This window comes from Phalangium opilio, unplaced genomic scaffold (assembly GCF_054372755.1).
Source record: "Phalangium opilio isolate 3A_F unplaced genomic scaffold, DU_Popi_V2 ptg000352l_1, whole genome shotgun sequence".
In the NCBI taxonomy this organism is placed as follows: domain Eukaryota; kingdom Metazoa; phylum Arthropoda; class Arachnida; order Opiliones; family Phalangiidae; genus Phalangium; species Phalangium opilio.
Genome location: NW_028324228.1, coordinates 5865824 through 5989406, shown reverse-complemented (window position 1 = coordinate 5989406; position 123583 = coordinate 5865824). Strand labels below are relative to the sequence as shown.

The window sequence follows — 123583 nt, the reverse complement described above, 5'->3', positions numbered from 1 at the left end:
CGTCACATCTGAGACTTCACAACACCGCTCCCGGATGGGCTCGAACCACAAACCTTTTGAATAACAGCTGAACGCTCTAACCATTGCGCCACGGAAGACCAAAAATTAAATGTTCGTCAGTTATTTTTAAAAAACTCTGAATTTTACGTTACATCTAAGACCTCACAACACCGCTCCCGGATGGGCTCGAACCACCAACCTTTCGGTTAACAGCCGACGGCGTTAACCATTGTGCAACGGAAGCCCAAAGATTAAATGTTCGTCAGGTATTGTGGAAAAACTTTGACTTTTACGTCACATCTGAGACTTCACAACACCGCTCCCGGATGGGCTCGAACCACAAACCTTTTGAATAACAGCTGAACGCTCTAACCATTGCGCCACGGAAGACCAAAAACTAAATGTTCGTCAGTTATTTTTAAAAAACTCTGAATTTTACGTTACATCTAAGACCTCACAACACCGCTCCCGGATGGGCTCGAACCACCAACCTTTCGGTTAACAGCCGACGGCGTTAACCATTGTGCAACGGAAGCCCAAAGATTAAATGTTCGTCAGGTATTGTGGAAAAACTTTGACTTTTTACGTCACATCTGAGACTTCACAACACCGCTCCCGGATGGGCTCGAACCACAAACCTTTTGAATAACAGCTGAACGCTCTAAACATTGCGCCAATGAAGCCCAAAAATTAAATGTTCGTCAGTTATTTTTAAAAAACTCTGAGTTTTACGTTACATCTAAGACCTCACAACACCGCTCCCGGGTGGGCTCGAACCACCAACCTTTCGGTTGACAGCCGAACGCGCTAACCATTGCTTCAAGGAAGCCCAAAGATTAAATGTTCGTCAGGTATTGTGGAAAAACTTTAACTTTTTACGTCACATCTGAGACTTCACAACACCGCTCCCGGATGGGCTCGAACCACAAACCTTTTGAATAACAGCTGAACGCTCTAAACATTGCGCCACGGAAGCCCAAAAATTAAATGTTCGTCAGTTATTTTTAAAAAACTCTGAATTTTACGTTACATCTAAGACCTCACAACACCGCTCCCGGGTGGTCTCGAGCCACCAACCTTTCGGTTAACAGCCGAACGCGCTAACCATTGCGCCACGGAAGCCCAAAAATTAAATGGTCGTCGGGTATTGTGGAAACACTTTGGCCTTTTACGTTACATCTAAGACCTCACAACACCGCTCCCGGATGGGCTCGAACCACCAACCTTTCGGTTAACAGCCGACGGCGTTAACCATTGCGCAACGGAAGCCCAAAGATTAAATGTCGGTCAGGTATTGTGGGAAAACTTTGGATTTTTACGTTACATGTGAGATCTCACAACACCGCTCCCGGGTGGGCTCGAACCACCAACTTTTCGGTTAACAGCCGAACGCGCTAACCATTGCGCCACAGAAGCCCAAAGATTAAATGTTCGTCAGTTATTGTGGAAAAACTTTGACTTTTTACGTCACATCTGAGACTTCACAACACCGCTCCCGGATGGGCTCGAACCACAAACCTTTTGAATAACAGCTGAACGCTCTAACCATTGCGCCACGGAAGACCAAAAATTAAATGTTCGTCAGTTATTTTTAAAAAACTCTGAATTTTACGTTACATCTAAGACCTCACAAAACCGCTCCCGGATGGGTTCGAACCACCAACCTTTCGGTTAACAGCCGACGGCGTTAACCATTGTGCAACGGAAGCCCAAAGATTAAATGTTCGTCAGGTATTGTGGAAAAACTTAGGATTTTTACGTCACATCTGAGACTTCACAACACCGCTCCCGGATGGGCTCGAACCACAAACCTTTTGAATAACAGCTGAACGCTCTAACCATTGCGCCACGGAAGCCCAAAAATTAAATGTTCGTCAGGTATTGTGGAAAAACTTTGGATTTTTACGTTACATGTGAGATCTCACAACACCGCTCCCGGGTGAGCTCGAACCACCAACCTTTCGGTTTACAGCCGAACGCGCTAACCATTGCGCCACGGAAGCCCAAAAATTAAATGGTCGTCGGGTATTGTGGAAACACTTTGGCTTTTTACGTTACATGTGAGAGCTCACAACACCGCTCCCGGGTGGGCTCGAACCACCAACCTTTCGGTTAACAGCCGAACGCGCTAACCATTGCGCCACAGAAGCCCAAAGATTAAATGTTCGTCAGGTATTTTTAAAAAACTCTGAATTTTACGTTACATCTAAGACCTCACAACACCGCTCCCGGATGGGCTCGAACCACCAACCTTTCGGTTAACAGCCGACGGCGTTAACCATTGCGCAACGGAAGCCCAAAGATTAAATGTTCGTCAGGTATTGTGGAAAAACTTTGGATTTTTACGTTACATGTGAGATCTCACAACACCGCTCCTGGGTGGGCTCGAACCACCAACCTTTCGGTTAACAGACGAACGCGTTAACCATTGCGCCACGGAAGCCCAAAGAATAAATGTTCGTCAGTTATTGTGGAAAAACTTTGACTTTTTACGTTACATGTGAGAGCTCACAACACCGCTCCCGGGTGGGCTCGAACCACCAACCTTTCGGTTAACAGCCGAACGCGCTAACCATTGCGCCACAGAAGCCCAAAGATTAAATGTTCGTCAGTTATTTTTAAAAAACTCTGAATTTTACGTTACATCTAAGACCTCACAACACCGCTCCCGGATGGGCTCGAACCACCAACCTTTCGGCTAACAGCCGACGGCGTTAACCATTGTGCAACGGAAGCCCAAAGATTAAATGTTCGTCAGGTATTGTGGAAAAACTTTGACTCTTCACGTCACATCTGAGACTTCACAACACCGCTCCCGGATGGGCTCGAACCACAAACCTTTTGAATAACAGCTGAACGCTCTAAACATTGCGCCACGGAAGCCCAAAAATTAAATGTTCGTCAGTTATTTTTAAAAAACTCTGAATTTTACGTTACATCTAAGACCTCACAACACCGTTCCCGGATGGGCTCGAACCACCAACCTTTCGGTTAACAGCCGACGGCGTTAACCATTGCGCAACGGAAGCCCAAAGATTAAATGTTCGTCAGGTATTGTGGAAAAACTTTGGATTTTTACGTTACATGTGAGATCTCACAACACCGCTCCTGGGTGGGCTCGAACCACCAACCTTTCGGTTAACAGCCGAACGCGCTAACCATTGCGCCACGGAAGCCCAAAGATTAAATGTTCGTCAGGTATTGTGGAAAAACTTTGACTTTTTACGTCACATCTGAGACTTCACAACACCGCTCCCGGATGGGCTCGAACCACAAACCTTTTGAATAACAGCTGAACGCTCTAACCATTGCGCCACGGAAGACCAAAAATTAAATGTTCGTCAGTTATTTTTAAAAAACTCTGAATTTTACGTTACATCTAAGACCTCACAACAACGCTCCCGGATGGGCTCGAACCACCAACCTTTCGGTTAACAGCCGACGGCGTTAACCATTGTGCAAGGGAAGCCCAAAGATTAAATGTTCGTCAGGTATTGTGGAAAAACTTTGACTTTTTACGTCACATCTGAGACTTCACAACACCGCTCCCAGATGGGCTCGAACCACAAACCTTATGAATAACAGCTGAACGCTCTAACCATTGCGCCACGGAAGCCCAAAAATTAAATGTTCGTCAGTTATTTTTAAAACACTCTGAATTTTACGTTACATCTAAGACCTCACAACACAGCTCCCGGATGGGCTCGAACCACCAACCTTTCGGTTAACAGCCGACGGCGTAAACTATTGCGCAACGGAAGCCCAAAGATTAAATGATCGTCAGGTATTGTGGAAAAACTTTGGATTTTTACGTTACATGTGAGATTTCACAACACCGCTCCCGGGTGGGCTCGAACCACCAACCTTTCGGTTAACAGCCGAACGCGCTAACCATTGCTTCACGGAAGCCCAAATATTAAATGTTCGTCAGGTATTGTGGAAAAACTTTGACTTTTTACGTCACATCTGAGACTTCACAACACCGCTCCCGGATGGGCTCGAACCACAAACCTTTTGAATAACAGCTGAACGCTCTAAACATTGCGCCACGGAAGCCCAAAAATTAAATGTTCGTCAGTTATTTTTAAAAACTCTGAATTTTACGTTACATCTAAGACCTCACAACACCGCTCCCGGGTGGGCTCGAACCACCAACCTTTCGGTTAACAGCCGAACGCGCTAACCATTGCTTCACGGAAGCCCAATAATTAAATGTTCGTCAGGTATTGTGGAAAAACTTTGACTTTTTACGTCACATCTGAGACCTCACAACACCGCTCACGGATGGGCTCGAACCACCAACCTTTCGGTTAACAGCCGACGGCGTTAACCATTGTGCAAGGGAAGCCCAAAGATTAAATGTTCGTCAGGTATTGTGGAAAAACTTTGGATTTTTACGTTACATGTGAGATTTGACAACACCGCTCCCGGGTGGGCTCGAACCACCAACCTTTCGGTTAACAGCCGGACGCGCTAACCATTGCTTCACGGAAGCCCAAATATTAAATGTTCGTCAGGTATTGTGGAAAAACTTTGACTTTTTACGTCACATCTGAGACCTCACAACACCGCTCACGGATGGGCTCGAACCACAAACCTTTTGAATAACAGCTGAACGCTCTAACCATTGCGCCACGGAAGACCAAAAATTAAATGTTCGTCAGTTATTTTTAAAAAACTCTGAATTTTACGTTACATATAAGACCTCACAACACCGCTCCCGGATGGGCTCGAACCACCAACCTTTCGGTTAACAGCCGACGGCGTTAACCATTGCGCAACGGAAGCCCAAAGATTAAATGATCGTCAGGTATTGTGGAAAAACTTTGGATTTTTACGTTACATGTGAGATTTGACAACACCGCTCCCGGGTGGGCTCGAACCACCAACCTTTCGGTTAACAGCCGGACGCGCTAACCATTGCTTCACGGAAGCCCAAATATTAAATGTTCGTCAGGTATTGTGGAAAAACTTTGACTTTTTACGTCACATCTGAGACCTCACAACACCGCTCACGGATGGGCTCGAACCACAAACCTTTTGAATAACAGCTGAACGCTCTAACCATTGCGCCACGGAAGACCAAATTTAAATGTTCGTCAGTTATTTTTAAAAAACTCTGAATTTTACGTTACATATAAGACCTCACAACACCGCTCCCGGATGGGCTCGAACCACCAACCTTTCGGTTAACAGCCGACGGCGTTAACCATTGCGCAACGGAAGCCCAAAGATTAAATGTTCGTCAGGTATTGTGGTAAAACTTTGGATTTTTACGTTACATGTGAGATTTCACAACACTGCTCCCGGGTGGGCTCGAACCACAAACCTTTTGAATAACAGCTGAACGCTCTAACCATTGCGCCACGGAAGCCCAAAAATTAAATGTTCGTCAGTTATTTTTAAAACACTCTGAATTTTACGTTACATCTAAGACCTCACAACACAGCTCCCGGATGGGCTCGAACCACCAACCTTTCGGTTAACAGCCGACGGCGTTAACCATTGCGCAACGGAAGCCCAAAGATTAAATGATCGTCAGGTATTGTGGAAAAACTTTGGATTTTTACGTTACATGTGAGATTTGACAACACCGCTCCCGGGTGGGCTCGAACCACCAACCTTTCGGTTAACAGCCGGACGCGCTAACCATTGCTTCACGGAAGCCCAAATATTAAATGTTCGTCAGGTATTGTGGAAAAACTTTGACTTTTTACGTCACATCTGAGACTTCACAACACCGCTCCCGGATGGGCTCGAACCACAAACCTTTTGAATAACAGCTGAACGCTCTAAACATTGCGCCACGGAAGCCCAAAAATTAAATGTTCGTCAGTTATTTTTGAAAAACTCTGAATTTTACGTTACATATAAGACCTCACAACACCGCTCCAGGATGGGCTCGAACCACCAACCTTTCGGTTAACAGCCGAACGCGCTAACCATTGCTTCACGGAAGCCCAATAATTAAATGTTCGTCAGGTATTGTGGAAAAACTTTGACTTTTTACGTCACATCTGAGACCTCACAACACCGCTCACGGATGGGCTCGAACCACCAACCTTTCGGTTAACAGCCGACGGCGTTAACCATTGTGCAAGGGAAGCCCAAAGATTAAATGTTCGTCAGGTATTGTGGAAAAACTTTGACTTTTTACGTCACATCTGAGACTTCACAACACCGCTCCCAGATGGGCTCGAACCACAAACCTTTTGAATAACAGCTGAACGCTCTAACCATTGCGCCACGGAAGCCCAAAAATTAAATGTTCGTCAGTTATTTTTAAAACACTCTGAATTTTACGTTACATATAAGACCTCACAACACCGCTCCCGGATGGGCTCGAACCACCAACCTTTCGGTTAACAGCCGACGGCGTTAACCATTGCGCAACGGAAGCCCAAAGATTAAATGTTCGTCAGGTATTGTGGTAAAACTTTGGATTTTTACGTTACATGTGAGATTTCACAACACTGCTCCCGGGTGGGCTCGAACCACAAACCTTTTGAATAACAGCTGAACGCTCTAACCATTGCGCCACGGAAGCCCAAAAATTAAATCTTCGTCAGTTATTTTTAAAACACTCTGAATTTTACGTTACATCTAAGACCTCACAACACAGCTCCCGGATGGGCTCGAACCACCAACCTTTCGGTTAACAGCCGACGGCGTTAACCATTGCGCAACGGAAGCCCAAAGATTAAATGATCGTCAGGTATTGTGGAAAAACTTTGGATTTTTACGTTACATGTGAGATTTGACAACACCGCTCCCGGGTGGGCTCGAACCACCAACCTTTCGGTTAACAGCCGGACGCGCTAACCATTGCTTCACGGAAGCCCAAATATTAAATGTTCGTCAGGTATTGTGGAAAAACTTTGACTTTTTACGTCACATCTGAGACTTCACAACACCGCTCCCGGATGGGCTCGAACCACAAACCTTTTGAATAACAGCTGAACGCTCTAAACATTGCGCCACGGAAGCCCAAAAATTAAATGTTCGTCAGTTATTTTTGAAAAACTCTGAATTTTACGTTACATATAAGACCTCACAACACCGCTCCAGGATGGGCTCGAACCACCAACCTTTCGGTTAACAGCCGAACGCGCTAACCATTGCTTCACGGAAGCCCAATAATTAAATGTTCGTCAGGTATTGTGGAAAAACTTTGACTTTTTACGTCACATCTGAGACCTCACAACACCGCTCACGGATGGGCTCGAACCACCAACCTTTCGGTTAACAGCCGACGGCGTTAACCATTGTGCAAGGGAAGCCCAAAGATTAAATGTTCGTCAGGTATTGTGGAAAAACTTTGACTTTTTACGTCACATCTGAGACTTCACAACACCGCTCCCAGATGGGCTCGAACCACAAACCTTTTGAATAACAGCTGAACGCTCTAACCATTGCGCCACGGAAGCCCAAAAATTAAATGTTCGTCAGTTATTTTTAAAACACTCTGAATTTTACGTTACATCTAAGACCTCACAACACAGCTCCCGGATGGGCTCGAACCACCAACCTTTCGGTTAACAGCCGACGGCGTTAACCATTGCGCAACGGAAGCCCAAAGATTAAATGATCGTCAGGTATTGTGGAAAAACTTTGGATTTTTACGTTACATGTGAGATTTGACAACACCGCTCCCGGGTGGGCTCGAACCACCAACCTTTCGGTTAACAGCCGGACGCGCTAACCATTGCTTCACGGAAGCCCAAATATTAAATGTTCGTCAGGTATTGTGGAAAAACTTTGACTTTTTACGTCACATCTGAGACCTCACAACACCGCTCACGGATGGGCTCGAACCACAAACCTTTTGAATAACAGCTGAACGCTCTAACCATTGCGCCACGGAAGACCAAATTTAAATGTTCGTCAGTTATTTTTAAAAAACTCTGAATTTTACGTTACATATAAGACCTCACAACACCGCTCCCGGATGGGCTCGAACCACCAACCTTTCGGTTAACAGCCGACGGCGTTAACCATTGCGCAACGGAAGCCCAAAGATTAAATGTTCGTCAGGTATTGTGGTAAAACTTTGGATTTTTACGTTACATGTGAGATTTCACAACACTGCTCCCGGGTGGGCTCGAACCACAAACCTTTTGAATAACAGCTGAACGCTCTAACCATTGCGCCACGGAAGCCCAAAAATTAAATGTTCGTCAGTTATTTTTAAAACACTCTGAATTTTACGTTACATCTAAGACCTCACAACACAGCTCCCGGATGGGCTCGAACCACCAACCTTTCGGTTAACAGCCGACGGCGTTAACCATTGCGCAACGGAAGCCCAAAGATTAAATGATCGTCAGGTATTGTGGAAAAACTTTGGATTTTTACGTTACATGTGAGATTTGACAACACCGCTCCCGGGTGGGCTCGAACCACCAACCTTTCGGTTAACAGCCGGACGCGCTAACCATTGCTTCACGGAAGCCCAAATATTAAATGTTCGTCAGGTATTGTGGAAAAACTTTGACTTTTTACGTCACATCTGAGACTTCACAACACCGCTCCCGGATGGGCTCGAACCACAAACCTTTTGAATAACAGCTGAACGCTCTAAACATTGCGCCACGGAAGCCCAAAAATTAAATGTTCGTCAGTTATTTTTGAAAAACTCTGAATTTTACGTTACATATAAGACCTCACAACACCGCTCCAGGATGGGCTCGAACCACCAACCTTTCGGTTAACAGCCGAACGCGCTAACCATTGCTTCACGGAAGCCCAATAATTAAATGTTCGTCAGGTATTGTGGAAAAACTTTGACTTTTTACGTCACATCTGAGACCTCACAACACCGCTCACGGATGGGCTCGAACCACCAACCTTTCGGTTAACAGCCGACGGCGTTAACCATTGTGCAAGGGAAGCCCAAAGATTAAATGTTCGTCAGGTATTGTGGAAAAACTTTGACTTTTTACGTCACATCTGAGACTTCACAACACCGCTCCCAGATGGGCTCGAACCACAAACCTTTTGAATAACAGCTGAACGCTCTAACCATTGCGCCACGGAAGCCCAAAAATTAAATGTTCGTCAGTTATTTTTAAAACACTCTGAATTTTACGTTACATATAAGACCTCACAACACCGCTCCCGGATGGGCTCGAACCACCAACCTTTCGGTTAACAGCCGACGGCGTTAACCATTGCGCAACGGAAGCCCAAAGATTAAATGTTCGTCAGGTATTGTGGTAAAACTTTGGATTTTTACGTTACATGTGAGATTTCACAACACTGCTCCAGGGTGGGCTCGAACCACAAACCTTTTGAATAACAGCTGAACGCTCTAACCATTGCGCCACGGAAGCCCAAAAATTAAATCTTCGTCAGTTATTTTTAAAACACTCTGAATTTTACGTTACATCTAAGACCTCACAACACAGCTCCCGGATGGGCTCGAACCACCAACCTTTCGGTTAACAGCCGACGGCGTTAACCATTGCGCAACGGAAGCCCAAAGATTAAATGATCGTCAGGTATTGTGGAAAAACTTTGGATTTTTACGTTACATGTGAGATTTGACAACACCGCTCCCGGGTGGGCTCGAACCACCAACCTTTCGGTTAACAGCCGGACGCGCTAACCATTGCTTCACGGAAGCCCAAATATTAAATGTTCGTCAGGTATTGTGGAAAAACTTTGACTTTTTACGTCACATCTGAGACTTCACAACACCGCTCCCGGATGGGCTCGAACCACAAACCTTTTGAATAACAGCTGAACGCTCTAAACATTGCGCCACGGAAGCCCAAAAATTAAATGTTCGTCAGTTATTTTTGAAAAACTCTGAATTTTACGTTACATATAAGACCTCACAACACCGCTCCAGGATGGGCTCGAACCACCAACCTTTCGGTTAACAGCCGAACGCGCTAACCATTGCTTCACGGAAGCCCAATAATTAAATGTTCGTCAGGTATTGTGGAAAAACTTTGACTTTTTACGTCACATCTGAGACCTCACAACACCGCTCACGGATGGGCTCGAACCACCAACCTTTCGGTTAACAGCCGACGGCGTTAACCATTGTGCAAGGGAAGCCCAAAGATTAAATGTTCGTCAGGTATTGTGGAAAAACTTTGACTTTTTACGTCACATCTGAGACTTCACAACACCGCTCCCAGATGGGCTCGAACCACAAACCTTTTGAATAACAGCTGAACGCTCTAACCATTGCGCCACGGAAGCCCAAAAATTAAATGTTCGTCAGTTATTTTTAAAACACTCTGAATTTTACGTTACATCTAAGACCTCACAACACAGCTCCCGGATGGGCTCGAACCACCAACCTTTCGGTTAACAGCCGACGGCGTTAACCATTGCGCAACGGAAGCCCAAAGATTAAATGATCGTCAGGTATTGTGGAAAAACTTTGGATTTTTACGTTACATGTGAGATTTGACAACACCGCTCCCGGGTGGGCTCGAACCACCAACCTTTCGGTTAACAGCCGGACGCGCTAACCATTGCTTCACGGAAGCCCAAATATTAAATGTTCGTCAGGTATTGTGGAAAAACTTTGACTTTTTACGTCACATCTGAGACTTCACAACACCGCTCCCGGATGGGCTCGAACCACAAACCTTTTGAATAACAGCTGAACGCTCTAAACATTGCGCCACGGAAGCCCAAAAATTAAATGTTCGTCAGTTATTTTTGAAAAACTCTGAATTTTACGTTACATATAAGACCTCACAACACCGCTCCAGGATGGGCTCGAACCACCAACCTTTCGGTTAACAGCCGAACGCGCTAACCATTGCTTCACGGAAGCCCAATAATTAAATGTTCGTCAGGTATTGTGGAAAAACTTTGACTTTTTACGTCACATCTGAGACCTCACAACACCGCTCACGGATGGGCTCGAACCACCAACCTTTCGGTTAACAGCCGACGGCGTTAACCATTGTGCAAGGGAAGCCCAAAGATTAAATGTTCGTCAGGTATTGTGGAAAAACTTTGACTTTTTACGTCACATCTGAGACTTCACAACACCGCTCCCAGATGGGCTCGAACCACAAACCTTTTGAATAACAGCTGAACGCTCTAACCATTGCGCCACGGAAGCCCAAAAATTAAATGTTCGTCAGTTATTTTTAAAACACTCTGAATTTTACGTTACATCTAAGACCTCACAACACAGCTCCCGGATGGGCTCGAACCACCAACCTTTCGGTTAACAGCCGACGGCGTTAACCATTGCGCAACGGAAGCCCAAAGATTAAATGATCGTCAGGTATTGTGGAAAAACTTTGGATTTTTACGTTACATGTGAGATTTGACAACACCGCTCCCGGGTGGGCTCGAACCACCAACCTTTCGGTTAACAGCCGGACGCGCTAACCATTGCTTCACGGAAGCCCAAATATTAAATGTTCGTCAGGTATTGTGGAAAAACTTTGACTTTTTACGTCACATCTGAGACTTCACAACACCGCTCCCGGATGGGCTCGAACCACAAACCTTTTGAATAACAGCTGAACGCTCTAAACATTGCGCCACGGAAGCCCAAAAATTAAATGTTCGTCAGTTATTTTTGAAAAACTCTGAATTTTACGTTACATATAAGACCTCACAACACCGCTCCAGGATGGGCTCGAACCACCAACCTTTCGGTTAACAGCCGAACGCGCTAACCATTGCTTCACGGAAGCCCAATAATTAAATGTTCGTCAGGTATTGTGGAAAAACTTTGACTTTTTACGTCACATCTGAGACCTCACAACACCGCTCACGGATGGGCTCGAACCACCAACCTTTCGGTTAACAGCCGACGGCGTTAACCATTGTGCAAGGGAAGCCCAAAGATTAAATGTTCGTCAGGTATTGTGGAAAAACTTTGACTTTTTACGTCACATCTGAGACTTCACAACACCGCTCCCAGATGGGCTCGAACCACAAACCTTTTGAATAACAGCTGAACGCTCTAACCATTGCGCCACGGAAGCCCAAAAATTAAATGTTCGTCAGTTATTTTTAAAACACTCTGAATTTTACGTTACATCTAAGACCTCACAACACAGCTCCCGGATGGGCTCGAACCACCAACCTTTCGGTTAACAGCCGACGGCGTTAACCATTGCGCAACGGAAGCCCAAAGATTAAATGATCGTCAGGTATTGTGGAAAAACTTTGGATTTTTACGTTACATGTGAGATTTGACAACACCGCTCCCGGGTGGGCTCGAACCACCAACCTTTCGGTTAACAGCCGGACGCGCTAACCATTGCTTCACGGAAGCCCAAATATTAAATGTTCGTCAGGTATTGTGGAAAAACTTTGACTTTTTACGTCACATCTGAGACCTCACAACACCGCTCACGGATGGGCTCGAACCACAAACCTTTTGAATAACAGCTGAACGCTCTAACCATTGCGCCACGGAAGACCAAATTTAAATGTTCGTCAGTTATTTTTAAAAAACTCTGAATTTTACGTTACATATAAGACCTCACAACACCGCTCCCGGATGGGCTCGAACCACCAACCTTTCGGTTAACAGCCGACGGCGTTAACCATTGCGCAACGGAAGCCCAAAGATTAAATGTTCGTCAGGTATTGTGGTAAAACTTTGGATTTTTACGTTACATGTGAGATTTCACAACACCGCTCCCGGGTGGGCTCGAACCACAAACCTTTTGAATAACAGCTGAACGCTCTAACCATTGCGCCACGGAAGCCCAAAAATTAAATGTTCGTCAGTTATTTTTAAAACACTCTGAATTTTACGTTACATCTAAGACCTCACAACACAGCTCCCGGATGGGCTCGAACCACCAACCTTTCGGTTAACAGCCGACGGCGTTAACCATTGCGCAACGGATGCCCAAAGATTAAATGATCGTCAGGTATTGTGGAAAAACTTTGGATTTTTACGTTACATGTGAGATTTGACAACACCGCTCCCGGGTGGGCTCGAACCACCAACCTTTCGGTTAACAGCCGACGGCGTTAACCATTGCGCAACGGAAGCCCAAAGATTAAATGATCGTCAGGTATTGTGGAAAAACTTTGGATTTTTACGTTACATGTGAGATTTGACAACACCGCTCCCGGGTGGGCTCGAACCACCAACCTTTCGGTTAACAGCCGGACGCGCTAACCATTGCTTCACGGAAGCCCAAATATTAAATGTTCGTCAGGTATTGTGGAAAAACTTTGACTTTTTACGTCACATCTGAGACCTCACAACACCGCTCACGGATGGGCTCGAACCACAAACCTTTTGAATAACAGCTGAACGCTCTAACCATTGCGCCACGGAAGACCAAATTTAAATGTTCGTCAGTTATTTTTAAAAAACTCTGAATTTTACGTTACATATAAGACCTCACAACACCGCTCCCGGATGGGCTCGAACCACCAACCTTTCGGTTAACAGCCGACGGCGTTAACCATTGCGCAACGGAAGCCCAAAGATTAAATGTTCGTCAGGTATTGTGGTAAAACTTTGGATTTTTACGTTACATGTGAGATTTCACAACACCGCTCCCGGGTGGGCTCGAACCACAAACCTTTTGAATAACAGCTGAACGCTCTAACCATTGCGCCACGGAAGCCCAAAAATTAAATGTTCGTCAGTTATTTTTAAAACACTCTGAATTTTACGTTACATCTAAGACCTCACAACACAGCTCCCGGATGGGCTCGAACCACCAACCTTTCGGTTAACAGCCGACGGCGTTAACCATTGCGCAACGGATGCCCAAAGATTAAATGATCGTCAGGTATTGTGGAAAAACTTTGGATTTTTACGTTACATGTGAGATTTGACAACACCGCTCCCGGGTGGGCTCGAACCACCAACCTTTCGGTTAACAGCCGGACGCGCTAACCATTGCTTCACGGAAGCCCAAATATTAAATGTTCGTCAGGTATTGTGGAAAAACTTTGACTTTTTACGTCACATCTGAGACTTCACAACACCGCTCCCGGATGGGCTCGAACCACAAACCTTTTGAATAACAGCTGAACGCTCTAAACATTGCGCCACGGAAGCCCAAAAATTAAATGTTCGTCAGTTATTTTTGAAAAACTCTGAATTTTACGTTACATATAAGACCTCACAACACCGCTCCAGGATGGGCTCGAACCACCAACCTTTCGGTTAACAGCCGAACGCGCTAACCATTGCTTCACGGAAGCCCAATAATTAAATGTTCGTCAGGTATTGTGGAAAAACTTTGACTTTTTACGTCACATCTGAGACCTCACAACACCGCTCACGGATGGGCTCGAACCACCAACCTTTCGGTTAACAGCCGACGGCGTTAACCATTGTGCAAGGGAAGCCCAAAGATTAAATGTTCGTCAGGTATTGTGGAAAAACTTTGACTTTTTACGTCACATCTGAGACTTCACAACACCGCTCCCAGATGGGCTCGAACCACAAACCTTTTGAATAACAGCTGAACGCTCTAACCATTGCGCCACGGAAGCCCAAAAATTAAATGTTCGTCAGTTATTTTTAAAACACTCTGAATTTTACGTTACATATAAGACCTCACAACACCGCTCCCGGATGGGCTCGAACCACCAACCTTTCGGTTAACAGCCGACGGCGTTAACCATTGCGCAACGGAAGCCCAAAGATTAAATGTTCGTCAGGTATTGTGGTAAAACTTTGGATTTTTACGTTACATGTGAGATTTCACAACACTGCTCCCGGGTGGGCTCGAACCACAAACCTTTTGAATAACAGCTGAACGCTCTAACCATTGCGCCACGGAAGCCCAAAAATTAAATCTTCGTCAGTTATTTTTAAAACACTCTGAATTTTACGTTACATCTAAGACCTCACAACACAGCTCCCGGATGGGCTCGAACCACCAACCTTTCGGTTAACAGCCGACGGCGTTAACCATTGCGCAACGGAAGCCCAAAGATTAAATGATCGTCAGGTATTGTGGAAAAACTTTGGATTTTTACGTTACATGTGAGATTTGACAACACCGCTCCCGGGTGGGCTCGAACCACCAACCTTTCGGTTAACAGCCGGACGCGCTAACCATTGCTTCACGGAAGCCCAAATATTAAATGTTCGTCAGGTATTGTGGAAAAACTTTGACTTTTTACGTCACATCTGAGACTTCACAACACCGCTCCCGGATGGGCTCGAACCACAAACCTTTTGAATAACAGCTGAACGCTCTAAACATTGCGCCACGGAAGCCCAAAAATTAAATGTTCGTCAGTTATTTTTGAAAAACTCTGAATTTTACGTTACATATAAGACCTCACAACACCGCTCCAGGATGGGCTCGAACCACCAACCTTTCGGTTAACAGCCGAACGCGCTAACCATTGCTTCACGGAAGCCCAATAATTAAATGTTCGTCAGGTATTGTGGAAAAACTTTGACTTTTTACGTCACATCTGAGACCTCACAACACCGCTCACGGATGGGCTCGAACCACCAACCTTTCGGTTAACAGCCGACGGCGTTAACCATTGTGCAAGGGAAGCCCAAAGATTAAATGTTCGTCAGGTATTGTGGAAAAACTTTGACTTTTTACGTCACATCTGAGACTTCACAACACCGCTCCCAGATGGGCTCGAACCACAAACCTTTTGAATAACAGCTGAACGCTCTAACCATTGCGCCACGGAAGCCCAAAAATTAAATGTTCGTCAGTTATTTTTAAAACACTCTGAATTTTACGTTACATCTAAGACCTCACAACACAGCTCCCGGATGGGCTCGAACCACCAACCTTTCGGTTAACAGCCGACGGCGTTAACCATTGCGCAACGGAAGCCCAAAGATTAAATGATCGTCAGGTATTGTGGAAAAACTTTGGATTTTTACGTTACATGTGAGATTTGACAACACCGCTCCCGGGTGGGCTCGAACCACCAACCTTTCGGTTAACAGCCGGACGCGCTAACCATTGCTTCACGGAAGCCCAAATATTAAATGTTCGTCAGGTATTGTGGAAAAACTTTGACTTTTTACGTCACATCTGAGACCTCACAACACCGCTCACGGATGGGCTCGAACCACAAACCTTTTGAATAACAGCTGAACGCTCTAACCATTGCGCCACGGAAGACCAAATTTAAATGTTCGTCAGTTATTTTTAAAAAACTCTGAATTTTACGTTACATATAAGACCTCACAACACCGCTCCCGGATGGGCTCGAACCACCAACCTTTCGGTTAACAGCCGACGGCGTTAACCATTGCGCAACGGAAGCCCAAAGATTAAATGTTCGTCAGGTATTGTGGTAAAACTTTGGATTTTTACGTTACATGTGAGATTTCACAACACTGCTCCCGGGTGGGCTCGAACCACAAACCTTTTGAATAACAGCTGAACGCTCTAACCATTGCGCCACGGAAGCCCAAAAATTAAATGTTCGTCAGTTATTTTTAAAACACTCTGAATTTTACGTTACATCTAAGACCTCACAACACAGCTCCCGGATGGGCTCGAACCACCAACCTTTCGGTTAACAGCCGACGGCGTTAACCATTGCGCAACGGAAGCCCAAAGATTAAATGATCGTCAGGTATTGTGGAAAAACTTTGGATTTTTACGTTACATGTGAGATTTGACAACACCGCTCCCGGGTGGGCTCGAACCACCAACCTTTCGGTTAACAGCCGGACGCGCTAACCATTGCTTCACGGAAGCCCAAATATTAAATGTTCGTCAGGTATTGTGGAAAAACTTTGACTTTTTACGTCACATCTGAGACTTCACAACACCGCTCCCGGATGGGCTCGAACCACAAACCTTTTGAATAACAGCTGAACGCTCTAAACATTGCGCCACGGAAGCCCAAAAATTAAATGTTCGTCAGTTATTTTTGAAAAACTCTGAATTTTACGTTACATATAAGACCTCACAACACCGCTCCAGGATGGGCTCGAACCACCAACCTTTCGGTTAACAGCCGAACGCGCTAACCATTGCTTCACGGAAGCCCAATAATTAAATGTTCGTCAGGTATTGTGGAAAAACTTTGACTTTTTACGTCACATCTGAGACCTCACAACACCGCTCACGGATGGGCTCGAACCACCAACCTTTCGGTTAACAGCCGACGGCGTTAACCATTGTGCAAGGGAAGCCCAAAGATTAAATGTTCGTCAGGTATTGTGGAAAAACTTTGACTTTTTACGTCACATCTGAGACTTCACAACACCGCTCCCAGATGGGCTCGAACCACAAACCTTTTGAATAACAGCTGAACGCTCTAACCATTGCGCCACGGAAGCCCAAAAATTAAATGTTCGTCAGTTATTTTTAAAACACTCTGAATTTTACGTTACATATAAGACCTCACAACACCGCTCCCGGATGGGCTCGAACCACCAACCTTTCGGTTAACAGCCGACGGCGTTAACCATTGCGCAACGGAAGCCCAAAGATTAAATGTTCGTCAGGTATTGTGGTAAAACTTTGGATTTTTACGTTACATGTGAGATTTCACAACACTGCTCCAGGGTGGGCTCGAACCACAAACCTTTTGAATAACAGCTGAACGCTCTAACCATTGCGCCACGGAAGCCCAAAAATTAAATCTTCGTCAGTTATTTTTAAAACACTCTGAATTTTACGTTACATCTAAGACCTCACAACACAGCTCCCGGATGGGCTCGAACCACCAACCTTTCGGTTAACAGCCGACGGCGTTAACCATTGCGCAACGGAAGCCCAAAGATTAAATGATCGTCAGGTATTGTGGAAAAACTTTGGATTTTTACGTTACATGTGAGATTTGACAACACCGCTCCCGGGTGGGCTCGAACCACCAACCTTTCGGTTAACAGCCGGACGCGCTAACCATTGCTTCACGGAAGCCCAAATATTAAATGTTCGTCAGGTATTGTGGAAAGCTTTGACTTTTTACGTCACATCTGAGACTTCACAACACCGCTCCCGGATGGGCTCGAACCACAAACCTTTTGAATAACAGCTGAACGCTCTAAACATTGCGCCACGGAAGCCCAAAAATTAAATGTTCGTCAGTTATTTTTGAAAAACTCTGAATTTTACGTTACATATAAGACCTCACAACACCGCTCCAGGATGGGCTCGAACCACCAACCTTTCGGTTAACAGCCGAACGCGCTAACCATTGCTTCACGGAAGCCCAATAATTAAATGTTCGTCAGGTATTGTGGAAAAACTTTGACTTTTTACGTCACATCTGAGACCTCACAACACCGCTCACGGATGGGCTCGAACCACCAACCTTTCGGTTAACAGCCGACGGCGTTAACCATTGTGCAAGGGAAGCCCAAAGATTAAATGTTCGTCAGGTATTGTGGAAAAACTTTGACTTTTTACGTCACATCTGAGACTTCACAACACCGCTCCCAGATGGGCTCGAACCACAAACCTTTTGAATAACAGCTGAACGCTCTAACCATTGCGCCACGGAAGCCCAAAAATTAAATGTTCGTCAGTTATTTTTAAAACACTCTGAATTTTACGTTACATCTAAGACCTCACAACACAGCTCCCGGATGGGCTCGAACCACCAACCTTTCGGTTAACAGCCGACGGCGTTAACCATTGCGCAACGGAAGCCCAAAGATTAAATGATCGTCAGGTATTGTGGAAAAACTTTGGATTTTTACGTTACATGTGAGATTTGACAACACCGCTCCCGGGTGGGCTCGAACCACCAACCTTTCGGTTAACAGCCGGACGCGCTAACCATTGCTTCACGGAAGCCCAAATATTAAATGTTCGTCAGGTATTGTGGAAAAACTTTGACTTTTTACGTCACATCTGAGACTTCACAACACCGCTCCCGGATGGGCTCGAACCACAAACCTTTTGAATAACAGCTGAACGCTCTAAACATTGCGCCACGGAAGCCCAAAAATTAAATGTTCGTCAGTTATTTTTGAAAAACTCTGAATTTTACGTTACATATAAGACCTCACAACACCGCTCCAGGATGGGCTCGAACCACCAACCTTTCGGTTAACAGCCGAACGCGCTAACCATTGCTTCACGGAAGCCCAATAATTAAATGTTCGTCAGGTATTGTGGAAAAACTTTGACTTTTTACGTCACATCTGAGACCTCACAACACCGCTCACGGATGGGCTCGAACCACCAACCTTTCGGTTAACAGCCGACGGCGTTAACCATTGTGCAAGGGAAGCCCAAAGATTAAATGTTCGTCAGGTATTGTGGAAAAACTTTGACTTTTTACGTCACATCTGAGACTTCACAACACCGCTCCCAGATGGGCTCGAACCACAAACCTTTTGAATAACAGCTGAACGCTCTAACCATTGCGCCACGGAAGCCCAAAAATTAAATGTTCGTCAGTTATTTTTAAAACACTCTGAATTTTACGTTACATCTAAGACCTCACAACACAGCTCCCGGATGGGCTCGAACCACCAACCTTTCGGTTAACAGCCGACGGCGTTAACCATTGCGCAACGGAAGCCCAAAGATTAAATGATCGTCAGGTATTGTGGAAAAACTTTGGATTTTTACGTTACATGTGAGATTTGACAACACCGCTCCCGGGTGGGCTCGAACCACCAACCTTTCGGTTAACAGCCGGACGCGCTAACCATTGCTTCACGGAAGCCCAAATATTAAATGTTCGTCAGGTATTGTGGAAAAACTTTGACTTTTTACGTCACATCTGAGACTTCACAACACCGCTCCCGGATGGGCTCGAACCACAAACCTTTTGAATAACAGCTGAACGCTCTAAACATTGCGCCACGGAAGCCCAAAAATTAAATGTTCGTCAGTTATTTTTGAAAAACTCTGAATTTTACGTTACATATAAGACCTCACAACACCGCTCCAGGATGGGCTCGAACCACCAACCTTTCGGTTAACAGCCGAACGCGCTAACCATTGCTTCACGGAAGCCCAATAATTAAATGTTCGTCAGGTATTGTGGAAAAACTTTGACTTTTTACGTCACATCTGAGACCTCACAACACCGCTCACGGATGGGCTCGAACCACCAACCTTTCGGTTAACAGCCGACGGCGTTAACCATTGTGCAAGGGAAGCCCAAAGATTAAATGTTCGTCAGGTATTGTGGAAAAACTTTGACTTTTTACGTCACATCTGAGACTTCACAACACCGCTCCCAGATGGGCTCGAACCACAAACCTTTTGAATAACAGCTGAACGCTCTAACCATTGCGCCACGGAAGCCCAAAAATTAAATGTTCGTCAGTTATTTTTAAAACACTCTGAATTTTACGTTACATCTAAGACCTCACAACACAGCTCCCGGATGGGCTCGAACCACCAACCTTTCGGTTAACAGCCGACGGCGTTAACCATTGCGCAACGGAAGCCCAAAGATTAAATGATCGTCAGGTATTGTGGAAAAACTTTGGATTTTTACGTTACATGTGAGATTTGACAACACCGCTCCCGGGTGGGCTCGAACCACCAACCTTTCGGTTAACAGCCGGACGCGCTAACCATTGCTTCACGGAAGCCCAAATATTAAATGTTCGTCAGGTATTGTGGAAAAACTTTGACTTTTTACGTCACATCTGAGACCTCACAACACCGCTCACGGATGGGCTCGAACCACAAACCTTTTGAATAACAGCTGAACGCTCTAACCATTGCGCCACGGAAGACCAAATTTAAATGTTCGTCAGTTATTTTTAAAAAACTCTGAATTTTACGTTACATATAAGACCTCACAACACCGCTCCCGGATGGGCTCGAACCACCAACCTTTCGGTTAACAGCCGACGGCGTTAACCATTGCGCAACGGAAGCCCAAAGATTAAATGTTCGTCAGGTATTGTGGTAAAACTTTGGATTTTTACGTTACATGTGAGATTTCACAACACCGCTCCCGGGTGGGCTCGAACCACAAACCTTTTGAATAACAGCTGAACGCTCTAACCATTGCGCCACGGAAGCCCAAAAATTAAATGTTCGTCAGTTATTTTTAAAACACTCTGAATTTTACGTTACATCTAAGACCTCACAACACAGCTCCCGGATGGGCTCGAACCACCAACCTTTCGGTTAACAGCCGACGGCGTTAACCATTGCGCAACGGATGCCCAAAGATTAAATGATCGTCAGGTATTGTGGAAAAACTTTGGATTTTTACGTTACATGTGAGATTTGACAACACCGCTCCCGGGTGGGCTCGAACCACCAACCTTTCGGTTAACAGCCGACGGCGTTAACCATTGCGCAACGGAAGCCCAAAGATTAAATGATCGTCAGGTATTGTGGAAAAACTTTGGAGTTTTACGTTACATGTGAGATTTGACAACACCGCTCCCGGGTGGGCTCGAACCACCAACCTTTCGGTTAACAGCCGGACGCGCTAACCATTGCTTCACGGAAGCCCAAATATTAAATGTTCGTCAGGTATTGTGGAAAAACTTTGACTTTTTACGTCACATCTGAGACCTCACAACACCGCTCACGGATGGGCTCGAACCACAAACCTTTTGAATAACAGCTGAACGCTCTAACCATTGCGCCACGGAAGACCAAATTTAAATGTTCGTCAGTTATTTTTAAAAAACTCTGAATTTTACGTTACATATAAGACCTCACAACACCGCTCCCGGATGGGCTCGAACCACCAACCTTTCGGTTAACAGCCGACGGCGTTAACCATTGCGCAACGGAAGCCCAAAGATTAAATGTTCGTCAGGTATTGTGGTAAAACTTTGGATTTTTACGTTACATGTGAGATTTCACAACACCGCTCCCGGGTGGGCTCGAACCACAAACCTTTTGAATAACAGCTGAACGCTCTAACCATTGCGCCACGGAAGCCCAAAAATTAAATGTTCGTCAGTTATTTTTAAAACACTCTGAATTTTACGTTACATCTAAGACCTCACAACACAGCTCCCGGATGGGCTCGAACCACCAACCTTTCGGTTAACAGCCGACGGCGTTAACCATTGCGCAACGGATGCCCAAAGATTAAATGATCGTCAGGTATTGTGGAAAAACTTTGGATTTTTACGTTACATGTGAGATTTGACAACACCGCTCCCGGGTGGGCTCGAACCACCAACCTTTCGGTTAACAGCCGGACGCGCTAACCATTGCTTCACGGAAGCCCAAATATTAAATGTTCGTCAGGTATTGTGGAAAAACTTTGACTTTTTACGTCACATCTGAGACTTCACAACACCGCTCCCGGATGGGCTCGAACCACAAACCTTTTGAATAACAGCTGAACGCTCTAAACATTGCGCCACGGAAGCCCAAAAATTAAATGTTCGTCAGTTATTTTTGAAAAACTCTGAATTTTACGTTACATATAAGACCTCACAACACCGCTCCAGGATGGGCTCGAACCACCAACCTTTCGGTTAACAGCCGAACGCGCTAACCATTGCTTCACGGAAGCCCAATAATTAAATGTTCGTCAGGTATTGTGGAAAAACTTTGACTTTTTACGTCACATCTGAGACCTCACAACACCGCTCACGGATGGGCTCGAACCACCAACCTTTCGGTTAACAGCCGACGGCGTTAACCATTGTGCAAGGGAAGCCCAAAGATTAAATGTTCGTCAGGTATTGTGGAAAAACTTTGACTTTTTACGTCACATCTGAGACTTCACAACACCGCTCCCAGATGGGCTCGAACCACAAACCTTTTGAATAACAGCTGAACGCTCTAACCATTGCGCCACGGAAGCCCAAAAATTAAATGTTCGTCAGTTATTTTTAAAACACTCTGAATTTTACGTTACATCTAAGACCTCACAACACAGCTCCCGGATGGGCTCGAACCACCAACCTTTCGGTTAACAGCCGACGGCGTTAACCATTGCGCAACGGAAGCCCAAAGATTAAATGATCGTCAGGTATTGTGGAAAAACTTTGGATTTTTACGTTACATGTGAGATTTGACAACACCGCTCCCGGGTGGGCTCGAACCACCAACCTTTCGGTTAACAGCCGGACGCGCTAACCATTGCTTCACGGAAGCCCAAATATTAAATGTTCGTCAGGTATTGTGGAAAAACTTTGACTTTTTACGTCACATCTGAGACTTCACAACACCGCTCTCGGATGGGCTCGAACCACAAACCTTTTGAATAACAGCTGAACGCTCTAACCATTGCGCCACGGAAGCCCAAAAATTAAATGTTCGTCAGTTATTTTTAAAAAACTCTGAATTTTACGTTACACCTAAGACCTCACAACACCGCTCCCGGATGGGCTCGAACCACCAACCTTTCGGTTAACAGCCGACGGCGTTAACCATTGCGCAACGGAAGCCCAACGATTAAATGTTCGTCAGGTATTGTGGAAACACTTTGGCTTTTTACATTACATGTGAGAGCTCACAACACCGCTCCCGGGTGGGCTCGAACCACCAACCTTTCGGTTAACAGCCGAACGCGCTAATCATTGCGCCACGGAAGCCCAAAAATTAAATGTTCGTCAGGTATTGTGGAAAAACTTTGGCATTTGACATTACGTTTGAGATCTCACAACACCGCTCCCGGGTGGGCTCGAACCACCAACCTTTCGGTTAACAGCCGAACGCGCTAATCATTGCGCCACGGAAGCCCAAAAATTAAATGTTCGTCAGGTATTGTGGAAAAACTTTGGCATTTGACATTACGTTTGAGATCTCACAACACCGCTCCCGGGTGGGCTCGAACCACCAACCTTTCGGTTAACAGCCGAACGCGCTAACCATTGCGCCACGGAAGCTCAAAAATTAAACGGTCGTCAGCTATTGTGGAAAAACTTTGGCTTTTTACGTTACATTTGAACTTCACAACACGGTAGCCGGGTGGGCTCGAACCACCAACCTTTTGGTTAACATCCGAACGCGCTAACCTTCGAGCCAAGGAAGCTCAGAAATGAAATGGTCGTCAGGTATTGTGGAAATCTTTGGCTTTTTACGTTACATGTGAGATTTCACAACACCGCTCTTGGGTGGGCTCGAACCACCAACCTTTCGGTTAACAGCCGAACGCGCTAACCATTGCGCCACGGAAGCCCAAAGATTAAATGTTCGTCAGGTATTGTGGAAAAACTTTGACTTTTTACGTCACATCTGAGACCTCACAACACCGCTCACGGATGGGCTCGAACCACAAACCTTTTGAATAACAGCTGAACGCTCTAACCATTGCGCCACGGAAGACCAAAAATTAAATGTTCGTCAGTTATTTTTAAAAAACTCTGAATTTTACGTTACATCTAAGACCTCACAACACCGCTCCCGGATGGGCTCGAACCACCAACCTTTCGGTTAACAGCCGACGGCGTTAACCATTGTGCAACGGAAGCCCAAACACTAAATGTTCGTCAGGTATTGTGGAAAAACTTTAACTATTTACGTCACATCTGAGACTTCACAACACCGCTCCCGGATGGGCTCGAACCACAAACCTTAAGCTTAACATCCGAACACGCTAACCATGGAGCCAAGGAAGCTCAGAAGTGAAATGGTCGTCAGGTATTGTGGAAAAACTTTGACTTTTTACGTAACATCTGAGACTTCACAACACCGCTCCCGGATGGGCTCGAACCACAAACCTTTTGAATAACAGCTGAACGCTCTAACCAATTGCGCCACGGAAGCCCAAAAATTAAATGTTCGTCAGTTATTTTAAAAAAAACTCTGAATTTTACGTTACATCTAAGACCTCACAACACCGCTCCCGGATGGGCTCGAACCACCAACCTTTCGGTAACAGCCGACGGCGTTAACCATTGCGCAACGGAAGCCCAACGATTAAATGTTCGTCAGGTATTGTGGAAAAACTTTGGATTTTTACGTTACATGTGAGATTTCACAACACCGCTCTTGGGTGGGCTCGAACCACCAACCTTTCGGTTAACAGCCGAACGCGCTTACCATTGCGCCACGGAAGCCCAAAAATTAAATGTTCGTCAGGTATTGTGGAAACCTTTGACTTTTTACGTCACATCTGAGACCTCACAACACCGCTCACGGATGGGCTCGAACCACCAACCTTTCGGTTAACAGCCAACGGCGTTAACCATTGTGCAACGGAAGCCCAAAGATTAAATGTTCGTCAGGTATTGTGGAAAAGCTTTGACTTTTTACGTCACATCTGAGACTTCACAACACCGCTCTCGGATGGGCTCGAACCACAAACCTTTTGAATAACAGCTGAACGCTCTAACCATTGCGCCACGGAAGCCCAAAAATTAAATGTTCGTCAGTTATTTTTAAAAAACTCTGAATTTTACGTTACACCTAAGACCTCACAACACCGCTCCCGGATGGGCTCGAACCACCAACCTTTCGGTTAACAGCCGACGGCGTTAACCATTGCGCAACGGAAGCCCAACGATTAAATGTTCGTCAGGTATTGTGGAAACACTTTGGCTTTTTACATTACATGTGAGAGCTCACAACACCGCTCCCGGGTGGGCTCGAACCACCAACCTTTCGGTTAACAGCCGAACGCGCTAATCATTGCGCCACGGAAGCCCAAAAATTAAATGTTCGTCAGGTATTGTGGAAAAACTTTGGCATTTGACATTACGTTTGAGATCTCACAACACCGCTCCCGGGTGGGCTCGAACCACCAACCTTTCGGTTAACAGCCGAACGCGCTAACCATTGCGCCACGGAAGCTCAAAAATTAAACGGTCGTCAGCTATTGTGGAAAAACTTTGGCTTTTTACGTTACATTTGAACTTCACAACACGGTAGCCGGGTGGGCTCGAACCACCAACCTTTTGGTTAACATCCGAACGCGCTAACCTTCGAGCCAAGGAAGCTCAGAAATGAAATGGTCGTCAGGTATTGTGGAAATCTTTGGCTTTTTACGTTACATGTGAGATTTCACAACACCGCTCTTGGGTGGGCTCGAACCACCAACCTTTCGGTTAACAGCCGAACGCGCTAACCATTGCGCCACGGAAGCCCAAAGATTAAATGTTCGTCAGGTATTGTGGAAAAACTTTGACTTTTTACGTCACATCTGAGACCTCACAACACCGCTCTCGGATGGGCTCGAACCACCAACCTTTCGGTTAACAGCCGAACGCGCTAACCATTGCGCCACGGAAGCCCAAAGATTAAATGTTCGTCAGGTATTGTGGAAAAACTTTGACTTTTTACGTCACATCTGAGACCTCACAACACCACTCCCGGATGGGCTCGAACCACCAACCTTTCGGTTAATAGCCGACGGCATTAACCATAGTGCAACGGAAGCCCAAAGATTAAATGTTTGTCAGGTATTGTGGAAAAACTTTAACTATTTACGTCACATCTGAGACTTCACAACACCGCTCCCGGATGGGCTCGAACCACAAACCTTTTGAATAACAGCTGAACGCTCTAACCTTTGCGCCACGGAAGCCCAAAAATTAAATGTTCGTCAGTTATTTTTAAAAAACTCTGAATTTTACGTTACATCTAAGACCTCACAACACCGCTCCCGGATGGGCTCGAACCACCAACCTTTCGATTAACAGCCGACGGCGTTAACCATTGCGCAACGGAAGCCCAAAGATTAAATGTTCGTCAGGTATTGTGAAAAAACTTTGGATTTTTACGTTACATGTGAGATTTCACAACACCGCTCTTGGGTGGGCTCGAACCACCAACCTTTCGGTTAACAGCCGAACGCGCTAACCATTGCGCCACGGAAGCCCAAAAAATAAATGGTCGTCGGGTATTTTGGAAACACTTTGGCTTTTTACGTTACATGTGAGAGCTCACAACACCGCTCCCGGATGGTCTCGAACCACCAACCTTTCAGTTAACAGCCGAACGCGCTAATCATTGCGCCACGGAAGCCCAAAAATTAAATGTTCGTCAGGTATTGTGGAAAAACTTTGGCTTTTTACGTTACATGTGAGATTTCACAACACCGCTCTTGGGTGGGCTCGAACCACCAACCTTTCGGTTAACAGCCGAACGCGCTAACCATTGCGCCACGGAAGCCCAAAAATTGAATGTTCGTCAGGTATTGTGGAAAAACTTTGACTTTTTACGTCACATCTGAGACCTCACAACACCGCTCACGGATGGGCTCGAACCACCAACCTTTCGGTTAACAGCCGAACGCGCTAACCATTGCGCCACGGAAGCCCAAAGATTAAATGTTCGTCAGGTATTGTGGAAAAACTTTGACTTTTTACGTCACATCTGAGACCCCACAACACCGCTCTCGGATGGGCTCGAACCACCAACCTTTCGGTTAACAGCCGAACGCGCTAACCATTGCGCCACGGAAGCCCAAAGATTAAATGTTCGTCAGGTATTGTGGAAAAACTTTGACTTTTTACGTCACATCTGAGACCTCACAACACCGCTCCCGGATGGGCTCGAACCACCAACCTTTCGGTTAACAGCCGACGGCGTTAACCATTGTGCAACGGAAGCCCAAAGATTAAATGTTCGTCAGGCATTGTGGAAAAACTTTAACTATTTACGTCACATCTGAGACTTCACAACACCGCTCCCGGATGGGCTCGAACCACAAACCTTTTGAATAACAGCTGAACGCTCTAACCTTTGCGCCACGGAAGCCCAAAAATTAAATGTTCGTCAGTTATTTTTAAAAAACTCTGAATTTTACTTTACATCTAAGACCTCACAACACCGCTCCCGGATGGGCTCGAACCACCAACCTTTCGGTTAACAGCCGACGGCATTAACCATTGTGCAACGGAAGCCCAAAGATTAAATGTTCGTCAGGTATTGTGGAAAAACTTTAACTATTTACGTCACATCTGAGACTTCACAACACCGCTCCCGGATGGGCTCGAACCACAAACCTTTTGAATAACAGCTGAACGCTCTAACCAATTGCGCCACGGAAGCCCAAAAATTAAATGTTCGTCAGTTATTTTAAAAAAACTCTGAATTTTACGTTACATCTAAGACCTCACAACACCGCTCCCGGATGGGCTCGAACCACCAACCTTTTGGTTAACATCCGAACGCGCTAACCTTCGAGCCAAGGAAGCTCAGAAATGAAATGGTCGTCAGGTATTGTGGAAATCTTTGGCTTTTTACGTTACATGTGAGATTTCACAACACCGCTCTTGGGTGGGCTCGAACCACCAACCTTTCGGTTAACAGCCGAACGCGCTAACCGTTGCGCCACGGAAGCCCAAAAATTAAATGTTCGTCAGGTATTGTGGAAAAACTTTGACTTTTTACGTCACATCTGAGACCTCACAACACCGCTCACGGACGGGCTCGAACCACCAACCTTTCGGTTAACAGCCGAACGCGCTAACCATTGCGCCACGGAAGCCCAAAGATTAAATGTTCGTCAGGTATTGTGGAAAAACTTTGACTTTTTACGTCACATCTGAGACCTCACAACACCGCTCTCGGATGGGCTCGAACCACCAACCTTTCGGTTAACAGCCGAACGCGCTAACCATTGCGCCACGGAAGCCCAAAGATTAAATGTTCGTCAGGTATTGTGGAAAAACTTTGACTTTTTACGTCACATCTGAGACCTCACAACACCACTCCCGGATGGGCTCGAACCACCAACCTTTCGGTTAACAGCCGACGGCATTAACCATAGTGCAACGGAAGCCCAAAGATTAAATGTTCGTCAGGTATTGTGGAAAAACTTTAACTATTTACGTCACATCTGAGACTTCACAACACCGCTCCCGGATGGGCTCGAACCACAAACCTTTTGAATAACAGCTGAACGCTCTAACCTTTGCGCCACGGAAGCCCAAAAATTAAATGTTCGTCAGTTATTTTTAAAAAACTCTGAATTTTACGTTACATCTAAGACCTCACAACACCGCTCCCGGATGGGCTCGAACCACCAACCTTTCGGTTAACAGCCGACGGCGTTAACCATTGCGCAACGGAAGCCCAAAGATTAAATGTTCGTCAGGTATTGTGAAAAAACTTTGGATTTTTACGTTACATGTGAGATTTCACAACACCGCTCTTGGGTGGGCTCGAACCACCAACCTTTCGGTTAACAGCCGAACGCGCTAACCATTGCGCCACGGAAGCCCAAAAATTAAATGTTCGTCAGGTATTGTGGAAAAACTTTGACTTTTTACGTCACATCTGAGACCTCACAACACCGCTCACGGATGGGCTCGAACCACCAACCTTTCGGTTAACAGCCGAACGCGCTAACCATTGCGCCACGGAAGCCCAAAAATTAAATGTTCGTCAGGTATTGTGGAAAAACTTTGACTTTTTACGTCACATCTGAGACCTCACAACACCGCTCACGGATGGGCTCGAACCACCAACCTTTCGGTTAGCAGCCGAACGCGCTAACCATTGCGCCACGGAAGCCCAAAGATTAAATGTTCGTCAGGTATTGTGGAAAAACTTTGACTTTTTACGTCACATCTGAGACCTCACAACACCGCTCTCGGATGGGCTCGAACCACCAACCTTTCGGTTAACAGCCGAACGCGCTAACCATTGCGCCACGGAAGCCCAAAAATTAAATGTTCGTCAGGTATTGTGGAAAAACTTTGACTTTTTACGTCACATCTGAGACCTCACAACACCGCTCTCGGATGGGCTCGAACCACCAACCTTTCGGTTAACAGCCGAACGCGCTAACCATTGCGCCACGGAAGCCCAAAGATTAAATGTTCGTCAGGTATTGTGGAAAAACTTTGACTTTTTACGTCACATCTGAGACCTCACAACACCACTCCCGGATGGGCTCGAACCACCAACCTTTCGGTTAACAGCCGACGGCATTAACCATAGTGCAACGGAAGCCCAAAGATTAAATGTTCGTCAGGTATTGTGGAAAAACTTTAACTATTTACGTCACATCTGAGACTTCACAACACCGCTCCCGGATGGGCTCGAACCACAAACCTTTTGAATAACAGCTGAACGCTCTAACCTTTGCGCCACGGAAGCCCAAAAATTAAATGTTCGTCAGTTATTTTTAAAAAACTCTGAATTTTACGTTACATCTAAGACCTCACAACACCGCTCCCGGATGGGCTCGAACCACCAACCTTTCGGTTAACAGCCGACGGCATTAACCATTGTGCAACGGAAGCCCAAAGATTAAATGTTCGTCAGGTATTGTGGAAAAACTTTAACTATTTACGTCACATCTGAGACTTCACAACACCGCTCCCGGATTTGCTCGAACCACAAACCTTTTGAATAACAGCTGAACGCTCTAACCAATTGCGCCACGGAAGCCCAAAAATTAAATGTTCGTCAGTTATTTTAAAAAAACTCTGAATTTTACGTTACATCTAAGACCTCACAACACCGCTCCCGGATGGGCTCGAACCACCAACCTTTTGGTTAACATCCGAACGCGCTAACCTTCGAGCCAAGGAAGCTCAGAAATGAAATGGTCGTCAGGTATTGTGGAAATCTTTGGCTTTTTACGTTACATGTGAGATTTCACAACACCGCTCTTGGGTGGGCTCGAACCACCAACCTTTCGGTTAACAGCCGAACGCGCTAACCATTGCGCCACGGAAGCCCAAAAATTAAATGTTCGTCAGGTATTGTGGAAAAACTTTGACTTTTTACGTCACATCTGAGACCTCACAACACCGCTCCCGGATGGGCTCGAACCACCAACCTTTCGGTTAACAGCCGAACGCGCTAACCATTGCGCCACGGAAGCCCAAAGATTAAATGTTCGTCAGGTATTGTGGAAAAACTTTAACTTTTTACGTCACATCTGAGACTTCACAACACCGCTCCCGGATGGGCTCGAACCACAAACCTTTTGAATAACAGCTGAACGCTCTAACCATTGCGCCACGGAAGACCAAAAATTAAATGTTCGTCAGTTATTTTTAAAAAACTCTGAATTTTTCGTTACATCTAAGACCTCACAACACCGCTCCCAGATGGGCTCGAACCACCAACCTTTCGGTTAACAGCCGACGGCGTTAACCATTGTGCAACGGAAGCCCAAAGATTAAATGTTCGTCAGGTATTGTAAAAACTTTAACTATTTACGTCACATCTGAGACTTCACAACACCGCTCCCGGATGGGCTCGAACCACAAACCTTTTGAATAACAGCTGAACGCTCTAACCTTTGCGCCACGGAAGCCCAAAAATTAAATGTTCGTCAGTTATTTTTAAAAAACTCTGAATTTTACGTTACATCTAAGACCTCACAACACCGCTCCCGGATGGGCTCGAACAACCAACCTTTCGGTTAACAGCCGAACGCGCTAACCATTGCGCCACGGAAGCTCAAAAATTATATGTTCGTCAGGTATTGTGGAAAAACTTTGGATTTTTACGTTACATGTGAGATTTCACAACACCGCTCCCGGGTGGGCTCGAACCACCAACCTTTCGGTTAACAGCCGAACGCGCTAACCATTGCGCCACGGAAGCCCAAAAATTAAATGCTCGTCAGGTATTGTGGAAAAACTTTGACATTTTACGTCACATCTGAGACCTCACAACACCGCTCCCGGATGGTCTCGAACCACCAACCTTTCAGTTAACAGCCGAACGCGCTAACCATTGCGCCACGGAAGCCCAAAGATTAAATGTTCGTCAGGTATTGTGGAAAAACTTTGGCATTTGACATTACATTTGAGATCTCACAACACCGCTCCCGGGTGGGCTCGAACCATCAAACTTTCGGTTAACAGCCGAACGCGCTAACCATGGAGCCAAGGAAGCTCAGAAATGAAATGGTCGTCAGGTATTGTGGAAAAACTATGACTTTTTACGGCACATCTAAGACTTCACAACACCGCTCCCGGATGGGCTCGAACCACAAACCTTTTGAATAACAGCTGAACGCTCTAACCATTGCGCCACGGAAGCCCAAAAATTAAATGTTCGTCAGTTATTTTTAAAAAACTCTGAATTTTACGTTACATCTAAGACCTCACAACACCGCTCCCGGATGGGCTCGAACCACCAACCTTTCGGTAACAGCCGACGGCGTTAACCATTGCGCAACGGAAGCCCAACGATTAAATGTTCGTCAGGTATTGTGGAAAAACTTTGGATTTTTACGTTACAAGTGAGATTTCACAACACTGCTCTTGGGTGGGCTCGAACCACCAACCTTTCGGTTAACAGCCTAAGTAACATAAAAAGTCAAAGTTTTTCCACAATACCTGACGACCATTTAATTTTTGGGCTTCGGTGGTGCAATGGTTAGCGCGTTCGGCTGTTAACCGAAAGATTGGTGGTTCGAGCCCACCCGGGAGCGGTGTTATGAGGTGTCAGATGTAACGCAAAATATAAAAGTATTTCCACAATACCTGACGACCACTTAATTTTTGGGCTTCGGTGGCGCAATGGTTAGCGCGTTCGGCTGTTAACCGAAAGGTTTGTGGTTCGAGCCCATCCGGGAGCGGTGTTGTGAGGTCTCAGATGTGACGAAAAAAGTCAAAGTTTTTGCACAATTTCTGACGACCATTTAATTTCCGGGCTCCCGTGGCGGAATGGTTAGCGCGTTCGGCTGTTAACCAAAAGGTTGGTGGTTCGAGACCATCTGGACGCGGTGTTGTGAGGTCTCAGATGTAACGTAAAAAGCCATAGTTTTTCCACAATACCTGACGACCATTTATTTTTTGGGCTTCGGTGGCGCAATGGTTAGGTTAGGGCGTTCGGCTGTTAACCGAAAGGTTGGTGGTTACATCCCACGCTCGAGAGTTAGTGTGAAATGTTTTAAGTAACATAAAAAGTCAAAGTTTTTCCACCATACTTGACAACATTTTAAATTCTAAGCTTCCGTGGCGCAATGCTTAGTGCGTTCGGCCGTTAACCGATAGGTTGGTGGTTCGAGCCCATCCGGGAGCGGTGTTGTGAGGTCTCAGATGTGACGTAAAAATTCAAAGTTTTTCCACAATACCTGACATCAAATTAATTTCCTAGCTTCCGTGGCGTAATGGCTTGCGCGTTCGGCTGTTAACCGAAAAGTTGGTGGTTCAAGCCCACCCGGGAACGGTTGTGTAATGTTTTATAAGTAACGTTAAAATCAAAGTTTTTCCACAATACCTGACGGCCATTTAGTTTTTAGGCTTCCGTGGCGCGATGGTTAGGTTAGCGCGTTCGGCTGTTAACCGAAAGGTTGGTGGTTAGAGCCCACCCGGGAGCGGTGTTGTGGGGTGTCAGATGTAACGTTAAAAAACAAAGTTTTTCCACAATACCTGACGACCAGTTAATTGCCGGGCTTCTGTGGCGCAGTGGTTAGCGCGTTCGGCTGTTATCCGAAAGGTTGGTGGCTAAAGCCCACCCGGGAACATTTGTGTAAAGTTTTTCCACAATACCTGAAGACCATATATCTTTTGGGCTTCCTTTGCGCAATAGTTAGCGCGTTCGGCCGTTAACCGAAAGGATGGTGGTTCGAGCCCTTCCGGGAGCGGTGTAGTGAGGTATAAGATGGTACGTAAAAAGTCAAAGTTTTTCCACAATACCTGAAAACCATTTAATTTTTTGGCTTCCAATGCGCAATGGTTAACGCGTTCGACAGTTATCCGAAAGCTTGGTGGTTCGAGCACACCCGGGAGCGGTGTTGTGAGGTCTCAGATGTATCGTAAAAAGCTAAAGTTTTTCCAAAATACCTGACGACCATTTAATATTTGGGCTTCTGTGGCGCAATGGTTAGCAAGTTCAGCTTTTAATCAAAAGGTTGGTGGTTCAGGCCCATCCGCAAGCGCTGTTGTAAGGTCTCAGGTGTACCGAAAAAAGTCAAAGTTTTTACACAATACCTGACGACCACTTAATTTCCGGGCATCTGTGGCGCCATGGTTAGCGCGTTCGGCTGTTAACCGAAGGGTTGGTGGTTAGAGACCACGCTGGGCCGTTAGTGTCAAGTGTTATAAGTAACGTAAAAAGTCAAAGTTTTTCCAAAATTCCATACAACATTTTAAATTCTAAGCTTCTGTGTCGAAATGCTTAGCGCGTTCGGCTGTTAACTGAAAGGTTGGTGGTTGGAGCCCATCCGGGAGCGGTGTTGTGAGGTCTCAGATGTGACGAAAAAAGTCAAAGTTTTTGCACAATTTCTGACGACCATTTAATTTCCGGGCTCCCGTGGCGGAATGGTTAGCGCTTTCGGCTGTTAACCAAAAGTTTGGTGGTTCGAGCCCATCCGGGAGCGGTGTTGTGAGGTCTCAGATGTAACGTAAAAAGCCAAAGTTTTTCCACAATACCAGACGACCATTTAATTTTTGGGCTTGGGTGGCGCAATGGTTAGCGCGTTCGGCTGCTAACCGAAAGCTTGGTGGTTCGAGACCATCCGGACGCGGTGTTGTGAGGTCTCAGATGTAACGTAAAAAGCCAAAGTTTTTCCACAATACCTGACGACCATTTAATTTTTGGGCTTCGGTGGCGCAATGGTTAGCGCGTTCGGCTGTTAACCGAAAAGTTGGTGGTTCGAGCCCATCCGGGAGCGGTGTTGTGAGGTCTCAGATGTGACGTAAAAAGTCAAAGTTTTTCCACAATACCTGAAGACCATTTAATTTTTGGGCTTCCGTTGCGCAATTGTTAGAGCGTTCGGCTGCTAACCGAAAGCTTGGTGGTTCGAGACCATCCGGACGCGGTGTTGTGAGGTCTCAGATGCAACGTAAAAAGCCAAAGTTTTTCTACAATACCTGACGAGCATTTCATTTCTGAGCTTCCGTGGCGTAATGGTTAGCGCGTTCGGCTGTTAACCGAAAGGTTGGTGGTTCGAGCCCACCCGGGAGCGGTGTTGTGGGGTGTCAGATGTAACGTTAAAAAACAAAGTTTTTCCACAATACCTGACGACCAGTTAATTGCCGGGCTTCTGTGGCGCAGTGGTTAGCGCGTTCGGCCGTTAACCGAAAGGATGGTGGTTCGAGCCCTTCCGGGAGCGGTGTAGTGAGGTATAAGATGGTACGTAAAAAGTCAAAGTTTTTCCACAATACCTGAAAACCATTTAATTTTTTGGCTTCCAATGCGCAATGGTTAACGCGTTCGACAGTTATCCGAAAGCTTGGTGGTTCGAGCACACCCGGGAGCGGTGTTGTGAGGTCTCAGATGTATCGTAAAAAGCTAAAGTTTTTCCAAAATACCTGACGACCATTTAATATTTGGGCTTCTGTGGCGCAATGGTTAGCGCGTTCGGCTGTTAACCGAAGGGTTGGTGGTTAGAGACCACGCTGGGCCGTTAGTGTCAAGTGTTATAAGTAACGTAAAAAGCCAAAGTTTTTCCACAATACCTGACGACCATTTAATTTTTGGGCTTCGGTGGCGCAATGGTTAGCGCGTTCGGCTGTTGACCGAAAAGTTGGTGGTTCGAGCCCATCCGGGAGCGGTGTTGTGAGGTATATGATGTGACGTAAAAAGTTAAAGCTTTTCCCCAATACCTGAAGACCATATATCTTTGGGCTTCCGTTGCGCAATGGTTAGAGCGTTCGGCTTTTAATCAAGAGGTTGGTGGTTCAAGCCCACCCGGGAACGGTGTTGTGAGGTCTCAGATGTACCGAAAAAAGTCAAAGTTTTTCCACAATACCTGACGACCACTTAATTTCCGGGCATCTGTGGCGCCATGGTTAGCGCGTTCGGCTGTTAACCGAAAGGTTGGTGGTTCGAGCCCATCCGGGAGCGGTGTTGTGAGGTCTCAGATGTACCAAAAAAAGTCAAAGTTTTTCCACAATACCTGACGACCACTTAATTTCCGGGCATCTGTGGCGCCATGGTTAGCGCGTTCGGCTGTTAACCGAAAGGTTGGTGGTTAGAGACCACGCTGGGCCGTTAGTGTGAAGTGTTATAAGTAACGTAAAAAGTCAAAGTTTTTCCACAATACCTGACAACATTTTAAATTCTAAGCTTCTGTGTCGCAATGCTTAGTGCGTTCGGCTGTTAACCGAAAGGTTGGTGGTTCGAGCCCATCCGGGAGCGGTGTTGTGAGGTCTCAGATGTAACGTAAAAAGCCAAAGTTTTTCCACAATACCTGACGACCATTTAATTTTTGGCCTTCGGTGGCGCAATGGTTAGCGCGTTCGGCTGTTAACCGAAAGGTTGGTGGTTCGAGCCCATCCGGGAGCGGTGTTGTAAGGTCTCAGATGTAACGTAAAAAGCCAAAGTTTTTCCACAATACCTGACGACCATTTAATTTTTGGCCTTCGCTGGCGCAATGGTTAGCGCGTTCGGCTGTTAACCGAAAGGTTGGTGGTTCGAGCCCATCCGGGAGCGGTGTTGTGAGGTATATGATGTGACGTAAAAAGTTAAAGCTTTTCCACAATACCTGAAGACCATATATCTTTGGGCTTCCGTTGCGCAATGGTTAGAGCGTTCGGCTGTTAATCAAAAGGTTGGTGGTTCAAGCCCACCCGGGAACGGTTGTGTAAAGTTTTATAAGTAACGTAAAAAGTCAAAATTTTTTCAACCCGACGACCATTGCATTTCTAAGCTTCTGTGTCGCATTGCTTAGTGCGTTCGGCTGTTAACCGAAAGGTTGGTGGTTCGAGCCCATCCGGGAGCGGTGTTGTGAGGTCTCAGATGTACCGAAAAAAGTCAAAGTTTTTCCACAATACCTGACGACCACTTAATTTCCGGGCATCTGTGGCGACATGGTTAGCGCGTTCGGCTGTTAACCGAAAGGTTGGTGGTTCGAACCCACCCGGGAGCGTAGGTGTGTAGTTTTATAAGTAACGTAAAAAGTCAAATTTTTTCCACAATACCTGACAACATTTAAAATTCTAAGCTTCTGTGTCGCATTGCTTAGTGCGTTCGGCTGTTAACCGAAAGGTTGGTGGTTTGAGCCCATCCGGGAGCGGTGTTGTGAGGTCTCAGATGTACCGAAAAAAGCCAAAGTTTTTCCACAATACCTGACGACCATTTAATTTTTGGCCTTCGGTGGCGCAATGGTTAGCGCGTTCGGCTGTTAACCGAAAGGTTGGTGGTTCGAGCCCATCCGGGAGCGGTGTTGTAAGGTCTCAGATGTAACGTAAAAAGCCAAAGTTTTTCCACAATACCTGACGACCATTTAATTTTTGGCCTTCGCTGGCGCAATGGTTAGCGCGTTCGGCTGTTAACCGAAAGGTTGGTGGTTCGAGCCCTTCCGGGAGCGGTGTAGTGAGGTCTCAGATGTAACGTAAAAAGCCAAAGTTTTTCCACAATACCTGACGACCATTTAATTTTTGGGCTTCGGTGGCGCAATGGTTAGCGCGTTCGGCTGTTAACCGAAAGGTGAGTGGTTCGAGCCCACCCGGGAGCGGTGTTATGAGGTGTCAATGTAACGTAAAATATAAAAGTATTTCCACAATACCTGACGACCATTTAATTTTTAGGCTTATGTGGCGTAATGGCTGGCTCGTTCGGCTGTTAACCGAAAGGTTGGTGGTTCGAGCCCATCCGGGAGCGGTGTTGTAAGGTCTCAGATGTAACGTAAAAAGCCAAAGTTTTTCCACAATACCTGACGACCATTTAATTTTTGGCCTTCGCTGGCGCAATGGTTAGCGCGTTCGGCTGTTAACCGAAAGGTTGGTGGTTCGAGCCCTTCCGGGAGCGGTGTAGTGAGGTCTCAGATGTAACGTAAAAAGCCAAAGTTTTTCCACAATACCTGACGACCATTTAATTTTTGGGCTTCGGTGGCGCAATGGTTAGCGCGTTCGGCTGTTAACCGAAAGGTGAGTGGTTCGAGCCCACCCGGGAGCGGTGTTATGAGGTGTCAATGTAACGTAAAATATAAAAGTATTTCCACAATACCTGACGACCATTTAATTTTTAGGCTTCCGTGGCGTAATGGCTGGCTCGTTCGGCTGTAATCCGAAAGGTTGGTTGTTCGAGCCCATCCGGGAGCGGTGTAGTGAGGTCTCAGATGTAACGTAAAAAGCCAAAGTTTTTCCACAATACCTGACGACCATTTAATTTTTGGGCTTCGGTGGCGCAATGGTTAGCGCGTTCGACTGTTAACCGAAAGGTTGGTGGTTCAAGCCCACCCGGGAACGGTTGTGTAATGTTTTATAAGTAACGTAAAAAGTCAATGTTTTTCCACAATACCTGACGGCCATTTAATTTTTAGGCTTCCGTGGCGCGATGGTTAGGTTAGGGCGTTCGGCTGTTAACCGAAAGGTTGGTGGTTAGATCCCACGCTGGAGCGTTAGTGTGAAATGTTTTAAGTAACATAAAAAGTCAAAGTTTTTCCACCATACTTGACAACATTTTAAATTCTAAGCTTCCGTGGCGCAATGCTTAGTGCGTTCGGCCGTAGTTAGCGCGTTCGACTGTTAACCGAAAGGTTGGTGGTTCAAGCCCACCCGGGAACGGTTGTGTAATGTTTTATAAGTAACGTAAAAAGCCAAAGTTTTTCCACAATACCTGACGACCATTTAATTTTTGGCCTTCGATGGCGCAATGGTTAGCGCGTTCGGCTGTTAACCGAAAGGTTGGTGGTTCGAGCCCTTCCGGGAGAGGTGTAGTGAGGTCTCAGATGTAACGTAAAAAGCCAAAGTTTTTCCACAATACCTGACGACCATTTAATTTTTGGGCTTCGGTGGCGCAATGGTTAGCGCGTTCGACTGTTAACCGAAAGGTTGGTGGATCAAGCCCACCCGGGAACGGTTGTGTAATGTTTTATAAGTAACGTAAAAAGTCAATGTTTTTCCACAATACCTGACGGCCATTTAATTTTTAGGCTTCCGTGGCGCGATGGTTAGGTTAGGGCGTTCGGCTGTTAACCGAAAGGTTGGTTGTTAGATCCCACGCTGGAGCGTTAGTGTGAAATGTTTTAAGTAACATAAAAAGTCAAAGTTTTTCCACCATACTTGACAACATTTTAAATTCTAAGCTTCCGTGGCGCAATGCTTAGTGCGTTCGGCCGTTAACGGAAAGATTGGTGGTTCGAGCCCATCCGGGAGCGGTGTTGTGAGGTCTCAGATGGGACGTAAAATGTCAAAGTTTTTCCACAATACCTGAAAACCATTTAATTTTTGGGCTTCCGTTGCGTAATGGCTGGCTCGTTCGGCTGTAATCCGAAAGGTTGGTTGTTCGAGCCCATCCGGGAGCGGTGTAGTGAGGTCTCAGATGTAACGTAAAAAGCCAAAGTTTTTCCACAATACCTGACGACCATTTAATTTTTGGGCTTCGGTGGCGCAATGGTTAGCGCGTTCGACTGTTAACCGAAAGGTTGGTGGTTCAAGCCCACCCGGGAACGGTTGTGTAATGTTTTATAAGTAACGTAAAAAGTCAATGTTTTTCCACAATACCTGACGAACATTTAATCTTTGGGCTTCCGTTGCACAATGGTTAACGCCGTCGGCTGTTAACCGAAAGGTTGGTGGTTCGAGCCCATCCGGGAGCGGTGTTGTGAGGTCTTAGATGTAACGTAAAATTCAGAGTTTTTTAAAAATAACTGACGAACATTTAATTTTTGGTCTTCCGTGGCGCAATGGTTAGAGCGTTCAGCTGTTATTCAAAAGGTTTGTGGTTCGAGCCCATCCGGGAGCGGTGTTGTGAAGTCTCAGATGTAACGTAAAAAGCCAAAGTTTTTCCACAATACCTGACGACCATTTAATTTTTGGGCTTCGGTGGCGCAATGGTTGGCGCGTTCGGCTGTTAACCGAAAGGTTGGTGGTTCAAGCCCACCCGGGAACGGTTGTTCTAATGTTTTATAAGTAACGTAAAAAGTCAATGTTTTTCCGCAATACCTGACGGCCATTTAATTTTTAGGCTTCCGTGGCGCGATGGTTAGGTTAGGGCGTTCGGCTGTTAACCGAAAGGTTGGTGGTTAGATCCCACGCTGGAGCGTTAGTGTGAAATGTTTTAAGTAACATAAAAAGTCAAAGTTTTTCCACCATACTTGACAACATTTTAAATTCTAAGCTTCCGTGGCGCAATGCTTAGTGCGTTCGGCCGTTAACCGAAAGGTTGGTGGTTCGAGCCCATCCGGGAACGGTGTTGTGAGGTGGAAAAACTTTGGCTTTTTACGTTACATCTGAGACCTCACAACACCGCTCCCGGATGGGCTCGAACCACCAACCTTTCGGTTAACGGCCGAACGCACTAAGCATTGCGCCACGGAAGCTTAGAATTTAAAATGTTGTCAAGTATGGCGGAAAAACTTTGACTTTTTATGTTACTTAAAACATTTCACACTAACTCTCGAGCATGGGATCTAACCACCAACCTTTCGGTTAACAGCCGAACGCCCTAACCTAACCATCGCGCCACAGAAGCCTAAAAATTAAATGGCCGTCAGGTATTGTGGAAAAACTATGACTTCTTAAGTTACATCTGAGACCTCACTACACCGTTCCCGGATGGGCTCGAACCACCAACCTTTCGGATTACAGCCGAACGAGCCAGCCATTACGCCACGGAAGCCTAAAAATTAAATGGTCGTCAGGTATTGTGGAAATACTTTTATATTTTGCGTTACATCTGACACCTCATAACACCGCTCCCGGGTGGGCTCGAACCACCAACCTTTCGGTTAACAGCCGAACGCGCTAACCATTGCGCCACCGAAGCCCAAAAATTAAATGGTCGTCAGGTATTGTGGAAATACTTTTATATTTTGCGTTACATCTGACACCTCATAACACCGCTCCCGGGTGGGCTCGAACCACCAAACTTTCGGTTAACAGCCGAACGCGCTAACCATTGCGCCACCGAAGCCCAAAAATTGAATGGTCGTCAGGTATTTTTAAAAAACTCTGAATTTTACGTTACATCTAAGACCTCACAACACAGCTCCCGGATGGGCTCGAACCACAAACCTTTCGGTTAACAGCCGAACGCGCTAACCATTGCGCCACGGAAGCCCAAAAATTAAATGGTCGTCGGCTATTGTGGAAACACTTTGGCTTTTTACGTTACATGTGAGAGCTCACAACACCGCTCCCGGGTGGGCTCGAACCACCAACCTTTCGGTTAACAGCCGAACGCGCTAACCATTGCGCCACGGAAGCCCAAAAATTAAATGGTCGTCGGCTATTGTGGAAACACTTTGGCTTTTTACGTTACATGTGAGAGCTCACAACACCGCTCCCGGGTGGGCTCGAACCACCAACCTTTCGGTTAACAGCCGAACGCGCTAACCATTGCGCCACGGAAGCCCAAAGATTAAATGTTCGTCAGGAATTTTTAAAAAACTCTGAATTTTACGTTACATCTAAGACCTCACATTACCATTCCCGGATGGGCTCGAACCACAAACCTTTTGAATAACAGCTGAACGCTCTAAACATTGCGCCACGGAAGCCCAAAAATTTAATATTCGTCAGTTATTTTTAAAAAACTCTGAATTTTACGTTACATCTAAGACCTCACAACACCGCTCCCGGATGGGCTCAAACCACCAACCTTTCGGTTAACAGCCGACGGCGTTAACCATTGCGCAACGGAAGCCCAAAGATTAAATGTTCGTCAGGTATTGTGGAAAAACTTTGGATTTTTACGTTACATGTGAGATCTCACAACACCGCTCCCGGGTGGGCTCGAACCACCAACCTTTCGGTTAACGGCCGAACTCAGTAACCATTGCGCCACCGAAGCCCAAAAATTAAATGGTCGTCAGGTATTGTGGAAATACTTTTATATTTTGCGTTACATCTGACACCTCATAACACCGCTCCCGGGTGGGCTCGAACCACCAAACTTTCGGTTAACAGCCGAACGCGCTAACCATTGCGCCACCGAAGCCCAAAAATTAAATGGTCGTCAGGTATTGTGGAAAAACTTTGGATTTTTACGTTACATGTGAGATCTCACAACACCGCTCCCGAGTGGGCTCGAACCACCAACCTTTCGGTTAACAGCCGAACGCGCTAACCATTGCGCCACGGAAGCCCAAAGATTAAATGTTCGTCAGGTATTGTGGAAAAACTTTGACTTTTTACGTCTTATCTTAGACTTCACAACACCGCTCCCGGGTGGGCTCGAACCACAAACCTTTTGAATAACATCTGAACGCTCTAACCAATGCGCCACGGAAGACCAAAAATTAAATGTTCGTCAGTTATTTTTAAAAAACTCTGAATTTTACGTTACATCTAAGACCTCACAACACCGCTCCCGGATGGGCTCGAACCACCAACCTTTCGGTTATTAGCCGACGGCGTTAACCATTGTGCAACGGAAGCCCAAAGATTAAATGTTCGTCAGGTATTGTGGAAAAACTTTGACTTTTTACGTCACATCTGACACTTCACAACACCGCTACCGGATGGGCTCGAACCACAAACCTTTTGAATAACAGCTGAACGCTCTAACCATTGCGCCACGGAAGCCCAAAGATTAAATGTTCGTCAGTTATTTTTAAAAAACTCTGAATTTTACGTTACATCTAAGACCTCACAACACCGCTCCCGGATGGGCTCGAACCACCAACCTTTCGGTTAACAGCCGAACGCGCTAACCATTGCGCCACGGAAGCCCAAAGATTAAATGTTCGTCAGGTATTGTGGAAAAACTTTGACTTTTTACGTCTTATCTTAGACTTCACAACACCGCTCCCGGGTGGGATCGAACCACAAACCTTTTGAATAACATCTGAACGCTCTAACCAATGCGCCACGGAAGACCAAAAATTAAATGTTCGTCAGTTATTTTTAAAAAACTCTGAATTTTACGTTACATCTAAGACCTCACAACACCGCTCCCGGATGGGCTCGAACCACCAACCTTTCGGTTAACAGCCGACGGCGTTAACCATTGTGCAACGGAAGCCCAAAGATTAAATGTTCGTCAGGTATTTTTAAAAAACTCTGAATTTTACGTTACATCTAAGACCTCACAACACAGCTCCCGGATGGGCTCGAACCACAAACCTTTCGGTTAACAGCCGAACGCGCTAACCATTGCGCCACGGAAGCCCAAAAATTAAATGGTCGTCGGCTATTGTGGAAACACTTTGGCTTTTTACGTTACATGTGAGAGCTCACAACACCGCTCCCGGGTGGGCTCGAACCACCAACCTTTCGGTTAACAGCCGAACGCGCTAACCATTGCGCCACGGAAGCCCAAAAATTAAATGGTCGTCGGCTATTGTGGAAACACTTTGGCTTTTTACGTTACATGTGAGAGCTCACAACACCGCTCCCGGGTGGGATCGAACCACCAACCTTTCGGTTAACAGCCGAACGCGCTAACCATTGCGCCACGGAAGCCCAAAGATTAAATGTTCGTCAGGAATTTTTAAAAAACTCTGAATTTTACGTTACATCTAAGACCTCACATTACCATTCCCGGATGGGCTCGAACCACAAACCTTTTGAATAACAGCTGAACGCTCTAAACATTGCGCCACGGAAGCCCAAAAATTTAATATTCGTCAGTTATTTTTAAAAAACTCTGAATTTTACGTTACATCTAAGACCTCACAACACCGCTCCCGGATGGGCTCAAACCACCAACCTTTCGGTTAACAGCCGACGGCGTTAACCATTGCGCAACGGAAGCCCAAAGATTAAATGTTCGTCAGGTATTGTGGAAAAACTTTGGATTTTTACGTTACATCTGACACCTCATAACACCGCTCCCGGGTGGGCTCGAACCACCAAACTTTCGGTTAACAGCCGAACGCGCTAACCATTGCGCCACCGAAGCCCAAAAATTAAATGGTCGTCAGGTATTGTGGAAAAACTTTGGATTTTTACGTTACATGTGAGATCTCACAACACCGCTCCCGAGTGGGCTCGAACCACCAACCTTTCGGTTAACAGCCGAACGCGCTAACCATTGCGCCACGGAAGCCCAAAGATTAAATGTTCGTCAGGTATTGTGGAAAAACTTTGACTTTTTACGTCTTATCTTAGACTTCACAACACCGCTCCCGGGTGGGCTCGAACCACAAACCTTTTGAATAACATCTGAACGCTCTAACCAATGCGCCACGGAAGACCAAAAATTAAATGTTCGTCAGTTATTTTTAAAAAACTCTGAATTTTACGTTACATCTAAGACCTCACAACACCGCTCCCGGATGGGCTCGAACCACCAACCTTTCGGTTAACAGCCGACGGCGTTAACCATTGTGCAACGGAAGCCCAAAGATTAAATGTTCGTCAGGTATTGTGGAAAAACTTTGACTTTTTACGTCACATCTGACACTTCACAACACCGCTACCGGATGGGCTCGAACCACAAACCTTTTGAATAACAGCTGAACGCTCTAACCATTGCGCCACGGAAGCCCAAAGATTAAATGTTCGTCAGTTATTTTTAAAAAACTCTGAATTTTACGTTACATCTAAGACCTCACAACACCGCTCCCGGATGGGCTCGAACCACCAACCTTTCGGTTAACAGCCGAACGCGCTAACCATTGCGCCACGGAAGCCCAAAGATTAAATGTTCGTCAGGTATTGTGGAAAAACTTTGACTTTTTACGTCTTATCTTAGACTTCACAACACCGCTCCCGGGTGGGATCGAACCACAAACCTTTTGAATAACATCTGAACGCTCTAACCAATGCGCCACGGAAGACCAAAAATTAAATGTTCGTCAGTTATTTTTAAAAAACTCTGAATTTTACGTTACATCTAAGACCTCACAACACCGCTCCCGGATGGGCTCGAACCACCAACCTTTCGGTTAACAGCCGACGGCGTTAACCATTGTGCAACGGAAGCCCAAAGATTAAATGTTCGTCAGGTATTGTGGAAAAACTTTGACTTTTTACGTCACATCTGACACTTCACAACACCGCTACCGGATGGGCTCGAACCACAAACCTTTTGAATAACAGCTGAACGCTCTAACCATTGCGCCACGGAAGCCCAAAGATTAAATGTTCGTCAGTTATTTTTAAAAAACTCTGAATTTTACGTTACATCTAAGACCTCACAACACAGCTCCCGGATGGGCTCGAACCACAAACCTTTCGGTTAACAGCCGAACGCGCTAACCATTGCGCCACGGAAGCCCAAAAATTAAATGGTCGTCGGCTATTGTGGAAACACTTTGGCTTTTTACGTTACATGTGAGAGCTCACAACACCGCTCCCGGGTGGGCTCGAACCACCAACCTTTCGGTTAACAGCCGAACGCGCTAACCATTGCGCCACGGAAGCCCAAAAATTAAATGGTCGTCGGCTATTGTGGAAACACTTTGGCTTTTTACGTTACATGTGAGAGCTCACAACACCGCTCCCGGGTGGGATCGAACCACCAGCCTTTCGGTTAACAGCCGAACGCGCTAACCATTGCGCCACGGAAGCCCAAAGATTAAATGTTCGTCAGGAATTTTTAAAAAACTCTGAATTTTACGTTACATCTAAGACCTCACATTACCATTCCCGGATGGGCTCGAACCACAAACCTTTTGAATAACAGCTGAACGCTCTAAACATTGCGCCACGGAAGCCCAAAAATTTAATATTCGTCAGTTATTTTTAAAAAACTCTGAATTTTACGTTACATCTAAGACCTCACAACATCGCTCCCGGATGGGCTCAAACCACCAACCTTTCGGTTAACAGCCGACGGCGTTAACCATTGCGCAACGGAAGCCCAAAGATTAAATGTTCGTCAGGTATTGTGGAAAAACTTTGGATTTTTACGTTACATGTGAGATCTCACAACACCGCTCCCGGGTGGGCTCGAACCACCAACCTTTCGGTTAACAGCCGAACGCGCTAACCATTGCGCCACGGAAGCCCAAAGATTAAATGTTCGTCAGGTATTGTGGAAAAACTTTGACTTTTTACGTCACATCTGAGACTTCACAACACCGCTCCCGGATTGGCTCGAACCACAAACCTTTTGAATAACAGCTGAACGCTCTAACCATTGCGCCACGGAAGCCCAAAAATTAAATGTTCGTCAGTTATTTTTAAAAAACTCTGAATTTTACGTTACATCTAAGACCTCACAACACAGCTCCCAGATGGGCTCGAACCACCAACCTTTCGGTTAACAGCCGACGGCGTTAACCATTGCGCAACGGAAGCCCAAAAATTAAATGGTCGTCGGCTATTGTGGAAACACTTTGGCTTTTTACGTTACATGTGAGAGCTCACAACACCGATCCCGGGTGGGCTCGAACCACCAACCTTTCGGTTAACAGCCGAACGCGCTAACCATTGCGCCACGGAAGCCCAAAGATTAAATGTTCGTCAGGTATTTTTAAAAAACTCTGAATTTTACGTTACATCTAAGACCTCACATTACCGCTCCCGGATGGGCTCGAACCACCAACCTTTCGGTTAACAGCCGACGGCGTTAACCATTGCGCAACGGAAGCCCAAGGATTAAATGTTCGTCAGGTATTGTGGAAAAACTTTGACTTTTTACGTCACATCTGAGACTTCACAACACCGCTCCCGGATGGGCTCGAACCACAAACCTTTTGAATAACATCTGAACGCTATAACCATTGCGCCACGGAAGCCCAAAGATTAAATGTTCGTAAGGAATTTTTAAAAAACTCTGAATTTTACGTTACATCTAAGACCTCACATTACCGCTCCCGGATGGGCTCGAACCACAAACCTTTTGAATAACAGCTGAACGCTCTAAACATTGCGCCACGGAAGCCCAAAAATTTAATATTCGTCAGTTATTTTTAAAAAACTCTGAATTTTACGCTACATCTAAGACCTCACAACACCGCTCCCGGATGGGCTCAAACCACCAACCTTTCGGTTAACAGCCGACGGCGTTAACCATTGCGCAACGGAAGCCCAAAGATTAAATGTTCGTCAGGTATTGTGGAAAAACTTTGGATTTTTACGTTACATCTGAGACTTCACAACACCGCTCCCGGATGGGCTCGAACCACCAACCTTTCGGTTAACAGCCGACGGCGTTAACCATTGTGCAACGGAAGCCCAAAGATTAAATGTTCGTCAGGTATTGTGGAAAAACTTTGACTTTTTACGTCACATCTAAGACTTCACAACACCGCTCCCGGATTGGCTCGAACCACAAACCTTTTGAATAACAGCTGAACGCTCTAACCATTGCGCCACGGAAGCCCAAAAATTAAATGTTCGTCAGTTATTTTTAAAAAACTCTGAATTTTACGTTACATCTAAGACCTCACGACACCGCTCCCGGATGGGCTCAAACCACCAACCTTTCGGTTAACAGCCGACGGCGTTAACCATTGCGCAACGGAAGCCCAAAGATTAAATGTTCGTCAGGTATTGTGGAAATCTTTGACTTTTTACGTCACATCTGAGACTTCACAACACCGCTCCCGGATGGGCTCGAACCACAAACCTTTTGAATAACATCTGAACGCTATAACCATTGCGCCACGGAAGACCAAAAATTAAATGTTCGTCAGTTATTTTTAAAAAACTCTGAATTTTACGTTATATCTAAGACCTCACAACACCGCTCCCGGATGGGCTCGAACCACCAACATTTCGGTTAACAGCCGACGGCGTTAACCATTGTGCAACGGAAGCCCAAAGATTAAGTGTTCGTCAGGTATTGTGGAAAAACTTTGACTTTTTACGTCACATCTGAGACTTCACAACACCGCTCCCGGATTGGCTCGAACCACAAACCTTTTGAATAACAGCTGAACGCTCTAACCATTGCGCCACGGAAGCCCAAAAATTAAATGTTCGTCAGTTATTTTTAAAAAACTCTGAATTTTACGTTACATCTAAGACCTCACAACACCGCTCCCGGATGGGCTCAAACCACCAACCTTTCGGTTAACAGCCGACGGCGTTAACCATTGCGCAACGGAAGCCCAAAGATTAAATGTTCGTCAGGTATTGTGGAAAAACTTTGACTTTTTACGTCACATCTGAGACTTCACAACACCGCTCCCGGATGGGCTCGAACCACAAACCTTTTGAATAACATCTGAAAGCTATAACCATTGCGCCACGGAAGACCAAAAATTAAATGTTCGTCAGTTATTTTTAAAAAACTCTGAATTTTACGTTATATCTAAGACCTCACAACACCGCTCCCGGATGGGCTCGAACCACCAACCTTTCGGTTAACAGCCGACGGCGTTAACCATTGTAAAACGGAAGCCCAAAGATTAAATGTTCGTCAGGTATTGTGGAAAAACTTTGACTTTTTACGTCACATCTGAGACTTCACAACACCGCTCCCGGATTGGCTCGAACCACAAACCTTTTGAATAACAGCTGAACGCTCTAACCATTGCGCCACGGAAGCCCAAAAATTAAATGTTCGTCAGTTATTTTTAAAAAACTCTGAATTTTACGTTACATCTAAGACCTCACAACACAGCTCCCAGATGGGCTCGAACCACCAACCTTTCGGTTAACAGCCGACGGCGTTAACCATTGCGCAACGGAAGCCCAAAAATTAAATGGTCGTCGGCTATTGTGGAAACACTTTGGCTTTTTACGTTACATGTGAGAGCTCACAACACCGATCCCGGGTGGGCTCGAACCACCAACCTTTCGGTTAACAGCCGAACGCGCTAACCATTGCGCCACGGAAGCCCAAAGATTAAATGTTCGTCAGGTATTTTTAAAAAACTCTGAATTTTACGTTACATCTAAGACCTCACATTACCGCTCCCGGATGGGCTCGAACCACCAACCTTTCGGTTAACAGCCGACGGCGTTAACCATTGCGCAACGGAAGCCCAAAGATTAAATGTTCGTCAGGTATTGTGGAAAAACTTTGACTTTTTACGTCACATCTGAGACTTCACAACACCGCTCCCGGATGGGCTCGAACCACAAACCTTTTGAATAACATCTGAACGCTATAACCATTGCGCCACGGAAGCCCAAAGATTAAATGTTCGTAAGGAATTTTTAAAAAACTCTGAATTTTACGTTACATCTAAGACCTCACATTACCGCTCCCGGATGGGCTCGAACCACAAACCTTTTGAATAACAGCTGAACGCTCTAAACATTGCGCCACGGAAGCCCAAAAATTTAATATTCGTCAGTTATTTTTAAAAAACTCTGAATTTTACGTTACATCTAAGACCTCACAACACCGCTCCCGGATGGGCTCGAACCACCAACCTTTCGGTTAACAGCCGACGGCGTTAACCATTGCGCAACGGAAGCCCAAAGATTAAATGTTCGTCAGGTATTGTGGAAAAACTTTGGATTTTTACGTTACATGTGAGATCTCACAACACCGCTCCCGGGTGGGCTCGAACCACCAACCTTTCGGTTAACAGCCGAACGCGCTAACCATTGCGCCACGGAAGCCCAAAGATTAAATGTTCGTCAGGTATTGTGGAAAAACTTTGACTTTTTACGTCACATCTGAGACTTCACAACACCGCTCCCGGATGGGCTCGAACCACAAACCTTTTGAATAACATCTGAACGCTATAACCATTGCGCCACGGAAGACCAAAAATTAAATGTTCGTCAGTTATTTTTAAAAAACTCTGAATTTTACGTTACATCTAAGACCACACAACACCGCTCCCGGATGGGCTCGAACCACCAACCTTTCGGTTAACAGCCGACGGCGTTAACCATTGTGCAACGGAAGCCCAAAGATTAAATGTTCGTCAGGTATTGTGGAAAAACTTTGACTTTTTACGTCACATCTAAGACTTCACAACACCGCTCCCGGATTGGCTCGAACCACAAACCTTTTGAATAACAGCTGAACGCTCTAACCATTGCGCCACGGAAGCCCAAAAATTAAATGTTCGTCAGTTATTTTTAAAAAACTCTGAATTTTACGTTACATCTAAGACCTCACAACACCGCTCCCGGATGGGCTCAAACCACCAACCTTTCGGTTAACAGCCGACGGCGTTAACCATTGCGCAACGGAAGCCCAAAGATTAAATGTTCGTCAGGTATTGTGGAAAAACTTTGACTTTTTACGTCACATCTGAGACTTCACAACACCGCTCCCGGATGGGCTCGAACCACAAACCTTTTGAATAACATCTGAACGCTATAACCATTGCGCCACGGAAGACCAAAAATTAAATGTTCGTCAGTTATTTTTAAAAAACTCTGAATTTTACGTTATATCTAAGACCTCACAACACCGCTCCCGGATGGGCTCGAACCACCAACCTTTCGGTTAACAGCCGACGGCGTTAACCATTGTGCAACGGAAGCCCAAAGATTAAATGTTCGTCAGGTATTGTGGAAAAACTTTGACTTTTTACGTCACATCTGACACTTCACAACACCGCTACCGGATGGGCTCGAACCACAAACCTTTTGAATAACAGCTGAACGCTCTAACCATTGCGCCACGGAAGCCCAAAGATTAAATGTTCGTCAGTTATTTTTAAAAAACTCTGAATTTTACGTTACATCTAAGACCTCACAACACCGCTCCCGGATGGGCTCGAACCACCAACCTTTCGGTTAACAGCCGAACGCGCTAACCATTGCGCCACGGAAGCCCAAAGATTAAATGTTCGTCAGGTATTGTGGAAAAACTTTGACTTTTTACGTCTTATCTTAGACTTCACAACACCGCTCCCGGGTGGGATCGAACCACAAACCTTTTGAATAACATCTGAACGCTCTAACCAATGCGCCACGGAAGACCAAAAATTAAATGTTCGTCAGTTATTTTTAAAAAACTCTGAATTTTACGTTACATCTAAGACCTCACAACACCGCTCCCGGATGGGCTCGAACCACCAACCTTTCGGTTAACAGCCGACGGCGTTAACCATTGTGCAACGGAAGCCCAAAGATTAAATGTTCGTCAGGTATTGTGGAAAAACTTTGACTTTTTACGTCACATCTGACACTTCACAACACCGCTACCGGATGGGCTCGAACCACAAACCTTTTGAATAACAGCTGAACGCTCTAACCATTGCGCCACGGAAGCCCAAAGATTAAATGTTCGTCAGTTATTTTTAAAAAACTCTGAATTTTACGTTACATCTAAGACCTCACAACACAGCTCCCGGATGGGCTCGAACCACAAACCTTTCGGTTAACAGCCGAACGCGCTAACCATTGCGCCACGGAAGCCCAAAAATTAAATGGTCGTCGGCTATTGTGGAAACACTTTGGCTTTTTACGTTACATGTGAGAGCTCACAACACCGCTCCCGGGTGGGCTCGAACCACCAACCTTTCGGTTAACAGCCGAACGCGCTAACCATTGCGCCACGGAAGCCCAAAAATTAAATGGTCGTCGGCTATTGTGGAAACACTTTGGCTTTTTACGTTACATGTGAGAGCTCACAACACCGCTCCCGGGTGGGATCGAACCACCAGCCTTTCGGTTAACAGCCGAACGCGCTAACCATTGCGCCACGGAAGCCCAAAGATTAAATGTTCGTCAGGAATTTTTAAAAAACTCTGAATTTTACGTTACATCTAAGACCTCACATTACCATTCCCGGATGGGCTCGAACCACAAACCTTTTGAATAACAGCTGAACGCTCTAAACATTGCGCCACGGAAGCCCAAAAATTTAATATTCGTCAGTTATTTTTAAAAAACTCTGAATTTTACGTTACATCTAAGACCTCACAACATCGCTCCCGGATGGGCTCAAACCACCAACCTTTCGGTTAACAGCCGACGGCGTTAACCATTGCGCAACGGAAGCCCAAAGATTAAATGTTCGTCAGGTATTGTGGAAAAACTTTGGATTTTTACGTTACATGTGAGATCTCACAACACCGCTCCCGGGTGGGCTCGAACCACCAACCTTTCGGTTAACAGCCGAACGCGCTAACCATTGCGCCACGGAAGCCCAAAGATTAAATGTTCGTCAGGTATTGTGGAAAAACTTTGACTTTTTACGTCACATCTGAGACTTCACAACACCGCTCCCGGATTGGCTCGAACCACAAACCTTTTGAATAACAGCTGAACGCTCTAACCATTGCGCCACGGAAGCCCAAAAATTAAATGTTCGTCAGTTATTTTTAAAAAACTCTGAATTTTACGTTACATCTAAGACCTCACAACACAGCTCCCAGATGGGCTCGAACCACCAACCTTTCGGTTAACAGCCGACGGCGTTAACCATTGCGCAACGGAAGCCCAAAAATTAAATGGTCGTCGGCTATTGTGGAAACACTTTGGCTTTTTACGTTACATGTGAGAGCTCACAACACCGATCCCGGGTGGGCTCGAACCACCAACCTTTCGGTTAACAGCCGAACGCGCTAACCATTGCGCCACGGAAGCCCAAAGATTAAATGTTCGTCAGGTATTTTTAAAAAACTCTGAATTTTACGTTACATCTAAGACCTCACATTACCGCTCCCGGATGGGCTCGAACCACCAACCTTTCGGTTAACAGCCGACGGCGTTAACCATTGCGCAACGGAAGCCCAAGGATTAAATGTTCGTCAGGTATTGTGGAAAAACTTTGACTTTTTACGTCACATCTGAGACTTCACAACACCGCTCCCGGATGGGCTCGAACCACAAACCTTTTGAATAACATCTGAACGCTATAACCATTGCGCCACGGAAGCCCAAAGATTAAATGTTCGTAAGGAATTTTTAAAAAACTCTGAATTTTACGTTACATCTAAGACCTCACATTACCGCTCCCGGATGGGCTCGAACCACAAACCTTTTGAATAACAGCTGAACGCTCTAAACATTGCGCCACGGAAGCCCAAAAATTTAATATTCGTCAGTTATTTTTAAAAAACTCTGAATTTTACGCTACATCTAAGACCTCACAACACCGCTCCCGGATGGGCTCAAACCACCAACCTTTCGGTTAACAGCCGACGGCGTTAACCATTGCGCAACGGAAGCCCAAAGATTAAATGTTCGTCAGGTATTGTGGAAAAACTTTGGATTTTTACGTTACATCTGAGACTTCACAACACCGCTCCCGGATGGGCTCGAACCACCAACCTTTCGGTTAACAGCCGACGGCGTTAACCATTGTGCAACGGAAGCCCAAAGATTAAATGTTCGTCAGGTATTGTGGAAAAACTTTGACTTTTTACGTCACATCTAAGACTTCACAACACCGCTCCCGGATTGGCTCGAACCACAAACCTTTTGAATAACAGCTGAACGCTCTAACCATTGCGCCACGGAAGCCCAAAAATTAAATGTTCGTCAGTTATTTTTAAAAAACTCTGAATTTTACGTTACATCTAAGACCTCACGACACCGCTCCCGGATGGGCTCAAACCACCAACCTTTCGGTTAACAGCCGACGGCGTTAACCATTGCGCAACGGAAGCCCAAAGATTAAATGTTCGTCAGGTATTGTGGAAATCTTTGACTTTTTACGTCACATCTGAGACTTCACAACACCGCTCCCGGATGGGCTCGAACCACAAACCTTTTGAATAACATCTGAACGCTATAACCATTGCGCCACGGAAGACCAAAAATTAAATGTTCGTCAGTTATTTTTAAAAAACTCTGAATTTTACGTTATATCTAAGACCTCACAACACCGCTCCCGGATGGGCTCGAACCACCAACATTTCGGTTAACAGCCGACGGCGTTAACCATTGTGCAACGGAAGCCCAAAGATTAAGTGTTCGTCAGGTATTGTGGAAAAACTTTGACTTTTTACGTCACATCTGAGACTTCACAACACCGCTCCCGGATTGGCTCGAACCACAAACCTTTTGAATAACAGCTGAACGCTCTAACCATTGCGCCACGGAAGCCCAAAAATTAAATGTTCGTCAGTTATTTTTAAAAAACTCTGAATTTTACGTTACATCTAAGACCTCACAACACCGCTCCCGGATGGGCTCAAACCACCAACCTTTCGGTTAACAGCCGACGGCGTTAACCATTGCGCAACGGAAGCCCAAAGATTAAATGTTCGTCAGGTATTGTGGAAAAACTTTGACTTTTTACGTCACATCTGAGACTTCACAACACCGCTCCCGGATGGGCTCGAACCACAAACCTTTTGAATAACATCTGAAAGCTATAACCATTGCGCCACGGAAGACCAAAAATTAAATGTTCGTCAGTTATTTTTAAAAAACTCTGAATTTTACGTTATATCTAAGACCTCACAACACCGCTCCCGGATGGGCTCGAACCACCAACCTTTCGGTTAACAGCCGACGGCGTTAACCATTGTAAAACGGAAGCCCAAAGATTAAATGTTCGTCAGGTATTGTGGAAAAACTTTGACTTTTTACGTCACATCTGAGACTTCACAACACCGCTCCCGGATTGGCTCGAACCACAAACCTTTTGAATAACAGCTGAACGCTCTAACCATTGCGCCACGGAAGCCCAAAAATTAAATGTTCGTCAGTTATTTTTAAAAAACTCTGAATTTTACGTTACATCTAAGACCTCACAACACAGCTCCCAGATGGGCTCGAACCACCAACCTTTCGGTTAACAGCCGACGGCGTTAACCATTGCGCAACGGAAGCCCAAAAATTAAATGGTCGTCGGCTATTGTGGAAACACTTTGGCTTTTTACGTTACATGTGAGAGCTCACAACACCGATCCCGGGTGGGCTCGAACCACCAACCTTTCGGTTAACAGCCGAACGCGCTAACCATTGCGCCACGGAAGCCCAAAGATTAAATGTTCGTCAGGTATTTTTAAAAAACTCTGAATTTTACGTTACATCTAAGACCTCACATTACCGCTCCCGGATGGGCTCGAACCACCAACCTTTCGGTTAACAGCCGACGGCGTTAACCATTGCGCAACGGAAGCCCAAAGATTAAATGTTCGTCAGGTATTGTGGAAAAACTTTGACTTTTTACGTCACATCTGAGACTTCACAACACCGCTCCCGGATGGGCTCGAACCACAAACCTTTTGAATAACATCTGAACGCTATAACCATTGCGCCACGGAAGCCCAAAGATTAAATGTTCGTAAGGAATTTTTAAAAAACTCTGAATTTTACGTTACATCTAAGACCTCACATTACCGCTCCCGGATGGGCTCGAACCACAAACCTTTTGAATAACAGCTGAACGCTCTAAACATTGCGCCACGGAAGCCCAAAAATTTAATATTCGTCAGTTATTTTTAAAAAACTCTGAATTTTACGTTACATCTAAGACCTCACAACACCGCTCCCGGATGGGCTCGAACCACCAACCTTTCGGTTAACAGCCGACGGCGTTAACCATTGCGCAACGGAAGCCCAAAGATTAAATGTTCGTCAGGTATTGTGGAAAAACTTTGGATTTTTACGTTACATGTGAGATCTCACAACACCGCTCCCGGGTGGGCTCGAACCACCAACCTTTCGGTTAACAGCCGAACGCGCTAACCATTGCGCCACGGAAGCCCAAAGATTAAATGTTCGTCAGGTATTGTGGAAAAACTTTGACTTTTTACGTCACATCTGAGACTTCACAACACCGCTCCCGGATGGGCTCGAACCACAAACCTTTTGAATAACATCTGAACGCTATAACCATTGCGCCACGGAAGACCAAAAATTAAATGTTCGTCAGTTATTTTTAAAAAACTCTGAATTTTACGTTACATCTAAGACCACACAACACCGCTCCCGGATGGGCTCGAACCACCAACCTTTCGGTTAACAGCCGACGGCGTTAACCATTGTGCAACGGAAGCCCAAAGATTAAATGTTCGTCAGGTATTGTGGAAAAACTTTGACTTTTTACGTCACATCTAAGACTTCACAACACCGCTCCCGGATTGGCTCGAACCACAAACCTTTTGAATAACAGCTGAACGCTCTAACCATTGCGCCACGGAAGCCCAAAAATTAAATGTTCGTCAGTTATTTTTAAAAAACTCTGAATTTTACGTTACATCTAAGACCTCACAACACCGCTCCCGGATGGGCTCAAACCACCAACCTTTCGGTTAACAGCCGACGGCGTTAACCATTGCGCAACGGAAGCCCAAAGATTAAATGTTCGTCAGGTATTGTGGAAAAACTTTGACTTTTTACGTCACATCTGAGACTTCACAACACCGCTCCCGGATGGGCTCGAACCACAAACCTTTTGAATAACATCTGAACGCTATAACCATTGCGCCACGGAAGACCAAAAATTAAATGTTCGTCAGTTATTTTTAAAAAACTCTGAATTTTACGTTATATCTAAGACCTCACAACACCGCTCCCGGATGGGCTCGAACCACCAACCTTTCGGTTAACAGCCGACGGCGTTAACCATTGTGCAACGGAAGCCCAAAGATTAAATGTTCGTCAGGTATTGTGGAAAAACTTTGACTTTTTACGTCACATCTGAGACTTCACAACACCGCTCCCGGATGGGCTCGAACCACAAACCTTTTGAATAACAGCTGAACGCTCTAACCATTGCGCCACGGAAGCCCAAAAATTAAATGTTCGTCAGTTATTATTAAAAAACTCTGAATTTTACGTTACATCTAAGACCTCACAACACAGCTCCCGGATGGGCTCGAACCACCAACCTTTCGGTTAACAGCCGACGGCGTTAACCATTGCGCAACGGAAGCCCAAAAATTAAATGGTCGTCGGCTATTGTGGAATCACTTTGGCTTTTTACGTTACATGTGAGGGCTCACAACACCGATCCCGGGTGGGTTCGAACCACCAACCTTTCGGTTAACAGCCGAACGCGCTAACCATTGCGCCACGGAAGCCCAAAGATTAAATGTTCGTCAGGTATTTTTAAAAAACTCTGAATTTTACGTTACATCTAAGACCTCACATTACCGCTCCCGGATGGGCTCGAACCTCCAACCTTTCGGTTAACAGCCGAACGCGCTAACCATTGCGCCACGGAAGCCCAAAAATTAAATGTTCGTCAGTTATTTTTAAAAAACTCTGAATTTTACGTTACATCTAAGACCTCACAACACCGCTCCCGGATGGGCTCGAACCACCAACCTTTCGGTTAACAGCCGACGGCGTTAACCATTGCGCAACGGAAGCCCAACGATTAAATGTTGGTCAGGTATTGTGGAAAAACTTTGGATTTTTACGTTACATGTGAGATTTCACAACACCGCTCCCGGGTGGGCTCGAACCACCAACCTTTCGGTTAACAGCCGAACGCGCTAACCATTGCGCCACGGAAGCCCAAAAATTATGTGTTCGTCAGGTATTGTGGAAAAACTTTGACTTTTTACGTCACATCTGAGACCTCACAACACCGCTCACGGATGGGCTCGAACCACCAACCTTTCGGTTAACAGCCGAACGCGCTAACCATTGCGCCACGGAAGCTCAGAAATGAAATGGTCGTCAGGTATTGTGGAAAAACTTTGACTTTTTACGTCACATCTGAGACCTCACAACACCGCTCCCGGATGGGCTCGAACCACCAACCTTTCGGTTAACAGCCGAACCCGCTAACCATTGCGCCACGGAAGCTCAAAAATTAAATGGTCGTCAGGTATGTGGAAAAACTTTGACTTTTTACGTCACATCTAAGACTTCACAACACCGCTCCCGGATTGGCTCGAACCACAAACCTTTTGAATAACAGCTGAACGCTCTAACCATTGCGCCACGGAAGCCCAAAAATTAAATGTTCGTCAGTTATTTTTAAAAAACTCTGAATTTTACGTTACATCTAAGACCTCACAACACAGCTCCCGGATGGGCTCGAACCACCAACCTTTCGGTTAACAGCCGACGGCGTTAACCATTGCGCAACGGAAGCCCAAAAATTAAATGGTCGTCGGCTATTGTGGAAACACTTTGGCTTTTTACGTTACATGTGAGAGCTCACAACACCGATCCCGGGTGGGCTCGAACCACCAACCTTTCGGTTAACAGCCGAACGCGCTAACCATTGCGCCACGGAAGCCCAAAGATTAAATGTTCGTCAGGTATTTTTAAAAAACTCTGAATTTTACGTTACATCTAAGACCTCACATTACCGCTCCCGGATGGGCTCGAACCACCAACCTTTCGGTTAACAGCCGAACGCGCTAACCATTGCGCCACGGAAGCCCAAAAATTAAATGTTCGTCAGTTATTTTTAAAAAACTCTGAATTTTACGTTACATCTAAGACCTCACAACACCGCTCCCGGATGGGCTCAAACCACCAACCTTTCGGTTAACAGCCGACGGCGTTAACCATTGCGCAACGGAAGCCCAAGGATTAAATGTTCGTCAGGTATTGTGGAAAAACTTTGACTTTTTACGTCACATCTGAGACTTCACAACACCGCTCCCGGATGGGCTCGAACCACAAACCTTTTGAATAACATCTGAACGCTATAACCATTGCGCCACGGAAGACCAAAAATTAAATGTTCGTCAGTTATTTTTAAAAAACTCTGAATTTTACGTTATATCTAAGACCTCACAACACCGCTCCCGGATGGGCTCGAACCACCAACCTTTCGGTTAACAGCCGACGGCGTTAACCATTGTGCAACGGAAGCCCAAAGATTAAATGTTCGTCAGGTATTGTGGAAAAACTTTGACTTTTTACGTCACATCTGAGACTTCACAACACCGCTCCCGGATGGGCTCGAACCACAAACCTTTTGAATAACAGCTGAACGCTCTAACCATTGCGCCACGGAAGCCCAAAAATTAAATGTTCGTCAGTTATTATTAAAAAACTCTGAATTTTACGTTACATCTAAGACCTCACAACACAGCTCCCGGATGGGCTCGAACCACCAACCTTTCGGTTAACAGCCGACGGCGTTAACCATTGCGCAACGGAAGCCCAAAGATTAAATGTTCGTCAGGTATTGTGGAAAAACTTTGACTTTTTACGTCACATCTAAGACTTCACAACACCGCTCCCGGATGGGCTCGAACCACAAACCTTTTGAATAACAGCTGAACGCTCTAACCATTGCGCCACGGAAGCCCAAAAATTAAATGTTCGTCAGTTATTATTAAAAAACTCTGAATTTTACGTTACATCTAAGACCTCACAACACAGCTCCCGGATGGGCTCGAACCACCAACCTTTCGGTTAACAGCCGACGGCGTTAACCATTGCGCAACGGAAGCCCAAAAATTAAATGGTCGTCGGCTATTGTGGAAACACTTTGGCTTTTTACGTTACATGTGAGAGCTCACAACACCGATCCCGGGTGGGCTCGAACCACCAACCTTTCGGTTAACAGCCGAACGCGCTAACCATTGCGCCACGGAAGCCCAAAGATTAAATGTTCGTCAGGTATTTTTAAAAAACTCTGAATTTTACGTTACATCTAAGACCTCACATTACCGCTCCCGGATGGGCTCGAACCACCAACCTTTCGGTTAACAGCCGAACGCGCTAACCATTGCGCCACGGAAGCCCAAAAATTAAATGTTCGTCAGTTATTTTTAAAAAACTCTGAATTTTACGTTACATCTAAGACCTCACAACACCGCTCCCGGATGGGCTCAAACCACCAACCTTTCGGTTAACAGCCGACGGCGTTAACCATTGCGCAACGGAAGCCCAAGGATTAAATGTTCGTCAGGTATTGTGGAAAAACTTTGACTTTTTACGTCACATCTGAGACTTCACAACACCGCTCCCGGATGGGCTCGAACCACAAACCTTTTGAATAACATCTGAACGCTATAACCATTGCGCCACGGAAGACCAAAAATTAAATGTTCGTCAGTTATTTTTAAAAAACTCTGAATTTTACGTTATATCTAAGACCTCACAACACCGCTCCCGGATGGGCTCGAACCACCAACCTTTCGGTTAACAGCCGACGGCGTTAACCATTGTGCAACGGAAGCCCAAAGATTAAATGTTCGTCAGGTATTGTGGAAAAACTTTGACTTTTTACGTCACATCTGAGACTTCACAACACCGCTCCCGGATGGGCTCGAACCACAAACCTTTTGAATAACAGCTGAACGCTCTAACCATTGCGCCACGGAAGCCCAAAAATTAAATGTTCGTCAGTTATTATTAAAAAACTCTGAATTTTACGTTACATCTAAGACCTCACAACACAGCTCCCGGATGGGCTCGAACCACCAACCTTTCGGTTAACAGCCGACGGCGTTAACCATTGCGCAACGGAAGCCCAAAAATTAAATGGTCGTCGGCTATTGTGGAAACACTTTGGCTTTTTACGTTACATGTGAGAGCTCACAACACCGATCCCGGGTGGGTTCGAACCACCAACCTTTCGGTTAACAGCCGAACGCGCTAACCATTGCGCCACGGAAGCCCAAAGATTAAATGTTCGTCAGGTAATTTTAAAAAACTCTGAATTTTACGTTACATCTAAGACCTCACATTACCGCTCCCGGATGGGCTCGAACCTCCAACCTTTCGGTTAACAGCCGAACGCGCTAACCATTGCGCCACGGAAGCCCAAAAATTAAATGTTCGTCAGTTATTTTTAAAAAACTCTGAATTTCACGTTACATCTAAGACCTCACAACACCGCTCCCGGATGGGCTCGAACCACCAACCTTTCGGTTAACAGCCGACGGCGTTAACCATTGCGCAACGGAAGCCCAACGATTAAATGTTCGTCAGGTATTGTGGAAAAACTTTGGATTTTTACGTTACATGTGAGATTTCACAACACCGCTCCCGGGTGGGCTCGAACCACCAACCTTTCGGTTAACAGCCGAACGCGCTAACCATTGCGCCACGGAAGCCCAAAAATTAAATGTTCGTCAGGTATTGTGGAAAAACTTTGACTTTTTACGTCACATCTGAGACCTCACAACACCGCTCACGGATGGGCTCGAACCACCAACCTTTCGGTTAACAGCCGAACGCGCTAACCATTGCGCCACGGAAGCTCAGAAATGAAATGGTCGTCAGGTATTGTGGAAATCTTTGACTTTTTACGTCACATCTGAGACCTCACAACACCGCTCCCGGATGGGCTCGAACCACCAACCTTTCGGTTAACAGGCGAACGCGCTAACCATTGCGCCACGGAAGCTCAAAAATTAAATGGTCGTCAGGTATGTGGAAAAACTTTGACTTTTTACGTTACATTTGAGACTTCACAACACTGCTTCCGGGTGGGCTCGAACCACCAACCTTAAGGTTAACATCCGAACACGCTAACCATGGAGCCAAGGAAGCTCAGAAATGAAATGGTCGTCAGGTATTGTGGAAAAACTTTGACTTTTTACGTCACATCTGAGACTTCACAACACCGCTCCCGGATGGGCTCGAACCACAAACCTTTTGAATAACAGCTGAACGCTCTAACCATTGCGCCACGGAATCCCAAAAATTAAATGTTCGTCAGTTATTTTTAAAAAACTCTGAATTTTACGTTACATCTAAGACCTCACAACACAGCTCCCGGATGGGCTCGAACCACCAACCTTTCGGTTAACAGCCGACGGCGTTAACCATTGCGCAACGGAAGCCCAAAAATTAAATGGTCGTCGGCTATTGTGTAAACACTTTGGCTTTTTACGTTACATGTGAGAGCTCACAACACCGATCCCGGGTGGGTTCGAACCACCAACCTTTCGGTTAACAGCCGAACGCGCTAACCATTGCGCCACGGAAGCCCAAAGATTAAATGTTCGTCAGGTATTTTTAAAAAACTCTGAATTTTACGTTACATCTAAGACCTCACATTACCGCTCACGGATGGGCTCGAACCACCAACCTTTCGGTTAACAGCCGAACGCGCTAACCATTGCGCCACGGAAGCCCAAAAATTAAATGTTCGTCAGTTATTTTTAAAAAACTCTGAATTTCACGTTACATCTAAGACCTCACAACACCACTCCCGGATGGGCTCGAACCACCAACCTTTCGGTTAACAGCCGACGGCGTTAACCATTGCGCAACGGAAGCCCAACGATTAAATGTTCGTCAGGTATTGTGGAAAAACTTTGGATTTTTACGTTACATGTGAGATTTCACAACACCGCTCCCGGGTGGGCTCGAACCACCAACCTTTCGGTTAACAGCCGAACGCGCTAACCATTGCGCCACGGAAGCCCAAAAATTAAATGTTCGTCAGGTATTGTGGAAAAACTTTGACTTTTTACGTCACATCTGAGACCTCACAACACCGCTCACGGATGGGCTCGAACCACCAACCTTTCGGTTAACAGCCGAACGCGCTAACCATTGCGCCACGGAAGCTCAGAAATGAAATGGTCGTCAGGTATTGTGGAAAAACTTTGACTTTTTACGTCACATCTGAGACCTCACAACACCGCTCCCGGATGGGCTCGAACCACCAACCTTTCGGTTAACAGGCGAACGCGCTAACCATTGCGCCACGGAAGCTCAAAAATTAAATGGTCGTCAGGTATGTGGAAAAACTTTGACTTTTTACGTCACATCTGAGACTTCACAACACCGCTCCCGGATGGGCTCGAACCACAAACCTTAAGGTTAACATCCGAACACGCTAACCATGGAGCCAAGGAAGCTCAGAAATGAAATGGTCGTCAGGTATTGTGGAAAAACTTTGACTTTTTACGTCACATCTGAGACTTCACAACACCGCTCCCGGATGGGCTCGAACCACCAACCTTAAGGTTAACATCCGAACACGCTAACCATGGAGCCAAGGAAGCTCAGAAATGAAATGGTCGTCAGGTATTGTGGAAAAACTTTGACTTTTTACGTCACATCTGAGACTTCACAACACCGCTCCCGGATGGGCTCGAACCACAAACCTTTTGAATAACAGCTGAACGCTCTAACCATTGCGCCACGGAAGCCCAAAAATTAAATGTTCGTCAGTTATTTTTAAAAAACTCTGAATTTTACGTTACATCTAAGACCTCACATTACCGCTCACGGATGGGCTCGAACCACCAACCTTTCGGTTAACAGGCGAACGCGCTAACCATTGCGCCACGGAAGCTCAAAAATTAAATGGTCGTCAGGTATGTGGAAAAACTTTGACTTTTTACGTCACATCTGAGACTTCACAACACCGCTCCCGGATGGGCTCGAACCACAAACCTTAAGGTTAACATCCGAACACGCTAACCATGGAGCCAAGGAAGCTCAGAAATGAAATGGTCGTCAGGTATTGTGGAAAAACTTTGACTTTTTACGTCACATCTGAGACTTCACAACACCGCTCCCGGATGGGCTCGAACCACCAACCTTAAGGTTAACATCCGAACACGCTAACCATGGAGCCAAGGAAGCTCAGAAATGAAATGGTCGTCAGGTATTGTGGAAAAACTTTGACTTTTTACGTCACATCTGAGACTTCACAACACCGCTCCCGGATGGGCTCGAACCACAAACCTTTTGAATAACAGCTGAACGCTCTAACCATTGCGCCACGGAAGCCCAAAAATTAAATGTTCGTCAGTTATTTTTAAAAAACTCTGAATTTTACGTTACATCTAAGACCTCACATTACCGCTCACGGATGGGCTCGAACCACCAACCTTTCGGTTAACAGCCGAACGCGCTAACCATTGCGCCACGGAAGCCCAAAAATAAAATGTTCGTCAGTTATTTTTAAAAAACTCTGAATTTCACGTTACATCTAAGACCTCACAACACCACTCCCGGATGGGCTCGAACCACCAACCTTTCGGTTAACAGCCGACGGCGTTAACCATTGCGCAACGGAAGCTCAACGATTAAATGTTCGTCAGGTATTGTGGAAAAACTTTGGATTTTTACGTTACATGTGAGATTTCACAACACCGCTCCCGGGTGGGCTCGAACCACCAACCTTTCGGTTAACAGCCGAACGCGCTAACCATTGCGCCACGGAAGCCCAAAAATTAAATGTTCGTCAGGTATTGTGGAAAAACTTTGACTTTTTACGTCACATCTGAGACCTCACAACACCGCTCACGGATGGGCTCGAACCACCAACCTTTCGGTTAACAGCCGAACGCGCTAACCATTGCGCCACGGAAGCTCAGAAATGAAATGGTCGTCAGGTATTGTGGAAAAACTTTGACTTTTTACGTCACATCTGAGACCTCACAACACCGCTCCCGGATGGGCTCGAACCACCAACCTTTCGGTTAACAGGCGAACGCGCTAACCATTGCGCCACGGAAGCTCAAAAATTAAATGGTCGTCAGGTATGTGGAAAAACTTTGACTTTTTACGTCACATCTGAGACTTCACAACACCGCTCCCGGATGGGCTCGAACCACAAACCTTTTGAATATCAGCTGAACGCTCTAACCATTGCGCCACGGAAGCCCAAAAATTAAATGTTCGTCAGTTATTTTTAAAAAACTCTGAATTTTACGTTACATCTAAGACCTCACAACACAGCTCCCGGATGGGCTCGAACCACCAACCTTTCGGTTAACAGCCGACGGCGTTAACCATTGCGCAACGGAAGCCCAAAAATTAAATGGTCGTCGGCTATTGTGGAAACACTTTGGCTTTTTACGTTACATGTGAGAGCTCACAACACCGATCCCGGGTGGGTTCGAACCACCAACCTTTCGGTTAACAGCCGAACGCGCTAACCATTGCGCCACGGAAGCCCAAAGATTAAATGTTCGTCAGGTATTTTTAAAAAACTCTGAATTTTACGTTACATCTAAGACCTCACATTACCGCTCACGGATGGGCTCGAACCACCAACCTTTCGGTTAACAGCCGAACGCGCTAACCATTGCGCCACGGAAGCCCAAAAATTAAATGCTCGTCAGTTATTTTTAAAAAACTCTGAATTTTACGTTACATCTAAGACCTCACAACACCGCTCCCGGATGGGCTCGAACCACCAACCTTTCGGTTAACAGCCGACGGCGTTAACCATTGCGCAACGGAAGCCCAACGATTTAATGTTCGTCAGGTATTGTGGAAAAACTTTGACTTTTTACGTCACATCTGAGACTTCACAATACCGCTCCCGGATGGGCTCGAACCACAAACCTTTTGAATAACAGCTGAACGCTCTAACCATTGCGCCACGGAAGCCCAAAAATAAAATGTTCGTCAGTTATTATTAAAAAACTCTGAATTTTACGTTACATCTAAGACCTCACAACACAGCTCCCGGATGGGCTCGAACCACCAACCTTTCGGTTAACAGCCGACGGCGTTAACCATTGCGCAACGGAAGCCCAAAAATTAAATGGTCGTCGGCTATTGTGGAAAAAGTTTGGATTTTTGCGTTACATATGAGATTTCACAACACCGCTCCCGGGTGGGCTCGAACCACCAACCTTTCGGTTAACAGCCGAACGCGCTAACCATTGCGCCACGGAAGCCCAAAAATTAAATGTTCGTCAGGTATTGTGGAAAAATTTTGACTTTTTACGTCACATCTGAGACCTCACAACACCGCTCACGGATGGGCTCGAACCACCAACCTTTCGGTTAACAGCCGAACGCGCTAACCATTGCGCCACGGAAGCCCAAAGATTAAATGTTCGTCAGGTATTGTGGAAAAACTTTGACTTTTTACGTTACATCTAAGACCTCACAACACCGCTCCCGGATGGGCTCAAACCACCAACCTTTCGGTTAACAGCCGACGGCGTTAACCATTGCGCAACGGAAGCCCAAAGATTAAATGTTCGTCAGGTATTGTGGAAAAACTTTGACTTTTTACGTCACATCTGAGACTTCACAACACCGCTCCCGGATGGGCTCGAACCACAAACCTTTTGAATAACATCTGAACGCTATAACCATTGCGCCACGGAAGACCAAAAATTAAATGTTCGTCAGTTATTTTTAAAAAACTCTGAATTTTACGTTATATCTAAGACCTCACAACACCGCTCCCGGATGGGCTCGAACCACCAACCTTTCGGTTAACAGCCGACGGCGTTAACCATTGTGCAACGGAAGCCCAAAGATTAAATGTTCGTCAGGTATTGTGGAAAAACTTTGACTTTTTACGTCACATCTGAGACTTCACAACACCGCTCCCGGATGGGCTCGAACCACAAACCTTTTGAATAACAGCTGAACGCTCTAACCATTGCGCCACGGAAGCCCAAAAATAAAATGTTCGTCAGTTATTATTAAAAAACTCTGAATTTTACGTTACATCTAAGACCTCACAACACAGCTCCCGGATGGGCTCGAACCACCAACCTTTCGGTTAACAGCCGACGGCGTTAACCATTGCGCAACGGAAGCCCAAAAATTAAATGGTCGTCGGCTATTGTGGAAACACTTTGGCTTTTTACGTTACATGTGAGAGCTCACAACACCGATCCCGGGTGGGTTCGAACCACCAACCTTTCGGTTAACAGCCGAACGCGCTAACCATTGCGCCACGGAAGCCCAAAGATTAAATGTTCGTCAGGTATTTTTAAAAAACTCTGAATTTTACGTTACATCTAAGACCTCACATTACCGCTCCCGGATGGGCTCGAACCACCAACCTTTCGGTTAACAGCCGACGGCGTTAACCATTGCGCAACGGAAGCCCAACGATTTAATGTTCGTCAGGTATTGTGGAAAAACTTTGGATTTTTACGTTACATGTGAGATTTCACAACACCGCTCCCGGGTGGGCTCGAACCACCAACCTTTCGGTTAACAGCCGAACGCGCTAACCATTGCGCCACGGAAGCCCAAAAATTAAATGTTCGTCAGGTATTGTGGAAAAACTTTGACTTTTTACGTCACATCTGAGACCTCACAACACCGCTCACGGATGGGCTCGAACCACCAACCTTTCGGTTAACAGCCGAACGCGCTAACCATTGCGCCACGGAAGCTCAAAAATTAAATGGTCGTCAGGTATGTGGAAAAACTTTGACTTTTTACGTTACATTTGAGACTTCACAACACTGCTCCCGGGTGGGCTCGAACCACCAACCTTAAGGTTAACATCCGAACACGCTAACCATGGAGCCAAGGAAGCTCAGAAATGAAATGGTCGTCAGGTATTGTGGAAAAACTTTGACTTTTTACGTCACATCTGAGACCTCACAACACCGCTCCCGGATGGGCTCGAACCACCAACCTTTCGGTTAACAGCCGAACGCGCTAACCATTGCGCCACGGAAGCTCAAAAATTAAATGGTCGTCAGGTATGTGGAAAAACTTTGACTTTTTACGTTACATTTGAGACTTCACAACACTGCTCCCGGGTGGGCTCGAACCACCAACCTTAAGGTTAACATCCGAACACGCTAACCATGGAGCCAAGGAAGCTCAGAAATGAAATGGTCGTCAGGTATTGTGGAAAAACTTTGACTTTTTACGTCACATCTGAGACTTCACAACACCGCTCCCGGATGGGCTCGAACCACAAACCTTTTGAATAACAGCTGAACGCTCTAACCATTGCGCCAAGGAAGCCCAAAAATTAAATGTTCGTCAGTTATTTTTAAAAAACTCTGAATTTTACGTTACATCTAAGACCTCACAACACCGCTCAAGGATGGGCTCGAACCACCAACCTTTCGGTAACAGCCGACGGCGTTAACCATTGCGCAACGGAAGCCCAACGATTAAATGTTCGTCAGGTATTGTGGAAAAAGTTTGGATTTTTGCGTTACATATGAGATTTCACAACACCGCTCCCGGGTGGGCTCGAACCACCAACCTTTCGGTTAACAGCCGAACGCGCTAACCATTGCGCCACGGAAGCCCAAAAATTAAATGTTCGTCAGGTATTGTGGAAAAATTTTGACTTTTTACGTCACATCTGAGACCTCACAACACCGCTCACGGATGGGCTCGAACCACCAACCTTTCGGTTAACAGCCGAACGCGCTAACCATTGCGCCACGGAAGCCCAAAGATTAAATGTTCGTCAGGTATTGTGGAAAAACTTTGACTTTTTACGTTACATCTAAGACCTCACAACACCGCTCCCGGATGGGCTCAAACCACCAACCTTTCGGTTAACAGCCGACGGCGTTAACCATTGCGCAACGGAAGCCCAAAGATTAAATGTTCGTCAGGTATTGTGGAAAAACTTTGACTTTTTACGTCACATCTGAGACTTCACAACACCGCTCCCGGATGGGCTCGAACCACAAACCTTTTGAATAACATCTGAACGCTATAACCATTGCGCCACGGAAGACCAAAAATTAAATGTTCGTCAGTTATTTTTAAAAAACTCTGAATTTTACGTTATATCTAAGACCTCACAACACCGCTCCCGGATGGGCTCGAACCACCAACCTTTCGGTTAACAGCCGACGGCGTTAACCATTGTGCAACGGAAGCCCAAAGATTAAATGTTCGTCAGGTATTGTGGAAAAACTTTGACTTTTTACGTCACATCTGAGACTTCACAACACCGCTCCCGGATGGGCTCGAACCACAAACCTTTTGAATAACAGCTGAACGCTCTAACCATTGCGCCACGGAAGCCCAAAAATAAAATGTTCGTCAGTTATTATTAAAAAACTCTGAATTTTACGTTACATCTAAGACCTCACAACACAGCTCCCGGATGGGCTCGAACCACCAACCTTTCGGTTAACAGCCGACGGCGTTAACCATTGCGCAACGGAAGCCCAAAAATTAAATGGTCGTCGGCTATTGTGGAAACACTTTGGCTTTTTACGTTACATGTGAGAGCTCACAACACCGATCCCGGGTGGGTTCGAACCACCAACCTTTCGGTTAACAGCCGAACGCGCTAACCATTGCGCCACGGAAGCCCAAAGATTAAATGTTCGTCAGGTATTTTTAAAAAACTCTGAATTTTACGTTACATCTAAGACCTCACATTACCGCTCCCGGATGGGCTCGAACCACCAACCTTTCGGTTAACAGCCGAACGCGCTAACCATTGCGCCACGGAAGCCCAAAAATTAAATGCTCGTCAGTTATTTTTAAAAAACTCTGAATTTTACGTTACATCTAAGACCTCACAACACCGCTCCCGGATGGGCTCGAACCACCAACCTTTCGGTTAACAGCCGACGGCGTTAACCATTGCGCAACGGAAGCCCAACGATTTAATGTTCGTCAGGTATTGTGGAAAAACTTTGGATTTTTACGTTACATGTGAGATTTCACAACACCGCTCCCGGGTGGGCTCGAACCACCAACCTTTCGGTTAACAGCCGAACGCGCTAACCATTGCGCCACGGAAGCCCAAAAATTAAATGTTCGTCAGGTATTGTGGAAAAACTTTGACTTTTTACGTCACATCTGAGACCTCACAAACCCGCTCACGGATGGGCTCGAACCACCAACCTTTCGGTTAACAGCCGAACGCGCTAACCATTGCGCCACGGAAGCCCAAAGATTAAATGGTCGTCAGGTATTGTGGAAAAACTTTGACTTTTTACGTCACATCTGAGACCTCACAACACCGCTCCCGGATGGGCTCAAACCATCAACCTTTCGGTTAACAGCCGACGGCGTTAACCATTGCGCAACGGAAGCCCAAAGATTAAATGTTCGTCAGGTATTGTGGAAAAACTTTGACTTTTTACGTCACATCTGAGACTTCACAACACCGCTCCCGGATGGGCTCGAACCACAAACCTTTTGAATAACATCTGAACGCTATAACCATTGCGCCACGGAAGACCAAAAATTAAATGTTCGTCAGTTATTTTTAAAAAACTCTGAATTTTACGTTATATCTAAGACCTCACAACACCGCTCCCGGATGGGCTCGAACCACCAACCTTTCGGTTAACAGCCGACGGCGTTAACCATTGTGCAACGGAAGCCCAAAGATTAAATGTTCGTCAGGTATTGTGGAAAAACTTTGACTTTTTACGTCACATCTGAGACTTCACAACACCGCTCCCGGATGGGCTCGAACCACAAACCTTTTGAATAACAGCTGAACGCTCTAACCATTGCGCCACGGAAGCCCAAAAATAAAATGTTCGTCAGTTATTATTAAAAAACTCTGAATTTTACGTTACATCTAAGACCTCACAACACAGCTCCCGGATGGGCTCGAACCACCAACCTTTCGGTTAACAGCCGACGGCGTTAACCATTGCGCAACGGAAGCCCAAAAATTAAATGGTCGTCGGCTATTGTGGAAACACTTTGGCTTTTTACGTTACATGTGAGAGCTCACAACACCGATCCCGGGTGGGTTCGAACCACCAACCTTTCGGTTAACAGCCGAACGCGCTAACCATTGCGCCACGGAAGCCCAAAGATTAAATGTTCGTCAGGTATTTTTAAAAAACTCTGAATTTTACGTTACATCTAAGACCTCACATTACCGCTCCCGGATGGGCTCGAACCACCAACCTTTCGGTTAACAGCCGAACGCGCTAACCATTGCGCCACGGAAGCCCAAAAATTAAATGCTCGTCAGTTATTTTTAAAAAACTCTGAATTTTACGTTACATCTAAGACCTCACAACACCGCTCCCGGATGGGCTCGAACCACCAACCTTTCGGTTAACAGCCGACGGCGTTAACCATTGCGCAACGGAAGCCCAACGATTTAATGTTCGTCAGGTATTGTGGAAAAACTTTGGATTTTTACGTTACATGTGAGATTTCACAACACCGCTCCCGGGTGGGCTCGAACCACCAACCTTTCGGTTAACAGCCGAACGCGCTAACCATTGCGCCACGGAAGCCCAAAAATTAAATGTTCGTCAGGTATTGTGGAAAAACTTTGACTTTTTACGTCACATCTGAGACCTCACAAACCCGCTCACGGATGGGCTCGAACCACCAACCTTTCGGGTAACAGCCGAACGCGCTAACCATTGCGCCACGGAAGCTCAGAAATGAAATGGTCGTCAGGTATTGTGGAAAAACTTTGACTTTTTACGTCACATCTGAGACCTCACAACACCGCTCCCGGATGGGCTCGAACCACCAACCTTTCGGTTAACAGCCGAACGCGCTAACCATTGCGCCACGGAAGCTCAAAAATTAAATGGTCGTCAGGTATGTGGAAAAACTTTGACTTTTTACGTTACATTTGAGACTTCACAACACTGCTCCCGGGTGGGCTCGAACCACCAACCTTAAGGTTAACATCCGAACACGCTAACCATGGAGCCAAGGAAGCTCAGAAATGAAATGGTCGTCAGGTATTGTGGAAAAACTTTGACTTTTTACGTCACATCTGAGACTTCACAACACCGCTCCCGGATGGGCTCGAACCACAAACCTTTTGAATAACAGCTGAACGCTCTAACCATTGCGCCAAGTAAGCCCAAAAATTAAATGTTCGTCAGTTATTTTTAAAAAACTCTGAATTTTACGTTACATCTAAGACCTCACAACACCGCTCCCGGATGGGCTCGAACCACCAACCTTTCGGTAACAGCCGACGGCGTTAACCATTGCGCAACGGAAGCCCAACGATTAAATGTTCGTCAGGTATTGTGGAAAAAGTTTGGATTTTTACGTTACATATGAGATTTCACAACACCGCTCCCGGGTGGGCTCGAACCACCAACCTTTCGGTTAACAGCCGAACGCGCTAACCATTGCGCCACGGAAGCTCAAAAATTAAACGGTCGTCAGGTATTGTGGAAAAACTTTGGCTTTTTACGTTACATTTGAGACTTCACAACACGGCAGCCGGGTGGGCTCGAACCACCAACCTTTTGGTTAACATCCGAACGCGCTAACCTTCGAGCCAAGGAAGCTCAGAATTGAAATGGTCGTCAGGTATTGTGGAAAAACTCTGACTTTGTACGTCACATCCGAGACTTCAAAACACCGCTCCCGGATGGGCTCGAACCTCAAACCTTTTGAATAACAGCTGAACGCGCTAACCATTGCGCCACGGAAGCCCAAAAATTAAATGTTCGTCAGATATTTTTAAAAAACTCTGAATTTTACGTTACATCTAAGACCTAACAACACCGCTCCCGGATGGGCTCGAACCACCAACCTTTCGGTTAACAGCCGACGGCGTTAAACATTGCGCAACGGAAGCCCAAAGATTAAATGTTCGTCAGGTATTGTGGAAAAACTTTGACTTTTTACGTCACATCTGAGACCTCACAACACCACTCCCGGATGGGCTCGAACCACCAACCTTTCGGTTAACAGCCGAACGCGCTAACCATTGCGCCACGGAAGCTCAAAAATTAAATGGTCGTCAGGTATTGTGGAAAAACTTTGACTTTTTCCGTCACATCTGAGACCTCACAACAATGCTCCCGGATGGTCTCGAACCACCAACCTTTCAGTTAACAGCTGAACGCGCTAACCATTGCGCCACGGAAACCCAAAGATTAAATGTTCGTCAGGTATTGTGGAAAAACTTTGACTTTTTACGTCACATCTGAGACCTCACAACACCGCTCCCGGATGGGCTCGAACCACCAACCTTTCGGTTAACAGCCGACGGCGTTAACCATTGTGCAACGGAAGCCCAAAGATTAAATGTTTGTCAGGTATTGTGGAAAAACTTTAACTATTTACGTCACATCTGAGACTTCACAACACCGCTCCCGGATGTGCTCGAACCACAAACCTTTTGAATAACAGCTGAACGCTCTAACCTTTGCGCCACGGAAGCCCAAAAATTAAATGTTCGTCAGTTATATTTAAAAAACTCTGAATTTTACGTTACATCTAAGACCTCACAACACAGCTCCCGGATGGGCTCGAACCACCAACCTTTCGGTTAACAGCCGAACGCGCTAACCATTGCGCCACGGAAGCCCAAAAATTAAATGTTCGTCAGGTATTGTGGAAAAACTTTGACTTTTTACGTCACATCTGAGACCTCACAACACCGCTCACGGATGGGTTCGAACCACCAACCTTTCGGTTAACAGCCGAACGCGCTAACCATTGCGCCACGGAAGCCCAAAGATTAAATGTTCGTCAGGTATTGTGGAAAAACCTTGACTTTTTACGTCACATCTGAGACCTCACAACACCGCTCCCGGATGGTCTCGAACCACCAACCTTTCGGTTAACAGCCGAACGCGCGAACCATTGCGCCACGGAAGCTCAAAAATTAAACGGTCGTCAGGTATTGTGGAAAACTTTGGCTTTTTACGTTACATTTGAGACTTCACAACACCGCTCCCGGATGGGCTCGAACCTCAAACCTTTTGAATAACAGCTGAACGCGCTAACCATTGCGCCACGGAAGCCCAAAAATTAAATGTTCGTCAGATATTTTTAAAAAACTCTGAATTTTACGTTACATCTAAGACCTCACAACACCGCTCCCGGATGGGCTCGAACCACCAACCTTTCGGTTAACAGCCGACGGCGTTAAACATTGCGCAACGGAAGCCCAAAGATTAAATGTTCGTCAGGTATTGTGGAAAAACTTTGACTTTTTACGTCACATCTGAGACCTCACAACACCACTCCCGGATGGGCTCGAACCACCAACCTTTCGGTTAACAGCCGAACGCGCTAACCATTGCGCCACGGAAGCTCAAAAATTAAATGGTCGTCAGGTATTGTGGAAAAACTTTGACTTTTTCCGTCACATCTGAGACCTCACAACAATGCTCCCGGATGGTCTCGAACCACCAACCTTTCAGTTAACAGCTGAACGCGCTAACCATTGCGCCACGGAAGCCCAAAGATTAAATGTTTGTCAGGTATTGTGGAAAAACTTTGGCATTTGACATTACGTTTGAGATCTCACAACACCGCTCCCGGGTGGGCTCGAACCACCAACCTTTCGGTTAACAGCCGAACGCGCTAACCATTGCGCCACGGAAGCTCAAAAATTAAACGGTCGTCAGGTATTGTGGAAAAACTTTGGCTTTTTACGTTACATTTGACACTTCAAACACGGCAGCCGGGTGGGCTCGAACCACCAACCTTTTGGTTAACATCCGAACGCGCTAACCTTCGAGCCAAGGAAGCTCAGAAATGATATGGTCGTCAGGTATTGTGGAAAAACTCTGACTTTGTACGTCACATCCGAGACTTCAAAACACCGCTCCCGGATGGGCTCGAACCTCAAACCTTTTGAATAACAGCTGAACGCGCTAACCATTGCGCCACGGAAGCCCAAAAATTAAATGTTCGTCAGATATTTTTAAAAAACTCTGAATTTTACGTTACATCTAAGACCTCACAACACCGCTCCCGGGTGGGCTCGAACCACCAACCTTTCGGTTAACAGCCGAACGCGCTAACCATTGCTTCACGGAAGCCCAAAAATTAAATGTTCGTCAGGTATTGTGGAAAAACTTTGACTTTTTACGTCACATCTGAGACCTCACAACACCGCTCCCGGGTGGGCTCGAACCACCAACCTTTCGGTTAACAGCCGACGGCGTTAAACATTGCGCAACGGAAGCCCAAAGATTAAATGTTCGTCAGGTATTGTGGAAAAACTTCGGATTTTTACGTTACATGTGAGATCTCACAACACCGCTCCCGGGTGGGCTCGAACCGCCAACCTTTCGGTTAACAGCCGAACGCGCTAACCATTGCGCCACGGAAGCCCAAAAATTAAATGGTCGTCGGGTATTGTGGAAACACTTTGGCTTTTTACGTTACATGTGAGAGCTCACAACACCGCTCCCGGGTGGGCTCGAACCACCAACCTTTCGGTTAACAGCCGAACGCGCTAACCATTGCGCCACAGAAGCCCAGAGATTAAATGTTCGTCAGGTATTTTTAAAAAACTCTGAATTTTACGTTACATCTAAGACCTCACAACACCGCTCCCGGATGGGCTCGAACCACCAACCTTTCGGTTAACAGCCGACGGCGTTAACCATTGCGCAACGGAAGCCCAAGATTAAATGTCGGTCAGGTATTGTGGGAAAACTTTGGATTTTTACGTTACATGTGAGATCTCACAACACCGCTCCCGGGTGGGCTCGAACCACCAACCTTTCGGTTAACAGCCGAACGCGCTAACCATTTCGCCACAGAAGCCCAAAGATTAAATGTTCGTCAGGTATTGTGGAAAAACTTTGACTTTTTACGTCACATCTGAGAATTCACAACACCGCTCCCGGATGGGCTCGAACCACAAACCTTTTGAATAACAGCTGAACGCTCTAACCATTGCGCCACGGAAGACCAAAAATTAAATGTTCGTCAGTTATTTTTAAAAAACTCTGAATTTTACGTTACATCTAAGACCTCACAACACCGCTCCCGGGTGGGTTCGAACCACCAACCTTTCGGTTAACAGCCGAACGCGCTAACCATTGCGCCACGGAAGCCCAAAAATTAAATGGTCGTCGGGTATTGTGGAAACACTTTGGCTTTTTACGTTACATGTGAGAGCTCACAACACCGCTCCCGGGTGGGCTCGAACCACCAACCTTTCGGTTAACAGCCGACGGCGTTAACCATTGCGCAACGGAAGCCCAAAGATTAAATGTTCGTCAGGTATTGTGGAAAAACTTTGGATTTTTACGTTACATGTGAGATCTCACAACACCGCTCCCGGGTGGGCTCGAACCACCAACCTTTCGGTTAACAGCCGAACGCGTTAACCATTGCGCCACGGAAGCCCAAAGAATAAATGTTCGTCAGTTATTGTGGAAAAACTTTGACTTTTTACGTCACATCTGAGACTTCACAACACCGCTCCCGGATGGGCTCGAACCACAAACCTTTTGAATAACAGCTGAACGCTCTAACCATTGCGCCACGGAAGACCAAAAATTTAATGTTCGTCAGTTATTTTTAAAAAACTCTGAATTTTACGTTACATCTAAGACCTCACAACACCGCTCCCGGATGGGCTCGAACCACCAACCTTTCGGTTAACAGCCGAACGCGCTAACCATTTCGCCACAGAAGCCCAAAGATTAAATGTTCGTCAGGTATTGTGGAAAAACTTTGACTTTTTACGTCACATCTGAGAATTCACAACACCGCTCCCGGATGGGCTCGAACCACAAACCTTTTGAATAACAGCTGAACGCTCTAACCATTGCGCCACGGAAGACCAAAAATTTAATGTTCGTCAGTTATTTTTAAAAAACTCTGAATTTTACGTTACATCTAAGACCTCACAACACCGCTCCCGGGTGGGTTCGAACCACCAACCTTTCGGTTAACAGCCGAACGCGCTAACCATTGCGCCACGGAAGCCCAAAAATTAAATGGTCGTCGGGTATTGTGGAAACACTTTGGCTTTTTACGTTACATGTGAGAGCTCACAACACCGCTCCCGGGTGGGCTCGAACCACCAACCTTTCGGTTAACAGCCGACGGCGTTAACCATTGCGCAACGGAAGCCCAAAGATTAAATGTTCGTCAGGTATTGTGGAAAAACTTTGGATTTTTACGTTACATGTGAGATCTCACAACACCGCTCCCGGGTGGGCTCGAACCACCAACCTTTCGGTTAACAGCCGAACGCGTTAACCATTGCGCCACGGAAGCCCAAAGAATAAATGTTCGTCAGTTATTGTGGAAAAACTTTGACTTTTTACGTCACATCTGAGACTTCACAACACCGCTCCCGGATGGGCTCGAACCACAAACCTTTTGAATAACAGCTGAACGCTCTAACCATTGCGCCACGGAAGACCAAAAATTTAATGTTCGTCAGTTATTTTTAAAAAACTCTGAATTTTACGTTACATCTAAGACCTCACAACACCGCTCCCGGATGGGCTCGAACCACCAACCTTTCGGCTAACAGCCGAGGGCGTTAACCATTGTGCAACGGAAGCCCAAAGATTAAATGTTCGTCAGGTATTGTGGAAAAACTTTGACTTTTCACGTCACATCTGAGACTTCACAACACCGCTCCCGGATGGGCTCGAACCACAAACCTTTTGAATAACAGCTGAACGCTCTAACCATTGCGCCACGGAAGACCAAAAATTTAATGTTCGTCAGTTATTTTTAAAAAACTCTGAATTTTACGTTACATCTAAGACCTCACAACACCGCTCCCGGATGGGCTCGAACCACCAACCTTTCGGCTAACAGCCGACGGCGTTAACCATTGTGCAACGGAAGCCCAAAGATTAAATGTTCGTCAGGTATTGTGGAAAAACTTTGACTTTTTACGTCACATCTGAGACTTCACAACACCGCTCCCGGATGGGCTCGAACCACAAACCTTTTGAATAACAGCTGAACGCTCTAACCATTGCGCCACGGAAGACCAAAAATTTAATGTTCGTCAGTTATTTTTAAAAAACTCTGAATTTTACGTTACATCTAAGACCTCACAACACCGCTCCCGGATGGGCTCGAACCACCAACCTTTCGGCTAACAGCCGAGGGCGTTAACCATTGTGCAACGGAAGCCCAAAGATTAAATGTTCGTCAGGTATTGTGGAAAAACTTTGACTTTTCACGTCACATCTGAGACTTCACAACACCGCTCCCGGATGGGCTCGAACCACAAACCTTTTGAATAACAGCTGAACGCTCTAAACATTGCGCCACGGAAGCTCAAAAATTAAATGTTCGTCAGTTATTTTTATAAAACTCTGAATTTTACGTTACATCTAAGACCTCACAACACCGCTCCCGGATGGGCTCGAACCACCAACCTTTCGGTTAACAGCCGACGGCGTTAACCATTGCGCAACGGAAGCCCAAGATTAAATGTCGGTCAGGTATTGTGGGAAAACTTTGGATTTTTACGTTACATGTGAGATCTCACAACACCGCTCCCGGGTGGGCTCGAACCACCAACCTTTCGGTTAACAGCCGAACGCGCTAACCATTGCGCCACAGAAGCCCAAAGATTAAATGTTCGTCAGGTATTGTGGAAAAACTTTGACTTTTTACGTCACATCTGAGAATTCACAACACCGCTCCCGGATGGGCTCGAACCACAAACCTTTTGAATAACAGCTGAACGCTCTAACCATTGCGCCACGGAAGACCAAAAATTAAATGTTCGTCAGTTATTTTTAAAAAACTCTGAATTTTACGTTACATCTAAGACCTCACAACACCGCTCCCGGGTGGGTTCGAACCACCAACCTTTCGGTTAACAGCCGAACGCGCTAACCATTGCGCCACGGAAGCCCAAAAATTAAATGGTCGTCGGGTATTGTGGAAACACTTTGGCTTTTTACGTTACATGTGAGAGCTCACAACACCGCTCCCGGGTGGGCTCGAACCACCAACCTTTCGGTTAACAGCCGACGGCGTTAACCATTGCGCAACGGAAGCCCAAAGATTAAATGTTCGTCAGGTATTGTGGAAAAACTTTGGATTTTTACGTTACATGTGAGATCTCACAACACCGCTCCCGGGTGGGCTCGAACCACCAACCTTTCGGTTAACAGCCGAACGCGTTAACCATTGCGCCACGGAAGCCCAAAGAATAAATGTTCGTCAGTTATTGTGGAAAAACTTTGACTTTTTACGTCACATCTGAGACTTCACAACACCGCTCCCGGATGGGCTCGAACCACAAACCTTTTGAATAACAGCTGAACGCTCTAACCATTGCGCCACGGAAGACCAAAAATTTAATGTTCGTCAGTTATTTTTAAAAAACTCTGAATTTTACGTTACATCTAAGACCTCACAACACCGCTCCCGGATGGGCTCGAACCACCAACCTTTCGGCTAACAGCCGAGGGCGTTAACCATTGTGCAACGGAAGCCCAAAGATTAAACGTTCGTCAGGTATTGTGGAAAAACTTTGACTTTTCACGTCACATCTGAGACTTCACAACACCGCTCCCGGATGGGCTCGAACCACAAACCTTTTGAATAACAGCTGAACGCTCTAACCATTGCGCCACGGAAGACCAAAAATTTAATGTTCGTCAGTTATTTTTAAAAAACTCTGAATTTTACGTTACATCTAAGACCTCACAACACCGCTCCCGGATGGGCTCGAACCACCAACCTTTCGGCTAACAGCCGACGGCGTTAACCATTGTGCAACGGAAGCCCAAAGATTAAATGTTCGTCAGGTATTGTGGAAAAACTTTGGATTTTTACGTTACATGTGAGATCTCACAACACCGCTCCTAGGTGGGCTCGAACCACCAACCTTTCGGTTAACAGCCGAACGCGCTAACCATTGCGCCACGGAAGCCCAAAAATTAAATGTTCGTCAGTTATTTTTAAAAAACTCTGAATTTTACGTTACATCTAAGACCTCACAACACCGCTCCCGGGTGGGCTCGAGCCACCAAGCTTTCGGTTAACAGCCGAACGCGCTAACCATTGCGCCACGGAAGCCCAAAAATTAAATGGTCGTCGGGTATTGTGGAAACACTTTGGCTTTTTACGTTACATGTGAGAGCTCACAACACCGCTCCCGGGTGGGCTCGAACCACCAACCTTTCGGTTAACAGCCGAACGCGCTAACCATTGCGCCACAGAACCCCAAAGATTAAATGTTCGTCAGGTATTTTTAAAAAACTCTGAATTTTACGTTACATCTAAGACCTCACAACACCGCTCCCGGATGGGCTCGAACCACCAACCTTTCGGTTAACAGCCGACGGCGTTAACCATTGCGCAACGGAAGCCCAAAGATTAAATGTCGGTCAGGTATTGTGGGAAAACTTTGGATTTTTACGTTACATGTGAGATCTCACAACACCGCTCCCGGGTGGGCTCGAACCACCAACCTTTCGGTTAACAGCCGAACGCGCTAACCATTGCGCCACAGAAGCCCAAAGATTAAATGTTCGTCAGGTATTGTGGAAAAACTTTGACTTTTTACGTCACATCTGAGACTTCACAACACCGCTCCCGGATGGGCTCGAACCACAAACCTTTTGAATAACAGCTGAACGCTCTAAACATTGCGCCACGGAAGCCCAAAAATTAAATGTTCGTCAGTTATTTTTAAAAAACTCTGAATTTTACGTTACATCTAAGACCTCACAACACCGCTCCCGGGTGGGCTCGAACCACGAACCTTTCGGTTAACAGCCGAACGCGCTAACCATTGCTTCACGGAAGCCCAAAAATTAAATGTTCGTCAGGTATTGTGGAAAAACTTTAACTTTTTACGTCACATCTGAGACTTCACAACACCGCTCCCGGATGGGCTCGAACCACAAACCTTTTGAATAACAGCTGAACGCTCTAAACATTGCGCCACGGAAGCCCAAAAATTAAATGTTCGTCAGTTATTTTTAAAAAACTCTGAATTTTACGTTACATCTAAGACCTCACAACACCGCTCCCGGATGGGCTCGAACCACCAACCTTTCGGTTAACAGCCGACGGCGTTAACCATTGCGCAACGGAAGCCCAAAGATTAAATGTTCGTCAGGTATTGTGGAAAAACTTTGGATTTTTACGTTACATGTGAGATCTCACAACACCGCTCCTAGGTGGGCTCGAACCACCAACCTTTCGGTTAACAGCCGAACGCGCTAACCATTGCGCCACGGAAGCCCAAAGATTAAATGTTCGTCAGGTATTGTGGAAAAACTTTGACTTTTTACGTCACATCTGAGACTTCACAACACCGCTCCCGGATTTGCTCGAACCACAAACCTTTTGAATAACAGCTGAACGCTCTAACCATTGCGCCACGGAAGACCAAAAATTAAATGTTCGTCAGTTATTTTTAAAAAACTCTGAATTTTACGTTACATCTAAGACCTCACAACACCGCTCCCGGATGGGCTCGAACCACCAACCTTTCGGTTAACAGCCGACGGCGTTAACCATTGTGCAACGGAAGCCCAAAGATTAAATGTTCATCAGGTATTGTGGAAAAACTTTGACTTTTTACGTCACATCTGAGACTTCACAACACCGCTCCCGGATGGGCTCGAACCACAAACCTTTTGAATAACAGCTGAACGCTCTAAACATTGCGCCAATGAAGCCCAAAAATTAAATGTTCGTCAGTTATTTTTAAAAAACTCTGAGTTTTACGTTACATCTAAGACCTCACAACACCGCTCCCGGGTAAGCTCGAACCACCAACCTTTCGGTTGACAGCCGAACGCGCTAACCATTGCTTCAAGGAAGCCCAAAGATTAAATGTTCGTCAGGTATTGTGGAAAAACTTTGACTTTTTACGTCACATCTGAGACTTCACAACACCGCTCCCGGATGGGCTCGAACCACCAACCTTTCGGTTAACAGCCGACGGCGTTAACCATTGTGCAACGGAAGCCCAAAGATTAAATGTTCGTCAGGTATTGTGGAAAAACTTTGACTTTTTACGTCACATCTGAGACTTCACAACACCGCTCCCGGATGGGCTCGAACCACAAACCTTTTGAATAACAGCTGAACGCTCTAAACATTGCGCCACGGAAGCCCAAAAATTAAATGTTCGTCAGTTATTTTTAAAAAACTCTGAATTTTACGTTACATCTAAGACCTCACAACACCGCTCCCGGATGGGCTCGAACCACCAACCTTTCGGTTAACAGCCGACGGCGTTAACCATTGTGCAACGGAAGCCCAAAGATTAAATGTTCATCAGGTATTGTGGAAAAACTTTGACTTTTTACGTCACATCTGAGACTTCACAACACCGCTCCCGGATGGGCTCGAACCACAAACCTTTTGAATAACAGCTGAACGCTCTAAACATTGCGCCAATGAAGCCCAAAAATTAAATGTTCGTCAGTTATTTTTAAAAAACTCTGAGTTTTACGTTACATCTAAGACCTCACAACACCGCTCCCGGGTAAGCTCGAACCACCAACCTTTCGGTTGACAGCCGAACGCGCTAACCATTGCTTCAAGGAAGCCCAAAGATTAAATGTTCGTCAGGTATTGTGGAAAAACTTTGACTTTTTACGTCACATCTGAGACTTCACAACACCGCTCCCGGATGGGCTCGAACCACCAACCTTTCGGTTAACAGCCGACGGCGTTAACCATTGTGCAACGGAAGCCCAAAGATTAAATGTTCGTCAGGTATTGTGGAAAAACTTTGACTTTTTACGTCACATCTGAGACTTCACAACACCGCTCCCGGATGGGCTCGAACCACAAACCTTTTGAATAACAGCTGAACGCTCTAAACATTGCGCCACGGAAGCCCAAAAATTAAATGTTCGTCAGTTATTTTTAAAAAACTCTGAATTTTACGTTACATCTAAGACCTCACAACACCGCTCCCGGGTGGGCTCGAACCACCAACCTTTCGGTTAACAGCCGAACGCGCTAACCATTGCTTCACGGAAGCCCAAAAATTAAATGTTCGTCAGGTATTGTGGAAAAACTTTAACTTTTTACGTCACATCTGAGACTTCACAACACCGCTCCCGGATGGGCTCGAACCACAAACCTTTTGAATAACAGCTGAACGCTCTAAACATTGCGCCACGGAAGCCCAAAAATTAAATGTTCGTCAGTTATTTTTAAAAAACTCTGAATTTTACGTTACATCTAAGACCTCACAACACCGCTCCCGGGTGGGCTCGAGCCACCAACCTTTCGGTTAACAGCCGAACGCGCTAACCATTGCGCCACGGAAGCCCAAAAATTAAATGGTCGTCGGGTATTGTGGAAACACTTTGGCTTTTTACGTTACATGTGAGAGCTCACAACACCGCTCCCGGGTGGGCTCGAACCACCAACCTTTCGGTTAACAGCCGAACGCGCTAACCATTGCGCCACAGAACCCCAAAGACTAAATGTTCGTCAGGTATTTTTAAAAAACTCTGAATTTTACGTTACATTTAAGACCTCACAACACCGCTCCCGGATGGGCTCGAACCACCAACCTTTCGGTTAACAGCCGACGGCGTTAACCATTGCGCAACGGAAGCCCAAAGACTAAATGTCGGTCAGGTATTGTGGGAAAACTTTGGATTTTTACGTTACATGTGAGATCTCACAACACCGCTCCCGGGTGGGCTCGAACCACCAACCTTTCGGTTAACAGCCGAACGCGCTAACCATTGCGCCACAGAAGCCCAAAGATTAAATGTTCGTCAGGTATTGTGGAAAAACTTTGACTTTTTACGTCACATCTGAGACTTCACAACACCGCTCCCGGATGGGCTCGAACCACAAACCTTTTGAATAACAGCTGAACGCTCTAACCATTGCGCCACGGAAGACCAAAAATTAAATGTTCGTCAGTTATTTTTAAAAAACTCTGAATTTTACGTTACATCTAAGACCTCACAACACCGCTCCCGGATGGGTTCGAACCACCAACCTTTCGGTTAAAAGCCGACGGCGTTAACCATTGTGCAACGGAAGCCCAAAGATTAAATGTTCGACAGGTATTGTGGAAAAACTTAGACTTTTTACGTCACATCTGAGACTTCACAACTCCGCTCCCGGATGGGCTCGAACCACAAACCTTTTGAATAACAGCTGAACGCTCTAACCATTGCGCCATGGAAGCCCAAAAATTAAATGTTCGACAGTTATTTTTAAAAAACTCTGAATTTTACGTTACATCTAAGACCTCACAACACCGCTCCCGGATGGGCTCGAACCACCAACCTTTCGGTTAACAGCCGACGGCGTTAACCATTGCGCAACGGAAGCCCAAAGATTAAATGTTCGTCAGGTATTGTGGAAAAACTTTGGATTTTTACGTTACATGTGAGATCTCACAACACCGCTCCTGGGTGGGCTCGAACCACCAACCTTTCGGTTAACAGCCGAACGCGCTAACCATTGCGCCACGGAAGCCCAAAGATTAAATGTTCGTCAGGTATTGTGGAAAAACTTTGACTTTTTACGTCACATCTGAGACTTCACAACACCGCTCCCGGATTTGCTCGAAACACAAACCTTTTGAATAACAGCTGAACGCTCTAACCATTGCGCCACGGAAGACCAAAAATTAAATGTTCGTCAGTTATTTTTAAAAAACTCTGAATTTTACGTTACATCTAAGACCTCACAACACCGCTCCCGGATGGGCTCGAACCACCAACCTTTCGGTTAACAGCCGACGGCGTTAACCATTGTGCAACGGAAGCCCAAAGATTAAATGTTCGTCAGGTATTGTGGAAAAACTTTGACTTTTTACGTCACATCTGAGACTTCACAACACCGCTCCCGGATGGGCTCGAACCACAAACCTTTTGAATAACAGCTGAACGCTCTAAACATTGCGCCAATGAAGCCCAAAAATTAAATGTTCGTCAGTTATTTTTAAAAAACTCTGAGTTTTACGTTACATCTAAGACCTCACAACACCGCTCCCGGGTAAGCTCGAACCACCAACCTTTCGGTTGACAGCCGAACGCGCTAACCATTGCTTCAAGGAAGCCCAAAGATTAAATGTTCGTCAGGTATTGTGGAAAAACTTTGACTTTTTACGTCACATCTGAGACTTCACAACACCGCTCCCGGATGGGCTCGAACCACCAACCTTTCGGTTAACAGCCGACGGCGTTAACCATTGTGCAACGGAAGCCCAAAGATTAAATGTTCGTCAGGTATTGTGGAAAAACTTTGACTTTTTACGTCACATCTGAGACTTCACAACACCGCTCCCGGATGGGCTCGAACCACAAACCTTTTGAATAACAGCTGAACGCTCTAAACATTGCGCCACGGAAGCCCAAAAATTAAATGTTCGTCAGTTATTTTTAAAAAACTCTGAATTTTACGTTACATCTAAGACCTCACAACACCGCTCCCGGGTGGGCTCGAACCACCAACCTTTCGGTTAACAGCCGAACGCGCTAACCATTGCTTCACGGAAGCCCAAAAATTAAATGTTCGTCAGGTATTGTGGAAAAACTTTAACTTTTTACGTCACATCTGAGACTTCACAACACCGCTCCCGGATGGGCTCGAACCACAAACCTTTTGAATAACAGCTGAACGCTCTAAACATTGCGCCACGGAAGCCCAAAAATTAAATGTTCGTCAGTTATTTTTAAAAAACTCTGAATTTTACGTTACATCTAAGACCTCACAACACCGCTCCCGGGTGGGCTCGAGCCACCAACCTTTCGGTTAACAGCCGAACGCGCTAACCATTGCGCCACGGAAGCCCAAAAATTAAATGGTCGTCGGGTATTGTGGAAACACTTTGGCTTTTTACGTTACATGTGAGAGCTCACAACACCGCTCCCGGGTGGGCTCGAACCACCAACCTTTCGGTTAACAGCCGAACGCGCTAACCATTGCGCCACAGAACCCCAAAGATTAAATGTTCGTCAGGTATTTTTAAAAAACTCTGAATTTTACGTTACATCTAAGACCTCACAACACCGCTCCCGGATGGGCTCGAACCACCAACCTTTCGGTTAACAGCCGACGGCGTTAACCATTGCGCAACGGAAGCCCAAAGATTAAATGTCGGTCAGGTATTGTGGGAAAACTTTGGATTTTTACGTTACATGTGAGATCTCACAACACCGCTCCCGGGTGGGCTCGAACCACCAACCTTTCGGTTAACAGCCGAACGCGCTAACCATTGCGCCACAGAAGCCCAAAGATTAAATGTTCGTCAGGTATTGTGGAAAAACTTTGACTTTTTACGTCACATCTGAGACTTCACAACACCGCTCCCGGATGGGCTCGAACCACAAACCTTTTGAATAACAGCTGAACGCTCTAACCATTGCGCCACGGAAGACCAAAAATTAAATGTTCGTCAGTTATTTTTAAAAAACTCTGAATTTTACGTTACATCTAAGACCTCACAACACCGCTCCCGGATGGGTTCGAACCACCAACCTTTCGGTTAACAGCCGACGGCGTTAACCATTGTGCAACGGAAGCCCAAAGATTAAATGTTCGACAGGTATTGTGGAAAAACTTAGACTTTTTACGTCACATCTGAGACTTCACAACACCGCTCCCGGATGGGCTCGAACCACAAACCTTTTGAATAACAGCTGAACGCTCTAACCATTGCGCCACGGAAGACCAAAAATTAAATGTTCGTCAGTTATTTTTAAAAAACTCTGAATTTTACGTTACATCTAAGACCTCACAACACCGCTCCCGGATGGGTTCGAACCACCAACCTTTCGGTTAACAGCCGACGGCGTTAACCATTGTGCAACGGAAGCCCAAAGATTAAATGTTCGACAGGTATTGTGGAAAAACTTAGACTTTTTACGTCACATCTGAGACTTCACAACTCCGCTCCCGGATGGGCTCGAACCACAAACCTTTTGAATAACAGCTGAACGCTCTAACCATTGCGCCATGGAAGCCCAAAAATTAAATGTTCGACAGTTATTTTTAAAAAACTCTGAATTTTACGTTACATCTAAGACCTCACAACACCGCTCCCGGATGGGCTCGAACCACCAACCTTTCGGTTAACAGCCGACGGCGTTAACCATTGCGCAACGGAAGCCCAAAGATTAAATGTTCGTCAGGTATTGTGGAAAAACTTTGGATTTTTACGTTACATGTGAGATCTCACAACACCGCTCCTGGGTGGGCTCGAACCACCAACCTTTCGGTTAACAGCCGAACGCGCTAACCATTGCGCCACGGAAGCCCAAAGATTAAATGTTCGTCAGGTATTGTGGAAAAACTTTGACTTTTTACGTCACATCTGAGACTTCACAACACCGCTCCCGGATTTGCTCGAACCACAAACCTTTTGAATAACAGCTGAACGCTCTAACCATTGCGCCACGGAAGACCAAAAATTAAATGTTCGTCAGTTATTTTTAAAAAACTCTGAATTTTACGTTACATCTAAGACCTCACAACACCGCTCCCGGATGGGCTCGAACCACCAACCTTTCGGTTAACAGCCGACGGCGTTAACCATTGTGCAACGGAAGCCCAAAGATTAAATGTTCGTCAGGTATTGTGGAAAAACTTTGACTGTTTACGTCACATCTGAGACTTCACAACACCGCTCCCGGATGGGCTCGAACCACAAACCTTTTGAATAACAGCTGAACGCTCTAAACATTGCGCCACGGAAGCCCAAAGATTAAATGTTCGTCAGGTATTGTGGAAAAACTTTGACTTTTTACGTCACATCTGAGACTTCACAACACCGCTCCCGGATGGGCTCGAACCACCAACCTTTCGGTTAACAGCCGACGGCGTTAACCATTGTGCAACGGAAGCCCAAAGATTAAATGTTCGTCAGGTATTGTGGAAAAACTTTGACTTTTTACGTCACATCTGAGACTTCACAACACCGCTCCCGGATGGGCTCGAACCACAAACCTTTTGAATAACAGCTGAACGCTCTAAACATTGCGCCACGGAAGCCCAAAAATTAAATGTTCGTCAGTTATTTTTAAAAAACTCTGAATTTTACGTTACATCTAAGACCTCACAACACCGCTCCCGGGTGGGCTCGAACCACCAACCTTTCGGTTAACAGCCGAACGCGCTAACCATTGCTTCACGGAAGCCCAAAAATTAAATGTTCGTCAGGTATTGTGGAAAAACTTTAACTTTTTACGTCACATCTGAGACTTCACAACACCGCTCCCGGATGGGCTCGAACCACAAACCTTTTGAATAACAGCTGAACGCTCTAAACATTGCGCCACGGAAGCCCAAAAATTAAATGTTCGTCAGTTATTTTTAAAAAACTCTGAATTTTACGTTACATCTAAGACCTCACAACACCGCTCCCGGGTGGGCTCGAGCCACCAACCTTTCGGTTAACAGCCGAACGCGCTAACCATTGCGCCACGGAAGCCCAAAAATTAAATGGTCGTCGGGTATTGTGGAAACACTTTGGCTTTTTACGTTACATGTGAGAGCTCACAACACCGCTCCCGGGTGGGCTCGAACCACCAACCTTTCGGTTAACAGCCGAACGCGCTAACCATTGCGCCACAGAACCCCAAAGATTAAATGTTCGTCAGGTATTTTTAAAAAACTCTGAATTTTACGTTACATCTAAGACCTCACAACACCGCTCCCGGATGGGCTCGAACCACCAACCTTTCGGTTAACAGCCGACGGCGTTAACCATTGCGCAACGGAAGCCCAAAGATTAAATGTCGGTCAGGTATTGTGGGAAAACTTTGGATTTTTACGTTACATGTGAGATCTCACAACACCGCTCCCGGGTGGGCTCGAACCACCAACCTTTCGGTTAACAGCCGAACGCGCTAACCATTGCGCCACAGAAGCCCAAAGATTAAATGTTCGTCAGGTATTGTGGAAAAACTTTGACTTTTTACGTCACATCTGAGACTTCACAACACCGCTCCCGGATGGGCTCGAACCACAAACCTTTTGAATAACAGCTGAACGCTCTAACCATTGCGCCACGGAAGACCAAAAATTAAATGTTCGTCAGTTATTTTTAAAAAACTCTGAATTTTACGTTACATCTAAGTCCTCACAACACCGCTCCCGGATGGGTTCGAACCACCAACCTTTCGGTTAACAGCCGACGGCGTTAACCATTGTGCAACGGAAGCCCAAAGATTAAATGTTCGACAGGTATTGTGGAAAAACTTAGACTTTTTACGTCACATCTGAGACTTCACAACACCGCTCCCGGATGGGCTCGAACCACAAACCTTTTGAATAACAGCTGAACGCTCTAAACATTGCGCCACGGAAGCCCAAAAATTAAATGTTCGTCAGTTATTTTTAAAAAACTCTGAATTTTACGTTACATCTAAGACCTCACAACACCGCTCCCGGGTGGGCTCGAACCACCAACCTTTCGGTTAACAGCCGAACGCGCTAACCATTGCTTCACGGAAGCCCAAAAATTAAATGTTCGTCAGGTATTGTGGAAAAACTTTAACTTTTTACGTCACATCTGAGACTTCACAACACCGCTCCCGGATGGGCTCGAACCACAAACCTTTTGAATAACAGCTGAACGCTCTAAACATTGCGCCACGGAAGCCCAAAAATTAAATGTTCGTCAGTTATTTTTAAAAAACTCTGAATTTTACGTTACATCTAAGACCTCACAACACCGCTCCCGGATGGGTTCGAACCACCAACCTTTCGGTTAACAGCCGACGGCGTTAACCATTGTGCAACGGAAGCCCAAAGATTAAATGTTCGACAGGTATTGTGGAAAAACTTAGACTTTTTACGTCACATCTGAGACTTCACAACACCGCTCCCGGATGGGCTCGAACCACAAACCTTTTGAATAACAGCTGAACGCTCTAAACATTGCGCCACGGAAGCCCAAAAATTAAATGTTCGTCAGTTATTTTTAAAAAACTCTGAATTTTACGTTACATCTAAGACCTCACAACACCGCTCCCGGGTGGGCTCGAACCACCAACCTTTCGGTTAGCAGCCGAACGCGCTAACCATTGCTTCACGGAAGCCCAAAAATTAAATGTTCGTCAGGTATTGTGGAAAAACTTTAACTTTTTACGTCACATCTGAGACTTCACAACACCGCTCCCGGATGGGCTCGAACCACAAACCTTTTGAATAACAGCTGAACGCTCTAAACATTGCGCCACGGAAGCCCAAAAATTAAATGTTCGTCAGTTATTTTTAAAAAACTCTGAACTTTACGTTACATCTAAGACCTCACAACACCGCTCCCGGGTGGGCTCGAGCCACCAACCTTTCGGTTAACAGCCGAACGCGCTAACCATTGCGCCACGGAAGCCCAAAAATTAAATGGTCGTCGGGTATTGTGGAAACACTTTGGCTTTTTACGTTACATGTGAGAGCTCACAACACCGCTCCCGGGTGGGCTCGAACCACCAACCTTTCGGTTAACAGCCGAACGCGCTAACCATTGCGCCACGGAAGCCCAAAAATTAAATGGTCGTCGGGTATTGTGGAAACACTTTGGCTTTTTACGTTACATCTAAGACCTCACAACACCGCTCCCGGATGGGCTCGAACCACCAACCTTTCGGTTAACAGCCGAACGCGCTAACCATTGCGCCACGGAAGCCCAAAAATTAAATGTTCGTCGGGTATTGTGGAAACACTTTGGCTTTTTACGTTACATGTGAGAGCTCACAACACCGCTCCCGGGTGGGCTCGAACCACCAACCTTTCGGTTAACAGCCGAACGCGCTAACCATTGCGCCACAGAAGCCCAAAGATTAAATGTTCGTCAGGTATTTTTAAAAAACTCTGAATTTTACGTTACATCTAAGACCTCACAACACCGCTCCCGGATGGGCTCGAACCACCAACCTTTCGGTTAACAGCCGACGGCGTTAACCATTGCGCAACGGAAGCCCAAAGATTAAATGTTCGTCAGGTATTGTGGAAAAACTTTGGATTTTTACGTTACATGTGAGATCTCACAACACCGCTCCCGGATGGGCTCGAACCACCAACCTTTCGGTTAACAGCCGACGGCGTTAACCATTGCGCAACGGAAGCCCAAAGATTAAATGTTCGTCAGGTATTGTGGAAAAACTTTGGATTTTTACGTTACATGTGAGATCTCACAACACCGCTCCTGGGTGGGCTCGAACCACCAACCTTTCGGTTAACAGCCGAACGCGTTAACCATTGCGCCACGGAAGCCCAAAGAATAAATGTTCGTCAGTTATTGTGGAAAAACTTTGACTTTTTACGTCACATCTGAGACTTCACAACACCGCTCCCGGATGGGCTCGAACCACAAACCTTTTGAATAACAGCTGAACGCTCTAACCATTGCGCCACGGAAGACCAAAAATTTAATGTTCCTCAGTTATTTTTAAAAAACTCTGAATTTTACGTTACATCTAAGACCTCACAACACCGCTCCCGGATGGGCTCGAACCACCAACCTTTCGGCTAACAGCCGACGGCGTTAACCATTGTGCAACGGAAGCCCAAAGATTAAATGTTCGTCAGGTATTGTGGAAAAACTTTGACTTTTCACGTCACATCTGAGACTTCACAACACCGCTCCCGGATGGGCTCGAACCACAAACCTTTTGAATAACAGCTGAACGCTCTAAACATTGCGCCACGGAAGCCCAAAAATTAAATGTTCGTCAGTTATTTTTAAAAAACTCTGAATTTTACGTTACATCTAAGACCTCACAACACCGCTCCCGGATGGGCTCGAACCACCAACCTTTCGGTTAACAGCCGACGGCGTTAACCATTGCGCAACGGAAGCCCAAAGATTAAATGTTCGTCAGGTATTGTGGAAAAACTTTGGATTTTTACGTTACATGTGAGATCTCACAACACCGCTCCTGGGTGGGCTCGAACCACCTACCTTTCGGTTAACAGCCGAACGCGCTAACCATTGCGCCACGGAAGCCCAAAGATTAAATGTTCGTCAGGTATTGTGGAAAAACTTTGACTTTTTACGTCACATCTGAGACTTCACAACACTGCTCCCGGATGGGCTCGAACCACAAACCTTTTGAATAACAGCTGAACGCTCTAACCATTGCGCCACGGAAGACCAAAAATTAAATGTTCGTCAGTTATTTTTAAAAAACTCTGAATTTTACGTTACATCTAAGACCTCACAACAACGCTCCCGGATGGGCTCGAACCACCAACCTTTCGGTTAACAGCCGACGGCGTTAACCATTGTGCAAGGGAAGCCCAAAGATTAAATGTTCGTCAGGTATTGTGGAAAAACTTTGACTTTTTACGTCACATCTGAGACTTCACAACACCGCTCCCAGATGGGCTCGAACCACAAACCTTTTGAATAACAGCTGAACGCTCTAACCATTGCGCCACGGGAGCCCAAAAATTAAATGTTCGTCAGTTATTTTTAAAACACTCTGAATTTTACGTTACATCTAAGACCACACAACACAGCTCCCGGATGGGCTCGATCCACCAACCTTTCGGTTAACAGCCGACGGCGTTAACTATTGCGCAACGGAAGCCCAAAGATTAAATGATCGTCAGGTATTGTCGAAAAACTTTGGATTTTTACGTTACATGTGAGATTTCACAACACCGCTCCCGGGTGGGCTCAAACCACCAACCTTTCGGTTAACAGCCGAACGCGCTAACCATTGCTTCACGGAAGCCCAAAAATTAAATGTTCGTCAGGTATTGTGGAAAAACTTTGACTTTTTACGTCACATCTGAGACCTCACAACACCGCTCACGGATGGGCTCGAACCACCAACCTTTTGAATAACAGCTGAACGCTCTAACCATTGCGCCACGGAAGACCAAAAATTAAATGTTCGTCAGTTATTTTTAAAAAACTCTGAATTTTACGTTACATCTAAGACCTCACAACACCGCTCCCGGATGGGCTCGAACCACCAACCTTTCGGTTAACAGCCGACGGCGTTAACCATTGCGCAACGGAAGCCCAAAGATTAAATGTTCGTCAGGTATTGTGGAAAAACTTTGGATTTTTACGTTACATGTGAGATCTCACAACACCGCTCCTGGGTGGGCTCGAACCACCAACCTTTCGGTTAACAGCCGAACGCGTTAACCATTGCGCCACGGAAGCCCAAAGAATAAATGTTCGTCAGTTATTGTGGAAAAACTTTGACTTTTTACGTCACATCTGAGACTTCACAACACCGCTCCCGGATGGGCTCGAACCACAAACCTTTTGAATAACAGCTGAACGCTCTAACCATTGCGCCACGGAAGACCAAAAATTTAATGTTCCTCAGTTATTTTTAAAAAACTCTGAATTTTACGTTACATCTAAGACCTCACAACACCGCTCCCGGATGGGCTCGAACCACCAACCTTTCGGCTAACAGCCGACGGCGTTAACCATTGTGCAACGGAAGCCCAAAGATTAAATGTTCGTCAGGTATTGTGGAAAAACTTTGACTTTTCACGTCACATCTGAGACTTCACAACACCGCTCCCGGATGGGCTCGAACCACAAACCTTTTGAATAACAGCTGAACGCTCTAAACATTGCGCCACGGAAGCCCAAAAATTAAATGTTCGTCAGTTATTTTTAAAAAACTCTGAATTTTACGTTACATCTAAGACCTCACAACACCGCTCCCGGATGGGCTCGAACCACCAACCTTTCGGTTAACAGCCGACGGCGTTAACCATTGCGCAACGGAAGCCCAAAGATTAAATGTTCGTCAGGTATTGTGGAAAAACTTTGGATTTTTACGTTACATGTGAGATCTCACAACACCGCTCCTGGGTGGGCTCGAACCACCTACCTTTCGGTTAACAGCCGAACGCGCTAACCATTGCGCCACGGAAGCCCAAAGATTAAATGTTCGTCAGGTATTGTGGAAAAACTTTGACTTTTTACGTCACATCTGAGACTTCACAACACTGCTCCCGGATGGGCTCGAACCACAAACCTTTTGAATAACAGCTGAACGCTCTAACCATTGCGCCACGGAAGACCAAAAATTAAATGTTCGTCAGTTATTTTTAAAAAACTCTGAATTTTACGTTACATCTAAGACCTCACAACAACGCTCCCGGATGGGCTCGAACCACCAACCTTTCGGTTAACAGCCGACGGCGTTAACCATTGTGCAAGGGAAGCCCAAAGATTAAATGTTCGTCAGGTATTGTGGAAAAACTTTGACTTTTTACGTCACATCTGAGACTTCACAACACCGCTCCCAGATGGGCTCGAACCACAAACCTTTTGAATAACAGCTGAACGCTCTAACCATTGCGCCACGGGAGCCCAAAAATTAAATGTTCGTCAGTTATTTTTAAAACACTCTGAATTTTACGTTACATCTAAGACCACACAACACAGCTCCCGGATGGGCTCGATCCACCAACCTTTCGGTTAACAGCCGACGGCGTTAACTATTGCGCAACGGAAGCCCAAAGATTAAATGATCGTCAGGTATTGTCGAAAAACTTTGGATTTTTACGTTACATGTGAGATTTCACAACACCGCTCCCGGGTGGGCTCAAACCACCAACCTTTCGGTTAACAGCCGAACGCGCTAACCATTGCTTCACGGAAGCCCAAAAATTAAATGTTCGTCAGGTATTGTGGAAAAACTTTGACTTTTTACGTCACATCTGAGACCTCACAACACCGCTCACGGATGGGCTCGAACCACAAACCTTTTGAATAACAGCTGAACGCTCTAACCATTGCGCCACGGAAGACCAAAAATTAAATGTTCGTCAGTTATTTTTAAAAAACTCTGAATTTTACGTTACATATAAGACCTCACAACACCGCTCCCGGATGGGCTCGAACCACCAACCTTTCGGTTAACAGCCGACGGCGTTAACTATTGCGCAACGGAAGCCCAAAGATTAAATGATCGTCAGGTATTGTGGAAAAACTTTGGATTTTTACGTTACATGTGAGATTTCACAACACCGCTCCCGGGTGGGCTCGAACCACCAACCTTTCGGTTAACAGCCGAACGCGCTAACCATTGCTTCACGGAAGCCCAAAAATTAAATGTTCGTCAGGTATTGTGGAAAAACTTTGGATTTTTACGTTACATGTGAGATCTCACAACACCGCTCCTGGGTGGGCTCGAACCACCTACCTTTCGGTTAACAGCCGAACGCGCTAACCATTGCGCCACGGAAGCCCAAAGATTAAATGTTCGTCAGGTATTGTGGAAAAACTTTGACTTTTTACGTCACATCTGAGACTTCACAACACCGCTCCCGGATGGGCTCGAACCACAAACCTTTTGAATAACAGCTGAACGCTCTAACCATTGCGCCACGGAACACCAAAAATTAAATGTTCGTCAGTTATTTTTAAAACACTCTGAATTTTACGTTACATCTAAGACCTCACAACAACGCTCCCGGATGGGCTCGAACCACCACCCTTTCGGTTAACAGCCGACGGCGTTAACCATTGTGCAAGGGAAGCCCAAAGATTAAATGTTCGTCAGGTATTGTGGAAAAACTTTGACTTTTTACGTCACATCTGAGACTTCACAACACCGCTCCCAGATGGGCTCGAACCACAAACCTTTTGAATAACAGCTGAACGCTCTAACCATTGCGCCACGGAAGCCCAAAAATTAAATTTTCGTCAGTTATTTTTAAAACACTCTGAATTTTACGTTACATCTAAGACCTCACAACACAGCTCCCGGATGGGCTCGAACCACCAACCTTTCGGTTAACAGCCGACGGCGTTAACTATTGCGCAACGGAAGCCCAAAGATTAAATGATCGTCAGGTATTGTGGAAAAACTTTGGATTTTTACGTTACATGTGAGATTTCACAACACCGCTCCCGGGTGGGCTCGAACCACCAACCTTTCGGTTAACAGCCGAACGCGCTAACCATTGCTTCACGGAAGCCCAAAAATTAAATGTTCGTCAGGTATTGTGGAAAAACTTTGACTTTTTACGTCACATCTGAGACCTCACAACACCGCTCACGGATGGGCTCGAACCACAAACCTTTTGAATAACAGCTGAACGCTCTAACCATTGCGCCACGGAAGACCAAAAATTAAATGTTCGTCAGTTATTTTTAAAAAACTCTGAATTTTACGTTACATATAAGACCTCACAACACCGCTCCCGGATGGGCTCGAACCACCAACCTTTCGGTTAACAGCCGACGGCGTTAACCATTGCGCAACGGAAGCCCAAAGATTAAATGTTCGTCAGGTATTGTGGTAAAACTTTGGATTTTTACGTTACATGTGAGATTTCACAACACCGCTCCCGGGTGGGCTCGAACCACAAACCTTTTGAATAACAGCTGAACGCTCTAACCATTGCGCCACGGAAGCCCAAAAATTAAATGTTCGTCAGTTATTTTTAAAACACTCTGAATTTTACGTTACATCTAAGACCTCACAACACAGCTCCCGGATGGGCTCGAACCACCAACCTTTCGGTTAACAGCCGACGGCGTTAACCATTGCGCAACGGAAGCCCAAAGATTAAATGATCGTCAGGTATTGTGGAAAAACTTTGGATTTTTACGTTACATGTGAGATTTGACAACACCGCTCCCGGGTGGGCTCGAACCACCAACCTTTCGGTTAACAGCCGGACGCGCTAACCATTGCTTCACGGAAGCCCAAATATTAAATGTTCGTCAGGTATTGTGGAAAAACTTTGACTTTTTACGTCACATCTGAGACCTCACAACACCGCTCACGGATGGGCTCGAACCACAAACTTTTTGAATAACAGCTGAACGCTCTAAACATTGCGCCACGGAAGCCCAAAAATTAAATGTTCGTCAGTTATTTTTAAAAAACTCTGAATTTTACGTTACATCTAAGACCTCACAACACCGCTCCCGGGTGGGCTCGAACCACCAACCTTTCGGTTAACAGCCGAACGCGCTAACCATTGCTTCACGGAAGCCCAATAATTAAATGTTCGTCAGGTATTGTGGAAAAACTTTGACTTTTTACGTCACATCTGAGACCTCACAACACCGCTCACGGATGGGCTCGAACCACCAACCTTTCGGTTAACAGCCGACGGCGTTAACCATTGTGCAAGGGAAGCCCAAAGATTAAATGTTCGTCAGGTATTGTGGAAAAACTTTGACTTTTTACGTCACATCTGAGACTTCACAACACCGCTCCCAGATGGGCTCGAACCACAACCCTTTTGAATAACAGCTGAACGCTCTAACCATTGCGCCACGGAAGCCCAAAAATTAAATGTTCGTCAGTTATTTTTAAAACACTCTGAATTTTACGTTACATCTAAGACCTCACAACACAGCTCCCGGATGGGCTCGAACCACCAACCTTTCGGTTAACAGCCGACGGCGTTAACCATTGCGCAACGGAAGCCCAAAGATTAAATGATCGTCAGGTATTGTGGAAAAACTTTGGATTTTTACGTTACATGTGAGATTTGACAACACCGCTCCCGGGTGGGCTCGAACCACCAACCTTTCGGTTAACAGCCGGACGCGCTAACCATTGCTTCACGGAAGCCCAAATATTAAATGTTCGTCAGGTATTGTGGAAAAACTTTGACTTTTTACGTCACATCTGAGACCTCACAACACCGCTCACGGATGGGCTCGAACCACAAACCTTTTGAATAACAGCTGAACGCTCTAACCATTGCGCCACGGAAGACCAAAAATTAAATGTTCGTCAGTTATTTTTAAAAAACTCTGAATTTTACGTTACATCTAAGACCTCACAACACCGCTCCCGGATGGGCTCGAACCACCAACCTTTCGGTTAACAGCCGACGGCGTTAACCATTGTGCAACGGAAGCCCAAAGATTAAATGTTCGTCAGGTATTGTGGAAAAACTTTGACTTTTTACGTCACATCTGAGACTTCACAACACCGCTCCCGGATGGGCTCGAACCACAAACCTTTTGAATAACAGCTGAACGCTCTAAACATTGCGCCACGGAAGCCCAAAAATTAAATGTTCGTCAGTTATTTTTAAAAAACTCTGAATTTTACGTTACATCTAAGACCTCACAACACCGCTCCCGGGTGGGCTCGAACCACCAACCTTTCGGTTAACAGCCGAACGCGCTAACCATTGCTTCGCGGAAGCCCAATAATTAAATGCTCGTCAGGTATTGTGGAAAAACTTTGACTTTTTACGTCACATCTGAGACCTCACAACACCGCTCACGGATGGGCTCGAACCACCAACCTTTCGGTTAACAGCCGACGGCGTTAACCATTGTGCAAGGGAAGCCCAAAGATTAAATGTTCGTCAGGTATTGTGGAAAAACTTTGACTTTTTACGTCACATCTGAGACTTCACAACACCGCTCCCAGATGGGCTCGAACCACAAACCTTTTGAATAACAGCTGAACGCTCTAACCATTGCGCCACGGAAGCCCAAAAATTAAATGTTCGTCAGTTATTTTTAAAACACTCTGAATTTTACGTTACATCTAAGACCTCACAACACAGCTCCCGGATGGGCTCGAACCACCAACCTTTCGGTTAACAGCCGACGGCGTTAACCATTGCGCAACGGAAGCCCAAAGATTAAATGATCGTCAGGTATTGTGGAAAAACTTTGGATTTTTACGTTACATGTGAGATTTCACAACACCGCTCCCGGGTGGGCTCGAACCACCAACCTTTCGGTTAACAGCCGAACGCGCTAACCATTGCTTCACGGAAGCCCAAAAATTAAATGTTCGTCAGGTATTGTGGAAAAACTTTGACTTTTTACGTCACATCTGAGACCTCACAACACCGCTCACGGATGGGCTCGAACCACAAACCTTTTGAATAACAGCTGAACGCTCTAACCATTGCGCCACGGAAGACCAAAAATTAAATGTTCGTCAGTTATTTTTAAAAAACTCTGAATTTTACGTTACATCTAAGACCTCACAACACCGCTCCCGGATGTTCTCGAACCACCAACCTTTCGGTTAACAGCCGACGGCGTTAACCATTGTGCAACGGAAGCCCAAAGATTAAATGTTCGTCAGGTATTGTGAAAAAACTTTGACTTTTTACGTCACATCTGAGACTTCACAACACCGCTCCCGGATGGGCTCGAACCACAAGCCTTTTGAATAACAGCTGAACGCTCTAAACATTGCGCCACGGAAGCCCAAAAATTAAATGTTCGTCAGTTATTTTTAAAAAACTCTGAATTTTACGTTACATCTAAGACCTCACAACACCGCTCCCGGGTGGGCTCGAACCACCAACCTTTCGGTTAACAGCCGAACGAGCTAACCATTGCTTCACGGAAGCCCAAAAATTAAATGTTCGTCAGGTATTGTGGAAAAACTTTGACTTTTTACGTCACATCTTAGACCTCACAACACCGCTCACGGATGGGCTCGAACCACCAACCTTTCGGTTAACAGCCGAACGCGCTAACCATTGCGCCACGGAAGCCCAAAAATTAAATTGTCGTCGGGTATTGTGGAAACAATTTGGCTTTTTACGTTACATGTGAGAGCTCACAACACCGCTCCCGGGTGGGCTCGAACCACCAACCTTTCGGTTAACAGCCGAACGCGCTAACCATTGCGCCACAGAAGCCCAAAGATTAAATGTTCGTCAGGTATTGTGGAAAAACTTTGACTTTTTACGTCACATCTGAGACTTCACAACACCGCTCCCGGATGGGCTCGAACCACAAACCTTTTGAATAACAGCTGAACGCTCTAACCATTGCGCCACTGAAGCCCAAAAATTAAATGGTCGTCGGGTATTGTGGAAACAATTTGGCTTTTTACGTTACATGTGAGAGCTCACAACACCGCTCCCGGGTGGGCTCGAACCACCAACCTTTCGGTTAACAGCCAAACGCGCTAACCATTGCGCCACAGAAGCCCAAAGATTAAATGTTCGTCAGGTATTGTGGGAAAACGTTGGATTTTTACGTTACATCTAAGACCTCACAACACCGCTCCCGGATGGGCTCGAACCACCAACCTTTCGGTTAACAGCCGACGGCGTTAACCATTGTGCAACGGAAGCCCAAAGATTAAATGTTCGTCAGGTATTGTGGAAAAACTTTGACTTTTTACGTCACATCTGAGACTTCACAACACCGCTCCCGGATGGGCTCGAACCACAAACCTTTTGAATAACAGCTGAACGCTCTAACCATTGCGCCACTGAAGCCCAAAAATTAAATGTTCGTCAGTTATTTTTAAAAAAAACTCTGAATTTTACGTTACATCTAAGACCTCACAACACCGCTCCCGGATGGGCTCGAACCATCAACCTTTCGGTTAACAGCCGAACGCGCTAACCATTGCGCCACGGAAACCCAAAGATTAAATGTTCGTCAGGTATTGTGGAAAAACTTTCGATTTTTACGTTACATGTGAGAGCTCACAACACCGCTCCCGGGTGGGCTCGAACCACCAACCTTTCGGTTAACAGCCGAACGCGCTAACCATTGCGCCACAGAAGCCCAAAGATTAAATGTTCGTCAGGTATTGTGGAAAAACTTTGACTTTTTACGTCACATCTGAGACTTCACAACACCGCTCCCGGATGGGCTCGAACCACAAACCTTTTGAATAACAGCTGAACGCTCTAACCATTGCGCCACTGAAGCCCAAAAATTAAATGGTCGTCGGGTATTGTGGAAACAATTTGGCTTTTTACGTTACATGTGAGAGCTCACAACACCGCTCCCGGGTGGGCTCGAACCACCAACCTTTCGGTTAACAGCCGAACGCGCTAACCATTGCGCCACAGAAGCCCAAAGATTAAATGTTCGTCAGGTATTGTGGGAAAACGTTGGATTTTTACGTTACATCTAAGACCTCACAACACCGCTCCCGGATGGGCTCGAACCACCAACCTTTCGGTTAACAGCCGACGGCGTTAACCATTGTGCAACGGAAGCCCAAAGATTAAATGTTCGTCAGGTATTGTGGAAAAACTTTGACTTTTTACGTCACATCTGAGACTTCACAACACCGCTCCCGGATGGGCTCGAACCACAAACCTTTTGAATAACAGCTGAACGCTCTAACCATTGCGCCACTGAAGCCCAAAAATTAAATGTTCGTCAGTTATTTTTAAAAAAAACTCTGAATTTTACGTTACATCTAAGACCTCACAACACCGCTCCCGGATGGGCTCGAACCATCAACCTTTCGGTTAACAGCCGAACGCGCTAACCATTGCGCCACGGAAACCCAAAGATTAAATGTTCGTCAGGTATTGTGGAAAAACTTTCGATTTTTACGTTACATGTGAGAGCTCACAACACCGCTCACGGGTGGGCTCGAACCACCAACCTTACGGTTAACAGCCGAACGCGCTAACCATTGCGCCACGGAAACCCAAAGATTAAATGTTCGTCAGGTATTGTGGAAAAACTTTGGATTTTTACGTTACATGTGAGATCTCACAACACCGCTCACGGATGGGCTCGAACCACCAACCTTTCGGTTAACAGCCGAACGCGCTAACCATTGCGCCACGGAAGCCCAAAAAATTAAATGGTCGTCGGGTATTGTGGAAACACTTTGGCTTTTTACGTTACATGTGAGAGCTCACAACACCGCTCCCGGGTGGGCTCGAACCACCAACCTTTCGGTTAACAGCCGAACGCGCTAACCATTGCGCCACAGAAGCCCAAAGATTAAATGTTCGTCAGGTATTTTTAAAAAACTCTGAGTTTTACGTTACATCTAAGACCTCACAACACCGCTCCCGGGTAAGCTCGAACCACCAACCTTTCGGTTGACAGCCGAACGCGATAACCATTGCTTCAAGGAAGCCCAAAGATTAAATGTTCGTCAGGTATTGTGGAAAAACTTTGACTTTTTACGTCACATCTGAGACTTCACAACACCGCTCCCGGATGGGCTCGAACCACCAACCTTTCGGTTAACAGCCGACGGCGTTAACCATTGTGCAACGGAAGCCCAAAGATTAAATGTTCGTCAGGTATTGTGGAAAAACTTTGACTTTTTACGTCACATCTGAGACTTCACAACACCGCTCCCGGATGGGCTCGAACCACAAACCTTTTGAATAACAGCTGAACGCTCTAAACATTGCGCCACGGAAGCCCAAAAATTAAATGTTCGTCAGTTATTTTTAAAAAACTCTGAATTTTACGTTACATCTAAGACCTCACAACACCGCTCCCGGGTGGGCTCGAACCACCAACCTTTCGGTTAACAGCCGAACGCGCTAACCATTGCTTCACGGAAGCCCAAAAATTAAATGTTCGTCAGGTATTGTGGAAAAACTTTAACTTTTTACGTCACATCTGAGACTTCACAACACCGCTCTCGGATGGGCTCGAACCACAAACCTTTTGAATAACAGCTGAACGCTCTAAACATTGCGCCACGGAAGCCCAAAAATTAAATGTTCGTCAGTTATTTTTAAAAAACTCTGAATTTTACGTTACATCTAAGACCTCACAACACCGCTCCCGGGTGGGCTCGAGCCACCAACCTTTCGGTTAACAGCCGAACGCGCTAACCATTGCGCCACGGAAGCCCAAAAATTAAATGGTCGTCGGGTATTGTGGAAACACTTTGGCTTTTTACGTTACATGTGAGAGCTCACAACACCGCTCCCGGGTGGGCTCGAACCACCAACCTTTCGGTTAACAGCCGAACGCGCTAACCATTGCGCCACAGAACCCCAAAGATTAAATGTTCGTCAGGTATTTTTAAAAAACTCTGAATTTTACGTTACATCTAAGACCTCACAACACCGCTCCCGGATGGGCTCGAACCACCAACCTTTCGGTTAACAGCCGACGGCGTTAACCATTGCGCAACGGAAGCCCAAAGATTAAATGTCGGTCAGGTATTGTGGGAAAACTTTGGATTTTTACGTTACATGTGAGATCTCACAACACCGCTCCCGGGTGGGCTCGAACCACCAACCTTTCGGTTAACAGCCGAACGCGCTAACCATTGCGCCACAGAAGCCCAAAGATTAAATGTTCGTCAGGTATTGTGGAAAAACTTTGACTTTTTACGTCACATCTGAGACTTCACAACACCGCTCCCGGATGGGCTCGAACCACAAACCTTTTGAATAACAGCTGAACGCTCTAACCATTGCGCCACGGAAGACCAAAAATTAAATGTTCGTCAGTTATTTTTAAAAAACTCTGAATTTTACGTTACATCTAAGACCTCACAACACCGCTCCCGGGTGGGCTCGAACCACCAACCTTTCGGTTAACAGCCGAACGCGCTAACCATTGCTTCACGGAAGCCCAAAAATTAAATGTTCGTCAGGTATTGTGGAAAAACTTTAACTTTTTACGTCACATCTGAGACTTCACAACACCGCTCCCGGATGGGCTCGAACCACAAACCTTTTGAATAACAGCTGAACGCTCTAAACATTGCGCCACGGAAGCCCAAAAATTAAATGTTCGTCAGTTATTTTTAAAAAACTCTGAATTTTACGTTACATCTAAGACCTCACAACACCGCTCCCGGGTGGGCTCGAGCCACCAACCTTTCGGTTAACAGCCGAACGCGCTAACCATTGCGCCACGGAAGCCCAAAAATTAAATGGTCGTCGGGTATTGTGGAAACACTTTGGATTTTTACGTTACATGTGAGATCTCACAACACCGCTCACGGATGGGCTCGAACCACCAACCTTTCGGTTAACAGCCGAACGCGCTAACCATTGCGCCACGGAAGCCCAAAAAATTAAATGGTCGTCGGGTATTGTGGAAACACTTTGGCTTTTTACGTTACATGTGAGAGCTCACAACACCGCTCCCGGGTGGGCTCGAACCACCAACCTTTCGGTTAACAGCCGAACGCGCTAACCATTGCGCCACAGAAGCCCAAAGATTAAATGTTCGTCAGGTATTTTTAAAAAACTCTGAGTTTTACGTTACATCTAAGACCTCACAACACCGCTCCCGGGTAAGCTCGAACCACCAACCTTTCGGTTGACAGCCGAACGCGATAACCATTGCTTCAAGGAAGCCCAAAGATTAAATGTTCGTCAGGTATTGTGGAAAAACTTTGACTTTTTACGTCACATCTGAGACTTCACAACACCGCTCCCGGATGGGCTCGAACCACCAACCTTTCGGTTAACAGCCGACGGCGTTAACCATTGTGCAACGGAAGCCCAAAGATTAAATGTTCGTCAGGTATTGTGGAAAAACTTTGACTTTTTACGTCACATCTGAGACTTCACAACACCGCTCCCGGATGGGCTCGAACCACAAACCTTTTGAATAACAGCTGAACGCTCTAAACATTGCGCCACGGAAGCCCAAAAATTAAATGTTCGTCAGTTATTTTTAAAAAACTCTGAATTTTACGTTACATCTAAGACCTCACAACACCGCTCCCGGGTGGGCTCGAACCACCAACCTTTCGGTTAACAGCCGAACGCGCTAACCATTGCTTCACGGAAGCCCAAAAATTAAATGTTCGTCAGGTATTGTGGAAAAACTTTAACTTTTTACGTCACATCTGAGACTTCACAACACCGCTCTCGGATGGGCTCGAACCACAAACCTTTTGAATAACAGCTGAACGCTCTAAACATTGCGCCACGGAAGCCCAAAAATTAAATGTTCGTCAGTTATTTTTAAAAAACTCTGAATTTTACGTTACATCTAAGACCTCACAACACCGCTCCCGGGTGGGCTCGAGCCACCAACCTTTCGGTTAACAGCCGAACGCGCTAACCATTGCGCCACGGAAGCCCAAAAATTAAATGGTCGTCGGGTATTGTGGAAACACTTTGGCTTTTTACGTTACATGTGAGAGCTCACAACACCGCTCCCGGGTGGGCTCGAACCACCAACCTTTCGGTTAACAGCCGAACGCGCTAACCATTGCGCCACAGAACCCCAAAGATTAAATGTTCGTCAGGTATTTTTAAAAAACTCTGAATTTTACGTTACATCTAAGACCTCACAACACCGCTCCCGGGTGGGCTCGAACCACCAACCTTTCGGTTAACAGCCGAACGCGCTAACCATTGCTTCACGGAAGCCCAAAAATTAAATGTTCGTCAGGTATTGTGGAAAAACTTTAACTTTTTACGTCACATCTGAGACTTCACAACACCGCTCCCGGATGGGCTCGAACCACAAACCTTTTGAATAACAGCTGAACGCTCTAAACATTGCGCCACGGAAGCCCAAAAATTAAATGTTCGTCAGTTATTTTTAAAAAACTCTGAATTTTACGTTACATCTAAGACCTCACAACACCGCTCCCGGGTGGGCTCGAGCCACCAACCTTTCGGTTAACAGCCGAACGCGCTAACCATTGCGCCACGGAAGCCCAAAAATTAAATGGTCGTCGGGTATTGTGGAAACACTTTGGCTTTTTACGTTACATGTGAGAGCTCACAACACCGCTCCCGGGTGGGCTCGAACCACCAACCTTTCGGTTAACAGCCGAACGCGCTAACCATTGCGCCACGGAAGCCCAAAAATTAAATGGTCGTCGGGTATTGTGGAAACACTTTGGCTTTTTACGTTACATATAAGACCTCACAACACCGCTCCCGGATGGGCTCGAACCACCAACCTTTCGGTTAACAGCCGAACGCGCTAACCATTGCGCCAAGAAAGCCCAAAAATTAAATGTTCGTCAGGTATTGTGGAAAAACTTTGGATTTTTACGTTACATGTGAGATCTCACAACACCGCTCCCGGGTGAGCTCGAACCACCAACCTTTCGGTTAACAGCCGAACGCGCTAACCATTGCGCCACGGAAGCCCAAAAATTAAATGGTCGTCGGGTATTGTGGAAACACTTTGGCTTTTTACGTTACATGTGAGAGCTCACAACACCGCTCCCGGGTGGGCTCGAACCACCAACCTTTCGGTTAACAGCCGAACGCGCTAACCATTGCGCCACAGAAGCCCAAAGATTAAATGTTCGTCAGGTATTTTTAAAAAACTCTGAATTTTACGTTACATCTAAGACCTCACAACACCGCTCCCGGATGGGCTCGAACCACCAACCTTTCGGTTAACAGCCGACGGCGTTAACCATTGCGCAACGGAAGCCCAAAGATTAAATGTTCGTCAGGTATTGTGGAAAAACTTTGGATTTTTACGTTACATGTGAGATCTCACAACACCGCTCCTGGGTGGGCTCGAACCACCAACCTTTCGGTTAACAGCCGAACGCGTTAACCATTGCGCCACGGAAGCCCAAAGAATAAATGTTCGTCAGTTATTGTGGAAAAACTTTGACTTTTTACGTCACATCTGAGACTTCACAACACCGCTCCCGGATGGGCTCGAACCACAAACCTTTTGAATAACAGCTGAACGCTCTAACCATTGCGCCACGGAAGACCAAAAATTTAATGTTCCTCAGTTATTTTTAAAAAACTCTGAATTTTACGTTACATCTAAGACCTCACAACACCGCTCCCGGATGGGCTCGAACCACCAACCTTTCGGCTAACAGCCGACGGCGTTAACCATTGTGCAACGGAAGCCCAAAGATTAAATGTTCGTCAGGTATTGTGGAAAAACTTTGACTTTTCACGTCACATCTGAGACTTCACAACACCGCTCCCGGATGGGCTCGAACCACAAACCTTTTGAATAACAGCTGAACGCTCTAAACATTGCGCCACGGAAGCCCAAAAATTAAATGTTCGTCAGTTATTTTTAAAAAACTCTGAATTTTACGTTACATCTAAGACCTCACAACACCGCTCCCGGATGGGCTCGAACCACCAACCTTTCGGTTAACAGCCGACGGCGTTAACCATTGCGCAACGGAAGCCCAAAGATTAAATGTTCGTCAGGTATTGTGGAAAAACTTTGGATTTTTACGTTACATGTGAGATCTCACAACACCGCTCCTGGGTGGGCTCGAACCACCTACCTTTCGGTTAACAGCCGAACGCGCTAACCATTGCGCCACGGAAGCCCAAAGATTAAATGTTCGTCAGGTATTGTGGAAAAACTTTGACTTTTTACGTCACATCTGAGACTTCACAACACTGCTCCCGGATGGGCTCGAACCACAAACCTTTTGAATAACAGCTGAACGCTCTAACCATTGCGCCACGGAAGACCAAAAATTAAATGTTCGTCAGTTATTTTTAAAAAACTCTGAATTTTACGTTACATCTAAGACCTCACAACAACGCTCCCGGATGGGCTCGAACCACCAACCTTTCGGTTAACAGCCGACGGCTTTAACCATTGTGCAAGGGAAGCCCAAAGATTAAATGTTCGTCAGGTATTGTGGAAAAACTTTGACTTTTTACGTCACATCTGAGACTTCACAACACCGCTCCCAGATGGGCTCGAACCACAAACCTTTTGAATAACAGCTGAACGCTCTAACCATTGCGCCACGGGAGCCCAAAAATTAAATGTTCGTCAGTTATTTTTAAAACACTCTGAATTTTACGTTACATCTAAGACCACACAACACAGCTCCCGGATGGGCTCGATCCACCAACCTTTCGGTTAACAGCCGACGGCGTTAACTATTGCGCAACGGAAGCCCAAAGATTAAATGATCGTCAGGTATTGTCGAAAAACTTTGGATTTTTACGTTACATGTGAGATTTCACAACACCGCTCCCGGGTGGGCTCAAACCACCAACCTTTCGGTTAACAGCCGAACGCGCTAACCATTGCTTCACGGAAGCCCAAAAATTAAATGTTCGTCAGGTATTGTGGAAAAACTTTGACTTTTTACGTCACATCTGAGACCTCACAACACCGCTCACGGATGGGCTCGAACCACAAACCTTTTGAATAACAGCTGAACGCTCTAACCATTGCGCCACGGAAGACCAAAAATTAAATGTTCGTCAGTTATTTTTAAAAAACTCTGAATTTTACGTTACATATAAGACCTCACAACACCGCTCCCGGATGGGCTCGAACCACCAACCTTTCGGTTAACAGCCGACGGCGTTAACCATTGCGCAACGGAAGCCCAAAGATTAAATGTTCGTCAGGTATTGTGGTAAAACTTTGGATTTTTACGTTACATGTGAGATTTCACAACACCGCTCCCGGGTGGGCTCGAACCACAAACCTTTTGAATAACAGCTGAACGCTCTAACCATTGCGCCACGGAAGCCCAAAAATTAAATGTTCGTCAGTTATTTTTAAAACACTCTGAATTTTACGTTACATCTAAGACCTCACAACACAGCTCCCGGATGGGCTCGAACCACCAACCTTTCGGCTATCAGCCGACGGCGTTAACCATTGTGCAACGGAAGCCCAAAGATTAAATGTTCGTCAGGTATTGTGGAAAAACTTTGACTTTTCACGTCACATCTGAGACTTCACAACACCGCTCCCGGATGGGCTCGAACCACAAACCTTTTGAATAACAGCTGAACGCTCTAAACATTGCGCCACGGAAGCCCAAAAATTAAATGTTCGTCAGTTATTTTTAAAAAACTCTGAATTTTACGTTACATCTAAGACCTCACAACACCGCTCCCGGATGGGCTCGAACCACCAACCTTTCGGTTAACAGCCGACGGCGTTAACCATTGCGCAACGGAAGCCCAAAGATTAAATGTTCGTCAGGTATTGTGGAAAAACTTTGGATTTTTACGTTACATGTGAGATCTCACAACACCGCTCCTGGGTGGGCTCGAACCACCTACCTTTCGGTTAACAGCCGAACGCGCTAACCATTGCGCCACGGAAGCCCAAAGATTAAATGTTCGTCAGGTATTGTGGAAAAACTTTGACTTTTTACGTCACATCTGAGACTTCACAACACTGCTCCCGGATGGGCTCGAACCACAAACCTTTTGAATAACAGCTGAACGCTCTAACCATTGCGCCACGGAAGACCAAAAATTAAATGTTCGTCAGTTATTTTTAAAAAACTCTGAATTTTACGTTACATCTAAGACCTCACAACAACGCTCCCGGATGGGCTCGAACCACCAACCTTTCGGTTAACAGCCGACGGCTTTAACCATTGTGCAAGGGAAGCCCAAAGATTAAATGTTCGTCAGGTATTGTGGAAAAACTTTGACTTTTTACGTCACATCTGAGACTTCACAACACCGCTCCCAGATGGGCTCGAACCACAAACCTTTTGAATAACAGCTGAACGCTCTAACCATTGCGCCACGGGAGCCCAAAAATTAAATGTTCGTCAGTTATTTTTAAAACACTCTGAATTTTACGTTACATCTAAGACCACACAACACAGCTCCCGGATGGGCTCGATCCACCAACCTTTCGGTTAACAGCCGACGGCGTTAACTATTGCGCAACGGAAGCCCAAAGATTAAATGATCGTCAGGTATTGTCGAAAAACTTTGGATTTTTACGTTACATGTGAGATTTCACAACACCGCTCCCGGGTGGGCTCAAACCACCAACCTTTCGGTTAACAGCCGAACGCGCTAACCATTGCTTCACGGAAGCCCAAAAATTAAATGTTCGTCAGGTATTGTGGAAAAACTTTGACTTTTTACGTCACATCTGAGACCTCACAACACCGCTCACGGATGGGCTCGAACCACAAACCTTTTGAATAACAGCTGAACGCTCTAACCATTGCGCCACGGAAGACCAAAAATTAAATGTTCGTCAGTTATTTTTAAAAAACTCTGAATTTTACGTTACATATAAGACCTCACAACACCGCTCCCGGATGGGCTCGAACCACCAACCTTTCGGTTAACAGCCGACGGCGTTAACCATTGCGCAACGGAAGCCCAAAGATTAAATGTTCGTCAGGTATTGTGGTAAAACTTTGGATTTTTACGTTACATGTGAGATTTCACAACACCGCTCCCGGGTGGGCTCGAACCACAAACCTTTTGAATAACAGCTGAACGCTCTAACCATTGCGCCACGGAAGCCCAAAAATTAAATGTTCGTCAGTTATTTTTAAAACACTCTGAATTTTACGTTACATCTAAGACCTCACAACACAGCTCCCGGATGGGCTCGAACCACCAACCTTTCGGCTATCAGCCGACGGCGTTAACCATTGTGCAACGGAAGCCCAAAGATTAAATGTTCGTCAGGTATTGTGGAAAAACTTTGACTTTTCACGTCACATCTGAGACTTCACAACACCGCTCCCGGATGGGCTCGAACCACAAACCTTTTGAATAACAGCTGAACGCTCTAAACATTGCGCCACGGAAGCCCAAAAATTAAATGTTCGTCAGTTATTTTTAAAAAACTCTGAATTTTACGTTACATCTAAGACCTCACAACACCGCTCCCGGATGGGCTCGAACCACCAACCTTTCGGTTAACAGCCGACGGCGTTAACCATTGCGCAACGGAAGCCCAAAGATTAAATGTTCGTCAGGTATTGTGGAAAAACTTTGGATTTTTACGTTACATGTGAGATCTCACAACACCGCTCCTGGGTGGGCTCGAACCACCTACCTTTCGGTTAACAGCCGAACGCGCTAACCATTGCGCCACGGAAGCCCAAAGATTAAATGTTCGTCAGGTATTGTGGAAAAACTTTGACTTTTTACGTCACATCTGAGACTTCACAACACCGCTCCCGGATGGGCTCGAACCACAAACCTTTTGAATAACAGCTGAACGCTCTAACCATTGCGCCACGGAACACCAAAAATTAAATGTTCGTCAGTTATTTTTAAAAAACTCTGAATTTTACGTTACATCTAAGACCTCACAACAACGCTCCCGGATGGGCTCGAACCACCAACCTTTCGGTTAACAGCCGACGGCGTTAACCATTGTGCAAGGGAAGCCCAAAGATTAAATGTTCGTCAGGTATTGTGGAAAAACTTTGACTTTTTACGTCACATCTGAGACTTCACAACACCGCTCCCAGATGGGCTCGAACCACAAACCTTTTGAATAACAGCTGAACGCTCTAACCATTGCGCCACGGAAGCCCAAAAATTAAATGTTCGTCAGTTATTTTTAAAACACTCTGAATTTTACGTTACATCTAAGACCTCACAACACAGCTCCCGGATGGGCTCGAACCACCAACCTTTCGGTTAACAGCCGACGGCGTTAACCATTGCGCAACGGAAGCCCAAAGATTAAATGATCGTCAGGTATTGTGGAAAAACTTTGGATTTTTACGTTACATGTGAGATTTGACAACACCGCTCCCGGGTGGGCTCGAACCACCAACCTTTCGGTTAACAGACGGACGCGCTAACCATTGCTTCACGGAAGCCCAAATATTAAATGTTCGTCAGGTATTGTGGAAAAACTTTGACTTTTTACGTCACATCTGAGACCTCACAACACCGCTCACGGATGGGCTCGAACCACAAACTTTTTGAATAACAGCTGAACGCTCTAAACATTGCGCCACGGAAGCCCAAAAATTAAATGTTCGTCAGTTATTTTTAAAAAACTCTGAATTTTACGTTACATCTAAGACCTCACAACACCGCTCCCGGGTGGGCTCGAACCACCAACCTTTCGGTTAACAGCCGAACGCGCTAACCATTGCTTCACGGAAGCCCAATAATTAAATGTTCGTCAGGTATTGTGGAAAAACTTTGACTTTTTACGTCACATCTGAGACCTCACAACACCGCTCACGGATGGGCTCGAACCACCAACCTTTCGGTTAACAGCCGACGGCGTTAACCATTGTGCAAGGGAAGCCCAAAGATTAAATGTTCGTCAGGTATTGTGGAAAAACTTTGACTTTTTACGTCACATCTGAGACTTCACAACACCGCTCCCAGATGGGCTCGAACCACAACCCTTTTGAATAACAGCTGAACGCTCTAACCATTGCGCCACGGAAGCCCAAAAATTAAATGTTCGTCAGTTATTTTTAAAACACTCTGAATTTTACGTTACATCTAAGACCTCACAACACAGCTCCCGGATGGGCTCGAACCACCAACCTTTCGGTTAACAGCCGACGGCGTTAACCATTGCGCAACGGAAGCCCAAAGATTAAATGATCGTCAGGTATTGTGGAAAAACTTTGGATTTTTACGTTACATGTGAGATTTGACAACACCGCTCCCGGGTGGGCTCGAACCACCAACCTTTCGGTTAACAGCCGGACGCGCTAACCATTGCTTCACGGAAGCCCAAATATTAAATGTTCGTCAGGTATTGTGGAAAAACTTTGACTTTTTACGTCACATCTGAGACCTCACAACACCGCTCACGGATGGGCTCGAACCACAAACCTTTTGAATAACAGCTGAACGCTCTAACCATTGCGCCACGGAAGACCAAAAATTAAATGTTCGTCAGTTATTTTTAAAAAACTCTGAATTTTACGTTACATCTAAGACCTCACAACACCGCTCCCGGATGGGCTCGAACCACCAACCTTTCGGTTAACAGCCGACGGCGTTAACCATTGTGCAACGGAAGCCCAAAGATTAAATGTTCGTCAGGTATTGTGGAAAAACTTTGACTTTTTACGTCACATCTGAGACTTCACAACACCGCTCCCGGATGGGCTCGAACCACAAACCTTTTGAATAACAGCTGAACGCTCTAAACATTGCGCCACGGAAGCCCAAAAATTAAATGTTCGTCAGTTATTTTTAAAAAACTCTGAATTTTACGTTACATCTAAGACCTCACAACACCGCTCCCGGGTGGGCTCGAACCACCAACCTTTCGGTTAACAGCCGAACGCGCTAACCATTGCTTCGCGGAAGCCCAAAAATTAAATGTTCGTCAGGTATTGTGGAAAAACTTTGACTTTTTACGTCACATCTTAGACCTCACAACACCGCTCACGGATGGGCTCGAACCACCAACCTTTCGGTTAACAGCCGAACGCGCTAACCATTGCGCCACGGAAGCCCAAAAATTAAATGGTCGTCGGGTATTGTGGAAACAATTTGGCTTTTTACGTTACATGTGAGAGCTCACAACACCGCTCCCGGGTGGGCTCGAACCACCAACCTTTCGGTTAACAGCCGAACGCGCTAACCATTGCGCCACAGAAGCCCAAAGATTAAATGTTCGTCAGGTATTGTGGGAAAACTTTGGATTTTTACGTTACATGTGAGATCTTACAACACCGCTCCCGGGTGGGCTCGAACCACCAACCTTTCGGTTAACAGCCGAACGCGCTAACCATTGCGCCACAGAAGCCCAAAGATTAAATGTTCGTCAGGTATTGTGGAAAAACTTTGACTTTTTACGTCACATCTGAGACTTCACAACACCGCTCCCAGATGGGCTCGAACCACAACCCTTTTGAATAACAGCTGAACGCTCTAACCATTGCGCCACGGAAGCCCAAAAATTAAATGTTCGTCAGTTATTTTTAAAACACTCTGAATTTTACGTTACATCTAAGACCTCACAACACAGCTCCCGGATGGGCTCGAACCACCAACCTTTCGGTTAACAGCCGACGGCGTTAACCATTGCGCAACGGAAGCCCAAAGATTAAATGATCGTCAGGTATTGTGGAAAAACTTTGGATTTTTACGTTACATGTGAGATTTGACAACACCGCTCCCGGGTGGGCTCGAACCACCAACCTTTCGGTTAACAGCCGGACGCGCTAACCATTGCTTCACGGAAGCCCAAATATTAAATGTTCGTCAGGTATTGTGGAAAAACTTTGACTTTTTACGTCACATCTGAGACCTCACAACACCGCTCACGGATGGGCTCGAACCACAAACCTTTTGAATAACAGCTGAACGCTCTAACCATTGCGCCACGGAAGACCAAAAATTAAATGTTCGTCAGTTATTTTTAAAAAACTCTGAATTTTACGTTACATCTAAGACCTCACAACACCGCTCCCGGATGGGCTCGAACCACCAACCTTTCGGTTAACAGCCGACGGCGTTAACCATTGTGCAACGGAAGCCCAAAGATTAAATGTTCGTCAGGTATTGTGGAAAAACTTTGACTTTTTACGTCACATCTGAGACTTCACAACACCGCTCCCGGATGGGCTCGAACCACAAACCTTTTGAATAACAGCTGAACGCTCTAAACATTGCGCCACGGAAGCCCAAAAATTAAATGTTCGTCAGTTATTTTTAAAAAACTCTGAATTTTACGTTACATCTAAGACCTCACAACACCGCTCCCGGGTGGGCTCGAACCACCAACCTTTCGGTTAACAGCCGAACGCGCTAACCATTGCTTCGCGGAAGCCCAAAAATTAAATGTTCGTCAGGTATTGTGGAAAAACTTTGACTTTTTACGTCACATCTTAGACCTCACAACACCGCTCACGGATGGGCTCGAACCACCAACCTTTCGGTTAACAGCCGAACGCGCTAACCATTGCGCCACGGAAGCCCAAAAATTAAATGGTCGTCGGGTATTGTGGAAACAATTTGGCTTTTTACGTTACATGTGAGAGCTCACAACACCGCTCCCGGGTGGGCTCGAACCACCAACCTTTCGGTTAACAGCCGAACGCGCTAACCATTGCGCCACGGAAACCCAAAGATTAAATGTTCGTCAGGTATTGTGGAAAAACTTTCGATTTTTACGTTACATGTGAGAGCTCACAACACCGCTCACGTTTGGGCTCGAACCACCAACCTTACGGTTAACAGCCGAACGCGCTAACCATTGCGCCACGGAAACCCAAAGATTAAATGTTCGTCAGGTATTGTGGAAAAACTTTGGATTTTTACGTTACATGTGAGATCTCACAACACCGCTCACGGATGGGCTCGAACCACCAACCTTTCGGTTAACAGCCGAACGCGCTAACCATTGCGCCACGGAAGCCCAAAAAATTAAATGGTCGTCGGGTATTGTGGAAACACTTTGGCTTTTTACGTTACATGTGAGAGCTCACAACACCGCTCCCGGGTGGGCTCGAACCACCAACCTTTCGGTTAACAGCCGAACGCGCTAACCATTGCGCCACAGAAGCCCAAAGATTAAATGTTCGTCAGGTATTTTTAAAAAACTCTGAATTTTACGTTACATCTAAGACCTCACAACACCGCTCCCGGATGGGCTCGAACCACCAACCTTTCGGTTAACAGCCGACGGCGTTAACCATTGCGCAACGGAAGCCCAAAGATTAAATGTCGGTCAGGTATTGTGGGAAAACTTTGGATTTTTACGTTACATGTGAGATCTCACAACACCGCTCCCGGGTGGGCTCGAAACACCAACCTTTCGGTTAACAGCCGAACGCGCTAACCATTGCGCCACAGAAGCCCAAAGATTAAATGTTCGTCAGGTATTGTGGAAAAACTTTGACTTTTTACGTCACATCTGAGACTTCACAACACCGCTCCCGGATGGGCTCGAACCACAAACCTTTTGAATAACAGCTGAACGCTCTAACCATTGCGCCACGGAAGACCAAAAATTAAATGTTCGTCAGTTATTTTTAAAAAACTCTGAATTTTACGTTACATCTAAGACCTCACAACACCGCTCCCGGATGGGCTCGAACCACCAACCTTTCGGTTAACAGCCGACGGCGTTAACCATTGTGCAACGGAAGCCCAAAGATTAAATGTTCGTCAGGTATTGTGGAAAAACTTTGACTTTTTACGTCACATCTGAGACTTCACAACACCGCTCCCGGATGGGCTCGAACCACAAACCTTTTGAATAACAGCTGAACGCTCTAACCATTGCGCCTCGGAAGCCCAAAAATTAAATGTTCGTCAGTTATTTTTAAAAAACTCTGAATTTTACGTTACATCTAAGACCTCACAACACCGCTCCCGGATGGGCTCGAACCACCAACCTTTCGGTTAACAGCCGAACGCGCTAACCATTGCGCCACGGAAGCCCAAAAATTAAATGTTCGTCAGGTATTGTGGAAAAACTTTGACTTTTTACGTCACATCTGAGACCTCACAACACCGCTCACGGATGGGCTCGAACCACCAACCTTTCTGTTAACAGCCGAACGCGCTAACCATTGCGCCACGGAAGCCCAAAAATTAAATGGTCGTCGGGTATTGTGGAAACACTTTGGCTTTTTACATTACATAAGAGAGCTCACAACACCGCTCCCGGGTGGGCTCGAACCACCAACCTTTCGGTTAACAGCCGAACGCGCTAACCATTGCGCCACGGAAACCCAAAGATTAAATGTTCGTCAGGTATTGTGGAAAAACTTTGGATTTTTACTTTACATGTGAGATCTCACAACACCGCTCACGGATGGGCTCGAACCACCAACCTTTCGGTTAACAGCCGAACGCGCTAACCATTGCGCCACGGAAGCCCAAAAATTAAATGGTCGTCGGGTATTGTGGAAACACTTTGGCTTTTTACGTTACATGTGAGAGCTCACAACACTGCTCCCGGGTGGGCTCGAACCACCAACCTTTCGGTTAACAGCCGAACGCGCTAACCATTGCGCCACAGAAGCCCAAAGATTAAATGTTCGTCAGGTATTTTTAAAAAACTCTGAATTTTACGTTACATCTAAGACCTCACAATACCGCTCCCGGATGGGCTCGAACCACCAACCTTTCGGTTAACAGCCGACGGCGTTAACCATTGCGCAACGGAAGCCCAAAGATTAAATGTCGGTCAGGTATTGTGGGAAAACTTTGGATTTTTACGTTACATGTGAGATCTCACAACACCGCTCCCGGGTGGGCTCGAACCACCAACCTTTCGGTTAACAGCCGAACGCGCTAACCATTGCGCCACAGAAGCCCAAAGATTAAATGTTCGTCAGGTATTGTGGAAAAACTTTGACTTTTTACGTCACATCTGAGACTTCACAACACCGCTCCCGGATGGGCTCGAACCACAAACCTTTTGAATAACAGCTGAACGCTCTAACCATTTCGCCACGGAAGCCCAAAAATTAAATGTTCGTCAGTTATTTTTAAAAAACTCTGAATTTTACGTTACATCTAAGACCTCACAACACCGCTCCCGGATGGGCTCGAACCACCAACCTTTCGGTTAACAGCCGAACGCGCTAACCATTGCGCCACGGAAGCCCAAAAATTAAATGTTCGTCAGGTATTGTGGAAAAACTTTGGATTTTTAGGTTACATGTGAGATTTCACAACACCTCTCCCGGGTGGGCTCGAACCACCAACCTTTCGGTTAACAGCCGAACGCGCGAACCATTGCTTCACGGAAGCCCAAAAATTAAATGTTCGTCAGGTATTGTGGAAAAACTTTGACTTTTCACGTCACATCTGAGACCTCACAACACCGCTCACGGATGGGCTCAAACCACCAACCTTTCGGTTAACAGCCGAACGCGCTAACCATTGCGCCACGGAAGCCCAAAAATTAAATGGTCGTCGGGTATTGTGGAAACACTTTGGCTTTTTACGTTACATGTGAGAGCTCACAACACCGCTCCCGGGTGGGCTCGAACCACCAACCTTTCGGTTAACAGCCGAACGCGCTAACCATTGCGCCACGGAAACCCAAAGATTAAATGTTCGTCAGGTATTGTTGAAAAGCTTTGGATTTTTACGTTACATGTGAGATCTCACAACACCGCTCCCGGGTGGGCTCGAACCACCAACCTTTCGTTTAACAGCCGAACGCTCTAACCATTGCGCCACGGAAGCCCAAAAATTAAATGTTCGTCAGTTATTTTTAAAAAACTCTGAATTTTACGTTACATCTAAGACCTCACAACACCGCTCCCGGATGGGCTCGAACCACCAACCTTTCGGTTAACAGCCGATCGCGCTAACCATTGCGCCACGGAAGCCCAAAAATTAAATGTTCGTCAGGTATTGTGGAAAAACTTTGGATTTTTAGGTTACATGTGAGATTTCACAACACCGCTCCCGGGTGGGCTCGAACCACCAACCTTTCGGTTAACAGCCGAACGCGCTAACCATTGCGCCACGGAAGACCAAAAATTAGATGTTCGTCAGTTATTTTTAAAAAACTCTGAATTTTACGTTACATCTAAGACCTCACAACACCGCTCCCGGATGGTCTCGAACCACCAACCTTTCGGTTAACAGCCGACGGCGTTAACCATTGTGCAACGGAAGCCCAAAGATTAAATGTTCGTCAGGTATTGTGGAAAAACTTTGACTTTTTACGTCACATCTGAGACTTCACAACACCGCTCCCGGATGGGCTCGAACCACAAACCTTTTGAATAACAGCTGAACGCTCTAACCATTGCGCCACGGAAGCCCAAAAATTAAATGTTCGTCAGTTATTTTTAAAAAACTCTGAATTTTACGTTACATCTAAGACCTCACAACACCGCTCCCGGATGGGCTCGAACCACCAACCTTTCGGTTAACAGCCGAACGCGCTAACCATTGCTTCACGGAAGCCCAAAAATTAAATGTTCGTCAGGTATTGTGGAAAAACTTTGACTTTTTACGTCACATCTGAGACCTCACAACACCGCTCACGGATGGGCTCGAACCACCAACCTTTCGGTTAACAGCCGAACGCGCTAACCATTGCGCCACGGAAGCCCAAAAATTAAATGGTCGTCGGGTATTGTGGAAACACTTTGGCTTTTTGCGTTACATGTGAGAGCTCACAACACCGCTCCCGGGTGGGCTCGAACCACCAACCTTTCGGTTAACAGCCGAACGCGCTAACCATTGAGCCACGGAAACCCAAAGTTTAAATGTTCGTCAGGTATTGTTGAAAAGCTTTGGATTTTTACGTTACATGTGAGATCTCACAACACCGCTCCCGGGTGGGCTCGAACCACCAACCTTTCGGTTAACAGCCGAACGCTCTAACCATTGCGCCACGGAAGCCCAAAAATTAAATGTTCGTCAGTTATTTTTAAAAAACTCTGAATTTTACGTTACATCTAAGACCTCACAACACCGCTCCCGGATGGGCTCGAACCACCAACCTTTCGGTTAACAGCCGATCGCGCTAACCATTGCGCCACGGAAGCCCAAAAATTAAATGTTCGTCAGGTATTGTGGAAAAACTTTGGATTTTTAGGTTACATGTGAGATTTCACAACACCGCTCCCGGGTGGGCTCGAACCACCAACCTTTCGGTTAACAGCCGAACGCGCTAACCATTGCGCCACGGAAGACCAAGAATTAAATGTTCGTCAGTTATTTTTAAAAAACTCTGAATTTTACGTTACATCTAAGACCTCACAACACCGATCCCGGATGGTCTCGAACCACCAACCTTTCGGTTAACAGCCGACGGCGTTAACCATTGTGCAACGGATGCCCAAAGATTAAATGTTCGTCAGGTATTGTGGAAAAACTTTGAATTTTTACGTCACATCTGAGACTTCACAACACCGCTCCCGGATGGGCTCGAACCACAAACCTTTTGAATAACAGCTGAACGCGCTAACCATTGCGCCACGGAAGACCAAAAATTAAATGTTCGTCAGTTATTTTTAAAAAACTCTGAATTTTACGTTACATCTAAGACCTCACAACACCGATCCCGGATGGTCTCGAACCACCAACCTTTCGGTTAACAGCCGACGGCGTTAACCATTGTGCAACGGAAGCCCAAAGATTAAATGTTCGTCAGGTATTGTGGAAAAACTTTGACTTTTTACGTCACATCTGAGACCTCACAACACCGCTCACGGATGGGCTCGAACCACCAACCTTTCGGTTAACAGCCGAACGCGCTAACCATTGCGCCACGGAAGCCCAAAAATTGATTGGTCGTCGGGTATTGTGGAAACACTTTGGCATTTTACGTTACATGTGAGAGCTCACAACACCGCTCCCGGGTGGGCTCGAACCACCAACCTTTCGGTTAACAGCCGAACGCGCTAACCATTGCGCCACGGAAACCCAAAGATTAAATGTTCGTCAGGCATTGTGGAAAAACTTTGGATTTTTACGTCACATCTGAGACCTCACAACACCGCTCACGGATGGGCTCGAACCACCAACCTTTCGGTTAACAGCCGAACGCTCTAACCATTGCGCCACGGAAGCCCAAAAATTAAATGGTCGTCGGGTATTGTGGAAACACTTTGGCATTTTACGTTAAATGTGAGAGCTCACAACACCGCTCCCGGGTGGGCTCGAACCACCAACCTTTCGGTTAACAGCCGAACGCGCTAACCATTGCGCCACGGAAACCCAAAGATTAAATGTTCGTCAGGTATTGTGGAAAAACTTTGGATTTTTAAGTTACATGTGAGATCTCACAACACCGCTCCCGGGTGGGCTCGAAGTGACGTAAAATGTCAAAACGTTTCCACAATACGTGACAACCATTTAATTTCTGAGCTTCCTTGGCTCAATGGTTAGCGCGTTCGGCTGTTCACCAATAGGTTTGTGGTTCGAGCCCACCCGGGAGCGGTGTTGTGGTATCTCAAATGTAATGTAAAAAGCCAAAGTTTTTCCCCAATTCCTGACGACCATATAATTGTTGGGCTTCCGTGACACAATGGTTAGCGCCGTCGGCTGTTAACCGAAAGGTTGGTGGTTCGAGCCCATCCGGGAGCGGTGATGTGAGGTCTTAGATGTAACGTAAAATTCAGAGTTTTTCCACAATAACTGACGAACATTTAATTTTTGGGCCTCCGTGGCGCAATGGTTAGCGCGTTCAGCTGTTATTCAAAAGGTTTGTGGTTCAAGCCCATCCGGGAGCGGTGTTGTGAGGTCTCAGATGTGACGTAAAAAGCCAAAGTTTTTCCACAATACCTGACGACCATTTAGTTTTTGGGCTTCCGTGGCGCAATGGTTAGCGCGTTCGGCTATTAACCGAGAGGCTGGTGGTTCGAGCCCACCTGGGAGCGGTGTTGTGGGATCTCAAATGTAATGTAAAATACCAAAGTTTTTCCACAATACCTGACGACCATTTAATTTTTGGGCTTCCGTGTCGCAATGGTTAGCGCGTTCGGCTGTTAACCGAAAGGTTGCTGGTTCGAGCCCACCCGGGAGCGGTGTTGTGAGGTCTCAGATGTGACATACCAAGTCAGTTTTTCAACAATACCTGACGACCATTTAATTTTTGGGCTTCCGTGGCGCAATGGTTAGCGCGTTCAGCTGTTAACCAACAGGTTGGTGGTTCGAGCCCATCCGTGAGCGGTGTTGTGAGGTCTCAGATGTGACGTAAAATGTCAAAACTTTTCCACAATACGTGACAACCATTTAATTTCTGAGCTTCCGTGGCTCAATGGTTAGCGCGTTCAGCTGGTAAACAATAGGTTTGTGGTTCGAGCCCACCCGGGAGCGGTGTTGTGGGATCTCAAATGTAACGTAAAAAGCCAAACTTTTTCCACAATACCTGACCACCATTTAATTTTTGGGCTTCCGTGGCGCAATGGTTAGCGCGTTCGGCTGTTAACCGAAAAGTTGGTGGTTCGAGCCCATCCGGGAGCGGTGTTGTGAGGTCTCAGATGTGACGTAAAATGTCAAAGATTTTCCACAATACGTGACAACCATTTAATTTCTGAGCTTCCGTGGCTCAATGGTAAGCGCGTTCGGCTGTTAACCAATAGGTTTGTGGTTCGAGCCCACCCGGGAGCGGTGTTGTGGTATCTCAAATGTAACGTAAAAAGCCAAAGTTTTTCCACAATTCCTGACGACCATATAATTTTTGGGCTTCCGTGGCGCAATGGTTAGCGCCGTCGGCTGTTAACCGAAAGGTTGGTGGTTCGAGCCCATCCGGGAGCGGTGATGTGAGGTCTTAGATGTAACGTAAAATTCAGAGTTTTTCCACAATAACTGACGAACATTTAATTTTTGGGCTTCCGTGGCGCAATGGTTAGCGCGTTCAGCTGTTATTAAAAAGGTTGGTGGTTCGAGCCCACCCGGGAGCGGTGATGTGAGGTCTCAGATGTAATGTAAAAAGTCAAAACTTTTCCACAATACGTGACAACCATTTAATTTCTGAGCTTCCGTGGCGCAATGGTTAGCGCGTTCGGCTGTTAACCGAAAAGTTGGTGGTTCGAGCCCATCCGGGAGCGGTGTTGTGAGGTCTCAGATGTGACGTAAAATGTCGAACCTTTTCCACAATACGTGACAACCATTTAATTTCTGAGCTTCCGTGGCTCAATGGTTAGCGCGTTTCACCTGTTAACCAATAGGTTTGTGGTTCGAGCCCACCCGGGAGCGGTGTTGTGGTATCTCAAATGTAACGTAAAAAGTCAAAGTTTTTCCACAATACCTGACGACCATTTCATTTCTGAGCTTTCTTGGCTCCATGGTTAGCTCGTTCGGATGTTAACCAAAAGTTTGGTGGTTCGAGCCCACCCAGGAGCGGTGTTGTGAAGTCTCAAATGTAACGTAAAAAGCCAAAGTTTTTCCACAATACCTGACGAACATTTAATTTTTGGGCTTCCGTGGCGCAATGGTTTGCGCGTAAAGCTGTTAACCGAAAGGTTGGTGGTTCGAGCCCACCCGGGAGCGGTGTTGTAAGAACTCAAATGTAACGTAAAAACCCAAAGTTTTTCCACAATACCTGTTGACCATTTAATTTTTGGGCTTCCGTGGCGCAATGGTTAGCGCGTTTGGCTGTTAACCGAAAGGTTGTTGGTTCGAGCCCATCCGTGAGCGGTGTTGTGAGGTCTCAGATGTGACGTAAAATGTCAAAACTTTTCCACAATACGTGACAACCATTTAATTTCTGAGCTTCCGTGGCTCAATGGTTAGCGCGTTAAGCTGGTAACCAATAGGTTTGTGGTTCGAGCCCACCCGGGAGCGGTGTTGTGGGATCTCAAATGTAACGTAAAAAGCCAAAGTTTTTCCACAATACCTGACCACCATTTAATTTTTGGGCTTCCGTGGCGCAATGGTTAGCGCGTTCAGCTGTTATTCAAAAGGTTTGTGGTTCAAGCCCATCCGGGAGCGGTGTTGTGAGGTCTCAGATGTGACGTAAAAAGCCAAAGTTTTTCCACAATACCTTACGACCATTTAATTTTTTGGCTTCCTTGGTGCAATGGTTAGCGCGTTCGGCTGTTAACCGAGAGGCTGGTGGTTCGAGCCCACCCGGAAGTGGTGCTGTGGGGTCTCAGAAGTAGCGTAAAAAGTCAAAACTTTTCCACATAACGTGACAACCATTTAATTTCTGAGCTTCCTTGGCTCAATGGTTAGGGCGATCGGCTGTTAACCAATAGGTTGGTGGTTCGAGCACACCTGGGAGCGGTGTTGTGGGATCTCAAATGTAATGTAAAATACCAAAGTTTTTCCACAATACCTGACGACCATTTAATTTTTGGGCTTCCGTGTCGCAATGGTTAGCGCGTTCGGCTGTTAACCGAAAGGTTGCTGGTTCGAGCCCATTCGGTAGCGGTGTTGTGAGGTCTCAGATGTGACGTAAAAAGTCAAAGTTTTTCCACAATACCTGACGACCATTTCATTTCTGAGCTTTCTTGGCTCCATGGTTAGCTCGTTCGGATGTTAACCAAAAGTTTGGTGGTTCGAGCCCACCCAGGAGCGGTGTTGTGAAGTCTCAAATGTAACGTAAAAAGCCAAAGTTTTTCCACAATACCTGACGACCATTTAATTTTTGGGCTTCCGTGGCGCAATGGTTAGCGCCGTGGGCTCTTAACCGAAAGGTTGGTGGATGGAGCCCACCCGGGAGCGGTGTTGTGAGATCTCAAGTGTAACGTAAAAATCCAAAGTTTTTCCACAATACCTGACGAACATTTAATCTTTGGGATGCCGTTGCGCAATGGTTAGCGCCGTGGGCTGTTAACCGAAAGGTTGGTGGTTCGAGCCCATCCGGGAGCGGTGTTGTGAGGTCTTTGATGTAACGTAAAATTCAGAGTTTTTCCACAATACCTGACGAACATTTAATCTTTGGGCTTCCGTTGCGCAATGGTTAGCGCGTTCAGCTGTTATTCAAAAGGGTTGTGGTTCGAGCCCATCCGGGAGCGGGTTTGCAAGGTCTCAATCGAGATGAAATCACTTTTAATGAGTATTTTATAGGTAATTAAGCTGAATTCGGTCAAAAATTTGTCCAGAAAAAAATGCATTAAGAAGTGTACCGAAAAAATCGCATGTTTTTTTTCTTCAAGATACAAGATCCGTGACAACAATTTCTTATTGAAAATTCAATTTGAACAGTTTTTTGAATGAATATCGATACATTTGCTTGAATTAAAGCAAAAAGTACAAAAATAATGGTTTCATTGGTTATATTTGAAAATAGTGAAAAAATTCTCAAAATGTGCTTCTCTGGTCGAGAAACGTCGATTTTGAAAATGTTATTAAAAATCGAAGTACATTTTTATTTATTGATCAATCGAGATGAAATCACTTTTAATGAGTATTTTATAGGTAATTAAGCTGAATTCGGTCAAAAATTTGTCCAAAAGAAAATGCATTAAAAAGTGTACCGAAAAAATCGCATGTTTTTTTTTTCAAGATACAAGATCCGTGACAACAATTTCTTATTGAAAATTCAATTTGAACAGTTTTTTGAATGAATATCGTTACATTTGCTTGAATTAAAGCAAAAAGTACAAAAATAATGGTTTCATTGGTTATATTTGAAAATAGTGAAAAAATTCTCAAAATGTGCTTCTCTGGTCGGAAACGTCGATTTTGAGAATGTTATTAAAAATCGAGGTACATTTTTATTTATTGATCAATCGAGATGAAATCACATTTAATGAGTATTTTATAGATAATTAAGCTGAATTCGGTCAAAAATTTGTCCAGAAGAAAATGCATTAAAAAGTGTACTGAAAAAATAGCATGTTTTTTTTTTCTTCAAGATACAAGATCCGTAACAACAATTTCTTATTGAAAATTGAATTTGAACAGTTTTTTGAATGAATATCGTTACATTTGCTTGAATTAAAGCAAAAAGTACAAAAATAATGGTTTCATTGGTTATATTTGAAAATTGTGAAAAAATTCTCAAAATGTGCTTCTCTGGTCGAGAAACGTCGATTTTGAAAATGTTATTAAAAATCGAGGTACATTTTTATTTATTGATCAATCGAGATGAAATCACTTTGTATTTTATAGGTAATTAAGCTGAATTCGGTCAAAAATTTGTCCAGAAGAAAATGCATTAAAAAGTGTACCGAAAAAATAGCATGTTTTTTTTCTTCAAGATACAAAATCCGTGACAACGATTTCTTATTGATAATTGAATTTGAACAGTTTTTTGAATGAATATCGTTACATTTGCTTGAATTAAAGCAAAAAGTACAAAAATAATGGTTTCATTGATTA

At 45.7% G+C, this 123583-nt stretch overlaps 35 non-coding genes across 35 annotated transcripts; 1 reads left to right on the top strand and 34 right to left on the bottom strand.

Annotated features, from left to right (window-relative positions):
- Positions 1–1930: 1930 nt before the first annotated feature.
- On the bottom strand, positions 1931–2003 carry TRNAY-GUA (transfer RNA tyrosine (anticodon GUA)). Its single transcript has one exon. It is a non-coding gene; the product is annotated as a tRNA-Tyr (tRNA).
- A 21622-nt stretch (positions 2004–23625) lies between these two features.
- TRNAN-GUU (transfer RNA asparagine (anticodon GUU)) lies at positions 23626–23698 on the bottom strand. The gene has a single exon. It is a non-coding gene; the product is annotated as a tRNA-Asn (tRNA).
- A 1833-nt stretch (positions 23699–25531) lies between these two features.
- On the bottom strand, positions 25532–25604 carry TRNAN-GUU (transfer RNA asparagine (anticodon GUU)). The gene has a single exon. It is a non-coding gene; the product is annotated as a tRNA-Asn (tRNA).
- Positions 25605–29200: 3596 nt separating this feature from the next.
- TRNAS-GCU (transfer RNA serine (anticodon GCU)) lies at positions 29201–29273 on the bottom strand. Its single transcript has one exon. It is a non-coding gene; the product is annotated as a tRNA-Ser (tRNA).
- A 1979-nt stretch (positions 29274–31252) lies between these two features.
- TRNAN-GUU (transfer RNA asparagine (anticodon GUU)) lies at positions 31253–31325 on the bottom strand. Its single transcript has one exon. It is a non-coding gene; the product is annotated as a tRNA-Asn (tRNA).
- Positions 31326–40755: 9430 nt separating this feature from the next.
- On the bottom strand, positions 40756–40828 carry TRNAN-GUU (transfer RNA asparagine (anticodon GUU)). Its single transcript has one exon. It is a non-coding gene; the product is annotated as a tRNA-Asn (tRNA).
- A 74-nt stretch (positions 40829–40902) lies between these two features.
- TRNAN-GUU (transfer RNA asparagine (anticodon GUU)) lies at positions 40903–40975 on the bottom strand. The gene has a single exon. It is a non-coding gene; the product is annotated as a tRNA-Asn (tRNA).
- A 1832-nt stretch (positions 40976–42807) lies between these two features.
- Positions 42808–42880, bottom strand: TRNAN-GUU (transfer RNA asparagine (anticodon GUU)). Its single transcript has one exon. It is a non-coding gene; the product is annotated as a tRNA-Asn (tRNA).
- Positions 42881–42954: 74 nt separating this feature from the next.
- TRNAN-GUU (transfer RNA asparagine (anticodon GUU)) lies at positions 42955–43027 on the bottom strand. The gene has a single exon. It is a non-coding gene; the product is annotated as a tRNA-Asn (tRNA).
- Positions 43028–44859: 1832 nt separating this feature from the next.
- Positions 44860–44932, bottom strand: TRNAN-GUU (transfer RNA asparagine (anticodon GUU)). Its single transcript has one exon. It is a non-coding gene; the product is annotated as a tRNA-Asn (tRNA).
- A 74-nt stretch (positions 44933–45006) lies between these two features.
- On the bottom strand, positions 45007–45079 carry TRNAN-GUU (transfer RNA asparagine (anticodon GUU)). The gene has a single exon. It is a non-coding gene; the product is annotated as a tRNA-Asn (tRNA).
- A 366-nt stretch (positions 45080–45445) lies between these two features.
- On the bottom strand, positions 45446–45518 carry TRNAN-GUU (transfer RNA asparagine (anticodon GUU)). Its single transcript has one exon. It is a non-coding gene; the product is annotated as a tRNA-Asn (tRNA).
- Positions 45519–48960: 3442 nt separating this feature from the next.
- TRNAN-GUU (transfer RNA asparagine (anticodon GUU)) lies at positions 48961–49033 on the bottom strand. The gene has a single exon. It is a non-coding gene; the product is annotated as a tRNA-Asn (tRNA).
- Positions 49034–50865: 1832 nt separating this feature from the next.
- Positions 50866–50938, bottom strand: TRNAN-GUU (transfer RNA asparagine (anticodon GUU)). The gene has a single exon. It is a non-coding gene; the product is annotated as a tRNA-Asn (tRNA).
- Positions 50939–51012: 74 nt separating this feature from the next.
- TRNAN-GUU (transfer RNA asparagine (anticodon GUU)) lies at positions 51013–51085 on the bottom strand. Its single transcript has one exon. It is a non-coding gene; the product is annotated as a tRNA-Asn (tRNA).
- A 366-nt stretch (positions 51086–51451) lies between these two features.
- Positions 51452–51524, bottom strand: TRNAN-GUU (transfer RNA asparagine (anticodon GUU)). The gene has a single exon. It is a non-coding gene; the product is annotated as a tRNA-Asn (tRNA).
- A 3442-nt stretch (positions 51525–54966) lies between these two features.
- Positions 54967–55039, bottom strand: TRNAN-GUU (transfer RNA asparagine (anticodon GUU)). The gene has a single exon. It is a non-coding gene; the product is annotated as a tRNA-Asn (tRNA).
- Positions 55040–56724: 1685 nt separating this feature from the next.
- TRNAN-GUU (transfer RNA asparagine (anticodon GUU)) lies at positions 56725–56797 on the bottom strand. The gene has a single exon. It is a non-coding gene; the product is annotated as a tRNA-Asn (tRNA).
- Positions 56798–60239: 3442 nt separating this feature from the next.
- TRNAN-GUU (transfer RNA asparagine (anticodon GUU)) lies at positions 60240–60312 on the bottom strand. The gene has a single exon. It is a non-coding gene; the product is annotated as a tRNA-Asn (tRNA).
- A 1245-nt stretch (positions 60313–61557) lies between these two features.
- Positions 61558–61630, bottom strand: TRNAN-GUU (transfer RNA asparagine (anticodon GUU)). Its single transcript has one exon. It is a non-coding gene; the product is annotated as a tRNA-Asn (tRNA).
- Positions 61631–63316: 1686 nt separating this feature from the next.
- On the bottom strand, positions 63317–63389 carry TRNAN-GUU (transfer RNA asparagine (anticodon GUU)). Its single transcript has one exon. It is a non-coding gene; the product is annotated as a tRNA-Asn (tRNA).
- Positions 63390–64781: 1392 nt separating this feature from the next.
- TRNAN-GUU (transfer RNA asparagine (anticodon GUU)) lies at positions 64782–64854 on the bottom strand. The gene has a single exon. It is a non-coding gene; the product is annotated as a tRNA-Asn (tRNA).
- Positions 64855–66101: 1247 nt separating this feature from the next.
- TRNAN-GUU (transfer RNA asparagine (anticodon GUU)) lies at positions 66102–66174 on the bottom strand. Its single transcript has one exon. It is a non-coding gene; the product is annotated as a tRNA-Asn (tRNA).
- A 952-nt stretch (positions 66175–67126) lies between these two features.
- TRNAN-GUU (transfer RNA asparagine (anticodon GUU)) lies at positions 67127–67199 on the bottom strand. The gene has a single exon. It is a non-coding gene; the product is annotated as a tRNA-Asn (tRNA).
- A 1393-nt stretch (positions 67200–68592) lies between these two features.
- On the bottom strand, positions 68593–68665 carry TRNAN-GUU (transfer RNA asparagine (anticodon GUU)). Its single transcript has one exon. It is a non-coding gene; the product is annotated as a tRNA-Asn (tRNA).
- A 1393-nt stretch (positions 68666–70058) lies between these two features.
- TRNAN-GUU (transfer RNA asparagine (anticodon GUU)) lies at positions 70059–70131 on the bottom strand. Its single transcript has one exon. It is a non-coding gene; the product is annotated as a tRNA-Asn (tRNA).
- An 806-nt stretch (positions 70132–70937) lies between these two features.
- TRNAN-GUU (transfer RNA asparagine (anticodon GUU)) lies at positions 70938–71010 on the bottom strand. Its single transcript has one exon. It is a non-coding gene; the product is annotated as a tRNA-Asn (tRNA).
- A 2128-nt stretch (positions 71011–73138) lies between these two features.
- Positions 73139–73211, bottom strand: TRNAN-GUU (transfer RNA asparagine (anticodon GUU)). Its single transcript has one exon. It is a non-coding gene; the product is annotated as a tRNA-Asn (tRNA).
- A 1392-nt stretch (positions 73212–74603) lies between these two features.
- On the bottom strand, positions 74604–74676 carry TRNAN-GUU (transfer RNA asparagine (anticodon GUU)). Its single transcript has one exon. It is a non-coding gene; the product is annotated as a tRNA-Asn (tRNA).
- Positions 74677–75483: 807 nt separating this feature from the next.
- Positions 75484–75556, bottom strand: TRNAN-GUU (transfer RNA asparagine (anticodon GUU)). Its single transcript has one exon. It is a non-coding gene; the product is annotated as a tRNA-Asn (tRNA).
- Positions 75557–77388: 1832 nt separating this feature from the next.
- TRNAN-GUU (transfer RNA asparagine (anticodon GUU)) lies at positions 77389–77461 on the bottom strand. Its single transcript has one exon. It is a non-coding gene; the product is annotated as a tRNA-Asn (tRNA).
- An 11068-nt stretch (positions 77462–88529) lies between these two features.
- Positions 88530–88602, bottom strand: TRNAS-GCU (transfer RNA serine (anticodon GCU)). Its single transcript has one exon. It is a non-coding gene; the product is annotated as a tRNA-Ser (tRNA).
- Positions 88603–88969: 367 nt separating this feature from the next.
- On the bottom strand, positions 88970–89042 carry TRNAN-GUU (transfer RNA asparagine (anticodon GUU)). The gene has a single exon. It is a non-coding gene; the product is annotated as a tRNA-Asn (tRNA).
- A 14892-nt stretch (positions 89043–103934) lies between these two features.
- TRNAN-GUU (transfer RNA asparagine (anticodon GUU)) lies at positions 103935–104007 on the bottom strand. The gene has a single exon. It is a non-coding gene; the product is annotated as a tRNA-Asn (tRNA).
- A 15110-nt stretch (positions 104008–119117) lies between these two features.
- On the top strand, positions 119118–119190 carry TRNAN-AUU (transfer RNA asparagine (anticodon AUU)). The gene has a single exon. It is a non-coding gene; the product is annotated as a tRNA-Asn (tRNA).
- Positions 119191–123583: the final 4393 nt, after the last annotated feature.